Genomic DNA, 118,304 nt, shown 5'->3' on the forward strand with positions numbered 1-118,304 from the left:
CAACATGCTCGTTCAAGACCTGCGTTTGTACTCTTGTCTCCTCCTTTGCCTCCTTCCTTGCCCCCTCATCCTCTAACGTCCCCCGTCTCTCCAATCCCCATTTGTCAAGCCCAACATCGATCGGATTATGAATATCGCGTTGTCTAGCAAACTCACGCATCTTGTTTTTGTGATGCTTAATGAATATGTTGATGTAGTCAGGTCCATATCCCCTCTTCCGTGTAATTACTTGCCTCCGCTCCAGTTCATCCAAGAACTTAGCTTGACCCTCATAACATTCTCACCTGTATTTCCTAGTGCTATGTTCAAACGAAAAATTATATCATATATGTCTTAGAAAAAGAAACAAAATACTATTTCATGTTTACCACAAAAATAATCAATCTCATCATAGTCAACCATATGACAGTAATAATGACCTATTCCAAGCTCTAAATGGACTAGACCGTAGTTGGATTTAACACCATATTCGCACTTGACTGGAGGTGCTTTGTAATTTAACCTTTCTTTCTTCTTTTCCTTTGCCTTTGGTGGCTCCGGCTATTGATTCTTAGGACCGTAGAGCCACTCATTGGAATGGCACTTCACAAACCCATAACGCTACAAGAGAATATATTAGTACAAGCACACCTATAGAGATAAATATTTAAACAGATACACTTTCCACTTACTTCGTGTTTGTTCGGACACACAAACTCCAATGTATTCTCAGGGTTTGTCACAGCTTGATCTCCGTATTCGCACAGAGGAGGTTCCTCGAGTCATCTAATTGCGGCTAGGTGCTTCTCCTTAGCCGTCATTGGAGGGGGGGTTAGGGGGGTGAAACCCACTGCTTGAAGTGCTCATGTGGATGTCTCCCTCTATACCAATCGTCGAAAAGGAGATACATAGGGTCAAACTTGTCTGCACCGTCGATCCACTGAAAGAAAAAGCACCTCTCATAATCCTACACAACAAGATTCCAATAAAATATTAGTAGCCTACTTACACAAATAAAGAAAAAAAAGATAGTAGAAATAATTACTTACATTAAAATAACTCTTTGAATCTTTCATGGGGCTAATAGCTACGACATATTTCATTAAGATCACATTAGTCCCTAATTTGAATGTCATCAATACACCAAAACCCACATAGGGGGCAAATGCACATTCAAATCCTTAGTCTGAAACATACTGAGTAAGTAACTCATCATCCGAGTACCAATCCTCTACCATAACCATGTTGTTGTGGCTAGGCTCACCTGCATTGCTCTGACCTGCATGTCTCCTATAGTAAGCGACCTCCACTTCATCTATGGCCTATGCGGTCTGAGTGAAGAACGCGTCGTCATCCTCCTCCGCCTGCAAGCCTGCCTCTGCTAGAGCGATGAGCGCGCTTAGTCTGTCAGTGTTGTCCTCAGCCTCCTTCGCCTACAAGCCTACCTCTGCTAGAGCAATGAGCTCGCTCAGTCTGCCAGTGTCATTCTCAGCCTCCTACACCTACAAGCCCACCTCTGCTAGAGCGATGAGCTCGCTCAATCTGCCAGTGCCGTCCTCTGCCTCCTCCACCTGCAAACCCGACTCAACAAGAGCGATAAGATCACTCAACCTGGCAGTGTCGTCCTCATCCTCGTTCTCCTCACCAGACAACACAATCGATGATTGAACGGTGCAACCAGCTCATGTTCTGTGCTCATCTAACTTTTTTTCTTCATACCTTGCACGAGCCACCTCTACATCATGGTCGTCGATGTACCCAATCCCTTCATATATAAAATGCAATCAGTTAGCAATGTGATTACATTATATTTAAAATCAGGCAACGTAAAAAAGGTTTTCAAGCCCTCACTGGCACATAATGCAATAACATGCTCGTTCAAGACCTGCGTATGTACTCTTGTCTCCTCCCTTGCCTCCTTCCTTGCCTTCTCATCCTCTAACGTCCCCCGTCTCTCCAATCCCTATTTGTCAAGCCCAACGTCGATCGGGTTATGAATATCGCGTTGTCTAATAAACTCACGCATCTTGTTTTTGTGATGCTTAATGAATAGGTTGACGTAGTCAGGTCCATATCTCCTCTTCCGTGCAATTACTTGCCTCTGCTCCAGTTCATCTAAGGACTTAGCTTGACTCTCATAACATTCCCACCTGCATTTCCTAGTGCTATGTTCAAACGAAAAATTATATCATATATGTCTTAGCAAAAGAAACAAAATACTATTTCATGTTTACCACAAAAATAATCAATCTCATCATAGTCAACCTTATGGCCGTAATAATGACCTATTCCAAGCTCCGAATGGATAAAACCGTAGTTGGATTTAACACCATATTCGCACTTGACTGGAGGTGCTTTGTAAATTAACCTTTCTTTCTTCTTTTCCTTTGCCTTTGGTGGCTTCGGCTATTGATTCTTAGGACCGTAGAGCCACTCATTGGAACGACACTTCGCAAACCCATAACGCTACAAGAGAATATATTAGTACAAGCACACCTATAGAGATAAACATTTAAACAGCTACACTTTCCACTTACTTCATGTTTGTTCGGACACATAAACTCCAACGTATTCTTAGGGTTTATCACAGCTCGATCTCCGTATTCGCACAGAGAAGGTTCCTCGAGTCATCTAACTGCGGCTAGGTGCTTCTCCTTAGTCATCATTGGCGGGGGGTTAGGGGGGTGGAACCCACTGCTTGAAGTGCTCATGTGGATGTCTCCCTCTACACCAATCGTCGAAAAGAAGATACCTAGGGTCAAACTTGTCTGCACCGTCGATCCACTGAAAGAAAAAGCACCTCTCATGGTCCGACACAACAAGATTCCAATAAAATATTAGTAGCCTACTTACACAAATAAAGAAAAAAAAGATAGTGGAAACAATTACTTATATTAAAACAACTGCATGCGTAGAAGCAACGCGCCACTGTGTCTGGATGTCTCGATTGAAACACGTCGGCCGGGAAACCACAATCACTGTTAGGGACGGGGAGGTCAGAAGGGACGGGGGGCATCTTTGCTAGACCGCGTCGGGGTATAATTCTCGAGGACGACCTCGTTTTCGCCAAAACTACTCCCGATATATTTTTTTGCATCTAACAAAACGGTTGTAATTTAACAAACAAAAATCAAAACATCATAAATTAATATCATTGAGAACCATAACTACAATACAACCAATTTCGTTCTAACAATCGAAAGCAATTAACATTAAACTCTAAACCTACCCTCATTTGATGCACAACAATAAACCCATAACATAACAACATACGCTGCGGTTACCTAGATTTGCTAGCTTTTCCACGCCTTGGCATCATCCTACGGTTGTATAGTACAAATATTAAAAATTGCATGAAACCCTAAGTAATGATGATTCTTAGGTTGAAAAATCCGACTAATATATACCGAATCGATGCAAAAAAAAACTAGGAGGGGAGCGAGGATACCTTGCTCTCGAAGATCTATGGATCAAATCAAAGTTTTCAACGTCCAAAATACCGATTCGTGAGGTAGGACGAATTGGGGAGAGAAAAAACCCGAGAGAGAGGAGAAAATAGAGGAAGAAGGCTAGGGCATGAAGGTTGGGGCCAGAGTTAAAACACCACCTCGGCGCCATAGATCATGGCGCCAAGCTCGACGCCAAGATCTACGACGTCGAGCTCGACGCCAGGATGTACGGCGCGAGGATCTATGGCGTCGAGCTGCATGCCAAGTCACCGCCACGTCTGCGTCGAGCCTAAGACCTTTACGTCAGCAACGATGATGCCGAGTTAATGATCCAGATTTTGAAATCTTACTTCCAGTGGTATATTTATAAAAAATTTTCAAAAAAAAGCTAAAAAATAAAAATTCGGACGAAGTGTTGCCTGTCTCCGGCTCTCTGCACCGCGACAGGCAGAGGCCTGCCCTGCCTAGTGTCCAGACTCGCAGAGGAGCGCCGTAGCCGTAGCATGTTACGGCCAGTTTAGTTTTCGAAAATTTTGGCAAAACGATATTATAGTATTTTTATTGTTATTTAACAATTAGTGTCCAATCATAATCTAATTAAGCTTAAAAGATTAGTCTTGTGAATTTCGTCTAAACTGTGTAATTAATTTTATTTTTTATTTATATTTAATACTTTATATATACGTCTAAAGATTCAATGTGACAAAAAATCTTAAAAAATTTGATGTTTTGAAGAGAACTAAACAGGCCCTTAGTCCTACTCCTAGCAGATCAGCAGAGGCAGGCGGGCAACAGCCAACAGGCAATGATTGACGGGACGCGTGTGGCAGGGGCGCGCCGGGTGGCTGCTGCGTCCGACAGCATTTTCCGCGCGCCGCCCTGCCGCCTCGCCGGGGGACACCACCCCTTGCCCGCCGGCTTTTCGAGCACCCTCTGTCGCCCGCCGGTGTCCGTCTCCACGTCTGTCTGGTCCAATCCAATCCGGCGAAGGCCACCCTGCTGGCTTTCTTCGGCCACTGGCCAGTGGCCACACCCTTCTGGCTGCTGCTCACCCTGCAGCCGAAGCAGCATGCGACCGTCGTCGTCGTCGTCTGCGGAACGGAATGGAATGACGGCCATCCAGCCTTGGGTCTCGAGACAGGAGGAGGCCTCTCCTTTGGCCTTTGCGCATTCATTATTCCATTCTTGCCTGCACTGCACGCAGCACGCCATTGTATTTGTGGTATTTATACACCACTGTAGAGTACGGGCAGTCCGCAGTAGTACAGCACAGGTCTACAGGAGGACTCACCGGCGGAACTCGGTGTCTGCGTCAGCGTGCGCCCTGGCCCCTGCTCCTGCTCGCTCGTGCGCCTCGGGAGTTGTGCTCACTAAGCACACCAGCACGGTCGTCGTTGAACCCTCCTGCCATCTGCCAATGGCCGGGAGCTCGGGACGGGCCACAAAGCTGCGCTGCCTTTATTTTATTTTTTGCAATTTACAAAACAAAAGATAAGACCCCATTCCTTTAAAGGAGTATGCAGCCTGTTCGATTGGCCGTGGCTTATAGTAAATGATCATAAATTTTTAGTTAGAATAGTATTTTTTTCTCACACAAATCAGTCAGCAGTACTTCTTCATGAACCAGCAACGATACGAACCAGCAAACCGAACATGCTGCTAAACTCTTCTGGAAAGAAGAAAAAAAAAATCAATTTTTGGTGCTCGGATTTCTGATCTCAAAACAGTTGTAGCTCCTATCATCATAAAACGGCTTCTCTGTATAAGCTACGACTCCTCCGCATAAGCTGCTGCGGGGAGCTAGAGGTAGATTCATGCTAAACATGCCCTAAGATCCTCAGGCTCTTCCGTAGTATACTCCCTCTGTTCACAAAACAAGATGCAATAATATAGGATTTATGCAAATTAAACTAGTTTAACTTTAGTTAGAGTAAATACTAGTATTAGCATTTATATCTCCAACAAGATGTAGTGCCAATGAAACTATATTTCACAATTATTTTAATGGTACTTATATTTTGTATCATAGATGGTACTTTCTTATATAACTTTGATCAAATTTCTCTACGAAAAAAAATTATATATTTTTTAGATAGAGGGGTACACTACACGCCCCTTGTTTGATAGAGTTTCGTCCAACAAAAGAGCAGGTGAAGTCATGTTTTTTTTTTTTGCTTTACCGGCTCCCATTTTCTGCCTACCGTAACGTAATGTATTTTTAGATTCAAACGTGATGTATTTTTTCAGAAATGTTATACATCACACATGTGTTTTAGTATAAAAAAACATATAGATTTTTTTTTCTCTCTCTCCCTTTCTCTTTTCAACTGTCTCCGAAGCGCATAACCGTCAGTCGCGTTCCGTCAGACCTCGCTCCGATCAGTCACATGTGTTCTGCACACGCGCGTTTCGCCAGTCGCGTCGTAGTCCTCCTAGCCCCTCGCTTCGATCAGACTTGGACGCGATTTGTCCTCTTGTTCTTGCATAGAAAAAATTGTTTCTTATGATATATAGATCTGTGGATCTGTGATCTTGTGATTTGTGATTGTCTGGAGGTAGAAGAAGGCTGTAGGTAGAAGGAGGATAGAGGTTGTTGATCTTAATTATATGGTATAAAAAAATTCATATGTTGAAACTGCATAAAACACATGGTTGTTGGGTAGAAAGACTCTTTTTTAGCTTTAAGTATCGGTCCCGTTCGGCTTACCCCATATTCGGTTTGTTCGGCTTATTTTTTCAGTCGGAATAGTATTTTTCTCTCACAACAATTCAGCCGGAGCAGTGTTTTTCAGCCAGTTTCAGCCAAGATTCAGACCAGCGATCGGGGCGATTCGGATTCCTATGTACACTGCGTCAATGAGCCAGACCAACAGTACGAAGCCCAAGCCGGAATAGCATGTTGTCACCAATTAAGCTCAGATCATCGTCGAAGGCATTTAGCCTGGGTCATCTCTTGGCCTACTCGCAGTGTCCGTCTCCCATCTTAACCCAAACCCCATCGAGTTGAGTAGTGTTCATACTTGCCGTGGCATATGATAGAGTACCTAGACAAAGCATAAGCACTACTTGCTGTTTTTTTCTTTTTGGTTATGGCTGTGGCTATTTGTAGTACTATTAGATAGTTAGCTCTTTCCTTGCCGCCGCAGCTGCAAAAGTTGCCACGAGCAGGACCTACTACTATTCTAAGGCCATGTTTCTTTCCACTTGTAATCAACTGGCTGACGTGCATTCACCAACATAAAAGCTGCTTTTCTTTGCTTCACTATCAACTAGTTGTCCCAAAGCAACTTTTCTCAGCTTTGATCATCAATAGCTGAAATTTTGAAGGGTTTTCTAACGTAAGGATGCCACAATATCCATCATAAATAGTACTAGGAGTATGCAACTCTTTTTGTTTGTAGTAATATATGAATTTGTACTACGAGCCTATTTTTTTTAGACAGAGGGAGTAGCGTTTTTTATAAGCTAACTGGTTGCATAGTTCAAAATAACTATAAAGTGGACTACTTGGATCTGTTAGAGCTTTTAGTCAATCGAAATAGGGCTGCTTGGTGTTGACTCAACTTATTTGGTTGAAAATTATCTATCTTAATTGATGTTGATACGGGACTCACGGGATACACCGTAAGGAAGAGAGGAGATCTAGTTTGATTAGAATTCCTCCCATGTAATCCTAGTAGTAATACAACCATGTGATCCTACTAGGACTCTACATTGTAAATCGACTAGGACTCTAGCCTCCTGACTATATAAAGGAGGACAGGGCTCCTTAGATCGAGAGACAGAACACACAACGCAAAACAACACTTTACAATCAATACAACGCAAAGGCTAACGCCGATTGGATGTAGGGCTATTACTCGATCACGATCGAGGGCCCGAACCAGGATAAATTGATTGTCTCTTGCGTTTACCGTCGAGTTCTGCATACGCTGAAGCCTGAACAAACTGCCCCGGGTACCCCCGTGGCAGACTATCGGTGGTGAAACATCGACAGCTGACGCGCCAGGTAGAGGCTTTCGGCGAATTTGCATCCGAGAGCTCGCGGACCTCAACAACATGATCTTCTCAACGGGATCAACCTTTATTTTTGGTTCATGGATCTGCGAGGCGGACGACAACGACAAGCTTCAAGGCCGTCTCCTCAAAGAATCGAATCACCATGAAAACCTTTCTATTTTGGCAACTACGACAGATCAAATCGCCGGAAGATTCGCACAGCTCGTGATATCTGATCCAGCGCAGATTTCGTGGATTTCCGCATCCGACTCAAACCCAGGCTCCGCATCCGAGATGGAACCTCTACCGAGTTCTTTTAAGAAGCCGAGTTCTTTTCCAACAAGGCTCCGGTACGCGGCCTCGGCCTATCAAGAAAACAACTCTAAATACACCCAGAGTCTTTCTAAGAAGTCGGGTCCTTTTCCGTTCGAACTCCACAACATGGCAAAATCTTATCAAGCACGACCCGAAGGATCCCTCGATCCGATGCTTAGAATGCCACTAAAAGGAGCTCAAGAAGGTCTCGTACTGACTATAACATCTCAAGACTACATCGTCCACTGGCCAGGTTCTGTTCCTAAAGACAACGGTACCCAACTAGTCAGCACAACGACGACGGCAATTCTACCCTACCAAGAAGGAGACTCGATCTGTGACCTTGAAGCCTCTACTAAAATCATCAACAACTCCGACAGTGTGGAAACCAACATCAATAACAGAGCAATTCACACATGAGAAGTATTCATGGTTCGCTGTCCTCGATCACCTCTGGTTCCCCAGAAGCACCCGACATCAGGTCATCGGACGAATCTAAGTCCAACATATCACCCTTTATCCAGAGGCACGATTGTGAGACTGAGAGCCAGAGGCAAGCCAGAGAAAGAAGAAACAAATTGAAACAAGGGCGCCAACGCCGTGCTAGGCAGCGCAAGGAAGCTTGGATCAAGTATGAGTCAGATCTGGCTGAGTACGATAGGAAAAAATCAGAACAAGAAGTCGAAGAAAAACGTGCGGCGAATACACCCTACAATAAGATCTGAGAAGCACTAGAAGAACTCAGAGCAACATCACTTTCAAGTGAAAAATAGGAACAGCTCCGAGACCTCCTCCAATCAGCAGCCCTAAGGACGCACGACAAAAGGGCCTGCTAAAGACTACCCACTAGGTCAACATCTCATAGGAAGGTAGATCAAATTCAAAAGAAATCCGCTTTCGAGAGACTTGGACCAAGCGGAAGCCACAACAGAGAAAGTAGAAGGGACCATAGTCAAAATTACCGAATCGAACAACCAAGGAAGATCAGAAGCGAAATACCTATTCAGACATCCCTACAGAACTACTCTCACCAAAACGACAGTTGGCAGAAAGGAGGTGCCAAATCAGAATACAAAGAAGCCGGAACGCACGATAGATTCCCCTGTTTTGCAAACATACTTGCTTCAATACGACTGCCTCACAAGTTCAAGCCATCCAACCACTCTAAATATGATGGCAAGACCGAACCAAGGCAGTGGCCTAGAATTTACTCGTAGTCGATTGAACTAGCCATAGGAGACGACGATATCAAGACCTTATTTTTTCCCATGGCACTGGAAACCATGCCCCTCCAATGGTTCGACAAATTAAATCTAGGGTCAATCAGAAATTTGGAAGACTTGTAAAGAGTTTTCTGTGGAAATTTCACGGATATCATTACGCACCCCATCACCCACGCAGAATTAAAAGGACTCAAGCAGAAAGGAGGCGAAACTCTCAGAAATTACTATCGACGATTTGACGAACTATGTTCTCAAGTACATGACATCACAGAACGGGAAGTAATCGGAGCTTTCTCTCACGGAATTATGGCTAGGTGGCAAATTCAAGACTTCTGCAAAGAAAACCTGAGAAGCAATAAAGAATTCAGACGCGCGGTGCAAAAGATGATTACTGCAGAGGAGAAGACACGAGAAAGGTTCCTGGATAAAAACAATCAAGACAACTCGGACAAGCGAAATCATCGAAACATCAGACATCAGGAAAGAAAACGTGGACCAGACAACACCATGGTGATGGCTGATAAATCAAGAAAGTTTTCCAAACCTAGAGGGTATGACGACATTGAAAATATGCATTGCATTTTGCATCCTAAAGGAAATCACACTACTGGAAACTGCTACACATTCAATGAGCGATACACGAGAAAGGATAATAAGGTAAACACTAAGGAAGACAATCAAAAAAAGATGAAGACAACCACGAAGGAAAGGGATTCCAAAAATCTAGGGGGATAGTAGCAGTAATTTTTGCTAGAGCTCCAGATTCTAGAAGTAAACATCAAAAAAAGCTAGCTCTACGAACCATCATGGCAGCAGAACCGGCTACTCCAAGATATCTCAATTGGTCACAGTATCCAATCCAATTTTCAAGAGAAGACCAATGGACTAGCGTAGGGAACGCGGGCCATTATCCACTGGTTCTAGATCCAACTATCGCTGGCATGACTATCACTAAAGTACTAATCGATGGGGGAGCCAGACTCAACATTATCTTTTTAGAGATGCTAACGAAGATGGGACTGCAACTCGACGGGATGATTACACCAACAAGCACCCCTTTTATGGAATAGTACCCGACAAGGTAGCTATGCCACTTGGGCAAATCACTCTACCGGTTACTTTTGGCACTCCCTCAAACTACCAAACAAAGTTCATCAAGTTTGAAGTTGTAGACTTCGATTCATCATATCATGCAATCCTCAGGCGCCCCGCACTAGCAAAATTCTTGGCAATACCGCATTACCCGTACCTATTGCTTAAGATGCCAGGGTCTAACAGTGTCCTTTACCTTTGAAGTGATTTGAAGCACGCTTTTGACTACGACGTTTAGGTAATTCAAATTGCAGCCAAGGCATAAGCCGCCGATGATAGAAACGAAATAGCCACTATTACCGCAGAAATGAGCCCAAAAGAACTAGAGATACCGGCTAAAAAGCCCAGCATCCTCGCACCACCAAAAGAAGCCGACGTCAAGCAAATCGACCTGGGCACTGGTGATCCCTCCAAAATGGCAACCATTAGCGCCCACCTCTCAGCAAAATAGGAACTCGCGCTCACCAACTTTCTTTGGGACAATAAAGATATCTTCGCTTAGAAACCGACCGACATGCCAGGTGTCCCAAGAGAGTTGGCTGAGCACAGAATCAATGTCAATGAAGGATCAAAGCCTATGAAGCAACAGCTACGATGATTCTCACCCAACAAGAAGACAATAATTAAAAAGGAAATCACAAAGCTAATGGCAGTCGGATTCATCAGAGAAATCCTTCATTCAGATTGGCTAGCAAACCCAGTTCTAGTACAAAAGAAGAACACGAATGAGTGGCACATGTGCGTCGACTACACAAATCTCAACAAACACTGCCCGAAAGATCCATTCGGGCTACCACGCATTGACCAGATAGTTGATTCAATAGCAGGATCTGCCCTATTATCCTTTCTTGATTGCTATACAGGATATCACCAGATTGCATTAAAAGAACAAGACTAGAGCAAGATATCTTTCATCACTCCGTTCGGCGCCTACTGCTATAAGACCATGCCGTTTGGACTCAAGAATACTGGTGCTACATACCAAAGAGCTATCCAAGCGAGCCTTGGTGATCAGATTGGTGAAAATGTAGAAGTATATGTGGATGACGTAGTAGTAAAAATAAAAAACCTGGACACACTAATTGAAGACTTAAGGCAAACCTTCGAAAACCTGAAGAGGTGGAGGTGGAAATTGAATCCAAGCAAGTGTGTATTCAGAGTTCCTTCAGGACAACTACTAGGATTCTTGGTCAGCCATCATGGAATCAAAGCCAGCGCCAAGCAAATTCGAGCCATAATAGAGATGGGCCCTCCTCGAAGTGTTAAGGATGTGCAGAAACTAATAGGCTGCATGGCGGCCCTCAATCGCTTCATATCGAGACTTGGCGAAAAAGGGTTACCTTTCTTTAAACTACTAAAGAAGACAAACAACTTCGAGTGGACAGAAGAAGCCAATGAAGCTTTCAAAAGACTCAAGACGTACCTCACAACCTCACCCGTTCTCACACCTCCAAAGAAATACAAGGACATAATGTTGTACATTGCGGCAACTTCTACTGTGATCAGCACAACGATAGCCATAGAAAGAGAAGAAGAAGGGCGCGTATATAAAGTACAACGGCTCGTATACTACATCAGCGAGGTACTGTCAGAATAAAAAATCTGATACCCGCATGTGCAAAAACTACTCTATGCCCTCCTGATCACTTCACGCAAGCTTCACCACTATTTTAAAAGCCACAAGATTACTATGGTGACAGATTTCTCACTCGAAGACATCCTATAGAATAAAGATGCAACAGGGCGCATATCTAAGTGGGCAGTTGAACTTGGTGCTCTCAATATCGATTTGACCCCACGAAAGGCAATTAAATCTTAAGCCCTTGCTGATTTTGTGGCCGAGTGGACAGAGATTCAACAACCCATGCCAAATACCATCCTTGATCATTGGAAGACGTACTTTGATAGATCGCTCAAGCTAGGCGGAGCCGGTGCAGGCATTCTCTTCATTTCTCCAGATGGAAAACAACTCAAGTATGTCCTTCAGATACTATGGCAAGCTACAAACAATGAAGCAGAATACGAAGCCCTCATCCACGGACTATGAATAGCAATTACCCTCGGAATCAAGCGATTACTCGTATATGGTGATTCGGCAGTAGTCAACAACCAAGTCAACAAAGATTGGGACTGCATCAAAGAAAATATGAGCGCTTACTGCACTGAGATACGAAAACTCGAAAAACATTTTTAAGGATTGGAAATTCTACATGTCCTGCGTGATTCTAATATTGCGGCAGATGTCCTTGCCAAGCTTGGATCGAACAGGGCAAAGGTCCCACCCGGTGTATTTATAAAGGAGTTATTAGCTCCCTCTATCAAACAACCCGGTGAGATAACCCCTGAACTCCTAGCAAAAGGCACCCAGATTTTGGTAATCACCACCTCATAGACCTAGGTTTTCATCGATTATATCAAAGAGAATAAGTTGCCAGCAGATAAAGCAGAAGCTACCCGAGTTGTTTGCAGAAGGAAGAACTACGTCCTAGTAGGGGACAAGCTGCACAGAAGAGCCACATCATCAGGAGTACTCCTAAAATGTGTCTCATTTGAAGAAGGCCAAGAGATCTTAGTCGAAATACACTTAGGGTGCTATGGGAATCTTATCGCTTTAAGAACACTAGTCGGCAAAGCGTTTCGCACTGGAATCTACTAGCCAACCGCTTTGAAAGACGCAGAAGAACTAGTCAGAAAATGCAAAGGTTGTCAACTTTTCATAAGACAAGCTCATGTACCAGCTCACAATCTCATCTGCATCCCTCCCGCTTAGCCTTTCTCCTGCTGGGGGCTGGATCAAGTAGGACCTCTCAAGAAAGCAAAAGGCGGTTTTGAGTACATCTTCGTAGCAATCGATAAATTCACCAAGTGGATTGAATACAAACCACTCATAAAATACAGCGCAACTAAAGCAGTTGAGTTCATCCAAGACATTATGCACCGCTTCGGTATGCCCAATCGAATCATTACAGATTTGGGTTCTCCCTTTACAGCTACAGAATTCCAAAGTTGGGCACAGGATTGCGATTTTGGCATAGATTACGCATCGGTTGCACATCCAAAAGCCAACGGATAGGTGGAAAGGGCTAATGGACTTATACTAGCCGGATTAAAACCAAGATTATATGAAGAACTAGTGGACCATGGATCCAAATGGATTGAAGAATTGCCCAAAGTAGTACGGGGGCTACAGACTCAAATAAGCAGAGTCACCAGATACTCACCTTTCTTCCTATTTTATGGATCAGAAGCAGTACTACCGGCCGACTTAATCTAGACGTCACCAAGGATAGAACAATACGACGAAGGAGAAGTAGAACACACCCGAAGATTAGAACTCAACAGTACAGAAGAAGTTAGAGTAAATGCTGCCCTTCAATCAGCAAGATACCTCCAAGGTTTAAGACACCACTACAATAAGAATACCCAGCCTCAATCACTCCAAATTAGAGATCTGGTACTAAGAAGAATACAAAAAACTAACGGACACCAAAACTACTCAATCCATGGGAAGGTCCTTTCATTGTCACATAAGTCACCGGACCAGGCACGTACAAGTTAAAAAATGAAGATGGAAAAGAAGTCAACAATACATGGCACATCAGCCAACTAAGAAGATTCTATGCGTGAAAAACAAATCAAGGAAGAATACACATACAAGCCACAAGAGATAAAAAAAGATGGTGTTCCGTGACAATACGTGTATTATTATGGATTTCCACCAGTTGTTTTCAATAACCATGTAAACGATCATGATCAATAAAGATGGTTTTCCTCAACAACAAATGTCTTATTACGAATCTTCCCGAGTTGTTTTCACTAAGAATACCAGCCGAGAGCAAAAGAGCTGAAAAGATGCTTGAGCCTGCCGATGAGGGTAGCTAATAAGCTGACACCCGATCCAAAAAGCAAAATGGCTGAAATCATGCTTGAGCATACTGGCCGAGGGCAAAAGAGCTGAAAAGATACTTGAGCCCACCGATGAGGGTAGCTAATAAGCTGACACCCGATCCAAAAAGCAAAATGGCTGAAATCATGCCTGAGCATACCGACTGAGAGCAAAAGAGCTGAAAAGATGCTTAAGCCCGCCGATGAGTGTAGCTAATAAGCTGACACCCGATCCAAAAGCAAAATGGCTGAAATCACGCCTGAGCATACCGGCTGAGAGCGAAAGAGCTGAAAAGATGCTTGAGCCTACCGATGAGGGTAGCTAATAAGCTGACACCCGATCCAAAAAGCAAAAATAGCTGAAATCACTCCTGAGCATACCGGCTGAGAGCAAAAGAGCTCAAAAGATGCTTGAGCCCATCGATGAGGGTAGCTAATAGGCTAACACCCAAACCAATCCAAAGACATTTCTACAACCAGAACAAAGCCAGACAAGCACTCAACGAGTGAAGAAAGTTTGTCAAGACAATGATCTACAAATACTGAGTTGTTTACACGGCGCATATGAAAACCAGACAAGCACTTGACAAATCAAGAAAGTTTGTCAAGACAATGATCTACTAAAACCGAGTTGTTTACAACGCACATATGGTAGCCATACAAGCACTCGACAAATCAAGAAAGTTTGTCAAGACAATGATCTAAAAATACCAAGTTGTTTACACAGCGTGGTCAAAAGCATGACAAACACTTGACTAAATCAAAGACATCCAGGCAAAGAAGACATCAACAAAAAATAAAGGATTTTCATTCAAAAAAGAAGTATAATATCCTTATTATAGAGCTTGGAGTACTAAAGTCAAAATACATCAAGCATCGCCATCAGGAGAAGAAATGTCAATATCAAGATTGTCTATAATCCTCCTAGCCAAATCTTCGACCTCAGGCTCCATCTTTTCAACATCATCAAGATATTCTTGACTCACGGCTTCCTCCACAATCTTGGACAGGGGCATCTTCGGAGCAAGAACCTGGACCTAAGCAAGAACATTTCTGGTACATAGGTGGGCACATCTCTTCATGAATTCCTGGAAATGGGTCGGAACCTGGGGAATAAATTGAGCCCAAGATTGACCATCATCCGATGGAGTCCGGAGAAGATCGGCTACTGATCGAAATGATTTCCACAAAGCATTCCAATTCTCAGTAGCCATCGCCAACTTACCAGTCAAGGCTTCAACTATTTTTTGGGCTTGCACAAGATCTCTGTCAGCTCCACGCCTAATCAACTTGTCAAGCGCAAGTTCTTCTTCAGCATGAGTAATTACCTCTTTAGCCCTGTTGTGACTATTGTGAGCGAGTGTCTTCATTTCTTCAATACCCTCCGAGAGCCTCTGCTTTTCAACTCGGAGAGCTAAACCAGGCATCAAAAACAAGTCAGCATAAAGGGAAATTTGAATACAAGAGAAAACAAAAAGAACCCGCAATACCATTGCACTCATTCTTCATGACCTCTACAGCTGCATCCCTTTGTTTTCCTGCCTCAACCACCTAGGCACGAAGAGCTTTCTCCTCCTTTTGGTGCGTTTGACGCTCGGTCTCCATCTCGGCCCAACAGAGATCAAGCTCTGTTTTAGGGCACTAACCTCAGAAGACAACTTTTTCTCGGCTTTAGATGAGAAAAGGAAGCCGGTATGGTCTCGAGAAAAAGACTGAGCAAAAAAAATAGAAAGAGAAAAACAAGACATAAGAACAGAAGAGCATAAGAACAAAAGAACGATGAACATCCAAAGAAAGGACTTCAGAAAAGACTTACCTGAAGTTTTTCACCAAAAGAAGTCGCGAGGGTCCCCCAGGCAGCGGTTAGCTCTGACAACCGATGAGTGGCATTGAATTATTGCACCACATCATCATCCAGACGCTGAACGCCACTAGGAAGAGGAGCAGAGGGAGAAGCCGACTAAGGCAAAGAAGACAAGACTAGAGCCATACCCTGGGAAGCCCCAGCTACCTCCCCAGATGGCTCCATCGTCGTGGCCACGGTCACCTCTAGAGTAAGCAAATCAGGATCACCGAAGAAACCTGTCACCCTCACAGCAACCTCACCGACCGCACATTCTGAGTCTAGAGACTCAGAACACAGGGGCACACCAGAAGACTAAAAAGAAGTCAACTGAGGGTTGAGGGAAGGCGAAGGCCTGCAAAATGATAAAGAAAATTGATGATAAGAATATGAATCAGAGAAGAGGAAAAATAGAAGCAGAGAAACATAACCAGGATTCACTCACTTAGCTATTTTCTTCTTCATGAAACCCCCAAGACCAATAGAATACCTAAGAGGGGGAACTATGGCAGCAAAAATATCACCACCACCTTGCAATTAGAGTGGCGTGGTCGGTACCAGAGCTCCAGAAGAACTCGAGGTCAACGACCGCTTACTACAAGAGAACAAGGTCAAAGTCAGAACAGAAAGAAGTGTTCAACAGCAGAAAAATAGGAAAACAACTCACCGATTAGTAACAAGGGCCGCATCCTCCTCCTCCTCTTCCTCACTCTCAAGCATGGCAGCCACAGCGCCATCTGTAAAAGAAGAAAAAGAAAAGTACTCGGTTAAGAGGCAAAAGCAAACAACAAAAAGACAAAACATATCAATATGCTCACCTAGGAGCACGCTACCTATAACTTGAGTACCTGGACGAGTACTCGATTGATGAGACTTCTTGACAGTAGACAAACTTGAAATTGCCACCTAGCCAGGCGTGAAGGAACAGTACTCAATGACAAGCATATTCGAAAGGATATGCCAACACTGTACAACTCGTGAATAAACGACATTTACACTCAACCACTACCATACAACCGCATCTGACAATAGTAGACTACCATAGAATATGCCAAGACCCTGCACTCAAGTTCTTTTTTGGTAAAAGAACCCGGATATACGCTCGGGGGCTGCAACAGAAGAGGTTTTCCAGCTCTTTTGAACAACATAAGATTCAAGACCCTCTAGCTCCTTGTTCCAAATAGCAAGAGGCTCGGGGGCTACACTCAGTTAGTGCACTTTTTCCTTGAAAAAAGCACACGTCACCAAGAAGACTTCTTCAAGACAAAACACTTCAAAGACTAACGACAAAAAGAACCTAGACCTAGCTATATCTGAGTTTTTTTATAAAGAACCCGGGTGTATGCTCGAAAGCCTTTCGACAAAGAATTAGAGCAATTTCAAGACAAGACTCTCTAGCTCCTTATTCCAAATAGCAAGAGGCTTTGGGGCTACACCCAGATAGGAGTACTTTTTTCTTCAAAAAGGCACACACCACTCGAAGATCCTAAGAAATGCTACATGGTTTCACTCAAGAAAGCACTCGGATGACGCTTGTTCCTGCTCAGCAAGACCTGGAGGAACAAGACAAGGCTTTTAGAGTTCAACCATGAAGTGCTCGGGGGCTTGTCGATACAGGACCCATGGGATACACCGCAAGGAAGAGAGGAGATCTAGTTTGATTAGGATTCCTCCCATGTAATCCTAGTAGTAATACAACCCTGTGATCCTACTAGGACTCTACATTTTAAATCGACTAGGACTCTAGCCTCCTAACTATATAAAGGAGGGCAGGGCTTCTTAGATCGAGAGACAGAACACACAACACAACACAACACTTTACAATCAATACAACGCAAAGGCTAACGTCGACTGGACGTAGGGCTATTACTGGATCATGGTCGAGGGCCCGAACCAGGATAAATCGACTATCTCTTGTGTTTACCGTTGAGTTCTCCATACGCTGAAGCCCGAACAAACTGCCCGGGTACCCTCGTGGCAGGCTATCGGTGGTGAAACATCGATAATTGAGAAGCTGAGAAAAGGACACAGGAGCGCCACATGCGCACACCGCTGACCGGGCCAGGGCCGGGCCATGGCCGTGATAGGCGGGCGGGCATGGCCAGGTTTTGCCACTTATTCCACATAATTATGGGAGTTTCTCTCCTTTATGGTGGAGGCTAGCTGATTACGCCAGTTACCATCTTTTTGTGTCTCCGTCTCCTGAGTTCCTCCACTGGTTTTCTCCCTCCCTGCCGCAGGCGTAGAAGTAGAAGTCTTTCGTCAGTCCAATCTTCCGCTTCGCTTCTGAGAGACCACATCTCAGCCGTCCTTTGGCTTTCCTCGTCCCATACCTCTATGCGCATGGAGTAACGGGAGAGCAGGTGCGATGATTAGATTTTTGGAGAGCGATTCTACGACTGCTCGTCCACATCGCACACATCTTCTTCCTAGTGATCGCTTATGGAACAACAAGGTGTCTTCTTCCTGGTGACCGTTCGTGGGACTACAATACGAACACCTTCCTGCATCGACTGTGGTCTATGACTTCGAGCAACGCACTATGTTTGGTGCGAATGGAGCCTCCAATGCCCTCGGCATGGGACCCTCCGCTAGGTACACTCTCAACTTTCTGATTACTGTACTTTATGTACTTACTATATCGATCGGTATGTCATACTTGCATGTTGTAGCATTTGTTAGTGATATACACATGCACATATATATTGTCACAAACCTGCTGATGTTTTATTTTTGGATTAAATTGACCATGAAAATGCCTAATTATCTAACAATCCAAAAACCTAATGTTAGGCAATTTTCTGTTAGTTGTTTTGCTGCTACTTTGAAGCCAAATAATTTTGATGGCAAGAATTTCATGATATGGCGTGCCAAGATGGTGTTGTGGTTGACTGCTATGAACTGCTATCACGCCGCATAGGGGAAGCCTAAACAATTTACTCCTGAGGAGGAGCAAAAGTTCTTGGCTACCGATAACCTGTTTCAAGACGCCATGATTAGTGCACTTCATAGTAAGTATGAGAAAAACTACATATCTTGCACATCAGGCAAAGAGTTATGGGATGCTCTTGAGGTAAAGTTTGGAGTTTCTGATGCTGGTAGTGAGTTATACCTTATGGAGCAGTTGTATGACTATAAAATGGTTGAAAAGCGTTCTGTAGTGGAATAGGCTCATGAGATATAGGTGCTAGCAAAGGAACTAGAACATTTTTCATGTCTGTTGCCCGACAAGTTTGTGGCTGGCGGTATAATCGCTAAGCTGCCACATTCTTAGAGGGATTTTGCTACTTCTCTAAAACATAAGAGACAAGAGTTTAGTATGGCTGAGCTTATTGGATCTCTTGATGTTGAGGAGAGGGTGAGAGCAAAAGACAACTATAGAAAAGGAGTTGAGTCTTCCGCTGCCAATATGCTGCAGAAGAAAAACTCATTTGCATCCCGTAATAAAAAGAAGAAGAACATGCAAGAGAACAACAATACAAAGCCTAAGCAAATTGCTCAGTTTAAGAAGAAAAACAAAAAGAAAGGTGAAGATTGCTTTGTTTGCGGGAGTGATGAGCATTGGACAAGTGCGTGCCCAAACCGCAAATATAAGCAAGAAAAGAAATCAACAAACATGATGATTAGCAAGACTGGAGGAGGAACATCTGGGTATGGTAATTCTTTACCTTTTGTTCTTTCAGTTTATCTTTCACCTGAGTGGTGGATGGATAGCGGTGCTAATATTCATGTGTGTGCTGATGTTTCTTTGTTTACTTCATATCAGGCCAGCGGGACTGGAGCCTTGCTGATGGAAAACGGTTCGCATGCACATGTTTTTGGTGTTGGTACGGTCGTTCTAAAGTTTACTTCAGGAAAAATGGTGCTATTAAAGAACGTGCAGCATGTCCCCTCCATCGAGAAGAATTTTGTTAGTGGTTCTTAAATGTGTCATGATGGCTTTAAAATTGTGCTTGAGTCCAATAAGTGTGTTGTGTCAAGACATGGAATATTTATTGGAAAAGGTTATGATTGCGGAGGCTTATTCTGCTTATCTTTGCTTGATGATGTGTGTAATAAAGTAGTGAACAATGTTAATATTTTGGATGAGTCGAATATATGGCATTCATGACTTTGTCACATTAATTTTGGCTGTCTCAAGCAGCTTGCAAATGTGTATTTAATCCCAAAATTTAACTTAGTCAAAGATTCTAAGTATCAGGTGTGTGTAATCGAAGCAACCACGCAAGCCTCACAAGGCTGCTGAGGCGAGGAACTTGGCACCATTAGAGCTCATTCATTCTTATTTATGCGAAATGAATGGCGAATTGACTAAAGGCGGTAAACGATACTTCATGACTTTTATAGATGATTGTACTAGATTTTGCTACGTATACTTATTGAAAACTAAAGATGAAGCATTGTATTATTTTAAAGTCTATAAAGCTGAGGTAGAAAATCAACTTGAGAAGAAAATCAAACGTTTGCAGTCCGATTGTGGGGCAGAATATTTCTTAAATGAATTTTTTGAGTTTTGCGCGGTGCATGGAATTATTCATAAGAGAACACCACCATACTCACCATAGTCCAATGAGATTGCAGAGAGAAAGAATCGCACCCTAACTGACTTGGTTAATGTCATGTTAGAAACTGTGGGACTATCTAAGGAATGGTGGGGTAAGGCTATATTGACAGCGTGTTATGTCCTAAATAGGGTGCCCACAAAGAACAAAGAAATTACACTATTCGAGGAATGGGAGAAGAAGAGATTAAATCTCTCTTACCTGTGAACTTGGAGTTGTTTGACAAAGGTGAATGTGCCAATAAACAAAAAGCGAAAGCTTGGATCAAAGACTGTTGATTGTGTTTTTCTTGGTTATGTTATTCACAATGTGGGTTATAGATTTTTAGTTATAAATTCTAGTGTTCCTGAGATGGTTGTTGATACAATCATGGAATCTAGAGACGCTATATTTTTTTAGAATGAATTTTCCATAAAAAATACACCTAGCATGACTGGTCATGAATTTATAATTCCCCATGAGCATAAAAATTTTACTCCGATAGAATAAATTGAGGAACCCTATATGCAAAATCCTAAGGAGGATGGCACTATGGTCACTAGAAAAAGTAAGAGACAGAGGACTATAAAGTCTTTTGGTGATGACTATATTATGTACCTTGTGGATGACACACCAACGACCATTGAAGAGGCATATTCCTCTCCTGATATTGACTTATGGAAGGAAGCAGTACAGAGTGAGATGGATTCTATTATGTCTAATGGAACTTGCAAAATAGTTGATCGTCCTTATGGGTGCAAGCCTATAGGGTGCAAATATGTGTTTAAGAAAAAGCTTAGGCCTGATGGCACTATCAAGAGGTACAAGGCAAGACTTATGGCCAAGGGTTATACTCAAAAGAAAGGTGATAATTTCTTTGATACTTATTCATGGGTTGCCCGATTGACTACAATTCGAGTTTTGCTTTCCCTGGCAGCCTCTTATGGTCTTATCGTTCATCAAATGGACATTAAGATAGCTTGAGGAGATCTATATGGATCAGCCAGATGAGTTTGTAGCAAATGGTCAAAAAGGCAAGGTGTGTAAATTATTAAAGTCACCATATGGCCTAAAACAAGCTCCTAAGCAGTGGCATGAGAAGTTCGACAGAACTCTAATATCTATTGGCTTTGTGGTGAATGAAGCTGACAAATATGTGTACTATTAGTATGGTGGGGGTGAAGAAGTTATTTTGTGCTTATATGTTGATGACATACTGATCTTTGGATCTAGCCTCAAAGTGATTGAGGAAGTGAAGGAATTTTTATCTAATAATTTTGAAATAAAAGATTTGGGAGAGGCTGCTGTTATTCTTAATATCAAGCTTCTAAGAGAAAGTGATGGTGGGGTAACTCTGTTACAATCTCACTATGCGGAAAAGGTGCTAAGTCGCTTTAGGTTTAGTGACTGTGAACCTACTCCTACACCTTATGACCCTAGTGTGCTATTGAGAAAAAATTGGAGAATAGCAAGGGATCAATTGAGATATTCCTAGATCATTGGTTCGCTCATGTATCTTGCTAGTGCAACAAGGCCTGACATCTCATTTGTTGTGTGCAAGCTGAGTCGGTTTGTGTCAAACCCGGGAGATGATCACTGGCGTGCTCTTGAGAGGGTGATGCATTATCTAAAAGGCACTATGAGCTATGGTATTCGTTATACCGGACATCCAAAGGTGCTAGAAGGCTATTGTGATGCCAACTGGATCTCTGATGCTGATGGGCTTTATGCCACTAGTGGATATGTGTTTTCGCTTGGAGGTGGTGTTGTTTTCTAGAAGTCTTGTAAGCAGACTATTTTAACGAAGTCTACAATGGAAGTAGAACTCACAGCATTAGACACCGCTGGCTCTGAGGCCGAGTGGCTTTATGATCTCCTTATGGATTTATCGGTTGTTGAAAAATCCATACCGGCTATTTCTATGAACTGCGATAACGAGACTATGATTATGAAGGTTAACAGTTCTAAGGATAACATGAAGTTCACAAGGCATGTTAAGAGATGACTAAAATTTGTTAGAAAATTGAGAAACTCTAGAGTAATAGCGTTGGACTATATTCACATATCTAACAATCTGGTAGATCAATTCACTAAGGGTCTGTCATGCAATGTAATAGAAAGTGCATCGAGAGAGATGGGTTTGAGACCCACATGAAATTTACTATAGTGGTAACCTGTTCTATGTGATCGGAGATCCCGTGAAGTAGGATGGTGAAACAAGCTAGTAGTAAATTATGAGGAAAGATCCTTAGTAAGACTCATTTCTGATGCATATCTTTTCTTTCTATAGGGTAGGTTGGTTTTTATCTTAATGTGTTCCAAGTGACTTGCTAAAGCAAAGATGTTGTCCTATAGAACATCTTTTGAGGAACACACCTATATGAGTCAGACTGCTGGTCATAGTCTATGAGATTTGAGTGATCTCTAAATACTCATGAAAGACACTGGAGTATGACTTATATGCTTCAAATAGAGGTGTTGCCTTTTGTAGCCTAGTATTAGCTAAGGACTTTAGTGACTTTCACCTCACATAAAACTATCAATTTAAGGCTTAGTCAATTGTTCAGTTGTGACTGAGTAAAACTATTACTCTAGATGGATGTTCAACTTAACAGTCTCTATCGAAACACTGGTATATAAAAGAAATGTGTGGTTCTGAGACTACTTTGTTACAAACCCTACAGTTTGGTGGGGATTGTTGGACATATTATGGGTTTGGCCTATATAATATTTAATAAATCAAATAAAACTCTATGGTCCATAACATTAAGCGTTGTATGGTTTAATACCGTATGAGATTTTAACTGAATGTTGACTCAGCTTATTTGGTTGGAAATTATCCATCTTAATTGAGAAGCTGAGAAAAGGACACAGGAGTGCCACACGCGCGCGCTGCCGCTGACGCCATCGGCCGGGCCAGGCTGAGGCATGGTCATGGGCATGGGCGTGGACCGGGCGGGGCAAAGGCGGTGGCAGGCGGGCGGCGAGCGAGCGAGCGGACGGACGGGCGTGGCCAGATTTTGCCACTTATTCCACATAATTACGGGAGTTTCTCTTCTTTATGGTGGAGACGAGTTGATTGCGCCAGTTATCGTCTTTTCGTGTCTCTATCTCCTGAGTTCCTCCGCTGGCTTTCTCCCTCCCTGCCGCAGGCATAGAAGTAGAAGTATTCCGTCAGTCCAATCTTCTGCTTCACTTTTGAGAGACCAAGAGACCACATCTCAGCCGCCCTTTGGATTTTACCGTCCTGTACCTCTACGGCAACGGAGTAACGGGAGAGCAGGTGCCTCTAGAACCCTCGTCCGCCTACGAACCTTGCATGGGGTATGCGGCGATTAGATTTTTGTGGAGCGATTCCGCAACTTCTCGTCCACATCACAGACATCTTCTTTCTGGTGATCGCTCGCGGAACAACAAGGTGTCTTCTTCCTGGTGATCGTTCATGGGACTGCACTGCGAACACCTTCCTGCATCGACTGTAGTCCACGACTTCAAGCAACGCACTATATCTAGTACGAATGGAGCCTCTGATGCCCTCGTCATGGGACCCTCCGCTGGGTACACTCTTAACTTTCTGATTACTGTACTTTGTGTACTTACTGTATCGATCGGTATGTCATACTTGCATGCTGTAGCATTTGTTAGCGATATACACATGCACATATATGTTGTCACGAACCTACTGATGTTTTATTTCTGGATTAAATTGACCATGAAAATACCTAATTATCTAACACTTGGATCACATGAAGCTAATAATTAATTGCTGACAATAACTTAGGTCTCATCTGGATTCTCAACTAATAAGCCAATTAGTGTCGTACTAACCGTCTAGATAACAAATAGCTATTAGTTGGTTCTTTGAGCTAACATAGCCACATAGATAATAGTTAGCTTCAATGGATGCCCTAATTAAAGATTTCAATTCAGGAAAAAATTATGTAAGAGTACTTAAGAATAATGGTGGACAAACCTAATTAAATAAAAATTGGTTCTAATATGTCTTAGAATTGCGACGAACGTAGGCAGTGGTACTTCCATGTTTTTCGGTAAGGGGGAGGTCAAAGCTTCAAATCCACTTCCAAACCAAGAGCGATAGAGTCTCTGAGGAGGAGCAAACAGCCAAACACTAGGAACTAGTTAGAGGATCGATGGCACACGTAACTGTCTTTTTCGACTGAAAGCCATCTGACGAGTGCCTAACCTAATAACCAATGGAGTGTACGTAGTAGTAGCTGATAGCGATCATATATACTACATTGCATAAAATTTTTCTCAAACAAACTAATACAATTCCTGCAAAATCTCTTCACTCTCGGACGGTTCATCAGCAGACTAATGGCCTGTTTGGTTCCTTAGTCCATGGACTAAAGTTTTAGTCCACCTTTAGTCCATGGACTAAAGTACTGTTTGGTTACTTAAACTAGTATGGACTAAAAGTAATAAATGTTGTGGTAGGATGACTCATTTACCCCTGCGATCACGCTACTGGCGCCAAAACCGTTGAGAAATGTCCAGGCGCCAAGACCATGTACTGGAGCCAAAACAGTGGAGAAAAACAAGAACATAAAGTCACGGTGGCGCCAAGACCCTGCTGTCCCAGGTGATATAAAGGTCCTAGCGCCAAGACCTTGCTCATACAAAACATTCTCATCACTATCAAACACTCATACAAACGTCATGCACATTCAAACACTTATACAAAACGTCATACACATTCAAACAGGCGATATGAAGGTCCCAGGCGATATGAAGGTCACAGGCGATATGAAAATGTTCATACAAAACGTCATACACATTCAAACAGGCGATATGAAGGTCCCAGGCGATATGAAGGAAATTGTCCATATAATAGTAGCACACGACAAACATAACATCACCATTAAACAGTAGACATCTATGCTCTATTGAACAACCCATCGGCTATCAAATCACAGAATTGATTCATGGTGTGATCTTCATCTCCATGACGTGTATTAGATACTTGAGAAGACGATGCTTCCGAGAGTGGAACAAAGTTCTCGTCACTATCAGCCAAATCAAAGTCCGCATCCCCCAAATAACTATCTCAAATGAAATTGTGTAGTGCCATGCACGCAATAATTATTTGACTTTGCTTTGGCATAGGATAACTAGGTAGGTCAAGCAATATCCTCCACTTCATCTTTAAAACTCCAAATGACCGCTCAATGACATTACGAAGTGAAGAATGAGCATAATTAAACCGTTCTTTTTTACCTCTTGGCACTGGTCCTTGTCTAAACTCTAGGATATGATACTTAGTTCCCTTGTACGGTGCAAGATAACCCGGTCGATTTGGGTAACCCGAGTCAACAAGGTAGAATTTTCCTACACATAGCAGTCAAATGGTTTATGCAAGTCACATGCCAAGTATTGCTTTAATGAGACAACATAGAAAAGAAAAAGTCAATACCTTCAGGTGGATGTGGAAATTTGTCTCCAAACTTGTCAATGGCATCTTTGAATACCCTCATATCATGTACTGATCCAGGCCATCCCGCCACGACAAAAGTAAACCTCATATCAAAGTCGCATATAGCCATCACATTTTGAGTTGTATATCCATGTCGTCCCGTATGTTGTACTACCTTGCTAGTTGGTACTACAACAGGGATATGTGTCCTGTCTATTGCTCCAATGCAACTGTCAAAGAACGGTGTAAAGCGAGGAGCTTGCAATCTAGGATGGACTATCCTAAACTGTGGGTCCTTTGGCTTAATGATATCAACTGCTAGCTTGGTTACACTCTGTAGAACTTTATCAAACTTCCTACATACTGTCTCCAGTGACCTTGTGAAATGATCTTTAGCTTGTCGAACAGACTGAGGGGCACCACATATCCATAAAAATAGCCCTAAAGCCTCCATAGATGACATTCTCCTAGTGGACTTCAATCCATATGACCCAACTAGCACACTATGGAGCCCCAAAAAGATACCTTCACTCATCCTAAACATATTGAAGCAAGCTGTCCTACTTCCTAGTGTCCTCATAACCCAATCAAAACCACTTTCTGTAGCTACTCTATAAGCCACTTTGTTCATGTAAGTGTCAAAATGGTACATACCCATCAAGGCAGCAGCTATGGTTATGATTTTCCTCCTCTTCTTCTGAGACTCGAATATGTATGTCTGTACTCTTCGATCATAATCATCTCTATCATCTTCTTCCCATTGATCATCATCAGACTCATCTTCTTCTTCCTATAAGATGGAATAGGAACATGTCAGTGTTCTCAATTGCTTCTAGAACCACAAAGCATCATCAGAAAACATCACAAAAGCAAGAACCACAAAGCAGACTTAAAACATGTTCTGAATACAGTAACAAGTCTTAACACAGTAACATCACCATCAAACAAGACTAAGCATTAAAGGTCTTAAAACATGTTCTGAATAATAAGGTCTTCAAACTAGTCCTAAGCATAAGGTCTTCAGTAGTTATTGTAATCCTAGACTGCTTTCTTTAGCCAAGTCAGTCGGTCTTCCTTAGTGTCCATCATGTTGAAGACCATCCTGTTGTACTCAGAATGAAACAGTCTTGTTGCAACATAAAATTCTTGTGTGTTTGGTCCTGCTCCAGCATCTTTGACCAAAAACAAGCATCTATTTATGTCTTCTTGAGCCTCTTCCTTCTTCTTCTGTGACTCCATCTCCCTCATTTTCTGCCTCTTCTCGAACTCTTCCTCCCTCATTCTCTGTTTCTTCAGTAACTCCTCCCTCATTTTCTACCTCTTTTCCAGCTCCTCCTCCCTCTGTCTTGCCATTTCTACCAGTGCTTGTTCATCCTTGTTTCTACTAACCTGCAACTCACTTATAATCCCCTGGAACATCTTCGTCATTGGGCTCTTGCTCTTCTTAGCTGGACTTACGGCTGTGTCTGCTGTACTAGTGGCTGTGTCTGCTGTACTAGTTGTTCTCTTGAGGCTGTTACTGCTTAGTGGGCTATGTACAAATCCTTCTCCTTCTTGATCTTCACCCTCCTCATCAGCCAACACCTCTTCTTGTTGATGCGAAGAACCAGGGATGCAAGAAGATGATCCATCAACTATTACCCCATGAAACATCTCTACAAGTTGTTCTACATAAGTAGGAACACCATGCATGAACTTCTTGCATTCAGATCTTCTCTGAAAAACAGAAACAAGTAATCAGAAACGTAGCAACAATAAAGAAAAAAGTACATGGGAGTGAAAACTGATTCAGTTACCTCTAACTCCCGTTTCCACCATGTAGCTGATGCTATGATAGTGCCATCAGGTCTTCGACCTAGTGCGGTACTAGTATTCAACATAGTCCAGAAGGAGTACAAAGTCTTGCATTGAGTCCATCTGTTCCTCAATTGCTTGACATTTAAGTTTAGTCCAGTCTTTAATAGAAAACCTTGTCTCATCATATTATACCCTCTACGTGACATTGTACCATGCAAGCAATTCCCTGCCCTTATTTGTTCAACTGCTAGATCACAGTAAATATGAGTGTTTTCCTCGGTCCAACTCGCCTTGTCATATGCAGTCACCTAGCAATCAGAAGCATTAACATTCATCTACAGGGCAGCAATCTGTATCCCTCTAATGTGGATGGTTGAAAAATAGTGTGGCTATCATTCATCTAACATTCATCTAACATTCAGAATTTGTGGCTAGCATTCAGAAAAAATACTCAGCATCACAAATAGCTAGCACTCAGAAGCATGAAAAAAACTCAGCATGTCAAAAATACTTAGCATTTGTGGCTAGCATTCACATTCATCTAACATTCAGAATATGTGGCTAGCATTCACAAAAAAACTACAAATAGCTAGCACTCAGAAGCATGAAAAAAATACTCAGCATCACATTCATCTAGCATACAGAATCTAGCATACATTCATCTACAGGGAACAGGTCCAAGTTGTGGCTTACCCCCTGGGAGTCTTCATCTTCATCCTCACTGGTGCCACTGCCATTTTCCTGTGGATGGTCGAAGTTGTGGCCACCACCGCGTCCACCAACTCTACCTCCCCCACGGGTCCCCCCTCTACCTTCGCGGCTACCAACAGCTCCACTGCGTCCTTGTACTCTGCCTCCGGTGGATCCAGCAGACCTCGCCCGGTGACCTCCACGAGCTCTGCCACGACCAAGCCCTCTGCCTATAGGGGCACGAGGAGGAAGGGGATAGTTCACTCCATCATCCCCGGCCTAGAGGAACTCCTGGTATGAGTCCAGGTTGGGGAACACGTCGGCCTACGAGTTCAGGTCGAGGTTTTCCATGTGTCGGCGATGAACGGAGAGGCTGTGAGCTGGCTGCGAGGTGAAGGGCCCGAAATCATATTCATCGCCGGTGTCCTAGGAGGGGAGGAAGCTTTGAGTACCTTGCGATGAAGAACCTTGAGAGAAAAATTCACGGTAGTGGTCCATGGTGTTGGGGAGGGCCGGGATGAGGTCGATCCGGCGTGGGGAGGTAAGGAGGCCGTGGATCCGGCATTGGGAGGGCCTTGGGCGGCGGATCAGGCAAGGGGAAGAAGGATGTGGTGGGGGGCGGCCACACCTGGATGCTGTGCTTGCGTCGGGAGCAGGCGTGGGGAGGAGCGGCGGGAAAAGCGGGGAAACGGGAGGGGGAGCGGCCGGCGAGAGCGGGGAAGGTACCGGCGGGCGGGAGCTGCCGCCGGCGACGAGAGAACGAACGGGCGCAGTGGGAAAAGCAACGCGGAAGGTGGCGGCGCAGGGACCAGAAATGGGGAGGAGCGGCGGGGAAACGGGAGGGGCAGGGGAGTTGGTTCGGCGCAATAATGACAGGGGCAGGGGAGTGAAAGAGAGTTTTAGTCCACTTTAGTCTAGTTTTTTGGACTAAAGGACTAAAGGATTTTAGTCCACTTTTAGTCCAAGTGTTTGGCTGTTTAGTCCAACTAAAGTGCAAATTTTAGTCCAAAATGCTTTAGTCCATGGGAACCAAACAGGCCCTAAGTTAAGGTGTCACTGTGCCATGCAAGAGCCGATCCAGTATTGATGTCCGGATATTCCGAGAATACTCAACAATTTTGCTAAAACATTATGTATATAACAAGTATACACAGGCGTAAGCGTTGGTTGCACCTCATTTTCATCATTTTGTTATCATTCATTTATCAAACAATAAAGTTTACTAGTCTTAATCACCACTCCACCAAAGGCTTCTCCGGACCAAGCGCTAACCGGTCAATTAGGATCTTCCTCAATAACACATGGGCACATCGGCATCACGTACATCTATCCCTTGCCTGCGCCTAACCCTCCCATTTCTCTCAAATTCCAATCCTCACATAAACCCAAGACTTTTTTTTTGAGAAAACGGCAGGGAAGCCCTCTACCTTTTTTTATCTTTTTCTTTATATATATGAAAAAACATATGTACAAGTTACAAGGCTTGCAAAGCCCAAGAGAAAAAATTACTAAAAACTTTGAAGACTCTCTCGCCATAGGGATAGGGGGCCGGAAATAATCTGATTGGCTTTGATACACACCAAACCAAGTTCATCTTTGATAAGAAGCAGCTTTGTTATAAAAAATGATTCCATTTCTAGTATTCCAAATCGTCCAGCAAGCCGTGATGATGAAGATTTCTCCGGAAATGTGACTACCAAAATATGTTCTAGCTTGAATGATCATATCCAAAGGTTGGAGGTTCAAATTCCACTGAATATTGATGCTCCAACAATCAACACTGAATGAACACTCAAAAAACAGATGAAAGGAGGTTTCTTCCAATCCATTGCTACATAGAACACAAGTATAATCATCAAGATACACATTTTTTCTTCTTATAAGATTCCTGGTATTTAATCTATCCTTGATACTAATTTGCATAAACCCAAAACTGGCCACCAGACATGCTGATATGCATATATATGGACACAAGCGTGATGGTGGTGGCGTGCAGCGAGCGGTAAACACTTTGGTTTACGAATACCAAACTTTGAAATCCTAGGTCCATCATTGGTGCCATGGTGACGACATCTCCCTAAAAAAATAGCATTATGAGCTTTGCAATAACGGCCGGTATAGCGGTAGCAAACCTCTTCCTTTATTGCTATTGAATATTGAATAGGATAGTGGAATAAAGATTATTGGAAGTGGACTTAGGCGATAAAAATCAAGTGGCAATAAAAATGTTTATATAGGCAATGACGAAGAATTGATGGGATGATGAATAATGTCTTCTCCATTGATATTTTCTTTAGAAAAAGATCTTCTCCATTGATATAAGGACTTGATACTAATTTGCATAAATGTGTCTTCGTTATACCTTGTGATAAGATCTTGGGAAGCATGCAAAATTATTGCTAATTTTCATGGTTTGCTGGTATTAATTTCGAAGGTTTCAGCATTCATATACTATATCATTGGAAAGATATGTGACTCGAGTTTCCAACTTAACAAACGATGACTTCCGAGCTAGGAGTTATGACGGTTTTAGTGGAAGATGCACTAGCTGCTGGTGGCTGCATGATCATGAGAACTAAAGAAGATTCATCAAATACTCCATTAAGATGACCTTCCATTTATTTTTTACTTATTTTTATTTCACACAATTAAATTAGGAGGGATGTTCTTAGTATAAATAATCCAGGTAATCTATCATTTGAGAGGAGTTTTGATATGCTACGATAATTGAGCATGTCTCTTCTTTGAAAAACTTGTAGAGTAATCTCTGGTGCTAGCTAATCTTGTTGAGTGATCTTCGAGTTATTCTAGTTTTGAATCCATCATCACATACCCTTAACCAAGTCGATCCTTATCAACTTTTTTGCATGTATGTCCTGTGACTTCTTACATTGAGAAATATTATGAATGATTAAAAATAAGCTACTCCCTCGGTAAAAAAAATACAATTCTAGCGTAGCACATTATCAAGTTAAAATATGTTAAGTTTCATCAATTATACAAAAAAATAAATAGTTCCGATATTATATATGTGTTATTAGATTTGTCATGAGATATATTTTTATAATATATTAATTTTATATAAAAATATTTATATTTGTATTTGTATGTTTGGTAAAACTTTGGACATTTTAACGAGAACGTACCTAGTTGTATTTTTTCAGGACGGAGGAAGCGGTAAGCTGCTGCTTAACTGATGCCTGATGAGATCGGTGATGAGTGGTACTGTAAGTACTACAGAGCTGGCCTGTCGTGGAAGGGGAACACACAACAGTCAGTGTTACACTGCTTTGGATGGGACCCCCGGTGGATTTGGCCTGTCCCTCGTCGTTGAGACAGCCAGCGACCAGCGCCCTGCTTCAATCATCACAGTGAATCCAGTTACTGGCTCCAATGGCGGACGTGTGGCGCAGAAAACTTCACGGACGCCTTCTTCTCCGATGGCAAATAAAGAGTACTACCTCGGTCCCACAAAAATGCTACTACGGGTGGTGTGCCCGTTAAACCAAATTTATAGTAAATAATATTTATATTTATAGTGCTAAATTAATTTATTATAAAAATACATTTCATATTTAATCTAATAGTATTTATTTAATATTATAAATATTGATATTTTATTATCTATAATTGATTAAATTTAAGACACTAAAATATAGTATTGTCCTAGAATTGTATTCTTTCTGGGACGGAGGTAGTAGTACACCAGTACTGATGGAATTCTTTCACTTTAACACAAGTACTACTTCCATCATATGTATAATGATTTTGGGAATGTATATTATTGGTCTTGTGATTTTGGTAAATTAAAATTTTTAAATATTAATGAGGATTTGCTAGCTAGCTACCTTCTTCATCCTAGAATAATAAGCGTATTTAATATCTGAACCAGTCAAACTTCATAAATTTTGACCAACAGTTAGTGTTTGGTTCTTTGGTGCAACTTGTTAAAGACCGACTTGTTATATACTCCCTCATTCCAAACTATAAGACTTTTGGCATTTCTTATAGTTTTTGTCATATATACACTTAGATATATACCATGTTTAGATGCATAGCAAAATTAATGTTTCTAGAAAAAGCCAAAACGTCTTATTATTTTGAATGGAGGGAGTAGTGGTCAGTTTTCTTGGCACACACAGTGTGTCCTTCTTTGGCGCCCACGTCTCTCTCCCTCTACCCTTTCCTTCTTTCATTCTTTGGTGCTACTCTTAGTTATCACCCACCCGAACTTGTCCTATTATTACTCGATCCTCATCTCTCTTTGTATCTCTTCCTTCTTTGGTGCTACACTACACTCTTTGAGAGAGAGGTGATTCTATAGGATAGGATGGCAATAAGAAGCTTCATCCTGACGACCCGGCATTTATATCTCATGCATATAGGGCTTATTTGGTTCAAAGCGTGGACCAAATTTGCCTGGGTGAAGAGGTGCCTGGGTGCTGCCTGTGCTCTGGGCTAGGCAGGGGCTGCCTCTAAGCCTGGGCGTTCGGGTTACCCGATTTTTTCGGGTCGGGTAATTCGGGTAATTCAAAATTCGGGTAATGAAAATTGCTACTCGATATTACCTCCGAAAAAACACTACCCGCAAATTCAGGTACCCGATAATTCGGGTTCGGGTTCGGGTTCGGGTATTACCCGATATACCCAAATTTACAGAAAACAACAAACTACACTAAATTTCAGTAGCGATCTATACATAATTTCAGCAGCAATTTGTATAGAATTTCAATAGCAATTTATAGAGAATAATATATTACAGTCACTCATTCAAATAGAGAGAATTATATTCTAATAAAGTGATAAGTTAAATGGTTCAGCTAACAACACATGATAAATACAAAGACAAAAACAAATCTTTGGGTAGTTTGGGTAGGGATATTACCCGAATTACCCAAACTAATTTCGGGTAATCAAAATCGCTATCGGAATTTAGGATCGGGTACCTCGGGTTCGGGTAATTCAGGTCCGGGTTCAGATAATTCGGGTACGGATAATGGGTATCGGATATTTTGCCCAGGCTTAGCTGCCTCAGCCAGGTGGTGGAAAACGAATGCCTCGGTGCAGCGCCGATGTTGCCTGGGTGGGCTACTGTAGTGCTGTCTTGTCAGTGTCTTTTTCTCCTTTATTTATATTATTACTTTGTTGTAAGCTATAGTTTCTTAATGAGTGAGACTCTTATTTCTATTTCCTATTGTTCATCTACGATAGGTGCAACTGAGATACATTTAGTACATTTTATTTTGTTTATTGCTTAATCATATGAATGAATTATTAGGAAGATAAAATATTAAAAGTTTTTATATTTTATATTACTTTATTAAAGGTTTTATTTATATTATTTTTGTATTATAATAATATATATTACTCATACGTTCTTTCCTTATGATTATAATATTTATATTCTGTTTATTTTCCTTATATATTTTTGTACTAAAGGTTTTATTTATATTCTATTTATAATATTTTTGTATTATAATTATCTTTCTTCCTCATGCGTTCTTTCCTTATGATTTTTTTAAATAGCTAGGAAATCTATTAACTTTATTTGTAATTGTAATTTCAAATATATTATTTATTGAGAAAATATGGATGCTTTTATTTATTTATTATTATTTATAACCATAACCGTGCAAGTTTAAATATGGTATTATACCTTTTATTAGCTTTTAAATATGTACTGTATCTTTTATTAGCCTTTATAGGCACAGGCTTCCAACCAAACAAACATTCTTGAGACTTGCTTGGTCAGACAAAAATCATCAACTTTTCAAACAACTCTCAAACAATACTTTTTGCCAGATAAGTCTTCCAGGTCTCCAACCAAACATGCCCATAATGATTCATGATTGTTTTTCACCGTACCCTTCAATTCTAAGTACACTACTTTTCGCAGCATACATGACCTTTTTCTTGTCGGGGCACTTGTCACACCTCTACGGCTAGTATGATACGGTTTGTACTGTAACTTCCTTTTGGTAGGTGTGGCACTATTTGTTACTCCTAAAAAAGTTTAGGATTATGCGGTCTAGACTATTTGTCACTCCTAGGAATGATTAGTTTGTTCGTTTCGGCTGTATTGGCTTATAAACTCATGGCTAAAAGTGCTGCTGGTTGGTTTAGTGTGAGAGAAAAATATTGTTGACTGGCTAATAAGCCAAGCCAGATACAGGCATCCGAACAGGCTGGATATAATTTTAGAGTGCTAGGTCAAACAATCTGAAATTTAACTAAGGATCTGTTTGGATCCAAGAGACATTATAAGAATTTAGATAGTGGATAGTGATTTTGAGGATCTGAATTTTAGAAATAATTATATAAATAATCTAATATGTTTGAATTCTCAGATTATACTATGGATCGATAGTGGGTACATTGTATAAGATAAATGTCTAAAATACTCTTCAGATGGTTCTGTAGATAAGATTAAAGTAAGGGCAAAATTGTCTTTCCTACCTTAGAATCCTCGAGAATCTCGCAGAAGGGATACATGATTATTGCTTTAGATTGCTGAAGTACATAGTAGAATCTCCTAGAAGCCTCACCCTTTGGATCAGCCAGATTATAAAATTGTAATAGGAATCAAAAGGCCCTAAATCTATATCTATATCTAATATTAAAGAGGCTAAGGATTGTTTGTCTTTTATCACTCATTATCGTTTGACAGGGATTCAATAGATCCAATCTTCCATGTTCTCGTATGAGTTAGAATAGCGTGTCCAAGTCTAGCGCGGAGTCCAAATCAAAAAAAAAAAAAAAGAATACAACTGTTTCCATGGTCTGCCACACCCTCTAATGCCCATACAAGTTAAAATGTTCAGGCATGGTGTGCAATCCAATCCTGAAGCGAATTGGAACGCATAACATGATCAATGATAAAATCTCTAAATCTCTCCTGTTCTTATGAGTTGGAGCAGCACGAGTCTAGGCACACAGAGTTCGATTTCTAGACGACTTAAAACATATAACGTGGTCGCTAAAGAAATATATGAACCACAATTTAAGCACACAATAAACTAAACAGCCCATTGCAACGCGTGAACATATTTTCTAGTTTATATATATATAAAAGATATCAGTATTTACTAAACATACAAGTATCATCATATTTGTCGTATACCTATATTTGAAGTCATATATACTGGTACTATTTTTTTTATAAACTTATTCAAAACTCAAAATAGTCTGATTTTGATAAGTTCTAAAATTGTATCCTTTGGGGATAAAGGTTGGAGTAATCTTGATACGTCCCGGTAGCTAGAAGCTCCTATTACGTAGTACACAGAAGGAGCTTGGATATATACAACCTGCCGACACGGTCATTGAGCCGGCAGTAATATACACAGTGCGTAAACAAGGATGGCCCCGCGCCGCACCATCTAGCAGCTGGTGATAGATCGATAGTAGTAGACGAAAGATAACCAGTCAGTCACCACTGCAGTCAAGTCACAGGTAGCTAGCTGTCCCTTCCTGCCACAGCTTAGCATACGCACAGTGTCCATGCTCACGAGGAGCTCGGGACTGTTTGGTTTCAAGTTAGTTCTAAAATTTCTGTCACGTCAAATATTTGAACACATGTATAGAATATTAAATATAGTCTAATTACGAAACTAATTACACAACTTACGACTAATTTACGAAACGAATCTTTTAAGCCTAACTAGTTTATGATTTGACAACGTGGTGCTACAATAAATATGTGCTAGTGACGGATTAATTAGGCTTAAAAAATTCATCTCATAAAGTAGCCTCCATCTATGTAATTGGTTTTATAATTAATCTATATTTAATACTCTTTATTAGTATCTAAATATTCGATGTGACATAAATTTTAGGAGCGACTAAAAAAACCAAACACCCGTCTAGACTTGTGTGACTGACTTGTGTGACTGACTGCTGGTGGTGCTGGCATCACACACATGCAAGTGACAGCATGCTTTGGCTTCTACCCCTACCACACAAGAATTCCTGTCATGTCATTGTCATCAGGTAGGAGTAGTATATTCGTTCTCATCAGGGCTGTGTGTGAGCCTCTGAATGCGCCCGTGCCGACACATGCATGCTTGCAAATCCACTGCTGATACTACACATGCATGCTTGCATGCACAGGAGCTGGCTCAGCTGGATGATTCGTCACTGCACTGCACTCGTTCGCTGTAAAACGTTGCAGATGACCACACCAGCAGGATCTTATCCTGTCAAATTGGCTGACAGGGCTATCTAGTCACCACGCAACATAACAAGCTCGCTTCTTGTTTCTGCTACGTACTGATTGTTCGTGAGGAAGAAGGTGAGGCTGTAACAGCACCTGCACTAGCCTCAAATGGCTTTATTCTCCTTCACTTCACCAGGATATGATCTAAGCTTCTTTTCTCCACATCTATAACAGGATTGACCTTGCGCATCTATCCTCATTGGATGGCACCAGTAGTGTGTCACCAACAACTAGCTAGGAAAATGGGAAATTTACAGGATTTTATTTTACGAATAAAAACAAAACGTAATATATATAAATGGCCAAGAGAACAGCTAGCTAGTCCACATGAATAAAAGAACCAGCAGATCGATATATGACAGTGGATCGGATCATATTCCAGAATTCCATTTCCATGGCTACTCCATGCATGTCCAAGTGCATGCATATGGTTATTAGCAGGGTACAGAAGCTGGATGGCACTGCTGCTACCTAATGTGGTCTCTCTCTCTTTGGTAGCTTCTATCTATCTATAACGTGAAAACCATGTGAGTGAAATCTGTCCCCAGCTTTATGATGCTTCTAGCCACCACCTTCAGTTTCAGAGCCTGGCTTCCATTGGTTTGGTTGGTTTCTTGAGATGGACACTACATTGGGGGGTCTGGCCCAGGTCCGATTAAGACCTGGCCCAGCCAATCACCAGACGCTGGACGGCAGCAACAGTATTGTGAGAGCGTAGCAGTGGGGTCACGCTGGGCCTCCTCTTTGATGGTTGAGCCTAACAGCTTTGGTCAATTCGAGCCTCGCGTTGCTCAAGCTATTGCCTTCCTTCCCCTTTTCGCTGGTGGGGCTGCTGAAAGATTGTATCTGCTTTCTGAAAGAGCAACTCAGTCAGAAAAAGTAGTAATTTTCCATTTTTCTTTTTAAAGAAAACGGAGACAGGGAAGATAATCTTCCCATGCTTCGAGCAATCAACCGCTGGCCCTTCTTTTGTGCGTGACAGCAACTATTCCCCCGTCCTAGAAAGAAATGCAATTCTCGCTTCCCAGAAATTCTCACTTTGGAGAAATAAAATAATTTCAAATTTAACTAAATTTGCACAATAAAGTACTGACATTTATTATGACAAGTAAATACCATTTGATTATTACAGAATATATATTTTTATAGTAAATTTATTTGTAGACATAAATATTTGATATTATTTTCTATAAACTTGATCGAACTTAAGAAAGTTTGACCGGTCTTAACCCAGAAATATAGTTGCATTTTTTATTTTAGATTAGAAAGCGGTAGTAGTATACTAGATCAGGTTGCAATTGCAACAGCCTGTAACTGCTTCCTAATAATCAAGTGATGAACTATTGATGAGCAAAGAAAAAAAAAGAGTCCAGATCACACACTGACCTTCTTATCCACGGTCTACCCGTCGGCCTCATCGAACCATACAGCTGCTAGGTGCCTGCAGCCGTGAAAGGACATGGGTGCCCGATGCGTCTCCCTGCACATCTTCAGATCTTTCCTTCCCGGCCCGCCGACTTGTCTGTCATCTAGGACCGGACCCCGTCGCTGCTGTTACCGGTAGACAGCTCCTCCTGCAACGCCTGTTTGCTTGCATGATTGCACCGCGTGCATCCGCTACGAGCAGATCACACACAGCCCCCAGCCCCAGGGGCACTGCACGGCCGCTGACGGTTGTCTGATGCTCTGCATCTAACAGCTCAAGTCGGTGGATGGCTACTGCTCGTCCATCGCAACGGCTCGGCAGCGGGCTGTGCTGTGTTGCAGCATGCCGATGCCATGCCAATCCGTGGCCACCAAAGGGTCACGTCTTATCTTCTGCAGTTCTGCCCGACGAGCAGTCGAGCAGAGCGATGCATTATTGAACAACTTCCAGAGGTTACCTGCCAGGAAATCCTCTTGTTGTCTGTAGATTCCAGTTACCAGCGGCTACCAAGAATTGAAGCACCTCGCTGAATTCCACTGTAGTCGTCGTAAGTTCACAACGATGCTGCAGAATTACAGGATCACGGTTGGCCATATTATGCAGTTGCAGATCAGCAGTGCCATATAGTATGTCATTGTTCTATGAGTTTAAATGCACCAGAGATCTATTAATTTGTGAGGAGGTTTCAGTTAGGTCCATCAACTTTTAAAGTGGTTTTTTGGGTCATAAACTTTGTACGCCGTATCACTTAGGTCCATACCTCTCCACGTTGGTTTCTCATGCTGACGTGGCATGATGACTAGGCTTTAAGGCAACAGTGATTACCCTCCGTATGCAGCTCTCATGTCCATGAGGTTCCTGACCCTGGACCAGTCGATGCCCAGGCCGTTGAGGTAGGACCCGTCGACGGCGCGCCACCAGTGGTCGTAGTCCACCATGAAGTCCTCCGGCGCCGGCTTCCCGTACACCCCGGCCTGCGAGCCGTTGAGCCAGTACGGCGGCGTCCGCACCCGCCGCGGCCACTCCGAGGGCCACTCCGGTAGAAGGTTACCCCGACAGCTGGCTCTGTTCGATCGGTTCATGGCCATGGCCATGGCCATGGCATGGCATCGCGGCGAGTGGTCGGAACTTTACGTGCCTTTCCAGATCTCGACGTCCTCCGTCAGCTTTTGGTACACCGACGTGGCGGACCAAACGAAGAAACCGCCGGGGCGCAGGACGCGGTTCAGCTCCAGGAGGAGAGCGCCACCTGCACGAGGACACGGCAATCTCGGCATCGTCAGCAAGGGATCTCGGACAAGGAGGACGCACAGTGGAATGGGGGCGGCGGCGCAGCGCACCGTCGGCGTGCCATGGGACGCGGCACCGTGCGCAGTGGACAAGGTCGAACTACTTGCTGGGGAAAGGCAGGCGTTTGGATCCCATGACGGCAGAGATGGCCGGGATCCCGCGCTCGAGCGCCATCTGCACCTGCGCCTCGTGCTCGTCCTTGGGCGCGAACGACATGGTCACCACGTCATGCTCGAACAGGTAGCCGCCGAAGCTGGCCACGCCACAGCCGACATCGAGCACCACCCGCGTGTGCTTCCCCCACGCGATGGCGCAGACGGACTGGCCAGACAACGCAGAGTAACCTCCTTACTCTACATACACTTTCTACCGGAGCGATCGAAACAAACAAACAAACCATGGCCTGGTCATTGGCCATTGGTGATGCATGGTACCTGCTGTAGGAAGTCGATGTAGTGCAGCACACCATGGATGAACTGCGTGCCGCCGCCGGGGAAGGTCAGGTACTGTCTGTTAGTTGATCTCCACTAATAGGCCCAACGGTCTATTGGGCTCTTGTCTCTGCTCCCTGATCGGGGGAGCCCAACCCTAATATGGTTGGTGGGCCCCTGTCGCACAGCACATATATAAAGAGAGGTGGGGATCACGGCTCGCACTATGAGGTTCAATGGAGCAGCCGCCATCCCACCTACAGTAAACCTAAACCGATCTAAAGCGTGCTGCCAGCGACGGGATGCCCCACCACCGCCGTCGCCACTGCAGGCCACAGGGTCACCACGGTCGCCACTAGACTTCACGACATCGCCACCACGACGCCTACAACGCCGTGGCACCAGCGTCTACGCTGCTGCTGCGTCGCAATAGAGAAAGGCGACGAGGTCTACCTGGTTCTACGATTACACACAGAGGTACACACAACGATCTAACAATGGTATCAGAGATAGGTTGCCAGTGTGTAACCCTAACCCTAATCGGGTAAAAGAAAAGAGAAGTAAGACCGAGGTGGCGGACATCACTGACTACCGGTCGCCACCGCGCGGGGAAAAGTGCCACACCGCTGTCCTCACCGGCGTGCGGCAAGAAAACAAGAGAAGAACATCCATGTTCGGATCAGAGAAGAGAAAGGGGAAAGGATCTCAAGAACCCTAACCCTAACCCGCGCAAACAGCTCGGGGAAGAAGAAAAAGAAGGGCCCTCGGCACTTGAACCCTAACTGGGTTAAAGAAATGAGAAAAAGAAAAGGTTTCGGCCTTAAGATGAATAGAGTCGAACCCTAAATCAGAAAAGAAATCAAAGAAAAGAAAAGAAATAAAAAAAAATCCAAATCGGACTCAACCAAAAAGAGAAACAAGATCCAAAAGAAAAGAAGAGGGTTTTCGGCCCAGAAAAGAGTCAAGTCCCGAAACCCTAACCCAAATTTTTGAACCCCATCCCAAATCAGGTTAATCCCAAAAGAAGAAGGGGAAGGGGGAAGAAGGGGAAGGGAACCGATTCGGATGAACTTCGAAAAGAAAAAGAAATCAAAAGAAAATGAAACCCTAACCCTAGATCCCCATTTGGATGAACTCCGAAAAGAAAAGAAAGAAGATTAAAATCGGTTCAATCCGAGCACCAAAAGAGATCCAGAGAAGAAAAGAAACAAAAACCAAAGAAAGAAGAAGAACAATCCAAACCCTAATCCCCATCACCGGTTCGGACAAGAGAAACGAGATCCAAATCGGAGAAGAAAGGGGAGAAAAGGGGGCGGACCTACCTCGCCGTGCGTCGGGATGACCCTTCGCTGGCGCGGGAGAAGAAAGGCCGAGCCAGGGGTAGTGTTTCGCCGAGCTCGGCCAAGGGGCGCCGCGGCCAGGCCGCTCGACGGCGGTGTGCTCACCCGTTGGGGAGCACGCACACCGGCGAGGGGGCCAGCGACGGCGCCATGGCCGCCTCGCTCCACCGCCTTCGCTCACTCTCGCTCGTTGCGTCGCTCGGTACCTCGCTGCGGCTGAGAGAGAAAGAAGAAGGAGAGCGGCGACAGAGAGAGCGAAGAGAGAGAGAGCAAAGGAGCAAATGAGCTAGGGTTTTTCGGGCACCGGCCGCGGTGTCGGTTTTTATACCGAGCAAAACGCGCATGTCGCCATCCGATGCTGGATGAACGGCTGAGATAGAGCGAGCCAGTTTTGGCCCAGGCGGGGCGCGCGGCCGAGCGGGTTCACCGGCCCAGGCCCAGGTTGTGGCCTGGGTGTGGGCAGCGCGCGGTAAAAGGAAGTGGGCCGGGCCGTTTTCACTGGCTGGGCTGAAGAATAGTACGCTTTTTGAGTCAATTTCATTTTTTCTTTTTCCAGTAAAAGTTTTATTCCCTGGAAAATAGAAAATGACTCAAAAGAAAATAGAAAAAGTATTTTTTCCCAGTGGGTAAAAATTCAAGAAATTGAGAATACTTTTTCCACTGCTAAAGAAATTATTTATTCTCTAGTTAATTTGTACCAACATGGTATTTAATTAGAGAAAAAGAAAAATTTTCCGCTGCTAAAGAAAATGTTTATTCTCCAGTTATTTGAACCAATGTGGTATTTAATTGGAGAAAAAGAGTTTTGACATGATTATGATGTTGTTATTTTCTGACCAACGTTGTTAATAACAATATCATAATTTTAATGATTTATGTATTAATTTTACTTCTGCCCAATGGTGATGTAGAATTAGTGTATAAGAACAGATGTAAATTTTAATGATTTATGCATTAATTCTATTTCTGCCAAACGATGATGTAGAATTAGTGTATGAGAACAGTTGTATAATTTTAATGATTTATGCATTAATTTTACTTCTGCCCAATGGTGATGTAGAATTAGTGTATGAGAACAGATGTAAAAGTTAATGATTTATGCATTAATTCTATTTCTGCCCAACGGTGATGTAGAATTAGTGTATATGAACAGTTATATATTTTGATTTTGACCAACGTTGGAATCAAGACATGCAAATAGTGTTATTTCTATGTTAAGAAAATATTTGACCTGGTTTTCATCTTAGCTGAGGTGAACTGGGTAGTCACCTCACCGCGTTCCACTGATTCTGTGGCACCGGTGAGGGAGATAAAAGAGAATGATGCCGTTTGAGCAACTAAAGAAAGGGATTTTGAATCCCAAAAGATGTCCTATAACTTTGAACATAGGAAGTGGGTCACTGCTAATATGAAATGTTTGGTTGTGATAAATAATACGATTGAGCCTATAATTGTGGGCTCAATCCCAGAGTGTGACATGGTCACCGAATACCTCAATAGAATAAAGAGTCAGTTCACTGGCTCTTCAAAGACATATGCTACCTAGCTGATAAAGCAGCTGGTGATAGAGAGTCACTCTAGAAATGGTGGCATAAGAGAGCTCATGATGCGTCGTCGAAATTATGGCACTATCGTTTAGGCCATATTTCGAGGGGAGAATAGAAAGACAAGTTAAGAATGATATTCTTCCTCCATTAGAGCTCTTAGATTTAAAACAATGCAGAGAATGCATAAAAGAAAAGTATATAAAGAAAAGTAAGAAAGATGATAAACGAAGCGTAGGAATTTTATAGATTATTCACACAGATATCTGTGGTCAGTTTCCTGTAAAGAGTGTGGATGGTAATGATTCGTTCATAACATTCACAGATGATTACTCCCGTTATGTCTACATTTATCTAATCAAAGAAAGAACAGAAGCATTGGATAAATATAGATATTTAAGGCAAAAGTTGAAATCCAACGTAATTTAAAGATAAAGATAGTCAGATCTGACCGTGGGGGAGTACTATGGTCGGCATACCCTATATGGCCAAGTTCCTGGACCTTATGCAGGGTTCTTACAGGAGAATGACAAAGTAGCCCAGTATTCTATACTGGGTGAACCTCAGCAGAATAGAGTAGCTGAAAGACGCAATCGTACAATGAATGGATATGGTGCGCAGTATGATAAGTTACTCCACCTTACAGTTGAGCCTGTGAATGGAGACGTTAAAACCGCCATTCATATTCTCAATAGAGTATCAAGAAAGTCGGTGCCCAAAACACCGTATGAGTTGTGGACAGAAAGAGTACCCTCACTAAACCCCTTGCGTGTATGGGGGGGAGCCCTACTGAGGCTAAAGTATTTAACCCAAACATTGGGAAGCTAGATCCTAAAACAATAAGTTGCCATTTCATTTGCTACCCAGAAAAGTCAAAAGGTTTTTGTTTCTACTATCTAGAGAGACATACAAAGTTTATGGAAACAAGACACACTATTTTCCTAGAGGATGAAAAGATGAGGAGGAGCATGGTAGCTCGAGAAATTGACCTTGAAGTAAAGCGGGTGTATGCACCCACTCCAATGATTCATGGGCCATTTTTCTCACTACCTGTTGTCGCTGCACCGACAGTGCTAGATACTATAGTGTCAGCACCTATTGTTATCCCACCTGTGGCAACAATGAATGACGATGAGAAACCTGTTCTTTAGGATCCTATAGAACCTATTGCCACACATGAGGGGAGTAACAGCAGCCTCAAACAGAAGATGTGCCAAATGTGAAGGCCCCTAGAAGGTCTCAAAGATTTAGAAAATCAGCTATTCATGCTGATTATGAAGTGTACAACACTAAGGAATTTAAAATGGAGGATGATCCCACCTTGTTTGACGAAGCCATGAGTAGTGATCATTCATCAAAGTGGCTTGAGGTCATGGAAGATGAAATGAAATCAATGAATGTCAATAAAGTTTGGGATTTGAATATAATTCCTAAATAAGCCAAAACAGTAGGCTGTAAATGGGTCTACAAGACAAAACTTGACTCTCAAGGGAATATAGAGAGATATAAAGCGCGACTTGTGGCAATAGGCTTTATGCAAAGAGAATGGATTGATTACAATGAGACCTTTTCTCCAGTCTTATGTAAAGATTTCTTTAGAATCATAATGGCATTAGTGGCACATTACGATTTAGAATTACATCAGATGGATGTAAAGACGGCATTTCTCAATGGAAACTTAGAGGAAAATATTTACGTGGCACAACCGAAAGGTTTTATCATGAAAGGAAAAGAACGAATGGGATGCCGCCTAAAGAAATCTATTTATGGATTAAAACAAGCTTCAAGACAGTGGTACTTAAAGTTTGATCAGACCATAGAGAATTTTGGGTTTTAAAGAGAATGTAGAGGACAATTATGTCTATGCAAAGTTTAAGAATGGGAAGTTTATCTTCCTTGTCCTGTATGTGGATGATATCTTACTTGCTAGTAGTGATGTCAGTCTACTACAGGAGATAAAGATATTTTGTCCTCAAAACTTGATATGAGAGATCTTGGTGAAGTCTCGTTCGTTCTAGGGATCGAAATTCACCGAGATAGAAGAAAAAGGGTATTAAGACTGTCACAAAAAACATACATAGAAAGAATCTTAAAGAAATTTAGTATGTATAAATGTAGTCCATCACCTGCTCCTATAGTCAAGGGCGATAGATATGGGGATTTTCAATGCTCCAGGAACCAATATGAGCTCAATCAAATGAAAGTGGTTCCATATGCTTTAGTTGTCAGAAGCTTGCAATATGCTCAAGTATGGATGCGCCCTGACTTGGCATTTATTACCAGGTTTTACTTGGCAGATTCCAGAGCAATTCTAGAACAGAACACTGAAAATTAGTAAAGAAAGTCTTGCGTTATTTGCAAGGAACGAAAGGCCTCATGATGACATATAGAAGATCCGATTCACTCCATATAGTGGGATATTCAGATTCTGATTATGCGGGAGATGATAGAAAATCCACGTCGGGGTATGTATTCACTCTCGCAAAGGGGAGCTATTTCATGGAAAAGCTCAAAGCAAACTGTCACTACATCATCCACAATGTATGATAGTTTGTAGCATGTTATGAGGCAACGGGCAGGTGAACTGGCTAAAGAAGTTCATACCCGATTTTAAAGGTTGTTGACGACTTAAAGGATCAAGATGCCCAAGAGGGGGGTGAATTGGGCTAATTCTAAATTTTCTTGCAATAATCGAATTCTACAGATAGCCCAATTAACCCCTTATGCCTAGAAAATTGTTTTAATCAAACTAACGCACAAAGGACTTGCAACCTATGTTCCAAAATTACTCTAGCATGGCAATTCTATGAATGTAAAGACAAGTATTGAATTGCTCAAAGTAAATACTCAAAGTAAATGCTCAAAGTAAAGAGAGAGAGGAACGCGGTGATGTTTTGCCGAGGTATTAGAGAGTTGCCACTCCCCACTAGTCCTCGTTGGAGCATCCGCGCAAGGGTATAGCTCCCCCTTGATCCGCGCAAGGATCAAGTGCTCTCTACGGATTGATTCTTTGACACTCCATCACGACGAATCACCCAAAGCCACTCACAACTTGAGTTGGGTCACCCACAAGCTCCGCCGGGTGATCACCAAGCTCCCAACCACCACCAAACCGTCTAGGTGATGGTGATCACCAAGAGTAACAAGCACGAACTCTCACTTGACCACGCGAAGCCTAATGAGAAGATGGATGCACACTTGGCTACTCTTGATTCACTAATGAGGCTACTCTCTTGGATTCTCAAATCTTAATCACCTCACTAGGACCTTGCTCTTCTTGGCACTCACAAACGTGTTTCTCAGCTGTTGGAATAAGCAAAAGTGACTCCACACACGAGTGGAGCTTCTATTTATAAGGCAGCCTGAAAAATGAACCATTATGAGCTTCTATGGGGTGACCGAACGCTCCGGTCAGTTCAACCCGCGAGCCAGTGGAAATGTATTGATTGGACGCTGGCAGGGTCCGGTCACCACTGACCGGACGTGTCCGGTCGCATGAAACCATCACTGGATGCTTACTGGACTCGACCAGACACTGAACCCTCAGGGTCCGGTCAGTACTGACCAGACATGTCCGGTCACAAATTCCCTTCTCTGGAACCTTACTGGAGTCGACCGGACACTGCCTTTCAGCGTCCGGTCACTTGACCTCTCCAGTGTCCGATCGCACCGAACGCAATCTGTTGATCAAATGAACTGATCAGACCCTGTGGCCAATGTCCGGTCACACCAGAACCAGCATCCGGTCAGCATTTGACCCTCCATTCACTTTCAACTCTCGATCATATGTGAATGAAGTTTGCTCCAATGGATCTTAGGCATTCATAGGAGCTACCTAGAGCTAGTTTTAACAAGTGTGCACCACACCTAACTCACTAGACTCAACTAGGTCAAGCTACCCATCCATACCCCCCTTTATAGTATGGCCAAAGGAAAAACAAAGTCCTAAACTACTCTAAGTGTCTCTCCAACTCCAATCGACACTTAGAACTAGTCATCCTTAACCTTATCGTCCATCCTTTGAAAACCGAAACGATTTCCATCGTAGGGGCATGACCACCTCGATTGCCCAATCGATCTCCATTACCATGACCTAACTTAATTGCCTCTGCAAAACACATGTTAGTCATAGTAATCTTATATTGACATTAATCACCGAAATCCAACTAGGGGCCTAGATGCTTTGAGTCTCCCCCTTTTTGGTGATTGATGACAATACCACCTCGAGTATGTGAAAGAGTGAGGTTTTTGACAGGCTTGGTTCATATAAGCTTTTGTTAATAAGAACAAAAGTGTTAGTCAAGCTTATATGACCTAAGCCAACATAATGTACTCAAAGGATATGAATTAAGCATGAGTACAAATAACAAAGCTCATTTGCATCGGAGTATAAACATGGAAGCAAAAGCAAATGAGCATTACACAAGTGATATGACATATAAATAATGCAAAGTAGAGAGCACACATGTCATATATCACAAACATGTAGATATCACTATCACATAGATATAATAATATGTAGGAAAGTAACACATGAATGCATAATAGTAATAGTGTATCACACAAATAAAACTCCAAATATATATAATAAGCTAATACTATAAAACTAGCTCCCCCTAAATATCGCTACCCCTGAGTCTACATACTCGAACCCTCTCCCTCTTTGGCGTCAAACACCAAAACCTAAGGGTCGGTCGGCAGGGCTATAGCGGACGAGCCGGGCGCTGAAGTACGTGGAGCAAGATGAAATTGGGCGCCATCATCATCTGATCCTAAGCTCTGAACTGACTGACCCTCTGAAGCAGGAAGTGTCACTGAAGCGGTCTGGGTCTAAGTTGGGGCAGGTGCTGCCTAGGAAGCTGCTAGTACGTCTATCGTAGGATCCGAAGAGGCGATAGATGATGGGAGCCTCTGAGTAGTCACTACAACTGGAGCTGCTGTTGAAGGACCGGCGGTATGCATATGTGGCGGAGTAGGCATGCCGGTCAACTCGCTAAAGGATGCTCCAAGACTCCTGGAGACTGACGTGTTAGGCACGAATAGCGAGGGTGACTGCTCCGGTGAGAAGCCTGTGTGATATGGAGTGAACTACGAGGCAACCACTAGTGAGAACAACCACTGGGATACCTGAACTATGGGTGAAGCAAATGGAGCTAGAGGCTGTCCCTGACTCTAAAGCCCACTAGGCTATATAGCTAGAGTCATCGAAGTGGTGGTAGGCTGAGCAAGCTAGGGCGAAGGCTGTGGCTGTGGGGCCCCAAGTGCTGTCACTACATGCTGCATAAATCCCATAAGCTGCTGCTGCATGAGTAACTGCTGCTGATGCATCTGCTGCTGATGCTGCTGAAGGAGCTGCTGCTATCTCTAAAACTCATCTTGACAAGCCTGGAACTGTGTGAAGTTGGTAGCAGTCTCCTGTGTCTGTCGTGCCTAATCCTACTATATCCACTCAAGAATGGCAATCAATGCGGGGTCCGTCTACAGTGCTGGTGGAGCTGAGCTTTTACTACCGGCCTCTGCATCATGTCTACGTGGAGGCATCTGAGGAATTGGCAGATGGTCATCATCCGAGCTATCACTGGACTTGGTCATCCCCTACTAGGCCTCAAGCTGCTCCTCCTCTATAGCGGCTATGCCTCTAATGATCTCGTCCTGCTGAGCTGCTGACTCGGGAACATCTGGATGACGACTGGGCTAAGCGGGTGCCTGTGGAGTGCTGTGCCTGATCCTCTATGCCATGTTATATGCGGGAAACTCAGTGGTGGTAGCCTTGTACTCTGCAACCATCTCAAGGGTCCTGACCTGCATAGACTTGAGCATCAAGAATGTGACCCAATGTGCATAAGGAAGCTGTCTGCGACCCTTGAAGCCCTTAGCAATAGTATCCTCCATCTCTGATAGAAGGAGGTCCCAGATGTCAAACACGGTCTGCTACATCAGGGCATTCAGGAGCCAGAGCTATAGGCGAGTCAGACCCTCTCTGTATACCAACCTAGGAAGTAGTGTCCTCCTGATAATGGCCTCTAGCACACGAGCTATAGGAGTTAGGTCACTGGGGTTCCTGCTCAACCCCTCACCAAAGGGCTCCTTGAAGCAATGCCGCACCAGATCTGTAGGAGGCACCAACCCTCTATGAGAACACCTGGGAGGCTCCTGCTGTCCATAACACACCTCATGCAATTTGATAGGCTGATCTTGTAACCTCGGTATCTCCTAGGCCCTGAAACTCATCACCCTATAATCTCTACCGTTGAATGCAAAGTGAATGAAGTTGTGATGCGGATCAACGTAGAGTGAAGCATAAAACTGCCAGACCCAATATGGTACATATACTCCTGTCCGACCAATTAGATCTACGAGCCCCGGCAAATATGACAAGTAGGGGCGGATGTGCTCTCCGGCTGCTGCCATAATAGACTCTAAACTACAGACTCTGAGATCTGAACACTGCCTCACTGTTCAAATATACGTTGTAGAAGTCCTCCTGGAGCGGTGTGTAGAAACCCTCAGCTGCTCTCTCATCCCTCCTCGGAGGGAACCACACGTCAAACTCAACAAAACATAGCTGGCGAACCTGCCTAGCCGTAGCGGCCCTCAAGTCAAGGTGTACCACTGGAGGCAGACCCTGTGGTCTGGGTAGTGGGCGTGAACCCCTATGCTGTGTAGCTGGCCTCGCTAGAATAGTAGCACTGGTACAACCAGAGCGGCGTAGCTAGGGTGCCTGCTCGGTCTGCTCGGCCTGTTGGCCCTCCTGAGTGTCTTGAGCTGGCTGAGGCTCTGCTGGTGGGGGCTGCTGCTGTGACTCCTGCTGAGACTCCCCCTGACGCTGAGGCTCCTCAATGGCTAGACGACGTTCTGCCATCGTGATAGTCCTAGGTGGACTACCATGAAGTCTCTCGATCTCCCTCAGTCTGCCCTGCGCATCTGGTGCCAACTGATCTGCTATGACAACTCCACTGTGGGCACCACCTCTCTCAGCATGCTCTGCGGCCTCAGCAACTGCAGCTGCTCTCGCTGTCTCTACGTTGGGGTACTTGTGTTTCTTGGATGTCACCTGCTTTGTTGCTTTGCCTTTCGGTCCTATAGGCTAGCGAGACGGGGGCCTCCGATCATCATCACCTGGACCACCACCAATATTCTTGGTGTGAGCCATCTAATCTGACAAGAGGATGAACTGCCGATGATGAACATCAACTATCAAACTGACACTCCCGAGGCTTGGCCTCGATCCTTACTCATGAGCTTGGCTCTGAGTTGACTGCCAACTGCCACAAGAACCTCAACAGCACCGACTCGCTACATGATGAAATAGATGGATATACAAATAAATACAATATGTCTAATAGATGCGAAAGACCTAGGAAGCAAGCAATGTAGGTGTAAAATTGAGACGACGGGCATGCTACCTGATGATCAGCGATCTAGAAAAGGAAGAGACATGACGCGGGGGAAACCTCAAAACCGGCTAGATCTAGGGTTAGGTTGCAAAGCACTTCGATGAAATGGCAGCCCTGGATGTGATTTGACATCAGTGATTGAATCAATCTAGGTCATGAGCAGCATAATGTGGTTGCTGGGGCATGGCCTTATCGACAAAATCGATGGCACAACGGTTGTGAGTCGACGACGTAGGTCACACCGGGGCACAACGAAGCATGAAAGCGGTGCTGGTGGTCGACGGCGAGTGAGGCGGTGGCACTGCTCGGTGGCGCGCGAGCTAGGGTTGGTGCGGTGGTTCAGCGCAGACACGGCTGTGCGGAGTCAGAGGCGTGGGATAGCGACGGCTTGGAGACGGCGGCTGTGGCGGTGCGGCGCTTAGGCACGGGAGGGCTACAGCGGCTAGGGCACGGCTGGCGCGGAGGTGGTGGCTATGGCAATCACGACGATTAGGGCTAGAGCTCGGTGATGGCGGCATGGAATAGACCAAGAGTGCACGGGAGGGCTGCGGTTAAAAGAGGGCCCCACACGTAATAGAGAAGGAAACGAGGAAGAGATCTGAAACCGTGCGAGATCCACTGACCGGACGCTACCACCCAGCGTCCGGTCGATTCCAGAGAGGTCTAATTCCTCTAGAATCAGGACTGGACGCGTCCAGTGATCCATGACCGGACATAGGCAAGGTTCGGTCAGTACAGCCAGTTCCTTCTCCAAACGACTAGATGCTGGAACCCTTCCTGACCGGACGCACAAACGCAGCGTCCGGTCACTCCTTCATCAGCAGTTCACCTCCTTCATCAACAGCGTCTGGTGCAGCGTCCGGTGCACCTTTTCTAGCAAATCTTCAGAGTTCCTTCGTGCTGCCTGTTCCCAATCAAGTCCCAACTTGAATAAGATCCAACTAAACACCAATTGGGACTGATATGAGTGACCTCTTTTAAACCCTCATATTTTTCAAAATATTTTGCCTTAGGCTATAATTCTTTTTAAGAAAATAGGCAATAAGAGGGCAAATGGAACAAAATGACAAAACAACATCCATGTATATGCACTACTATGTAAGTAAATCTAGTTGCTTGTCAAGTTTGATCCAAGGTTAAGCTTCTTCACACGCTTTTCGGCGGTTATCTTAACCATGTTAGACAAGCCCTATATGCATTGCCAAAAATTTAACATGTTGTATATTACAATGAATGCAAGGGACAACACAAGCTCAATTTTTAGTGAATTTACTAAAATCAAGCACATTGAGCTCATTCCGTAATCTACAAAATGTAGCCTCATCTAGCGGTTTAGTGAAGATATCTGCTAATTGATCTTCGGTTCTTACACCTTCTAGTGATATATCATTTTTAGCAACATGATCTCTTAGAAAGTGATGGCGGATATCTATGTGCTTGGTGCGAGAGTATTGAACCAGATTATTTGTAAGTTTTACCGCACTTTCATTGTCGCATAAAAGAAGTACCTTTTCTAGAACTACACCATAGTCTAGCAAAGTTTGTTTCATGTATAATATTTGTGCACAACAAGCACCCGCGGTAATGTATTTTGCTTCGGCGGTGGACAAAGCCACACTATTTTGTTTCTTAGAGGACCAAGACACAAGTGATCTACCAAGCAAATGGCACCCTCCGGATGTGCTTTTTCTATCAACTTTATATCCAGCGTAATCCAAATTAGAATAGCCAATTAATTCAAATAAAGCTCTTTTGGGATACCAAAGGCCAATGTTTGGTGTATGCTTAAAATACCTAAGGATTCTTTTTACGGCTATTAAATGAGTTTCCTTAGGACTAGCTTGAAATCTAGCACACATACACACACTAAACATGATGTCGGGCCTAGATGCGGTTAAATATAACAAGCTATCAATCATAGAACGGTAGAGAGTTTGATCAACCGGGTTACCTCCCTCATCTAGGTCGAGATGTCTATTGGTAGGCATTGGTGTCTTGATTGGTTTACATTCATCCATCTTGAATCTCTTGAGAAGATCTTTTATGTATTTCTCTTGAGAGATGAAGATGCCTTATTTCATTTGCTTGACTTGAAAACCAAGAAAGAATGTAAGCTCACCAATCATGGACATCTCAAACTCCTTTGACATCAATTCACTAAATTCTTTGCATGAGTCTTCATTTGATGATCCAAAGATGATGGCAACGTATCAAGTGCAAACCAATCTCTCCGTGCAAACCAACTGCGGGGGAGAGGTGGGAGGGGGATTTGCAAAAGTGTGATTAGGAGCGAGCGTAATTACACTTTTGCAAATCCCCCCTCCCACCTCTCCCCCATAGTTGGTTTGCACGGTTTGCACGGAGAGGTTGGTTTGCACTAGATATGTTCCCAAAGATGATATCATCAACATATACTTGACAAATGAAGATATGCCCATCAAGCTTCTTGGTGAATAGTGTGGTGTCAACCTTCCTAATGGTGAAGCCCTTCTCAATGAGAAAGTCCCGAAGGCGCTCATACCAAGCTCTTGGGGCTTGCTTAAGCCCATATAGTGCCTTGGATGACCTATAAACATAATTAGAATATCTAGGGTCTTCAAACTCGGGAGGTTGATCAACATAGACTAGTTCATTAATAAAGCCATTTAAAAATGCACTTTTCACATCCATTTGATATAGTTTCATTTCATGATGTGATGCATATGCAAAAAGGATACGGATGGCTTCTAATCTTGCAACCGGTGCAAAGGTCTCTCCAAAATCCAAACCTTCAATTTGAGAGAACCCCTTTGCAACTAGTCTTGCCTTGTTCCTCACAACAACACCTTGATCATCTTGCTTGTTGTGGAACACCCACTTTGTTCCAATGACTCTTGCACCTTTTGGTCGCTCTTCAAGAGTCCAAACTTCATTGCGAGTGAAGTTGTTCAACTCTTCATGCATGGCATTAATCCAATCCAGATCTTTAAGAGCTTCTTCTACCTTGGTAGGCTCATAGCAAGAGATAAAAGAGTGATGAGCAATAAATAAAGTAAGTTTTTGAGATCGAGTCATTACTCCCTTTGATGGACTTCCTATGATGATATCTTGTGGATGACCTTGTAGGAGAGGTGTATTTTTTCTATTGACCACTTGGGGAGGAGGTTGTGGAGCATCAACATCTTGTGCTTGTACCACCATTTGCTCATGGGAGATATGAGTATCTTTATTTTCTACTCTTCCATCTTTTTTACCATCTTATGGCACACTTAATGAAGAGGGTTGATCAATGACTTGTACATCATCTTCATCATCTTTTAGCTTGATGTCTCCCACCGGAATATTCTTCATGGCCTCCCTCAATGGTTCATCACCTACATCATCAAGATTCTCATGTGCTCCTTAGGAGCTGTTAGATTTATCGAATTCCATATCATATGTTTCTTCAACCAAGCCGGTGGCATGATTAAATACTCTATATGCTTTGGACTTCAATGAGTAACCAACAAGAAAACCTATATCACAACATCTTTGGAACTTCTCTAGGTGTTGCCGCTTCTTGTAGATGTAGCATTTGCAACCAAACACCCTAAAGAATGAGACGTCCGGCTTCTTCCCATTGAGCAACTCATAAGGTGTCTTGTCAAGGAACTTTTGAAGGAATAGGCGGTTGGATGCATAGCATGCGGTGTTGATTGCTTCCGCCCATAGAACTTCGGGGGTGTTGTACTCATCTAGCATTGTCCTTGCAAGAGTGATCAAAGTCCGGTTCTTCCTCTCAACTACACCATTTTGTTGAGGAGTATAAGTTGCGGAGACTTCATGTTTGATTCCAACTTCATCACAATAGGCTTCAATATTTGTGTTGTCAAATTCTTTACCATTGTCACTTCTAATCTTCTTGAGCTTCACTTCAAATTTATTTTGAGCTCTCTTGGCAAACTTCTTGAAGCAATATGCAACTTTGGATTTGTCATGAAGGAAGAACACCCATGTATACCTTGAATAGTCATCCACAATCACAAGATAATAGAGATTTCCTCCCAAACTCTTGTATATTGTTGGTTCAAATAAATCCATGTGTAGGAGTTCTAGCACTCTTGTGGTTGACATGAAAGCTTTGGTTGGATGAGTATTTGCAACTTGCTTGCCAGCTTGACATGCACTACAAAGTTTGTCTTTTTCAAACTTTACATCCTTCAACCCTCTCACTAAATTATTCTTCATAAGCTTCTTGAGTGAGCTCATCCCAACATGAGTAAGTCTTCTATGCCATAGCCACCCAAGTGTTGTTTTGGTGAATAGGCAAGTCTTCAAATTTGCATCTTCGGAGGTGAAGTCAACTAGATATAAGTTGTTGTATCTAAATCCATTGAATATCACTTGATTGTCATCTACCTTGGATACAACAACCTCTTTCTCGGTGAACAAGCATTGGAAGCCAAGATCACACAATTGCCCAACGGATAGCAAGTTGAAGCTCAATGAAGCAACATAGAGCACATTGGAGATGGAATGATCATTTGATATTGCCACTTTACCCAATCCTTTAACCTTGCCCTTTGAATTATCTCCAAATGTTATTTTCTCTTGTCCATCTACCTCTTCATCTAGTGAGGTGAACATACGAGGGTCACCGACCATATGTTGAGTGCAACCACTATCAATAACCTAATGACTTCCACCGGTCTTGTAGTTCACCTACACATAAGAGATTCAAACTTTAGGGATCCATACTTGTTGAGGGCCCTTCACCTTCTCAACAAGTGACTTAGCCACCCAAATCTTCTTAGGCCTATTCTTGTTAGGGGGTCCTAAGAATATGACTTTTATCTTTCCACTAGAATCTTTTCTAAGCATGTAGTGAGCATTGAAAGTAAAGGGTCTAGCATGCTTGGGCAAGGGTTGTGGTGGTGGAGTTTGACACTCATGAGCAAAGTGGCCTTCTTGTCTACACTCAAAACATCTCTTTGGCTTTGGCTTTGGCTTTGATTGTTGTTGTTGAGCTTGAGCCTTTTTCTTCTCTACACTTGCCACATATCCAATACCATTTCTATCCATCTTCATGACGGTATTCATGAGTAGCTCACTTTGGAGATGCTTGCCTCTAGCAAACTTGCTCAATCCCACCTTGAAATGCTCTTTCTCTATCTTGAGCTTCATATTCTCTTCCTTGAGAATATCATTGTTCTTCTCTTCCTTGAGCTTCTTGTTTTCTTCTTTGAGCTTCTCGTTCTCAAGGATCAACTCTTTGTCATGATCAAGAGTTTCTAGCACAATGGTGTTGTGGCTTTTCATCTCTTCAAGATCTTTCATGAGCTTCTCATTATCACTCTTGAGCTTGACATACTCATCATAGTCATTGCACTCAACTACTTGCTTGCCTTTGCTACTAGATCCATGCTCAATGCTTTCATCAATTAAATCATCACATGAAGTAGCTATATCAATCTTGACAACATGGTTAGTAGCATCATGTGGCTCATTTGATAAAAATTCTTGAGCAATAACAAGAGTATCATAATTGATCTTAAGAGTAGCGTAATCATCTTTTAGCTTGTTGTGGCTAGTGATGAGCTCATTGTGCACCCACTCAAGTTTATCATGTTTATCTTTAAGCTCTTTCTTAGAAGATTTGATCTCCTTGAGTTTGGATGATATAGCATCATTAGTTTCTTTGAGCTCAACGTTAGCCTTTTCCAATGTATCACATTTAGCTAAGAGTGAATCATTTTTAGCATGAAGCTTTTCATTTGTAGCTCTACTCTTTCTAATGATCTTAGTGTATTTTCTTAGTATTTTGACAAGATCATCATATGTAGGTGAATCATCATCATCGCTATCGCTATCATCATCATTAGCTTGCTCATCATCACTACTATCATCACTATTAGTTACCTTGCGTTCACCCTTTGCCATAAGGCATAGGTGTGTAGAGGATGATGGCGATGGTGGTGGTGAAGATGCAATATCAATAGCAATGGCGGCCACCTTCTCATTGTCACTATCATCATCGAATGATCCACTTGATGAATCAATGTCCATGAGCCAATCACCGACAATGTAGGCCTTTCCACCCTTCTTCTTCTTGTAGAAGTCCCTCTTTTTGCCATCTCTCTTCTTGTATGGCTTGTTTTTTTTCTTCTCATCTTCATCTTCACTGCTTGAGTCATCTTTCTTGCCCTTGTTCTTGTTCTTGAACTTGTCTTTCTTGGGCTTTGTCCATTGATGAGCTAGATGGCCAAGTTCGCCACAATTGTAGCAATTCATCTCAAAGATTGGCTTTCTTCTTGAGCTAGTGAAGAACTTCTTCTTGCTGTCAAACTTGATGCCACTTTTGTTTAGCTTCTTTAGCATCTTGGCGGTCTTCTTCACCATGAGAGCAAGACTTTCTTCATCATCTTCATTACTTGAGCTCTCATACTCAAGTCTTGCTTTGTCCTTATCTTGGCTAGCTTTGAATGCTAAGTCCTTCTCTTTCTTCTTTGTAGAGGATGAGCCATCTTATGGTGTGATGTGCATGTACATCTCATGAGCATTGATCTTTCCCAATATTTGTGTCGGTGTAGCGGTGGAAAGATCACCTTGATGTAGCACGATCACAATGTGCCCATATTTGTCAATGGGGAGGACACTCAAGATCTTTCTCACAATGTCGGATGGTGACATTTGAGTAAGTCCAAGCCCATTGACTTCCTCTACAAAAACATTTAAACGAGAATACATCTCATTAGCACTTTCTTTAGGAAGCATCTCAAAAGAATTTAGCTTTTTAATTACAAGATGATAGCGTTCCTCATGCTCACTCTTGGTTCCCTCATGGAGCGCACAAACATCCGACCATAGTGCATGGGCGTCTTTGTGGTTCCTTACACGGTTAAACACATCTTTGCAAAGGCCTCTAAAGATAGTGTTTCGAGCCTTTGCATTCCATTTTTCATAGTTAACCTCATCACCTTATAGGTTAGTAGCATCCCGAGGTTTTAGGAAGCCTTGAGAGGTGGCTCTAAGAATACCAATGTCTAGAGCTTCTAAGTATGCCTCCATGTGGATTTGCCAATATGGAAAGCCATCTCCCTCAAAGATAGGAGGAGGTCCATCCCCGTGAGACATCTTGCTCTAAGCAGTTAAGCTTAAAAATGTGAGCACGAGGCTCTAATACCAATTGAAAGGATCAAGATACCCAAGAGGGGGGGGTGAATTGGGCTAATTCTAAATTTTCTTGCAATAATCAAATCCTACGGATAGCCCAATTAACCCCTTGTGCCTAGAGAAGTGTTTCTATCAAACTAACGCACAAAGGACTTGCAACCTATATTCCAAAATTACTCTAGCATGGCAATTCTATAAATGTAAAGACAAGTATTGAATTGCTCAAAGTAAATGCTCAAAGTAAAGAGAGAGAGGAACGCGGCGATGTTTTGCCGAGGTATCGGAGAGTCGCCACTCCCCACTAGTCCCCGTTGGAGCACCCACGTAAGGGTGTAGCTCCCCCTTGATCTGTGCAAGGATCAAGTGCTCTCTACGGATTGATTCTTTGACACTCCGTCGCAGCGAATCACCCAAAGCCGCTCACAACTTGAGTTGGGTCACCCACAAGCTCTGCCGGGTGATCACCAAGCTCCCAACCACCACCAAGCCATCTAGGTGATGGCGATCACCAAGAGTAACAAGCACGAACTCTCACTTGACCACGCGAAGCCTAATGAGAAGATGGATGCACACTTGGCTACTCTTGATTCACTAATGAGGCTACTCTCTTGGATTCTCAAATCTCAATCACCTCACTAGGACCTTGCTCTTCTTGGCACTCACAAATGTGTTTCTCAGCTGTTGGAATGAGCAAAAGTGACTCCACACACGAGTGGAGCTTCTATTTATAAGGCAGCCTAAAAAACAAACCGTTATGAGCTTCTGCGGGGTGACCGGACGCTCCGGTCATATTAACCGGACGCTCCGGTCAGTTCAACCCGCGAGCCAGTGGAAATGTATTGATCGAACGCTGGCAGGGTCCGGTCACCACTGACCGGACGTGTCCGGTCGCATGAAACCATCACTGGATGCTTACTGGACTCGACCGAACCCTGAACCCTTAGGGTCCGGTCAGTACTGACCGGACGCGTCCGGTCATAGATTCCCTTCTCTGGAACCTTACTGGAGTCGACCGGACGCTGCCTTTCAGCGTTCGGTCACTTGACCTCTCCAGCGTCCGGTCTCACCGAATGCAATCTATTGATCAAATGAACTGACCGGACCCTGCGGCCAGCGTCCGGTCACACCGAAGCCAGCGTCCGGTCAACATTTGACCCCCTATTCACTTCCAACTCTCGATCATATGTGAATGAAGTTTGCTCCAAGGGATCTTAGGCATTCATAGGAGCTACCTAGAGCTAGTTTTAACAAGTGTGCACCACACCTAACTCACTAGACTCAACTAGGTCAAGCTACCCGTCCATACCCCCCTTTATAGTATGGCCAAAGGAAAAACAAAGTCCTGAACTATTCTAAGTGTCTCTCCAACTCCAATCAACACTTAGAACTAGTCATCCTTAACCTTGTCATCCATCCTTTGAAAACCGAAACGATTTCCATCGTAGGGGCATGACCACCTCGATTGCCCAATCGATCTCCATTACCATGACCTAACTTAATTGCCTCTGCAAAACACACGTTAGTCATAGTAATCTTGTATTGACATTAATCACCGAAATCCAACTAGGGGCCTAGATGCTTTCAATGATATCTATAGACCACTTAAGTTATACTGCGATTATAATCTGGCAGTACAGTATGCTCACAACATAAGTCAAGTGGTGCTGCCAAACACATTAACATAGAGTATTATGTTGTGATAGATAAAGTCCGAAATCAAGTCATAAGTCTTGAGCATATAAGTACAGAAAAGATGCTCGTGGATCCGCTTACAAAAGGCTTACCACCCAACATGTTCAGAGAACATGTAGCTAGCATGGGTTTAAGGGAAAGCCTAAAATTTCTGGACAAAAGAAGGCCCAAAGATAAGTATCTATTTCAAAATAGAGTAGTGTGTTGTAGTTGTTAAGTCTATCGACAATGGACCGTGACGATGAGACATGCTCTATGCGCTAATCTGTAATGGAATGAACAAAAGTAAATGAAATTGAAAGATGGTAGTGAGATTAAGGGGGAGAATGTTAGTTGATCTCCACCAATAGACCCAACGGTCTATTGGGCCCTTGTCTCTGGTCTCTGGTCGGGGGAGCCCAACCCTAATATGGTTGGTGGGCCCCTGTCGCACAGCACATATATAAAGAGGGGTGGGGATCACGGCTCGCACTATGAGGTTCAACGGAGCAGCCGCCATCCCACCTACAGTAAACCTAAACCGATCTAAAGCGTGCTGCCAGCGACGGGATGCCCCACCACCGCCGTCGCCTCTGCAGGCCACAGGGTCACCACGGTCGCCACTGGACTTCGCGGCATCGTCACCACGACGCCTACAACGCTGCGGCACCGGCGTCTACGCTGCTGCTGCGTCGCAATAGAGAAAGGCGACGAGGTCTATCCGGTTCTACGGTTACACACAGAGGTACACACAACGATCTAACATTGTCCGCTCACCTTCACCCAGTTCTGGTGGCCCTTCACCTCCACCAGCTTCGTGTGCGGGACATTGTTGTACCATACCTGCACGTACGTCGCCGCCGGCACGACGAACGGCCACTAGTCAGCAATGCATTGCCGCATGGAGATTCAGAGACGCGGACGGACGTACCCTATCTTGGCTCTTGGGCCACTCGATGGGGCGGTGGTAGCCGGTGGGGAGCGCGACGAGGCACGTCGGGCCCTCGTCGGGGCAGTGCCGCTCCCGGTGCTCGTACCGCCGGAAGTTCTCCGGCCGCAGCTTCTTGATGGCCTTCTCGTTGTCCAGGCACGGGATGTAGTCGGTGCCGGCCTTCACGTTGCACACCCGCCACTCATGCTCCTCGCCGCCGCCGTTCTCCGCGCCGTTGCCGTCGTTCTTGCCGCCCTCCTCGCGGCGGTCCGTTTCCCGGTGTGACTCGTCGGCCTGCGTCGCCCACGCCTTCTGCTCCTCCGCGCGGTCTTCGGCGATGAGCGAGTCCTCGACGCCGAGGCCGTCGTCCTAACTGGCATTTCTGTCCGCGCCCCCGTGTACTCTGACTCCGACACGGCCGGCTTGTCGCCATCGCCGCCGTCGGCATCTCCGAAGACCGACGACGAACGAGTGCTACGATGCCCGGAAGCGGCAGCAGCCGCCGATGTGCGCCGCCGACGAAGACGCGAACGCGGCATGGTACATCCGGCTCAACTCGTGCGTGCACCGCGTGCCGACGGGCCCGTCGAAGCGCGGCACGCGGTGGCCCTCGGAGTGGCCGCAACGGGTGTGGACGCCGCCGTACTGGCTCAACGGCTCGCAGGCCGGGGTGTACGGGAAGCCGGCGCCGAAGGACTTCACGGTGGACTACGACCACTGGTGGCGCGTCGTCGACGGGTCCTACCTCAACGGCATGGGCATCGACTGGTCCAGGGTCAGGAACCTCATGGACATGAGAGCTGCATACGGAGGGTAATCACGGTTGCATTGAGCCTAGTCATCATGCAACATCAGCATGAGAAGCCAACATGGAAAGGTATGGACCTAAGTAATACGGCGTACAAAGTTTATGGACCAAAAAACCACTTTAAAAGTTGATGGATCTAACTGAAACCTTCTTAAAAGTTAATGGATCTCTGGTGCATTTAAACTCTTGTTCTATTATTGGCAGCGTTATACGTCATTCGTCTATTATTGACATGCTGTTCGCTATTCGTGTTCGTCTCGACAAATGCTTAATTGCACAACCTATTCTACGGCCGAGCTCTTCCTCCAGTTCAGTTAGATGGCGACGTGGATCGGCGTCGAATCTTCAGGTACCCAAACTTGCCGGCGCCCGGAGACGAGCCCTCCAAGACAATCGGAAGATACCCAGTAGCCGCTTTGTATCTCTTCTGGATCTGAAAAGGCCCAACAAGTTCATACATTAGCACACCATGAGTACACACACACAACCATTGTGATTCTGATGATAAGATTGAAGCCTTTGGATGTGTGATTGGTGGTAAGTGAAGCATCTCGAAGCGCACCTCAAGTATCTCTTCACTGCTTTTCAGGCAGTTCTTCCCAATCACACAAACTGAGCCACCGGACCCTCCGCCAGTGATCTTGGCGCCGAATAGACTGGGGCCTCCAGTTCGCGAGGTCTTCCTGTGCCGGATTTCTTGTACTAGATTAACTAGCCTGTCTGTACCGTCAGAACCAAGCCCGCAAGCGTTGTAGCTGTAGTGGCACTGCCGTCAAATAAACAACCAAAATGTCAGCAATTGCTTCTGTTCTCGTTCTACAGAAAAAATTTGAGGCAAAGCTTTTGCTGTCCTTTAGAAAGAAAACATATTTTTTCCATTTACTTCATATGGATATAACATAAGCCAGTCTGTACTCTCTATGGATATAATGAACTTTTTTACCGCTAACCACAAATTTACCTGGAACATAAGCTCTCCAAGGGCTGAAAGTTGCTCCTCTGTTTTGGATGCTGTCAACAATGCTTTGAAGGCCTACACACCAGAAGCATAAAACATGTCAGAGATAGAATTATCTTATCAGACAGGCTCATTTTAAATTTTAAGGATAAAAAAACGAGCTTAGTTGATCATGTTATGACCATCAAGGCTTATCTAAGTGAGAGAGAAGACAAAAACGCCTCTCTATCCAAACTGTGCCACCCCACCCACCCCCACCCCCCACCCACCCAAAAAAAAATACTGTAGATTTTAAGTTTTAGCAAACTGAAAACACTACAGAGACAAGAAAACCAATTTATGAATGGAGAAACAGGTATCATGGTTTCAAGATGTCAAACCTCAACTCGGGAATTCTCATATATGGGATGTCTAGTAGGAGCCTTGACACAGTAAGATCGTTTTCGGTCAACTTCTGTTACCGCATCATTATGATCTCCATACTTCTCCAGAAAAACATCACCAGTTATCGTCTCTGGAATGTCTTTTGCGTAAACAGCTTCATATCTGAAGTAGAAATATAGCCATAAGAAACTGCAGAACATGAAACATGCTAGTGTTCTGTCAATTTTAATAAGGTGAGTGAGACCTATGTGGTGGTAAGTTGCATAAATACTCCATTGATGCTTCAGATTTCAGAAGGTCTACACCATGTTCTTCATATTCATCAGGATTTGAGTCGCCTGATTGCATAGACGTACATGAGGGTAACAATTCTGAAAGTAGGTCAGATGCAGCACACTTGATCATCTTGCGACCCATGTAAGTGCCTACTCTTACAGACCCATAATCAGTCCCACCAACACTGCATAACTCAAAGGACAGTAAAATTAGCTCCAACAAACGCATTCAAGATTCAAGAATATATTAAAAAGATTATCCCAAACACAAAGCTCAATCAGAGATTTATCCACCTATGACGTATCCCAGAGTCAAGACCCCAAAATCGTATATGAGTTGGAATGCTAACCAGCTCCTTCACTTCTGCAGGCTGCAGTGAGATTTTGACCGATTAAATAGAAAGGCAGCATAGAGATAAACTGGAGGAATGATTGGATCTAGCAGCTAGTTGAGAAGATAAACACTTACTAACCTGGCAAACCATTGCTAGGAATTTGTTAGCTTCTCCACAAGCAGATGTCATTTGGTCCATTACTCCGCAAGGAGCTCCAACAACACGATTCTCAACCTGCATAATTGTTCACCAACGGACAACACACACTCAATTGAGAATAGATGAAGCGATGAACCTAACACAGTTTGACAGTGTACTGTACCTTTTGACAGAGTAAAGCAAGATCCCTTGGAGCAATGTTTAAACCTAGAAGCAAGAATAACATGTGAACTGATGCCATTTAGCATGTATAAATGCAAGGTAAAATATCAGGAGGTGAATAATTCCTGAAGAGATTCAAAATGTCAACATATATTAACAAAATTAGCTGCTATAGCTATTTTCTTTAAGGGCCATTTGCAATCTGCTCTCGCTTTGACCTCTAACAGCATGTTTGCCCCTGATTTTATCAGTGCCACCAAAGTAGGCAAAACCAGGGTCAACGGTGGGTTGAATGGATCAAAGCAGGGGCAATGGGGCAAAGTTGGAAAAGGGGGGAAACGTGAAGTTATAGGTCAAGGTGAGGGCACTTATGCAATTGTCCCTTCCTTTAATGTAATAAAAATTGCTGTATGTCTCCTCTCGATATACTAACCATAGGCAGCAGCGATAGCAGACATAGAAGCTACCTCCACTGATGCAGAAGAGGAGACACCTTTGCCTTCAGGGACAGATGAAGAAACCTGAAGATTCAAACAAAAATACCATAGATAACTGATACAGATGTTCCGGTTACATGTGTGTCTGACATGTGAAAACATGACTGATTAATATGGGCATTATATGAAAAACAATGTGAATGGCATGATGTTTGATGGCTAATCAACATAAATTTCTAATACCGACTAACTCTTACAGGCAGATGTGTTATATCCCAATATGAAAAAGAATGTGAATGCCAATATGTTTGATGATTAATGGACAGATAGTTTTCTTTACAGACTAATTCTTGCTAGCATATGTGATGTCCTTAAATGTGAATGGCAAGATGTTTGATGACTAATCAACAAAAATTCCTGGACAGACTTGCTAATACAAGCATTAGTGATATATCGCAATATAAAAAAGGTGGTAAATGGATGCAATTTTGCACACTATGAATTGCGATTACTCATACCAAAATGCTCATGCTGTCTGTAAAGCGCACTCCTAGCTCAGTCATCAATACAAAAATAGTTCCAGCAACATAGGCAGCCCATCTGAGATGGAAAAGTTTTATTAAACATCAATACACATGAAAGGATTGATAATAGACGACAATAAAAACATCTTACTTTTGTGATGGGTCCCGAGAAAAGTATTCTTTGGCTTTATCATAAGACATTGGTTTCTCACCATCCATAAAATCAGAAAGGTCCATGTCGAACGTAGGTGCACGATTACTTAATTCAGAACCAAAGGATACCTGCGCAAACATATTTAGTAAGAACACCCAGTTGCACAAACAAGTGTATTAGATACTCTAGTAAACATGTAGGGGTCTTATCTCCACAGAATTATGGAAGAAGTCAGAAGTGAAAATATTTTAGTACAAGACTCTGTTTAAAAAAAGATAAGGGGACAGAAAGATTGAGGATTGTAATGTACAATTTGTAACACTGGTACTGCCCCTCCATTTGCTAGTTGTCTAGCCTGTGTATGCTTCCATTGCTTCTGTTTGGTAGGGTCACTTCTCTGAACAGCAACATGGCACGCCTCTCGGATGGGCATCTATATGTTAATAATCACACATGTCAAAAAAGAACCATATCACATCGGAAGGCTACTAGATCAATTCCACAAAGGTGCTAATTTACTAGGGAAGGTAGTCCTAGCTCCTAGGTAACTATGATTTATGAGATAATCGGTCCCTGTAGCAATGACCAATTCGTTTTTATAGAAGAAAAGTTTGAGATCAAACTAATCCTTCAAACAGTGCTGGAAGATCGGGAATTGCCTCAGCCTTCAGGGAAATAAAAGTCATAGTAAATTATTCATCCATCTATTATCTGTAAATAAATAAGTGACAATACAGCATTAATGGCATACAAATCAAGCACGTTAAAATGGAGCTGTGACAAACCTTGTGGAGAGAAAAATTACAAAAGGGACCCTAATGGAATAAAGTGGATGCACAAAAGGTTAGGGCGATGCAAAAGGAAAGTTTAACAAATATTGAAAAAGGCATTGTTTTTGGCACGTTTGTAATTAAAATTAAAACGGATGGTCAGCGGTTTAAGGATACACAGGTGGCATCCCCAAAGAGTCTAGTTGATAAGAAGTTATAAAAATGGTTCACTTGTGGATTTGGGCCCATGGAGCTCATAAGAAAAGAGTATGATTTAAAAATGTTACAAAAAAGGAAGGCGTATAAAACATGTTTTACATGTGTCTAATATTTATTACTAATAATGATAATCTATGAAACAAATGGCGCTTGTTTTTGCAGTCAAACTTACCTGCAGTACAAGACTTCCAGAGTAATCTGCAATACCACCCATAACGTCTAATCGCCCAGGAGCTCTTGCAACATATATTTCCTCCTATAACAGGATAAAATCAGTTGATTAAATATTGCATATGAATCTTGTTCTTAATTTAATATTGCATAGGAATTTTGCTCAACAATATTTCTCTGCAACATATTAACAGAATTTATCAAACAAAATGAAGGGTGTTCCATCAGATTCGGTGACATTCTCCCAGTCTAACATAGAGAAGAACGGGAACTTAGCACAGACTATCGGAATTCACACTCCAGAATTATAAAGAGAACTGAGTACCTCCCAGTCAAAGAGCACAGAAGCAGCAGCCCTCTCTCGAGTTTGCTTCTCAGGGCTTCTTAAGTCATTTCCAACAAGCCCTGATAAACTCTTCAAAAAGGACATGGTATCAGTTAAGCCTTGCATGTCACCATGGAGTATCTCGAAGTCCTCGAACGATCTGGAAAAAAATGAAAAAGGTGAACAAATTTGTATCAGAATGCAGCAGACTACTCTTGGAGAGACCGTAGATAGCATAAAGGGGAACAAAAGTGATATAGAAACTTACAGCTCTGGACTTCCATTCATATCATGAGATGTGGGCATTGGGCGGACACTGATTTCTTTCTCAGAGAGAGAATACCAGTCAGGAATTCCTACATCTCTCCCAGGAGCCCTTTGTAGTTGATAGCCAAGCACAATGGCATCACGCAACCGTCTTGCTCCGCTCAACTACAGTTGTTAAATAAAGCAAGATGATTGAACATAAAACAGAGACATTCATTGAACATTCTGAAGTCACAAGCACATATAAATTATATGAGTTTTTTAACAAAAAATAACTAAACACATGGAAAACATAGCCAGTAGGATTGTGAAACAACAGGGAGTATTAGCAAACAAAAGAATGATTATTGAACATAAAATAAAACTGTAGTCATGTACTATTGACAACAGAATTCAGAAGGCATGCTTGGTCGGAAATTTGAGGTCCAACATAAAGGGTAAAATTTGACTCAACTTTAAATATAGTTTGTACAGTAACTCACCTTTCCAGAAATATACTTCTTCCCAACAGCAGTATCTTGGAGGATATGTGCAGCCACCTGATGACAGCAGCATTAGCTTGTCTACAAAAGTCTATTGTATTGCAATGCAATCTAAACAACTAATGAATCGCATACACATTCTATCTATTTGGTTCAAGGAAAATAGGAGGTTGATATTAAGTTGTTTTATTTGCAAGAACTAATTTGCATGCAATTGAATGCTTCTAAATATTTGGCCTTTAACAATAAGGGATAACTTCAATTTATTCTGTGGAGACAGAAGCAAAACATGATTGATGAGTTGCTGAATAATATTAAAAGATTATGCCTGAGCATAAGTAGGAATTACCTCGCCACCATTTATGGGACCATCATAGCAGGGTTGAAGTGTGATAGCACGTTGAAGATAAGGCTTCCAATGCCCAGTAAGTAAATCCCTCCGTATCATCTCAATGCCACATTGATAATGCTTTTTTGTGATGGAACAGAAGAGAACACAGAACAGAATCTCAGGCAAGGTACTTAATGACAACACACAATTTTAAATTAGTTTTAACATAAGGTGAGGGCCAAAATGTTTCAACCTCAAGCATATTCCGCAAAAATGGTTCTTCATTGAAATAATCTCTTCGAACAAATACAAACGGCAGCTTGTAAGCCAAAGCCTCACTCACAGTGCCATATCCAATTTTTCCTACATTGGAACAGGATTTTTTTGTAAGTGACAAGCAAGACAAAAAAAAAGACATTAAATAACCCTGAACACCAAATAATTTAAAGTTGTCATTACCAAGCATGCAGTCAGATGCTGCCATCAAATCAGGTGTGTAGGCATCCTTTGCAAGCTTAATGAAATTTGGAGGAAGCTCTTGAGTATCAGATGCACCACATACCTTTCAGAAAATATAAAATGTTAGTCAGCTGGGTTGGTCAGGCATTAATCGGTCAGGGAAAATGTTGCTATCAGATAAACATACCAAACATAGCCAACCGTCAGGCAACCACTCTTTCTTCAGTTCCCATCCCGCAGGCTGGACAAGAAAATAGCAAAAAGATAATGTTATTAATGTGTACAATTGTCCTAGTTAGAACAATTACATACCGACAGAAAACAAAATAAAATTTTAAATAATTTAAACAAAATGAAGACCAGTTTTTTTCATGGAAAGTCTACCTTCTATCAAAACATAGAAGGGAACTCTCAATCCCAAATGTTCGGGGTGTATTATATGTTAGGAACCCCCACTATCATGTTCAGGGCCCGATTACATAGTCAGGGCTCACAAAATAATATTTGAGATCCATTTATAGCTTTTAATGGCATTTTTGTAAATACAAACCCCACTAGGGGTCCATTTATAACATTTAGTGGTATTTTTGTAAATACAAACCCCACTAGGGGTCCATTTGTAGCCTTTAGTGGCATTTTTGTGAATACAAACCCTACTATGGGCATAAAAAGAACCTCTTCACCCACCTCCTATATAAAAGAGGTACTCTTCTCCCACCTCCTATATAAAAGAGGTAGAGGGACTTTTTTTTGGCCGATGACTCATTTGGCTCTCTCAATTATTCCTCCTTCACTCTCTCATTTTGTTGGCCTAAACCAACATCAATTTAATAATGATAGAAAGTTCAACTATTGTGGCATGTATAATATAAACTGATGTATCAACAACACATGCAAAATCTAATCATAGAGCAGCGATATACCATGACAATATTATCTGTGATTATTAGTAGATTTAGAACGAACTATACTAGTCTGAAAAAAGGCAAATCAATTAAATATAGATGTGTTGTGACAGACATCAATAAGATATTAGAATAAGGCACATACTTATAAGGATGATAATTTTCTCTCACCTGTCCTCCAAAGTTAAAAATTACCAACTTAACATCATCTGCAATTCCTAATTCTTTTCTCACCTGAAACATAAAAATTATGGAACTTAAAAAGAAAGGAGTGAGTTAAATTTATAAGATATGACTCTGAAACAGAATATACAAACCTCATATCTAGATCTGTGCAATCTTCTGACCACTAAAGGAACGTCAATAACATCACGGAAAGCAGGCACTGTAAAAATAGGATTAACAACTTGTTCTTAGAATTACATGTTTAGACTATTAGAAACAATTATTAAGGCTTAGTGACATACTAGGGCAGTATCCAGGCAGTCGGAGCAAGAATTCACAATGCGAGTAATCCTCTGCTATCTACAAATGTTGTTAAGATGCAAACATAGCTAATTAACAGACGGCATAATTATCAGATTGCAAATAAACACAAATAACATAATATTATCGAACAAACTATATGCTAAACAATAATTATTTGCAATTCTTTCCACTAGCTCACTCATCTTATGTAAGTGTCACAAACTTGATTAGGAAAAGTTAAAAACTTAGTGAGTTACCTGCCACACAATTGAGCGATGATGATGTCCAGCTGCTACCACATACTCTGCATAAATAAAGTCCCAGCTGCAGGCAATTAAGATATGTCAGGAGCTTAATTAAATTAAACCAAAGAAGCAATGGGGCCGCTGCTAACCTGAAATTTGTGACGCAAACGGATCGAATGCCAGCATCTGCAGCCGCCCTACACGCGACGGGTACAACATCTGAAACCTGCCAGCATTTGTTAAGTGAGTTCAGTTGAGTCCTAATCTAGTTATACACAAATGCTAAGATAGATGACTAGATGAGTAACAGAAGCCCGTAAAGTATTGGTACCACTAGATCTGCCTTGATAGAGTTGAGCCACTCCGCCTCGGTCTTGAGGATGGACTCCCGGGGCACTACGGCCGTCTGGTGATACTGCACTCCGCGCACTCTATTTAGAACTGGGAGAGGGCAGCGGAATAATAAAAATGGAAACGATCGAGTTGTGCGCATGGTTTTGTGATTCAAATCACCAAAAATTTCGGTCCTAACCGAATGTGTGAATCTCGGAAATTTTGGACTGTGATTCACTTGTTATGACCAGTCAAAATGTTCAGATTTAACTAATAATATTTGACCAAATTTTGGCCAAAATTTGATCAATAGGCATGAATATGAAATGATTGAATTATAGCTTGAAAGGTTTGCAATTTTATATTGAAATAAGAACTTGTAGGCATGTTTAAACTATAGACTTAACAAAAAAAAATGAATTTGACTGAATTTTTTGACCGGTATGGTGTTGAAATTCGGTCATTTCGGGCCGAACCCCAGAAGTGCGTGCAAATTGGAAAGCAGAGCCAAAAACAAAACAAACAAACAAAAAACCTTCTCGAGCGAGGCGAGGCGGTCGACGGTGAGGGCGTCGGCCTGGACGGCGCCGCAGTCGAGCAGCACCTTGCGGATGTGGAGGCTAGGGGAGGCGATCTCGGTGGTGAAGACGAACTCGGGCGCGGCGGTGACCACGTGCACGTCGTGCCCCGCGGCGACCAGGTGCCTCACCACCTGCAGGAGGAGCGGACAGAGGAGGGACGCGGGGTCAGGAGAAGGGACGGGATCGCGCGCGGGCACCGGGGCGGAGGAGTCGGGAGGGAGGGGCGGCGGACCTCGAGGGCGCGGGTGGCGTGCCCGAAGCCGTGGCCGGTGATGTAGTAGGCGAACACGAGGTGCTGCGGCGGCGCGGTCACCTCGCCGCCGCCGTCCCCGTCACGAACCCTCATCCTCCGGGTTCCGTCCGGCCTCAGCGATTTTAGTCGGCGACCGAGTCGAGTGCGAGCGATCACTCCGCTCCGCTACGACTCTTGCTCGACTTGGGAGTGGACTCTCTCTGCTCCTCTTCCCATCTGTTATTTATGACGTTGCCGTCGGGGGTCGGGTAAGTAGGCGCAGGGCGGTTTGGTTGGTCATATCCGATCCCGGAATGCGCCGTGCGTTGCGCCCATTCGCCACATTATCCTCCAGCCCAATTCTGTTTCAATTTCAATTTGCGTTGCCGTGACTGAGGTGAGCTCCTGGATTTTGGGAGTCTCAAGCAACAATCCTTGCTTCGCCGCATTATCCTCCAGCCCAACTCTGTTTCAATTTCAACTAGAAACGCGGGCGCGGCAAAGCTGCGCCTTCGCTTTCGATTAGACTAGTGACAATAAAAATATAGGTGTAGTGATGAGAAACTTAGGATTTTTTTTGTTTATTTTATGATTTTTATGTATTTTTGAGACTTTATTATCGTGAAGGTATAATTTTATTTGCCCCTTAAAAGTATAGGTAAAAGTTTATATGAAAAAATCCTTACTAAAACATGTGATATTATGAATGCACTGCATAGTTCTACTCGTTAGGATTTCAGATCAACTTGATTTTCTAATTTACAATTTTTTGTGATTTACTATACAATTTTAAAGTTTCAGCTAATTTATTTTTTGAAAAAAAGGAGATAATCAAAGGTGGCCTGTATTTTGATTTGAGAAAAATCTGAGAAGGTTTTCAAAAAAATTGCTGAGAGTGTCTCTGGAGCGCGGGTTGATTTTCGATAAAGTGAAGGTCTTTTTTGCAAAAAAACCCGGAGCCCATCCGTTCTGGACTATGGGTTGATTTGGAAATAATCTGAGCTGTTTTTTGTAAAATATTTTGAGAGGGCCTCTAGAGCGTGGGTTTATTTTTGAAAAATATAAGTTTTTTCGTAAAATGACCGCGGTCGCTCGATCTGGACTGTCCGCGCGTCCAATCGAACGGCCGCGAAAAGCTCGTGACGTGGCACGCTAGGTTGCCGTGGTTTGAGAGCAGGTTTCGTATGTAAAAGATTTGCGTTGCCGTAACTGAGGTGAGCTCCTGGAGTTGTCTCAAGCAACAATCCTGGCTTCGGATGAGGCTTGATAAACGTGACTCGTTTTTTTTCTCGTTTTGAGCCTGATCCGAGACTGAGTGACTGACAGATTTTTTGAATCATGCCCACCCGACGGACATGTTTCTCTACGGGTTTAGGATCGTGGACGGCGTGAGATTGTCAGCTAGGGCCTATGACTCTATGGGGGTTTGGCGTCATCTTAGGGTGTGTTTAGTTCGCGAAATGAAAAAATTTTAATATCACATCGGATGTTTTGGGATGTCGGAAGGGGTTTTCGGATACTAATAAAAAAAACTAATTACATAGCTCGCCTAGAAACTGCGAGACGAATTTATTAAGCCTAATTAATCCATCATTAGCGCATGTTAGTTGTTGTAGCACTTTATGGCTAATCATGGACTAATTAGGCTTAAAACATTCGTCTCGCGATTTCCAACCAAACTGTGCAATTAGTTTTTTTCGTCTATATTTAATACTCCATGCATGTGCCGTAAAATTCGATGTGATAGTTTGGAGTGAAAATTTTTGGAACTAAACCAGACCTTATCCAGAATGCACTAGGAATATTATATGGATAATTAGATATGTTTTTTTAGTGAAGATAATTAGATATGTATGTTCTCAAATCATATTCGTCGAGGTCATTGCAAAAGTATCCTTAGGGTTGGTTCGGTTGGGGAAATCCAACCAAAATCTTTTCAGCTGATCAAAACTAGTACTCCCTCTTTCCAGAAAAGAACATAATTATAAAAAGCGTGCCCATCAAACTAGTTCAAGTTTGACCAAACTTATAGAAATAATATTAGCATTTAAGTCTCCAAATAAATTTATTATAAAAATATATTCTATAATTAATCTAATGATATTTATTTTGTTTCACGAGTGTTAGTACCTTTTTTTATATAATTCTAGTTAGGCCTTGTTTGGTTACTGCAATCTCTCCTAAAATTTATGTCACATCGAATGTTTGGACACATGTATGGAGTATTAAATATAGACTAATTACGAAACTAATTGCATAACTTGCGACTAATTTACGAGACGAATCTTTTAAGCCTAATTAGTCCATGATTTGACAACGTGGTGCTACAGTAACATGTGCTAATGACAGATTAATTAAGCTTAAAAAATCGTCTCGCAAATTAGCCTCCATCTATGTAATTGGTTTTGTAATTAATCTATATTTAATGCTCCTTATTAATATCTAAATATTTGATGTGACATGAATTTTAGAAGCGACTAAAGAACCAAACACTCCCTTAAAGTTTGAATTGTCTGACTCCTCAGGATGTGAGAATTACATTATTTTGTGGACGAAGAGAGTACAAATTAGTGAAGTATTCCTGGTAGGAATGGATCCAGGGGTCCAACATGCCCTTATTATTCTGCTTAAGTAAATGTCACGTCATACTTATAAACTTTGGAGATAAAATCTGACTTTTCCCTAAATTGTGAAAAAAGAATATGTAAGACCAGGAGAATTGAGATATCAGGATGAGAATAATGAACTGCTTTTTTCCCCTTTGTTCTTACAATTTTTGTCGACCGCTTTGCGTATATCATTCGGACCAATCATTGAGCTTAATGCAGATGGTAGCAAGAATTTACCGCCTGCTCATATGGCAAAGGCATCAGGGAGGTGATGATATGAATCAATGGCACATGGCCACTTCAGTCTTGCTCTTGTCCCTGCTGTTTTTTCAGTCTCTCTTCTCCGGTAATTCTTTTTGCGCAACCTTTTCTAAACTTATTTTCAAATGATTTTTTTTGTACAACCTTCTGTAAACTTATTTTTTAAATGAAAACAGAGCAGGTGATTCCCGCTGTTTGGATTTAAAACAATTCTCGGTTTTCAGAGATGCATACATTTTATATTTTTATATGAGCATTAAATTCTGTTATTAAAAAGAAGCATATATTGTTAATTTTTATATAAATATGTGATAAAACTCGTGGCAATTAATCGGTTATGTTATCAATAAACCAGCCATGGTAATAATACAATAATAATGCAAAGGAGTTTGAAACTAGGGCGTTAAGATGTTATAAATCCAACAAGTTACATCAACTAATTGGATGTCCATCTAACCAGGTTCTCTTGAAACATGAGAGTCTACTGACACAGATATTACTGGGGAAGATCAGCACTACACCAGGAGGTATCATGCTAAGCATAATCAGTTTTTTGTTTTCAACTAAAGCAGCCAGCTACTTCTACACAGCTAGGGGAGGCCTATTAGAGGATTTCTTCATCCTTGGTGTGACTCAGTAGTCGGTACACAGGGCCTCCCATTTGTTACCTTGACCACATAACATGGGCTGCTGGATTTGGTAACGACGATGGGGTCATACAATGTTGCCACTGGCCAAGGTTCTCACCATTGAATCCGCCGGAAACTGCTTCGGGTGTTTCCTCGACATCCATAGAAGTTACTTCAGTCTCATCAGCCTCCATAGGTACTTCAAAATTCTGTGTGCTCTCTGGCTCAGCAGCAACCCAGTCTGATCTAATAGACACTTGTGGTGGTATCCAAGGAACTAAAGCCAAGCTGTTCCTACGCTCAGGAGATTCACCCTCCATCTCATGATAGTTCGCTTGATTGAAAGCATGGTCTGAAAAGTGAAAACAGCAAAGAAACTTGTGAGTTGTTATAATTCAGAACATGTATAATTGGAAAAATATGCTGCATGTGACGATGGCGCAAAGTAGAAGCCAATGAAAAAGCTCTACAAGAAGACAGCAGAACCAAAGAAAATAAAAGGAGGAAGATAATCGTTGGCAAGTAAATCACGCTAAAAATCATGACATGGGTCATATTCTGCACATCAAAGAATGCAGCACAACTACAGCACTAGACAAAGGACACACCAAGTGTTCACCCACGCAAATCACAATGTAAGCAGGTGATGTCATGGCTAAAACATATCATCTCATGCCCCTAGGCCAACAGGCATTTATGCTTCCTGTTATATTCACCAACTAGCTGCATGACACAACTAAATAGTAGACTCTTTGCAGTTCTGCATACAACTTGCTTAAAGTATCAGGAGATAGGTTTGGACATGTCATTGATATAGAAGTTAACAAAAAATCTAAATAGGTTAGTTTATATTTGCACAAGGAACACCCAAATACTTAGGTAATGACAATACATGTACTCATACAAGTTCTGGATATACATTTGACACTTAGAAAATCTAACGAAATGCAGGATCAAAATAGCAAAGGTTCATAGGAATAGTGAATTTAAATATAAATGGCGACTAAAGAAGGTTGGTCACGATGTACTTACTCTTTAGACCACGTATCAAGTCTGAACTCACTATGAATGAAGAGCTTGAGATGCCAGGACCAAATGGTGGGTTATCTACTGGTTTGTATAAAACAAGTGCCATGTCCTCACTAGGCACATGATGTGTTAGACCTTCCATCATGACTTCCACACTGGGTATGTCAACACCGCTATCGATTTTCTCTCCCAGCATCTGGAACGACATGGAAGGAGCAGGTGGTTCTTCTTCCATAATTGGTGGGAGCCCAGGGTCCTATAAATAATAAGCAACACTTTATTCAGAGAGGTATTACAGATGCAATAAGTATTCTGAATAAAGGCTTCCAACGAATGGAAAACACCAAAATGACAGAATGCTTAACTATATGCACAACAAGACATGCAGTGAACATGCATGATAAACCTTGCTTATCTATACACAGTGGAAAATTGCAACATGTATGGTTTTTCCTTCTTCACTTGAAGTGATCAAACAGAAAGCAGGGAGCTACTTTGCTAGATAACATCAGAACAAGACTGTCACAACAAATGCATAGAAACGTAACCTCGCTACATTTCTACACCAAAGAAAAACTCCAACAAAAGCAACAACAACATAATCTGGCAATATCTGCATGTAAACAGAACAGGCATCCTAGGCTGACCTAGGAAAGGACTACTGATTTCCTGATTACATAGGCTCTTTGCAGAAAGGCATTTTCATTAACTTATTCAGTAGGAAGTTAGTGACAGAGCAGATACTGCTGAGTAAACTCATTCTAGTTAATACTCCCTCCGTTTCTTAATATAAACCATATAGTTTTTAGCACCAATATTAACGCACGGCTCGGGGAAGGATGTGAGACCGAGGAAAAAAAGAAAAATCAGGCCATCTTCTCTCTCCCAATCAGATTGCTTCCTAAATCTAAGGGATTAGTTGAGGCATGTGCTATGTACGGTGGGAAGGTTTCCAAACTAATCGGTGTGGGAGCTGATACGTACCTATATTTTGGAATTTTCTTTAGAAATCTATGGCTTATATTAAGGAACGGAGGGAGTAAGAAATAAGAAAACGGTATAGAAACTGGAAACAGATCTGACAGAACATCAATTGAATCTATTCTGCCGAATTGCATGAAGACGCTTTAATCAAATAGCCACTTATACAGGCAGGTCACCGACATGACAGCAAGTATTGATAACCATCAAGTGCAACATATAGTTGAAGCAACATATTCCATTTTTTTTCCTTAAAAGGAAGGAATTTTACTGTATTTGCTAACATGTAACCGCTCCCAAATCCCTATAATCAACCACCCTAGTTAGGCGTCCACCAATCATCACTAATTAAAGAGATGAACTCGCAGGCACAGTAGCAGCAAAAGATTAGGGCAAAAGATTGCGCCAGCAAACCAGATAAGAGCCCTCATCAATTAATAGAAGCCTAAAAAAAGGCACAAACAGCTCACCAACTCACCAATCTGCGGCTCTTGGCAGCGGGGCCGGAGAGGGAGAAGTCGGAGAGGCCGTCCACCACCTGCTCCAGCTCCTTCCTCTTCCCCGCGAACCCCACCATCGTCTCGCCCGAAACGAGAAGGCCCCGCGCCGCGAAATCCGGCCACGAACTCCGCAGATTCGGAGATTCCTACTCCTACAGAACCCCGCTCCGGGCTGCTGCTCCGGAGTGATGCTGCTTCCGCTGTCCCCGCCGCGGCTCGCGAGGGCGGCCGGTTGGGGGTCTGCTTTGCGTGCCGCGGGAGGGATCCTCCTTGGGCGGGGAGGGTTTTCGCACTTCCGAGTTCGCACGCTCCGCCTGTGGTGCGGGGGGTTCTGCTTCTGCTTGTTTGGAAAGCTTGCCCGCTAGCTCGGTTGGTTGGTTTGCGCTGCTGGAAGGATGGTTCCAGAAAAACGCGGTGGCCTTGAGCCCCTGGTCGCGCTTGCAGGTGGGTCGGATTTGCCTCCCTGTTCTGAGGGATGGCTCGATGAGTACTGACGTTTCACCGTACACAAATTGACAATTTCGGGCCTGTTTTAGACTGGGTTGGCCTGTTTAGACTGGGTTTGGAATCAGTATTCGGTACCGTAACATTTTTTGTTTGTATTTGACAATTATTGTTTAATCATAGTTTAACTAGGCTCAAAAAATTTATCTCATAATTTACAATTAAACTGTGTAATTAGTTATTTTTTTATCTACATTTAATACTTTATACATGTGTCCAAAGATTTAATGTGATGGAAAAAGAGTGAAAAAATTTACAATCTAAACAAGGCCTGGATTGATCTGATCTGACTTCGCGGTCCAAATTCTAACTAAAAACGTGTATACATTTAACATTTAGTTATCTGAGAAACATAAAAATTATGATTCCTTAAAATCGTCATCTAAAGATGGCTCAATTTAGTTATTTATTATAGAACTAGTATAGATCGAGTAGCTGCTATACTTAGATTTTTCGGCAGTATGCGTAACCTATTATTACTTACAAATTTACAATAGATGATTATTATTACTCTTATGATAAAATGATAAAAATAAAACTTGAGACCGGACATGGATATGGTATGAGTATTGGTGGACGCGACCAATAGGACTTAGCTTGGTTACACTATTTTTTCTATCCGTATCGACTAAGGACCGTACGTTGCTAAGGATGGTAGTTAGATCACATATTTTTTATCATGGGCACATACTTGCTTATGAGAGCGGGAATGCTCGTTACGTTCTTGCCGAGAGTTCCGGCTCTTTCCGGACCGACTAATTAGAGGCGGGAAAAGGTAGAGGTCTAAGCATCATGTTGAGACCGAATCACCGTTTTTGTGAGACGGTATGACTTGGCTATGGTCTAGCACCGTAGTAAGAACTGAAAGATGATGAAATGATTCTGATTGCTCAACCATTGCTTGAAAGTAGATTAGGTGCGCTAATGATGTAACCATGACAGCTAATAAAAACATGATCATAAAGATGTACTACTAGTAATGCTAAAAGGACATTGATGTCGTCTAGAGGGAGGTGAATAGGCATGTTTAAAAACAAACTTGAGTAGAAGTTAAACTCTGGGTGCGGCACTGCCTCCCTTAAGTGCAGCAGTGCCTCACTCAGACTGCGACACTGCCTCACCTCTGCAAAGAATTCAACACGGACCAAACTTGGTGGAGATGTGATAGAGATGTCCAGTGACAAGTTCACTAAGTACCTACACTCACAAACACTCACAACCAAGTAAATCGAGTGGAACATAAATAATGCAATTCAAAACATAAAGAGAGAAGACACACGATTTATCCCGTGGTTCAGCTCGTCACTAAGACTTGCTTATGTCCACGTTGTTGAGACAACCACTAAGGCTTGGGCATTGCAACCCTTATCCTCGTTCTCAAGTCAAGAGAGTGAACTCTTGAGATGAGGGGTGATTTCACTAGCTGCAAGAGATGATACAAACTTTTCCGCTGCTCTCCACAAGCATGGGAGCTCGTCGAACGACGTCTAGCCGTCTAGGAGGCTTCACCTCCAAGAGTAACAAATGTGCAACGAAGATTGACAAAACCCAACAAGTGTTAAGGTTTGGCTTGCTCTAATGAGCTCTCTAACACTTAATCAATCGCTAATCACTCACTCTCACAAAAAGAAGGGTTAGAGAGAGCTCACAAATGGCTTGGGAAGGGTTTGGAATGTTTGGAGTATCAGCAGCCTCAACAGGAGACGTGGGATGGGTATTTATACCCACCCCAAACAAACTAGTCGTTGCAGTTCAAAAACTAGCCTTTATGATCTATAAGGTGCGGCACTGCCGCACTTGACGCGTGGCACTGCCTCAAAAATTCGCGGCACTGTCGTAGCTCCCTGAAACAACACAGGTCACCTCACGAAAAATGCCATAACATTTTACTCTAAACTCTGTTTTCAGTGATCTTAGACTTTTCGAAAAGCTTGTTTCAAGGGCTAACAAACCCAGCAGAGAACAAGCTCCAAGATCAACTAGTGCATGTGCAGTACTAAGTGTTTTATCTTATATTAGCACTTGGGTTCGGTTAATTTGAGCATTTGAGACTTGTCTAAGATTCGTATTGCACCCCCCTTGATAGTACGACATACATATACTCAAGATCAAGAGAATATAATCATTTCAACCACTTAAGTCTTCAATATCTTCATATGTTATTTCTTCTCAATATCGCTTCATGAGGGGTTACAAACAACTTTGTCTCATCTCTTTGAGCAAACACACCTTGAGCATGTGACTTGAACCATTTTCATACACATGAGTTCACCCCAATGGCTTCAAGTCACTTTCACTAGCTAATGATTTGATTCTCAATATAATATGACTCCTCATAACTTGATTAGTTTCTCGACTCAATGCAAGTACTATATTCTTCACCTTAGCCATGGTACCTCGGTCCTCAAGCCATAGCTTGCCCTTCACCTCTGCTTAGTCCCTCGAAGCCCTTTCCTTGGTATCTTCACCTTATCAAGCCATATTCAAGTCACATCATATTAAGCATCCATTAAAAAATCATTTCTTCAATATTATGATCCTTGCTTAAATATCTTCTAGATATGAATGTTGAGATCAATCAAGCTTCAGTTTGACTCACATAGAGACGTATATATATCAACATCAATATGGTCAAGCCAATTCACGATTCCTTATATCCTCTTCATTTTGGCTTGACATTCCTAACACTCACTTTAATCTCTATCTTTATACTTCTAGCTTGATCAAATCAATGCAAAGTGATTTTCCAAATCTTTATCCATACAAGCAAACCAACATAGAGACCGACTTATATTCAATATAAGTTGTATCCTTTGTCATTAGACTTTTGCTTAGTATTTCTTCACTTATGCATTCTTGATTTATTCTTCAATACTTGATCAAAGCTAATCCACTATCAAATTCTTTTTGTTCATGCAAAATAAGCCATTATTGAGACCAATCTAAAATCATCAACTCATGTCTCATTTACCATTTGCCAAATATGCTTGCTTTCATATGATGCTATGATATCTCACAACATAGAAGCCATTTTATTGATTCCATTTGCATTGTTGTTTTTTGCTTGAACTAGATTGTTCCCATAAACTCCCAACACAACAATACACAATTTTGGTCTTCATTTCAACGTTACGTGGAATACCATCAAGCTTGCCTTCTTATTGAACCTTTGATGCATCTTGTTATGCAATATTCATGTGTATGCAATATACTTAATTTTCTATTTAACACTTAACAAATTTGTTAGACCTTTAATTGTGTTGTCATTCAATTCACCAAAACCCACTAAAGGACTAGATGCACTTTCAAATGCTTTTCGCAAATGAAAAGAAAACAACAAACCATATAGCCTATCATATCCTTTGGAGTCGGGAAAACTATTCCCACTAGTCGGGTAAGTCTTGCGAGTACATTGTGTACTTAGGGTTTATTTACCCCTGTTGCAGGTGCGGCTTGAGGAGTGGCTCTTATGTGGAGGATTCTTTTGGTGGGCACATATAGGATCCTCGTATCGCGTCGCTAGTTGTCTATTTTATTTCCACTATTTAATTTCCGCACTCTAAACCCTGGTATTGTAATAAATAATTTTCGAAGAATTCTTGTTGTATGAAATTGACTAAGTCTTGTAAACTCGTACTCATTATTGGATTCTGGATGTAAAACATGGATTGTTTTGAGTTCTCCTTGGGGTGTGCTCGATAGAACTGTCTGATGTAGCTTACTTTCGGGGTGCTTAGTGCCTAGTGGAAGACAAGCGCCTTCGAAAGTGTGTTATTGCGGGCAGTTCTGCCACACGAACCATTGGTGATAGCTATCACCATCGTTTTCAATGATACAGGCGGTGATAGAGGCGTTAGTGATATGTCAATCTGTAGTAGTGTCCGATCGACTACTTCCTGGCGACCTTTTGTTCCTATACTTCTTGGCGTCTCTGTTGATGTGATTGGCAGTGCAACCTTTTTGCACGACACCCAGCGGGACTACTACACCAACAAAGGTTGTGTCAACTAACAGAAATGGCTCTGGTGCCACTAGGTGTGCTACTGTAGCTACTCGTGTTTTGTTTACAGTTGTTAAAATTGTGATCAATAATAATGTTCGTTAACTTGTTTGTGGTTGGATCAGACGTGCACTTGCTTGAATTTGCCTAAAATTCTAGCAAGTATCATTGGGTCGGATGCTCCTACAAACATGGATCATATCATGGATGATTGGTTCATCAACAATGGAGTTAAATAGAGAAGAAAAACTTTAATTGCATTACCGTTGATGATTCTTTAACTTGTATCTATACATTATCATGAATTACATTAACATATAGATATGAACCAAAAGCTGATTCACTTTCCAACTAAACCTATGTCAAGTTGGTTAACTCAAGTGAGGAGTGACAATAAGAAGGTGAGCTCTAGCGGTCGAGCTTGATAGCGATCGGCAGAGACACAAGGGTTATGCGACGAATTGCTCCAACCTTGATGAGATACCATTAACATCGAAAACCTGATTGGGGATGGCACTAAGGCCAGTCTCAGTAGGAGTTTCATCTGAGTTTCATTTCATTAATATTGTGACACGTCAATAAATTTGATGACTTGGTATGTTAATTGTGATGAGAGAGATAGAGAGAGTTTCATGGAGTTTCATCATCATGAAAACCACTGGCATAGCTACCAACGCAAAAACTGATGCGGCATTCTTGGTAACTATGCTATGAAACTTGCCACTGAAACTGACCTAAGATAAATATGGTACATAGGTTTATAGTATACTAGGTGAATACCCCGCGCGTTGTCGTGGAAATTGCTGATGATTTGAAATAAAATTACTTATACAAAGGGATCAACAATTATAAGTTAATGTTAGTGGATGACGTGGCACACTGATGTGGACAACTAAATGCATGTTAGTGGATGACGTGTCTTGCGGACATGTAGATCATAATTGCAAATGCTAGTTGGTTATAAATGCATCGGATAGTGGACTGATTAGGTGTACAACTTACATATTTAAAGAAATAGCTAGTGGGGTTTAGCTTTATAAAGTTTATAGATAATCTATGGCAAGTATATAATTTATAGCAACAAAAGTTTGTGCATCAATTAGGAACCAATTCTAAATACAAATCAGACATAGCACCTTTTATACTATAAACTCCTTATATGTTAGGCTGATTAAAATAACAAAGTTAGAATTTTGAAATAGCTAGGGAGTAGTGTTAGAGGATTATGAGTCTAAAGTGTATCTGTATCTCTAATTATTGTAGACTCTAGAAGTTATACTTTTTTGTTATAAAGAACACTAGGTAGAATGCCTGTGCGTTGCTACGGAATTTGAATGAACACTGCGTGAATATATTATTAGCTGTACAATTTTAATACAAACACAATGTACATATACTTTAGATAATCCATGTATATATTTAGTTTGATTGGAAGATGAAATAGTACAAAACATGTGGCGTGTCAGGGTGTGCTCATTAATATGGAAAAGCTTACGGTCAGGGACATAAAAGTCAAAGGTGTGGGCTCAGTTGAATATTTCTAGAAGGTTTTGGGGATTATTCATAAGACTCCAAGCAAGACACAAGAAGATAGAGAAATATTACGACATTATTGGGGGTCTAACTGCAAAAGTTACATCGGTGAAAGATGCCCCCCTCATTATCTTCTCCGCACTCCTCCTGCTTCCATTTGCCTCGTTGCTCATTGGTGCCAGGGGGGTTTTCTATCTCCTTATTTTGCCCCACTTGACTTGTGGGAATTTTTTTTTATTTTTAACATTTTTAAAACTATTTTTAATTCCAACACTATTTTTTTTCAAATCTAACACTTTTGACCGCGCCTATTGCCATGGCGCGGGCAAACAAGGCTGTCGCGTCATGCATGGCGGTGTGGCAGCAGTGATGACGTGGCACTTCCATGGACCATGGCTGCTGACATGGCGGCCCTTTGTCACATGTGCGATGGCACGTCCGATCACTCACTTCACTTCACTTCAGCAGCCAAGGACGCGATTGGATTGGAGGGCACAGGAAGAATCACAGATTGAATATATATTGAAGCAGTGGAGCAGCCAGGGACATGATTGGATTGGAGGGCACCGGAAGAATCACAGACTAAAAAAAACCTTGCGTACGAGCGCCTGCGGAGCCTATCTTGACGGTTTAGAGTACACTAAGATCTGTGACGGGTCCACAGATACATTCAGCTACCGAATTGTTTATTCACATGGGCTCCACAACGGTCAAAGACTGCCTCGACTCGTTTTATGGCCTCAATCTTTGCCTCGATTTTGTGCCTGGATTCTGGCATCATTCTTACAGTGCTTCGATTTCAAAATGTAAAGCGAACACGAAATAGGGAGGCCGGGTCCGCGGCCAACTCTAAAGCAGTACTAAAAGATGTGTGTGTCGACGAAATATGGTGCATCGTACCGACGTAGTACCCGAGCTTGCTGAAAGGCAAAGTATGAGCCTTGTAGCGAGGTCTAAAGAAAAGTCTCTTAACTGTATGTGAGTACAGATCACATGTAGCCAAGGAGAACCATTATTCAAGCAGTGGTCGGGGCAGTCCCCTGGCGCGGCCGTGGTCGGAGCGGACCCCGAGCACAAAAGTGGTCTGGGCAGTATCCAAGCACAGTAGTGGTCTGGGCAGTCCCCGAGCACATTAGTGGTCTGGGCAGTCCCCGAGCACATTAATGGTCAAGGCAAATCCACGATCACTTGCGCTGCTTGTACTATTATTTGGTGTACTTATTTTTCTCTATTCTCTGCCAAGGCCAGTCTGACACGTCTGGTCAAAAAAGTAAATAGGTATAGTACGTCATTCTGTCTTCTTTTTTTTTTGCAAACAGTCGGTTGACACCTGTATTGAGGTGTGTCAGTGTGGGCCCCCTTACACCATCAACGAAGAGGCGCGTACACTGTTAACGAAGGAGCACGTTTATTGGCGCAGATTTCGAGGTTGTGTGAACAACCGTCTGCGGCGCGTGCGCACGACTCCCAATATTCTCGGGCGAACGAAACGACGGTGCTCCTTGTTTTATATAATGCAGATCTGGTAAGTTACTCATACCGTTCCCCATTGTCATCCGCCGCCGCAACCTTCGTCTTCCTCCTGCCAAACCCTATTCCCCCAAAAATCATCACCAATCCCCTCAGTCTCCCGCATCCACCCACTTAGTAAGGACGAACTAATGGCGAAGAGAGACGCCCAGAAGAAAGGCAGGGTCATGGCGAAGGAATGGTGGAAATCACAGAGCAATGAGCAGACCATCGAGGACCTCGTCGCCATGGGAGTGCTCCACAACAAGGCACTTGCGGGATGGCATGCATCAGAAGGAGAAAGCTTCCCCGATCCACAACCAGGTGAGATTGTGGTCTTTGAAGATTTCTTCAAACGGGGTTTTGGGATTCCAGTGCACCCTTTCCTTCAGGGTCTCTACTTGTACTACGAGATTGGGATTTGCAATCTGCATCCCAACTCGATTCTTCTTGTCTCCACCTTCATCCATCTCTGCGAGGCTTATGGTGGCTTCCAGCCCCATTTCGACCTCTTTCGCCACCTATTCTGTCTTCGGAAGAAAAGGAGCGGTGGCTCGAAGATCGCCGGAGGCGTCTACCTGAACCTGCGTGACGGCATGAAGGCTCAATACCTGCACCGCCCCTAGAACACCTCATTGGACGAGTGGTACAAGAAGTGGTTCTACATCCGTGAAGAGCCGAACACCATCACTCTGTGCGATGTGGGACTGATTCCAGAGAAGAAGAGCAGCTAGTCGGAGAGGCCTGAGAACTTAGAGCAGATCACCGAACTGCTCGGGATGATCCCATGGGGAAGGCTTGATGGCCCGAGCATTGTCGGCAACTTTATCAGCCGAAGAATTCAGCCCTGCCAGAAAAGGATTCACCCTGGCTTCGAGTACCAAGGAGGCGCTGATCCGACGAGGACCAGGAAGGAGCTGCTCGACAAGATGGAAATCAAGGCCAGGATTGGAGAGCTGTTCAACCTGGCCGATCCCAATTATGTTGCACTGAGCGCCATCGAACACGCCTTCAAGCTGGCTCGACCTCCCCCAAAGGTAAATGACGCCTCCTTTTAACTGTAGAGTCATGTTGTATCAAGAAAATAACTGTCTTTTCCTTCATTTTGTGTCTCAGTGTAATGGCCATGACCGGGCAGGAGTGTTCGTGTTGCCTCCCCCCGGTGTAGAATGGCCGCAAGCTACCGGGCCAGCCGCCCAGACCAGCGCCAGGACCGACGACGTTCACTAGGCGGTACTCGAGATCGTAGAGGATGCCTCGACCAGAGCCACTGGCAAGCGTCCGGCTGCCAGCAAACGTCGTCAAGCCATCTTCCCCCTGTCGGACGACGAAGCAGAGGATGCGGACATCTTCCAGCTCGTCCCCCAAAAGAGGAGAAGGCAGGTGGGACCGACGGAGCAGGGTGGCTCCTCTGGGCCAGTAGTGGTCACAGCACCGACCACTGCAGCACAGAGGACAGACGAAGGGAACATGCCGCATCATACTCCAACGCCCGTACCGGAGGAAGAACAAGTCCCGGTGGAAACTGCCGAGCAAGCGGAGCAGGGGCGGTCGAGGAGACGTTCCTTCGCCACGTCCTTCCGCAAGTCAAAACTGTAAGTATCTATATTCTTGATGCAAGCTTTGCATTTTGCATTGGATGCTATTATCTTCTGAATTTGTCTCTGAATGCATTAGATCGGCGTCCACCGAAAGCCCCGACCAGCTAGCTGGGTGCGGAACGTCCTCACCAACAACGGCGGGACAAACTGCTCAGCAACCAGCCATGGAGGAGCCCATGGCAGGGACTCCGCCTGGGCCTCAGCAAGCAGACGACCAGGCGCCAGTCCCCGAGCAGCTGGTCGAGAAGACAACCGAGCAGAATACAAGTGCTCCAAGCACGAACCCTGATGAGGCGGATACCACGGCGCCAAGGGAGCTGGATCCACCCGAGGGGCAGCAGCCAAAAGTTGCCCGGAACATGGCTGCCGACGTGACGGCTCGTGGGAAAGCCCTAGTGGTCGTGGAGTCTGCGAACTCCAGACCAGTGCCGCCTCTCGAACAGGAGGCTGAAGAGGATGAAGTGGAAGAAATCCTGGGCTGTCCCCAAGATAGGCGACAACATGTATATGTGTCGCGCTATCGGAACGACGAATGGGTCATGCACGAGGAAATCCCAGAGGTCGAAGAGACCTTAAGAGTCGAACGGGCGGCCAAGCGCCTAGTGATAGAAGTCCAGGTATATTTGGCTTTAGTCCTTGACCCTGTTGTGTAGTCGAACTGTCTGACGTAGCTTGTCTGTATGCAGGACTTGATGAAAATTGCAAGATACCGAAAAAGGTGCTTCGACCAGATAGAAGGAATCACGATGACCAATAAGGAGCTGACGGCTGAAGTGGAACGCCTACGGTGCCAACTTGAAGCCGCTGACCAGGAGAGGACAGACCAAGAGGCATAGAAACAAAACCTGGTCGGCCAGCTCATAAACAAAGAGCGGGAGAAAACAGGTAAGTTTTCACCGTAACATAGCAAGCGCGGGACTTTATGTTATTTTGTTCTTGGCAGTAATAGCTGTAATGCAGGTTTAGAAGCTGAAGTGACCCGCCTCTAGGGGGAGAACAGCCGTGCGCTTGCAGAATGTGGTCGCCTAAAGGAGGACAATGAGAAACTGGCACGCCGCCAGTCGGAACTCCAAGACCATACTAACAGAATGAAGGACGACCTGAAGAGTAAGCATTCTAGACCACCGTTCTCATTCGATTGCCCACATTGCCTTGTCGTGTCATCACGTTTTATGTCCTGTACTGTTTGTAGTTTTGAAAGTCAATGCCAAGAGGCACCTGGAGGCCGTGATCAAGGAGCGTGACGACTGGAAAGCACAATGCCTTAAGGCCACCGAGGAACGGGACACGTGGAACAAGCGGTGCCAAGAAATGGCAACTGGCATTGTGCCCGTCCTCGACCTTATCGATCCGGCGCTCACAGAGGAAGAGCTAAGGACGCCTCAGCTCGGACTGGTCGAGAGATGCAAGCAAGCATGGGGATGGTTCCAAGACTTCATGAAGGAGGCGGGTGAGTACACGGGTGCCCATGTGCTAAGCATGGTGCGTGCTCACTACCCTCTGATCGATCTCAAATGCTTGGAAGCTGGGTACCCGAAGGAGATAGACCCAAACAAGGCCAAAGAGCTTCAGACGGCCCAGCTGGACTTGTCATCAAAGATAATTGGCGATATTAACCTGTGCGGAGGTGGGACAGCACCTGTGCAGGGTATGCCATCGACAAGCCAGCTGGAAATGCCATCAGCTGCAAGCCAACCAACAAAGCCTGCGGTCTCGACCAGCCAGGCACCGGCGGGGCCATCCCCTTCAGCTTGACTAGCTCAAAAGTCCCCGAGACTCGAGTAGGGTATCAGAGGCGGCGAGCAGTAAATGCCATGCGCCCCGACCAGCCAATGTAATAGGCTTAGAGCTGTAGAAGGAGGACATAGTTGTGTTATTGTAAACTTGAGCCTTTTCAGGCAAGCTTGTAATAACATAATTGTATATCATTGTAAGCTTGTTTGTTTATACAAAATGCACTTTAAGCTTGAAATTTTTTGTTGGTGTAACTAAGTAGGAACGTGTTAACGTTCTGTTTAGTTGTACCATTTTGCTCGACACGTCATCCTGAAAAGTTTGTGCGGCCCTAGTCTAGCATGTGGTCGGAGTATGAGGTGCTATGACCTGTGCACACGTGGACGCAGACAAGTCAGACTAGGGGGGACCTGCCGATCACCCGCAACGTAGAGAGCGGATCCCGTGCACGTGTTGGGAGGAACCGGAGACAGGGCCTGCTCTGAAAACCATAGAAGGAGTGGTGGTCGGCTTGTACTGGCTTAAGTTAGAATAACCATAAAATTCGGAGTGACACATTAGAGTGGTCGGAAAAATCATAATTGCTTTAGTAAAGTAAATCAAAAATACAAGTAGAGTACATATCTCAGTAGTTAAGCATAGAAGCGTCTAAGCTTGTCGATGTGCCATGAGTTCGGTACGTCCGTGCCGTCTAGATGAGCTAACCTGTAAGACGTTGGACGTGTGACTTCCTTGACCATGAAGGGTCCCTCCCATGGGGTTGCGAGTTTGTGGACACCAGCCTGGTTCGTCTTCCACTTCAGGACTAAGTCCCCGACCACGAAGAAACACTCTTTAACGTTCTTGTTGTAGTACCTGCGCAAAACAGCAAGGTATTTGGCCGTGCGTACGCAAGAATCAAGCCTTTTCTCTTCTGCGCTGTTGACTTCTAGCTCCCGTACTTCGTTGACCTTGCCTTCGTCGAAGTTCTCTACCCGTGCTAATCTGAAAGCTATATCTGGTGGGAGGACTGCCTCAGCGCCGTAAACCATAAAGTATGGTGAGACGCCGATGTTACGACTGGGCTGAGTTCGGAGGCCCCAGACAACGGCTGGTAACTCCTTGAGCCATCTTCTAGGAGCTTTATCGTTTTCTCTGTACATCCTCTTCTTCAATGCGTCCAAGATCATGCCATTTGCCCGCTCGACTTGTCCATTAGCTCTAGGATGCGCCACCGAGACGTATTTTACAACTATGCTCCTTTCATCGCAGAAGTCCCAAAAAGCGTTCCCGGTGAACTGAGTTCCCAAATCAGTAATGATGCTGTTGGGCACGCCGAAACGGTGGATGACCTGGTCGAGGAATGTGACAGCTTTCTCTGAGGATGCCTGTACCAGAGGCATGTATTCTATCCACTTAGAAAACTTATCAATTAGCACGAAGACGCATGTAAATTTCCCAGGAGCTGGTTTGAAAGGCCCGATCATGTCCAGTCCCCAGCATGCGAAGGGCCAAGAGGCTGGAATCGTCTGGATCTCGTGTGCTGGTACATGGATTCTCTTGGAGAAGAACTGACAACCCTCATAGCGGCGGACTAGCTTCTCTGCGTCGGCCACTGCTGACGGCCAATAGAAACCTGCTCGGAAAGCCTTACCGACCAGTGTTCTTGAGGCCGCGTGGTTGCTGCAGGAGCCAGAGTGGATTTGGTCTAGGAGATGCTCACCTTCCTCCTGGGTTATACACTTCATCAAGATTTCCTCCTTAGCGTTTTTGCGCCATAACTTGCCATCGACGAGCAGATACTGCTTACTACGACGCATCAGGCGCTCATTTTCTGTTCGATCGACATAACCGCTACCATCTGTCAAGTACTTGATGAAAGGCGTTCTCCAGTCCAGCTCATGAGTGGTCGGAAGCAGCTCGGTTGTGGTCGGCGCCGGAACCGTAGCCACTAATTGCTGGTCTGAAACTTTGTCGGACGTTGAATCTTTATCTTCAATGGAAGGCGTGAGCAGGTCTTGGACGAATACGCCATGTGGGATTTTGGCTCGGGATGATCCTAACTTTGACAACGCATCCGCTGCCTGGTTCTTGTCCTGGACCATGTGTATGTACTCGATGCCATAGAACCTGCCTTCTAGCTTTCTTATCAATTTGCAATACGTGTCCATCTTTTCACTAGTCGTGTCCCAGTCCTTGTTGAGTTGGTTGATGACCAGAGCCGAATCTCCGTAGACATAGAGATGTTTAACTCCAAGCTCAACTGCAATGCGTAGACCATGCAGGCATGCTTCATACTCGGCGGCATTATTAGATGCTGGGAAATAAATCCTGAGGACGTACCGGAGCTGCTCCTTGGATGGTGATATGAAAAGAACTCCTGCTCCCGCACCGTCAATGTTGAGAGAACCGTCGAAGTACATCATCCAATATTCGTCGGATCCCGAAGAGGCAGGCATGCTTAAGTCTGTCCACTCGACGATGAAATCAACGAGTGTCTGAGACTTGATTGTAGTACGGCTTGCAAATTCCAAGGAAAGGGAGCATAGCTCCATTGCCCATTTGACGATGCGCCCGTTCGCATCCTTATTGCGAATGATGTCCCCCAAAGGATACTCGGTCATGACCACCACACGATATCCATCAAAGTAATGTCTCAACTTTCGGGATGTTATCAGTATGGCATAGAGCAGTTTCTGAATCTGTGGGTACCTGGTCTTGGATTCGTTGAGTACCTCACTAATGAAATAAATTGGCCGCTATACCTTGTAGGCATGGCCCGGCTCATCGCGCTCGACCACCAGTGTAGTGGAAACCACCCGATCGGTTGCCACAATGTAAAGTAGGAGAGTTTCGTCTTCTCTAGGAGCGGTAAGTACCAGAGGTGACATGAGGTATTGTTTCAGCTGCGTGAAGGCAGCGTCTGCTTCCTCCGACCACTCAAACTTCTCGGACGCTTTGAGCAGTTTGAAGAACGGTAGTCCTTTTTCTCCTAATCTTGATATGAAACGGCTTAGAGCAGCCATGCAGCCAGTGAGCTTCTAGACATCCTTCACCTTTTTTGGGGGCTTCATGTCTAAGACAGCTTTGACTTTCTCTGGGTTAGGGCGTATGCCGTCGTAACTGACGACGTTGCCAAGCAATATGCTAGAAGGGACACCAAAGATACACTTCTTTGGGTTTAGTTTCCATTGGAACGTATTAAGGGCTGCGAAGGTGCGTTCCAGATTGTCAACAAGGGTATATGCTTCCTTGGTTTTGACAACTACATCGTCGACGTAAGCCTCGACGAGGCCGTCTTTTATCTCGTCGTTGAGGCAGGTCTATATAGCGCGTTGGTAGGTAGCACCGGCGTTTTTGAGCCCGAACGACATAGTCGTGTAGCAGTAGGCGCCGAAAGGCGTGATGAAAGATGTCTTGATCTGGTCGTCCTTTTTGAGAGCGATCTGGTGATAACCAGAGTAGCAATCGAGAAAGGAAAGCAGCTCGCAACCGGCGGTTGAATCTACGACCTCGTCTATGCGAGGTAAACCAAAGGGGTCCTTAGGGCAGTGTTTGTTGAGATCAGTGTAATCAACGCACATTCTCCATTCATTATTCTTTTTGCGTACAAGAACTGGGTTGGCTAACCATTTCGGATGATACACTTCTTTGATAAATCCGGCTGCCAAAAGCCGTGTAACTTCTACCCTAATCGCCTCCTTTTTGTCGCGAGCGAACCGTCGTAGCTTCTGCTTGATTGGTTTGGCTTTGCTGTTGACATTTAAGGAGTGCTCAATCAAGTCCCAAGGTACACCAGGCATGTCGGAAGGTTTCCATGCAAACACATCCACGTTGCCCCTCAAGAACCTGACGAGCGCGTCTTCCTATTTAGGATCCAAGTCGGCCCCGATGAGGGCCGTTTTGCTGGGATCGCCCTCGACCAGCCGGATCGTCTTGTGCTCCTTGGATCTGATGTTCTTGCGCGGAGCCTTGAGCTCTGGGATCTCTAGGTGGTCGGCCGGGGTCTTCTTAGCGTCGAGCATGGTCTCAGCCATGCGAATAGAGAGGTCGTGGGCCTCTGCTATTTTGAAGCTGTCGTCCTTGCAGGTATAAGCTGCGTATACGTTGCCCCTGAGGGTTAAAACTCCTTTCTCAGTAGGCATCTTGAGCACCAGATACCTGTAATGAGGTATGGCCATGAACTTGGTGAGCAACGGTCGACCAAGAATAGCATGGTAGGTGCCGTCGAAATCAGCGACCACGAAGTTGACATAGTTGGTGCAGAAGTGGTCCAGAGTCCCAAACTGCACAGGTAGCGTGATCTGCCCGAGAGGTGTGGAGCTCTGTCCGGGGAGAACGCCCTAGAACTGTGTCTCGTATGGCTTCAGGTCCGCCTGGGCTATTTTTAGAGCGGGCAGGCTGTTCTTGAACAGTATATCAATGGAGCTGCCGCCGTCGATCAGTACCCTATCGAATTGAACCTTGTTGATACAAGGATCAAGGACCAGGGGAAAAAGCCCTGGCTCAGGTATGGCGGCCCATTGGTCCTTCCTGCTGAAGCAGATTTCACGGTGAGACCACGGAGGAAGCCGCGGATCGGTGAGAAGGTTGTCGGTCTTTGCCACGTTCAAGCAAGCGCAGGCGAGCAGCTTGCGTTCTCGTTTGGTCTCAATGGACACCTTGCCGCCGATGATGGTGTGCACGCGGTCAGTCGGCTTGACGTATTTATGACGAGGATCTGCATTGTCATCGTCGTTGTCCTTGTTGCGCTGTTCCCCCGTGTCGTTAGGCTTGTCGGATGTATCCGGAGCCTGTTGACGCGTGTAGATAGTCTTGAGGACGCGGCAATTCTCCATGGTGTGGTTCGACTTGGGATGGAGCTGGCAGGGTCCCTTCAATGCTTTGGCGTAGTCGTCCTCGTAGTTTCTACGTCCGCTGCCCTTTTTCACAGTATTGACCTCAGCGTCGTCTTCCCGAGCGCGCTTGCTCCTGTAATCGTCACGGCGGTTGCGGCGCTGATTACGTTGATCACGGTGGTCGCGGGAGTCGTTGCGCTGGTTGCGGCGGTCAAAATTGTCGTTCCGACCACGATTGCCACGGTAATCATCGCGGTGTGGGGGGTGGTCGGAGCGTGGAACCCTTGCTGCTTCTTCAACGATTATCTTTTTAGCGTCGTCAGCATCCGCATATTTCTTAGCGGTGGCCAAAAGCGCTGTGACCGATTCGGGTCTCTTCCGGAGGAGCTTGTCTCTTAGGGCGTCGTGGAAGCGGAGGCCGGTGACGAAAGCCTCGATTGCTTCGTTGTCAGATATTGATGGGACCTTGATGTGCATCTCCAAGAAACACTGAACGTACTCGTGCAGTGGTTCATCCTTTCGATCTCGGATCCGTTGCAGATCGTACTTGTTGCCGGGCTGTTCACAAGTAGCGATGAAGTTGTCGATGAAGGCCTGCCTGAGCTCCTGCCAAGAGTCAAAATAGTTCGCTGGCAAGCTAACCAGCCATTGGTGACCTGCATGACCAACAACGACTGGGAAGTAGTTAGACATGACGTGCTCGTCAGCCATGGCTGAGCGGCACGCGGTTTCGTAGAGCATGATCCATAATTCGGGGTTTTCCTTGCCATCGTACTTCTAAAGCTTCTCGAGCTTGAAATTCTTGGGCCATATGACTTGGCGCAGGTGTGGAGTGAACTGCTTCAGGCCCGGCGGACCGTGGGCGGTGTCATACTCCATACGGCGATAGCTTTCATGGGATGCGCGATCGTTGGCTCTCTGGTTGATGCGAGCACGCAGATCGCGTCCACCGAGGTAATGGCGGAGATCGTTATTGCCATCGCGGCGATCTCGATTGCCATCTGGATTAGCCCTACGACCGTGGTTATCACGGCGATTGTCGCAGTTATCTCGGCGGTTGTCGCCTCGAACGTCACGGCAGTTATCCTCCCGACGGCGGTTGTCATCCCGACCACCATCGTGACCACCGTTTCCGCCTTGACGGTTGTCTGATGGGTCGTTATTGCGCGAGCCACGTTGGTTGAGTGGCTGTGAGCGACTTGAGTATTGGCGGCTGTGGCTTGATTCGACAGAAACGGATGGAGCCCGGGCTTGGTTCATCTCTGCGGTCTAAGCCATAGCAGCCGTCAGATAAGCTTGTATGTCATCACGGATTACTTGAGTCTCTGGAGTGTTGGGCAGCCGCTGCATTATCGCCATGGCTACGACTATGTTGGCGCTTGGGGTCTTGAAGACTTGTTTATCCCCTACCCTATCGAAAGCATTGTTGAGGTCATGTGGTTGGAACCTTATGCGTCGTGCCTCCTGGTCTGCTTCAGCTTCGGTTTGTCGGCGATTAAACCGGTCAATATTGCGTGCTTCACGTGCAGTCTTTTCTTGTTCTGTTTTGCCAACTGCTGGTGGCTCGTCGTTGCTGACAACATGGATCAAATCCCCTCGTCTTGGCGGGAAAGACGGAAATTGGGGGAAACCCGGGGCGTGGTCTGGTAGATCCAGATCATATTTGACGCCTTCATCTTCGTGACGCTGAAGCTCGGTGTGGACAGATGCATTGGACGCAATGCCGGATGAGGAGCTGGAGTCACCCTCTCGGACTGTGTGGACGGATCCTTCCTGATAATCTTCAATCCGGACCAAGTTGACGATGTTGCATGGCTTCGGCCGACATCGGTGTACAGGACACAGATCCGAGCGGCGTCGCAGGTTGTACGCGTAGCTGGAGGCAGCGTTTTGCAGGCCGTAGGGCTGGACCTGGTGGTTCTCCATCGGGGCTTCGTACTCGCAGAGTCGGAGACCCGTCGCGATGTCTGGCCGGCGATGAGCGAAACGCCCCTCAGGAGTTGATACGACCACAAGATCTATTCCAAGTCACACAAGACGACTGGTCCGAGCTGGTTGGATAGATCTGTTGTGGAGAGCTGTTACCTGCTCGTTAGGTTGGATTTGAATCGTACTTACCAGAGCCAGGGTTTCAGCGAGTTGGATGCCGACCCGATCAACGGAGTCGAGTAGGTCGGTGTTGTTGATCTGCTTCCCTCTATAGCGGGGAAGCGGATGACGGGTTGTTGGCGTGGCTGTAGGCGTGGTCGGAGCCAGATGTCCCGTGGTCAGAGCCAGGTCCATCGTGGTCGGAGCCGTGTTCACCGTGGTCGGAGCCATGTTCACCGTGGTCGGAGCCGTGTTCACTGTGGTCGGAGCCGTAGCCGATGCAGGTGAAGTAGTTGTCGGCGCAGGCTGAATCCATGCCTCCTCCGCGGTCATGGCGATGGAGTCATCGGAGCTAGTGGTCCAGGTGATCTGGCCGACGGTGAACGTGAGGCCATTGGGCGTAGCCATGGAGCCGGAGATGATGACCATCTTGTTTGCTTGGAGAGCAGTACGCACACCCCCTACCTAGCGCGCCACTGTCGACGAAATATGATCGGCAGTCTACCTAGGGGTATGCCCAAGGTAGTAGATTATCGGCAGACAGATGCGCAAGCCCCAAACAAGACGGTGATGCAAGACAAACACGAGGTTTTATCCAGGTTCGGCCGCCAAGAAGGCGTAATACCTACGTCCTGCGTCTGATTTGTATTGCTGTATGTCAATGAGAGATATTTTTTAGAGGGGTCCCCTGCCCGCCTTATATAGTCCGGGAGGCAGGGTTACAGATCTAGAAACTAATCCTAGTCAGTTACAATTGCCATATGTGGCCGGATAAGGATTCCTATTCTAACCGACCAGGATCCTGCTTGGTCGCCAAATCCGTCTTGATTCCTTGTGCGGGACTCCGACCAGGTTAACTGGGCCGCACGTCATCTTTCGGGTGGACTGAACCCATCGATCTGGGCCAGCCCAAGCTTAGCCGTAAGGGTATAGGGGTTAATACCCCCACAGTGTGTAACAACGGCGGAATATAAAATTCAGAAAATGAACAGTACCATGTACTCTAAAAATTTTGAACCGGGAAATTAAAAAAAGTTAGGTATGATAAACAGTGAAAAAGCATGACGACCAAAGAAATATACTGAGTAACATTGCAATGTATATTGAACTATTAGAAGAGATAAGTATCAAATAAAGTAGTTAAGAAATCAGCTGAAAAAATGATCCTAACGATAGACATAAAAAGATGAATCAATAGACCATCATGCTACCGTCGACGGATGTCCACTCCCAACTGTTTAGTGGTTTGAATATATGGAAAACTAAAAAGAAGGGTGAGTAGTGTAAAAACTCATATTGTACGTCTTTTGGACGGGGATACAACGGTTCCTTATGTAGCACAATTGGGGGTGTTTGGTTTCAGAGACTAAAGTTTAGTCCCTATCACATCGGATGTTCATATGCTAATTAGAAGGACTAAACATGAGTTAATTATAAAACTAATTATATAGACGAAGACTAATTTATGAGATAAATCTATTATGTCTAATTAATCCATCATTAGCGCATATTTACTGTAGCACCACGTTGTCAAATCATGGACTAATTAAGCTTAATATATTTGTTTCGTAAATTAGTCTCAATCTATGCAATTAGTTTTGTAATTAGTCTATATTTAATACTTTAAATTAGTGTCAAACATCCGATGTGACAGGAACTAAAATTTAGTCCATGGAAAAAGTTGGTTCCGATTAGACTGCATCTACACGCACGTCGTCTCATACTGCAAAAATCTGATTCCGATTAGACGGTATGACCAGTCTTGCGTAACAGAGCAAAGCGACATGGCCTATAATTCAGGGCTACAAAACTAGAGTCAGCAACACAGTGCTATGTCAAGTCACGATAAATTAATAAGATAGGATACAGTATATGCAGCGGCATTGGAACAAGAGATAAAATCTAATAGCACAAGTACAACAACATAGAAGCGAGATACAAAGTTTGAAAAAAGGTACATTGAACGGAGAACAGACCAACCAAGATAGAACACATTTGCATAACATGTGACGAAGGGACGCGCCGTGGGCCGTGGCGCGGCACTGTCGCGCCAAGATGTGCGGCGCCGCAGCTTCTGCCACATCAACGGTCATAGCGTGTGAAAGTGCCATGTCATCGTTACTGCCGCGCCGCGTTGTTTGCCCGCGCCATAGCAATAGGCGCGGCAAAAAATATTAGATTTGAAAAAAAACAGTATTAGCATTAAAAATAGTTTTAAAAAAGTGTTAAAAATTTCACTTGTGGCTCCGATTTCCCACTTGGGAATCGGGATAGCAGTAGCTTGACTTGTGGCTCCTATTTTCCCCTTGGGAATTGGGATAGCAGTAGCAGCTTGCACTTGGAGGCGCTATGTCAGCTTGTTTTTTTTACCTGAAAGAGTGTTTTTCTCTTATAATAAATTAGCTGGAATAGTATTTTGATTTGAAAAGTAGATCACCAATGGCACCGAGGCAGAGGCGGAGTGAGGCAAGTTGCGTGAGCAGGAGTGCAGCGGCATCTGGCCAAGGCATCCATTCCTCATCTCCGCTGGCAGCAAGGCAGTGCGTGGTGGAGCTCTTACATGCCGGGGACACGGGAGAGTCAAATGCAAGCTGCTCTGCTCATCCTCGGATCGAGTGCGCGCGAGATCGATGGCTAGCCGGCGCGTCCTTTTGTAATTAGCATGACGCTATAAGCTTGTGCAGGCACGACGGGACTGTGACCCCTCTGTGTGCAGCTTAGACTGTCTCCAACAGGGCAGGCAAACTGTGACCTAAACACAAAATGGGTCATTCATAGTGTTTTGCCTGCCCAAAACCATGATCTAACGGAAGACCCAAACAACTCACCCATTTTGCATTCGAGACCTACTGAAACACAAATGTGCGTCGTCTAGAGAGATGGACGCAAATCTCTAGTGTCATAGTGGTGGGCCTGTTTGAGCAGGACGCGGTGAGGCACGGCCAGGCGAACAACTACGGGGAGCCGCCGCGACAAGGAGATGGACTCGGAGAAGCGGTCGTAGAAGATGTTGAGGTCGCGCGAGATGTTGAGGCCCTGCGCATCGCAGCCAAGGAGACCCTACAGGAAGCGAAGCTCATCGAACTCAAACCAGATGTGCTGGAACTTGAAGGGCGGCTGCTGCTGGTCGGATCCACCATTGCCGCAAGCGTCGCCGGGCGCGGGCGCGCGAAGTGGGTCGGAGGAGGCCAGGGAGGAGGAGGATGGGGGCGAGGACGATGGCCACGGGGAGCGGCGCTTGATGGGGAGCTTGCGCGTGGCGGAGGCCAAGGGCGGGGTCGGGGACTGGGAGGGCCTATTGTTAGATTGATCTCTAACCTAACTAGACCCAACGGCCCAGTTGGGCCTTTGATTTGCGCCCTTATTGGGGACGCCCAGCCCACCATGGCTGGAGGGCCCCTATCACCCTTCGCTATATAAAGAGGTGGGGGCCGGTGTCTCTAATCATAAGGTTGACCTAAGCTGACCTCCCCACCGACAAACCCTAAACTCGATCTAAGTGAGGGGTACAGCCAGTGACAGGAAGTGCCTCCACCGCTACACCTGCGTCGCCGTCGATCTTCACCGCTGGCACCGCATCTCTGACCGATCTTCACTGACCGTCGCTGCCCGTGCGTAGACATCACCAACGAACCCAATGGCGGTCACTGAGCCCTTCCCCTCCTCGGTGTCAGGTTCAGCACCATCTCCTCGTCTCTCTCTAGTTTGTTCTACATGTATTAGGATCTACTGCTTCACCTTTTATACCGAATAGGACAAGTCTATGGCTAGATCTATGATCCCTATGATCCAAAAGTTTAATAATGGTACCAGAGCCTCGTTTAGGTATAGGTCTAGCTTAAGATGTTTAGATCCAGTATGGGTCTAAGAAGAAGAAGAGGGTTTCGGCCAACAAAGGGTTCGGTTGAACCCTAACTTCGATCCCTTCGGATCTGAGAAAAGAAGAGGGTTCGGATGAACCCTAACCCTAACTGGGTTAAAGAAAGGAGGGCTCGGTTTCATGTCAAAAATGAACCCTAAAACCCAAAATAAATTTGGGAAAAAGAAGAACAACCCATCCCGTAACGCTAACCCTAACCCTAATCCCTAAATCGGATGAAATCCAAGAACAAAAACGAAGAAAAAATGAAAGGGGAAGGGGGTGGCCTACCTCGCCGCTGCGCAGCGCTGCTGTCATGCTAGCATGTGGGGAAAAGAAGACCGGCTCGGGAGAGCTGCTTGCTGGAATGGGCCATAGGGGCACCGTGGCCAGGTCGCTCGACGGCGGCGCGCTCACCCGCTAGGGAGCGCGCACGCCGGTGAGGGGGCCGGCTACGGTGCCGGGGGCTCTCTGCTCGCTCTCACCGTCGTTCCTCATCGCTCGGTGCTACGGTACTGAGGAAAGAAGAGAGAGCGGAGTGCGGCGAAGAGAGAGAGAGAGGGCCAGGAAGAATGAGCTAGGGTTTCCTCGGGGGCGCGACGTCGGGTGTTATTTCGAGCGAAACGCCCGTTCAGTCGTAGGATCTGGACGGACTGCCAAGATTGAACGGGCCAGCGTCCCGACCCAGGCGAGCGCGCGGGCGCGTGGAGCTTTGCTGGCCCAGGCCCACGTTGCGGCTTGGGTGCGGCTTGCGCGTGCGCAAAGAGGTGGGCTGAGCTGGCTTTTGCCGGTTTTGGGCCGAAACAGTAAAGAATGAGCCCGTTTTCATTTTTTCTTTTTTCTAGAAAATTGAAAAATAGAAATTGGCTCAAAAGAAAATAGAAAAGAGGATTTTTCTATGGGTAAAATTCATCAAATTGAATTATTTTCCACTGCGTATGTAAAGATGTTATTTTCATTATTAAATTCGAACCAACGGGAGAATTTAATTTTGAAAAATGGATATGTTTTGATTCATTCATAATATTGTTATTATTCTGACCAACGTTGATTAATGACAATATTATGATGTTTTATCTTGCATCAATTCTATTTTCTGCCCAATGGTGATATAGAATTAATGTAAAGAATAATTGTATATTTTAATTTTGACCAACGTTGAACTAAGGCATGCAATTGTTATTGTTATTATTTATGTTCTCACTATATATATATGAATTGTGTTTTCAGGAGGATACAACTTGATGAGTTGTATCAAAGAAATCACCACTCTAAAAGGTGATAACTACATTGAGTGAAAGAAAAAGATCGACCTGGTTTTCATCCTCGCTGAGGTAAACTGGGTGGTCACTACACCGTGTCCCACAGAGCCTGTTGCACCGGTGCGGGAGACAAGCAAGGCTGATGCCGCCTAGGCAACCAGAGAGAGGGATTTTGCATCCCAAAGAATGTCCTATGACCTTGAGCATAGGAAATGGGTCACTGCCAACAAGAAGTGTTTGGTTGTGATAAAGAACATGATTGAGCCTACAATTATGGGCTCAATCCTAGAGTGTGACACCATCACTGAGTATCTCAAAAGAATAAAGAGTCAGTTCACTGGCTCTTCAAAGACATATGCTACCCAGCTAATAAAGCAGCTGGTGATAGAGAGATACTCAGGCAATGGTGGCATAAGAGAGCACATACTAAGGATGAGCCATTTGACATCCAAGCTAAAACCAATCCATCTAGTTTTTGCTTTCTTGCCAAAAGAGTTTGACACTTTTGTTGTCAACTATAACATATAGCCTGAGAAATGGGACATGGAGAGGCTCATGGCTATGTGTGTGCAAGAGGAGGAGAGAATGAAAGCTGTCAATGGCACTATCAATTATCTGAAAGATAACAAGAAAAAGAATACTAATGCAAACTTCCTCTCAAAGTCAAAGGGAAAGGGTCCTATGCTGCATCAGCCACAGCAAAACAAGTTCATAGTAGAGAAAGATCAATATCTCCACTGTAAGAAGATGGGACATTATAAGAAAGATTGTTCCGATTACCTAAAGATGATCATGGCAAAGAAATGTGAGAATATTATTACGTTCATAAATGAATCCTTGTATGTACAATATTCAAAATCTATTTGATGGATTGGCTCAGGTGCAACTATTCATATTGCTAATTTTTTACAGGGATTTCATTCGACGAGGACTACGCAAAGAAGCGAAAGACACGTTAAAGTCACAAATGGAGTCCAAGCAGAAATTGAAGCCATTGGCGATCTTTCTCTAGAGCTAGTTGATGGTTTTAAACTCATACTTAGAGATGTTCTTTATGTTCCCTCCCTACAGAGGAATTTGATTAGTGTTTCATGTTTGGACAACGATGGTTATGATTGCCATTTTGAAAATGGAAAATATAAGATAACATATAATGATGCATGTGTTGGTCATGCTATCTTATAAAATGAGCTTTATTTGTTATCACTATGTGATGATGTGAATGTTGTATGCGATAATGGAAATGTTGTGTGCGACAATGTGAATGTATCCTCGTCTGCGGATGTAAATAGAAAATGAAAGAGAGCTCACGATGCGTTGTCAAAATTATGGCACTGTCGTTTAGGTCATATTTCAAGGAGGAGAATAGAAAGACTAGTTAAGAATGATATTCTTCCTCTATTAGAGCTCTTAGATTTAGAACAATGCAGAGATTGCATAAAAGGAAAATATGTAAAGAAAATTAAGAAAGATGCCAAATGAAGCATGTGAATTCTATAGATTATTCACATAGACATCTGTGGTCCTTTCCCCGTAAAGAGTGTGGATGGTTATGATTCATTCATAACATTCACAGATGATTACTCCTATTATGGCTATATTTATCCAATCAAAGAAAGAACAGAAGCATTGGATAAATTTAAGATATTTAAGGCAGAAGTTAAAAACCAACATAATTTAAAGATTAAGATTGTCAGGTCCAACCATGGAGGGGAGTACTACGGTCGGCATACCCTATATGGCCAAGTTCCTAGACCTTTTGCAAGGTTTTTACATGAGAATAGCATAGTTGCCTAGTATTCAACATCGGACGAACCTCAATAGAATGGAGTAGCTGAAAGACGTAATCGTACCCTGATGGATATGGTGCGCAGTATGATAAGTTACTCCACCTTACCATTGAGCCTATGGATGGAGGCATTAAAAACCACCATTCATATTCTCAATAGAGTACCAAGTAAATCGATGCCCAAAACACCGTATGAGTTGTGGACAGAAAGAGTACCCTCACTTAACCACTTGCGTGTGTAGGGAAGCCCTACTGAGGCTAAAGTATTTAACCCAAACATTGGGAAGCTAGATCCCAAAATAGTGAGTTGCCATTTCATTGGCTACCTAGAAAAGTCAAAAGTTTTTCATTTCTACTATCCAGATAGACATATAAAGTTTGTGGAAACGAGACACGCTGTCTTCCTAGAGGATGAAATGATGAGGGGGAGCATGGTAGCTCAAGAAATTGACCTTGAAGAGAAGCGAATGTATACGCCCACTCCAATGATTCATGAGCCATTTTTCTCACTACCTGCTGTTGCTGCACCGACAGTGCAAGACACTGTGGTGCCAGCACTTGTTGTTATCCCGCCTGTGGCAATAGTGAATAATGATGAGGGACCTGTTCTTTAGGATCCTATAGAACCTATTGTTATAAATGAGGAGGAGCAACAACAGCCTTAAACAGAAGATGTGTCAAATGTGGAGGCCCCTAGAAGGTCTCAAAGAGTTAGAAAATCAGCTATTCCTGCTGATTATAAAGTGTACAACACTAAGAAATTTCAAATGGAGGATGATCCCACCTCATTTGAAGAAGCCATGAGAAGTGATCATTCATCAAAGTGGCTTGAGGCCATGAAAGATGAAATGAAATCAATGAATGCCAATAAGGTTTGGGATTTAGAGATAATTCCTAAAGGAGCCAAAACAGTAGGCTGTAAATAGGTCTACAAGACAAAGCTTGACTCTCAAGGGAATATAGAGAGATATAAAGCTCGACTTGTGGCAAAAGGCTTTACGCAAAGAGAAGGGATTGATTACAATAAGACCTTTTCTTCAGTCTCATATAAGGATTCCTTTAGAATCATAATGGCATTAGTGGCACATTACGATCTAGAATTACATCAGATGGATGTAAAGACGGAATTTCTCAACGGAGACTTGGAGGAAAATGTTTATATGGCACAGCCGAAAGGTTTGTCATGGAAGAAAAAGAACGAATGGGATGTCGCCTAAAGAAATCCATTTATGGATTAAAACAAGCTTCAAGACAGTGGTACTTGAAGTTTGATCAGACAATTAAGAATTTTGGGTTTAAAGAGAATATAGAGGACAATTATGTCTATACAAAGTTTAAGAATGGGAAGTTTATCTTCCTTGTCCTGTATGTGGATGATATCTTACTTACTAGTAGTGATATCAGTCTACTACTAGAGACAAATAAGTTTTTATCCTCAAAGTTTGATATGAAAGATCTTGGTGAAGCTTTGTTCGTTCTAGGGTTCGAGATTCACCGAGATAGAAGTAAAGGGGTATTAGGACTGTCACAAAAGGCATACATTGAAAAGATCTTAAAGAAATTCAGTATGCACAAATGTAGTCTCTCACCTGCTCCTATAGTCAAGGGCGACAGATATGGGGATTTTCAATGCCCTAGGAACTAATATGAGATCGATCAAACGAAAGTGGTTTCATATGCTTCAGCTGTCGGAAGCTTGTAATATGCTCAAGTATGTACGCGCCCTGACTTGGCATTTGTTACCAGGTTACTTGGCAGATTATAGAGTCATCCTGGAATAGAACACTGGAAATTAGTAAAGAAAGTCTTGCGTTATTTGCAAGAAACGAAAGGCCTGATGATGACATATAGAAATTCACTCCATATAGTGGGGTATTCAGATTCTGATTATGCGGGAGATGATAAAAAATCCACGTCTGGATATGTATTCACTCTTGTAGGGGGAGCTATTTCATGGAAAAGCTCAAAGCAAACCATCACTACATGATCCATAATGTAAGCCGAGTTTATAGCGTGTTATGAGGCAACAGGGCAGGTAAACTGGCTAAAGAAGTTCATACCCGATTTGAAGGTGGTTGACGACATCTATAGACCACTAAAGTTATACTGCGATAATAATCCGGCAGTACAGTATGCTTACAACAATAAGTTAAGTGGTGCTGCCAAACACATTGTCATAAAGTATTATGTTGTGAAAGATAAAGTCTGGGATCAAATCATAAGTCTTGAGCATATAAGTACAGTAAAGATGCCTGCAGATCCGCTTACAAAAGGCTTACAACCCAACGTGTTCAGAGAACATGTAGCCGGCATGGGTTTAAGGAAAAGCCTATAATTCCTAAACAAAAAAGGCCTAAAGATAAATATCTATTTCAGAATAGAGTAGTGTGTTGTAGCTGTTAAATCTATCGGTAATAGACCATGAAGATGAGACATGCTCTATGCGCTAATCTGTAATAGAATGAATAAAAGTAAAGAATATGAAAGTGAAAGATGGAAAGAGATCAAAGAGAAGATTGTTAGATTGATCTCTAACCTAACTGGACCTAATGGCCCAGTTAGGCCTTTGATTTGCGCCCTGATCGGGGGCGCCTAGCCCACCATGGCTAGAGGGCTCCTATCACCCTGCGCTATATAAAGAGGTGGGGGCCGGCGGCTCTAATCACGAGGTTGACCTGAGCCGACCTCCCCACCAACAGACCCTAAACCCGATCTAAGTAAGGGGCGCAGCCAGTGATGGGAAGTGCCTCCACTGCTGCACTGCGCCGCCGTCGATCTTCACCACTGGCACCGCATCTCCGACCGATCTTCACCGACCATCGCTGCCCGTGCGCAGACATCACCAACGAACCTGATGGCGGTCACCAAACCCTCCCCCTCCTCGGTGTAAGGTTCAGCACCATCTCCCTATATCTCTCTAGTTCATTCTACATGTATTAGGATAATAGGATCTACTGCTTCACCTTTTATACCAAATAGGACAAGTCTATGGCTAGATCTATGATCCCTATGATCCAAAAGTTTAACACCTGTTGGTCTAAGGCCATGGCACACACAGATCGAGCGAGCGAGCATGCCCCCTCTCTGCGGGCGACGAGAACGAGACGGGATGGGAGGGAAGTGGCTTTTGGGTAGGCTATTGGACAAGACAAGTTTTGGGTGTGGGATCTTTTACTATGCATGACCCAAAACTATTTGGGTCGTCCGGTTGGAGATAGCCTTAGCAGACGAGCAAGCTCGCACAGGTGGTGGCACGGCGTCTCGTCGACGGAGCCGGCAGATTCGACCATCGACTCTCTTTTTTTTAATTTATTCAACCATCGACTTGACATGGCGTCTCGGCGTGCACGAGGAGCTCTGCGGTGGATTGCCGAACCAAAGCATGATCACTTCTTTTCCCTCCACCTACAACTCCATTGGCTCGCTCCTGCAACTACAACGCTGTGGGGGTATTAACCCCTATACCCTTATGGCTAGGCTTGGGCTGGCCTGGATCAGGGGGTCCAGTCCACTGGAAGACGACGCGCGGCCTGGCTAACCTGTTTGGAGTCCCGCGTAAGGAGTCAAGGCAGATTTGGAGATCAAGCAAGATCCTGGTCGGTTAGAATAGGAATCCTTATCCGGCCACCTATGGCAATTATAACTGGCAAGAATTAGTTTCTGGATCTGTAACCTTGCCCCCCGGACTATATAAGGTAGACAGGGGACCCCTCTAAAAACATCTCTCATTGACATACAGCAATACAATCAGACGCATGACGTAGGTATTACGCCTTCTTGGTGGCCGAACCTGGATAAAACCTCGTGTCTGTCTTGCGTCACCATCTTGTTTGCGGCTTACGCATCTATCTGCCGACAATCTACTACCTTGGGCATATCCCTAAGTAGACTGTCGACCATATTTCGTCGACAGTGGCACACCAGGTAGGGGGTGTGCGTACTGCTCTCCAAGCAAACAAGATGGTCATCATCCCTGGCTCCATGGCAACACCGAACGGCCTCACGTTCACTGTCGGTCAGATCACCTGGACCACTGGCTCCAATGACTTCATCGCCATGACCACAGAGGAGGCGCGGATTCAATCTGCGTCGACCGCTGCTTCACTTGTATCGGCTACGGCTCCGACCATGGTGGATACGGCTCCGACCACGGTAGATCTGGCTCCGACCACAGTGGATCTAGCTCTGACCATGGTACATCTGGCTCCGACCATGCCCATATCATCTTCAGCCACGTCGACAACCTATCGTCCGCTTCCCCGCTACAAAGGGAAGTAGATCGACATCACCGACCTGCTCGAATCCATCGATCGGGTTGGCACCAAACTCGCTGAAACCCTAGCTCTGGCAAGTGCAATTCAAAGTCAACCTAATGAGCAGGTAACCGCTCTCCACAACAGATCTACCCGACCAGCTTGGGTCAGTCATCCTGCATGACTTGGTACAGATCTCGTCATCATATCTACTCCTGAAGGGCGCTCCGCTTGTCGCCGGCCAGCCTCCACGATGGGTCTTCAGCTCTCCAAGTATGAAGCCTCGATGGAGAACTACCAAGCCCAGCCCTACGGCCTGTGAAACGCTACCTCCAACTATGCGTATAATATACAACGCTGCTTGGATCTGTGTTTTATATATCGACCTCGACCGAAGCCACGCAACTTCATCAACATGATCCGGATTGAGGATTATCAAGAAGGATCCATCTACATAGTCCAAGAGGGCGACTCTAGCTCCTCATCTGGCATCGCATCTAATGCCTCTGTCCACACCGAGCTTCAGCATCATGAAGATGAAGGTGTCAAATACGATCTGGATAACCCAGACCATGCCCCAGGGTTCCCACAATTCCCGTCTTTCCCACCAAGGTGAGGGGATTTGATCAATGTTGTCAATAATGACGAACCACCAGTAGTTGGCGAAACAGAACAAGAAAGGATTGCACACGAAGCATGCAATATTGACCGATTTAATCGCCAACAAATCGAAGCCGAAGCAGAAGAGGAGGCACGATGCATAAGGGTCCAGCCATGCGACCTCAACAATGCTTTCGACAGGGTGGGGGACAAACATGTCTTCAGGACTCTAAGTGCTAATGTAGCCGTCGCCATGGCGACAATGCAATGGCTACCCAACACCCTAGAAACCCAGGCAGTTCATGATGATATACAAGCTTATCTGACAGCTGCTATGGCTCAGACCGTAGAGATTGTAAATCAAGCCCGGGCTCCATCCATCTCAGTCAAATCAAGCCATAGCCGCCAGTACTCAAGTCGCTCACAGCCATCCAACCAACGTGGCTCGCGCAATAATGACCCATCAGACAACCGTCAAGGCGGAAACGGTGGCCATGATGGTGGTTGGGATGACAACCGCCATTGGGAGGACAACTGCCGCGGCGTTCGGGACGACAACCGTCGAGATAACCGCGATAATCACCGCGGTAACCACGGTCACAGGGTTATTCAGGATGGCAATCGAGATCGCCGTGATGGCAATAACGATCTCCACCATTACCTTAGAGGATGTGATCTGTGCGATCGCATCAACCAAAGAGCCAACGATCGAGCATCCCACGAAAGCTATCGCCGCATGGAATATGATACTGCCCACGGCCCACCGGGTTTGAAGCAGTGTACCCCGCACCTTCGCCAAGTCATATGGCCCAAGAACTTCAAGCTCGAAAAACTTCAGAAGTACGACGGCAAGAAGAATCCTGAATTATAGGTCATGCTCTATGAAACCACGTGTAGATCAGCCATGGCTGATGAGCACGTCATGTCTAACTACTTCCCAGTCGCTGTTGGCCATGCAGGTCACCAATGACTGGTCAGCTTGCTGGCGAACTACTTTGATTCTTGGCAAGAGCTCAAGCAAGCCTTCATCGACAACTTCATTGCTACTTACGAGCAACCTGGCAACAAATATGATCTGCAACGGATTCGAGATCGGAAAGATGAGCCACTGTGCGAGTATGTCCGGCGTTTCTCGGAGATGCGCATCAAGGTTCCGTCAATCTCCGACAACGAGGCAATCAAGGCTTTCATCACTGGCCTCCACTTCCACGATGCTCTAAGGGACAAGCTCCTATGCAAGAGACCTGAATCAGTCACAGCGCTCCTGGCCACTGCTAAGAAATATGCGGACGCCGACAATGCTAAAAAGATAATTATTGAAGCAGCAGCAAGGGTTCCACGCTCCGACCACCCCCCACACCACGACGACTACCACGACAACCATGGTCGGAACGACAATTTTGACCGCCGCAACCAGCGCAACGACTCCCGCGACCACCGCGACCAACGTAAGCAGCGGCGTAACCGCCGTGACGATTATAGGGGCAAGCGTGCTCAGGAAGATGACGACGAGGTCAACACCGTCAAAAAAGGTGGCGAACATCGTAACTATGAAGAAGACTACGCCAAAGCATTGAAAGGGCCCTGCCAGCTCTATCCCAAGTCGAACCATACCATGGAGAACTATCACGTTCTCAAGTCTATCTACATGCGTCAAAAGGCTCCGGATACGTCCGACAAGCCTAACGATGTAGGGGAGTAGCGCAATGAGGACAACGACAATGAAGACGCCAATCCCCATCACAAGTACGTCAAGCCAACCAATCATGTGCACACCATCATTGGAGGCAATGTGTCCATCGAGACCAAATGAGAATGCAAGCTGCTCACTCGTGCTTGCTTGAATGTGGCCAATACCGACAACCTCATCACTGATCCGTGGCTCCCTCATTGGTCTCACCATGAGATTTCCTTTAGTAGAAAGGACCAATGGGCCACAATACCTGAGCTAGGGCGTTTTCCTCTGGTCCTCGATCCTTGTATCAATAAGGTTCAGTTAGACAGGGTGCTGATTGACGGCAGTAGCTCCATCGATATACTGTTCAAAAATAGTTTGCTAGCCCTGAAGATAACCCAGGCAGATCTCAAGCCATACGAGGCACAGTTCTGGGGTGTTCTCCCTGGACAGAGCTCTACACCTCTCGGGCAGATCACGCTACCCGTGCAATTTGGGACCCCAGACCACTTCCGCACTAACTATATCAACTTTGTGGTCACTGACTTCGATGGCACCTACCATGCTATCTTGGGTCGACCATCGCTCACCAAGTTCATGGCCATACCTCATTACAGGTATCTGGTGCTGAAGATGTCTACCGAGAAAGGAGTTCTAACCCTCAAGGGCAATGTATATGCAGCTTATATCTACGAGGACGACAGCTTCAAAATAGCAGAGGCTCACGACCTCTTTATTCGCATGGCCGAGACCATGCTTGACGCTAAGTAGACCTTAGCCGACCACCTAGAGATCCCAGAGCTCGAGGCTCCATGCAAGAACATCAAGTCCAAGGAGCACAAGGTGATCCAGCTGATCGACGGTGATCCCAGCAAAATGGCCCTTATCAGGGCCAACCTGGATCCCAAATAGGAAGACATGCTTGTCAGATTCTTGAGGAGCAACATGGATATGTTCGCATGGAAACCTGCTGACATGCCCGGTGTACCTCAGAATTTGATCGAGCACTCCTTGAATGTCAACGGCAAGGCCAAACCTATCAAGCAGAAGCTACGACATTTCGCTCGCGACAAGAAGGAGGCGATTAGGGTAGAAGTTACACGGCTTTTAGCAGTTGGATTTATCAAAGAAGTGTATCATCTGAAGTGGTTAGCCAACCCGGTTCTTGTACCCAAAAAGAATAATGAATGGAGAATGTGCGTTGATTACACTGATCTCAACAAACACTGCCCTAAGGACCCCTTTAGCTTACCTCGCATAGACGAGGTCGTAGATTCAACCGCCGGTTGCGAGCTGCTTTCCTTTCTCGATTGCTACTCGGGTTATCACCAGATCGCTCTCAAAAAGGATGATCAGATCAAGACATCTTTTATCACGTCTTTTGGCGCCTACTGCTACATGACCATGTCATTCGGGCTTAAGAACGCCGGGGCTTCCTACCAACGCGCTATACAGGCCTACCTCAAAGACGAGATAAAAGACGACCTCGTCGAGGCTTATGTTGATGATATATTTGTCAAAACTAAGGAAGCACATACCCTTGTTGACAACCTGCAACGCACCTTTGCAGCCATTAACACATTCCAATGGAAATTAAACCCAAAGAAGTGCATATTTGGTGTTCCTTCTGGCATACTACTTGGCAACATCATCAGTCACGACGACATATGCCCTAACCTGGAGAAAGTCAAAGTTGTCTTGGACATGAAGCCGCCCAAAAAGGTGAAGGATGTTCAGAAGCTTACCGGATGCATGGCTGCCCTTAATCGTTTCATATCAAGATTAGGCGAAAAAGGATTACTGTTCTTCAAACTGCTTAAAGCATCCGAGAAGTTTGAGTGGTTGGAGGAAGCAGACGCTGCCTTCACACAGCTGAAACAATACCTTACATCACCTCCGGTCCTCACTGCTCCCAGAAAAGACGAAACACTCCTGCTTTACATTGCGGTGACTAATCAAGTGATCTCCATGGCCATGGTGGTCGAGCGCAATGAGCCCGGCCACATCTACAAGGTACAGTGACCAATCTATTTCATCAGTGAGATACTCAATGAATCCAAGACTAGGTACCCATAGATTCAGAAGTTGCTCTATGCCATACTAATAACATCCCAAAAGTTGATACATTACTTCGACGGATATCGTGTGGTGGTCATGACTGAGTACCCTCTGCGAGACATCATTAGCAACAAGGATGCAAACGGGCGCATCATCAAATGGGCAATGGAGCTATGACCCTTCTCCTTAGAATTTGCAAGCCGTACTACAATCAAGTCTTAGGCACTCGTCGATTTCATCGTCGAGTGGACAGACTTAAGCACGCCTGCCTCTCAGGGGCCCGACGAGTATTAGAAGATATACTTTGATGGCTCTCTCAACATCGACAGCATAGGAGCAGGAGTTCTTTTCGTGTCACCATCCAAGGAGCAGCTCCGGTACGTCCTCAGGATTTATTTCCCAGTATCTAATAATGCCGCCGAGTACGAAGCATGCCTACATGGTTTGCGCATTTGCAGTCGAGCTCTGTGTTAAATGTCTCTATGTCTATGGAGACTCGGCTCTGGTCATCAACCAACTCAACAAGGACTAGGACATGACCAGCGAAAAGATGGATACATACTACAAATCGATAAGAAAGCTAGAAGGCAGGTTCTATGGCATCGAGTACACACACATGGTCCGAGACAAAAATCAAGCAGCAGATGTGCTGTCAAAGTTAAGATCATCCTGAGCCAAAGTCCCACATGGCGTATTCGTCCAAGACCTGCTCACACCTTCCATCGAAGAAGAAGATTCCACGGTCGACAAGCCTCTAGACCAGCAATTGGTGGCTACGGTTCCGGCGTCGAGCACCACCGAGCCACCTCCGACCACTCATAAGCTCGACTAGAGAGTACCTTTCATCAACTACCTGACAGATGGCAGTGGTTACACTGATCGGATAGAAAACGAGCACCAGATGCGTCGTAGTAAGCCATATCTGCTCGTCGATGGCAAGTTATGGCGCAAGAACACAAAGAAGGAAATCTTGATGAAGTGTATAACCCAGGAGGATGGCGAACATCTCTTGGACCAAATCCACTCTAGCTCCTATGGCAACCACGTGGCCTTGAGAACGCTGGTCGGTATGGCTTTCCGAGCAGGGTTCTATTGGCCATTAGTGGTAGCCGATGCAGAGAAGCTAGTCCGCCACTATGAGGGTTGTTAGTTCTTCGCCAAGAGAATCTACGTACCAGCACATGAGATCCAGACAATACCAGCCTCTTGGCCCTTCACATGCTAGGGACTAGATATGATCGGGCCCTACAAACTAGCTCCTGGGAAATTTACATATGTCTTTGTGCTGATCGACAAATTTTCTAAGTGGATAGAGTACATGCCTCTGGTACAGGCATCCTCAGAAAAAGGCTGTCATGTTCCTTGACTAGGTCATCCACCGCTTCGGCATACCCAACAGCATCATCACTGATCTGGGTACTCAGTTCATTGGGAACACTTTTTGGGACTTCTACGATGAAAGGAGCATAGTAGTAAAATATGTCTCGGTGGCACATCCTAGAGCTAATGGACAGGTCGAGCGGGCAAACGGTATGATTTTAGACGCATTGAAGAAGGGGATGTACAGAGAAAATGACAAAGCTCCCGGAAGATGGCTTAAAGAGTTACCAGCCATGGTTTGAGGCCTCAGAACCCAGCCCAGTCATAACACCGGCGTCTCACCATACTTTATGGTTTACAGCGCTGAGGCAGTCCTCCCAGCAGATATAGCTTTCAGATCAGCACGGGTAGAGAACTTCGACGAAAGCAAGGTCAATGAAGTGCGAAAGCTAGAAGTGAATAGTGCAGAAGAGAAGCGGCTCGATTCTTGCATACGTACAGCCAAATACCTTGCTGTTTTGCGTAGGTACTACAACAAGAACGTTAAAGAGCGGTTCTTCATGGTTGGGGACCTGGTCCTAAAGTGGAAGATGAACCAGGCTGGTGTCCATAAACTCGCAACTCCATGGGAAGGGCCCTTCATGATCAAGGAAGTCACACAACCGTCTTACAGGTTAGATCACCTGGATGGTACGGACGTACCCAATTCATGGCACATCGACAAGCTTAGGCGTTTCTATGCTTAACTACTAAGATATGTACTCTTCTTGTACTTTTGATTTAATTCAATAAAGCTATTATGATTTCTCCGACCACTCTGATGTGTCACTTCGAATTTTACGGTTATTCTAACTTAGCCAGTCAAAGCCGACCACCATTCCTTCCTAGGTTTTTAGAGCAGGCCCTGTCTCTAGTTCCTCCCAACGCGTGCACGGGATCTGCTCTCTAAGCTACGGGTGATCGGCAGGTCCCCCTGGTTTGACTTGTTCACGTCTACGTGTGCACAAGTCATGCACCTTACAGTCTGACCACATGGCAAATCAGGGCCGTACAAACTTTTCAGGATGACGTGTCGAGTAAACTGGTACAACTAAATAGAATGCTAACATGTTCTCACTTAGTTACACCAACATGAGTTTCAAGCTTAAATACGTTTTATACAAAACAAACAAGCTTTTGATGATATACAATTACGTTATTACAAGCTTCCCTAAAGAGGCCCAAGTTTACAATAACACAACTACGTCCTTCTTCTATAGCTCTAGCCTATCCTGTTGGCTGGTCAGGGCACACGGCACCTGCTGCTCACCGCTTTTGTCATCCTGCTTGAGTCTCGGGGACTCTTGTACTGGTCGAGTTGAAGAGGATGGCCCCGCCGATGCCTGGCTGGTCGAGACCGCAGGCTTCACCGATTGGCTCGCAACTGATGGCGTTTCCAGCTGACTTGTTGATGGCGTATCCTGTACAGGTGCTGTCCCACCTCCACACTGGTTAATATCGCTAATTATCTTTGAAGACAGGTCCAGCTGGGTCATCCGAAGCTCCTCAGCCTTGTCTGGATCTACCTTCTTCGGGTACCTAGCCTCCAGGCGCTTGAGATCGATCAGGGGGTAGTGGGCACGCACCATGCTTAGCACATGTGCGCCTGTGTACTCACCCGCCTCCTTCATGAACTCTTGGAACTATTCCCATGCCTTTCGACATCTCTCGACCAGTCCGAGCTGTGGCGTCCTTGGCACTTCCTCTATAAGCACTGGGTCGATAAGGTTGAGGACGGGCAAAATGACAGTTGCCACTTCCTGGCACCGGTTCTTCCATGTGTCCCAATCCTCGGTGATCTCTAGGCATCGCGTCTTTTAGCCATCATGATCTTTCATCACGGTTTTCAGATGCTTCTTGGCATTGACTTTTAAAACTGCAAACCGCACAAGACATTAAAATGTCACGCCACAACAAGATAAGGTGGGCAACAGAGTGAGCAAGGTGGTCTAGAACACTTACTTTTTAGTTCCTCCTTCATCTTGGTTGTGCGGTCCTGGAGTTGCGACTAGTCGTGCGCTAGTTTCTTGTTGTCCTCCTTCAGGCAACCACACTCTACGGCCACATGGCTATTCTCCTCTTGGAGACAGACTACTTCGGCTTCTAAGCCTGTACTACAGCTGTTACTACCAACAATGCAACAACACATGTCATGCACTTGTTATGATAAAGTGACAACTTACTTATTTTTTCATGCTCTTTGTTACTGAGCTGGACGACCAGGTTCTAGTTCTGTGCCTCTTGCTCCGTCCTCTCCTGGTTGGTGGCTTCAAGTTGGTGGCGCAAGCCTTCCACCTCGGCCACCAGGTCTTTATTGCTTGTTGTGATCCCCTCAATCTGGTCGAAGCACTTCTTTCGGTACCTTGCGGTCTTCATTAAGTCCTGCATGTAAAAAAGTTAAGACAAACAGTTTGACTGGATAGCAGGATCAAGTGGTCAAGCAAAACATACCTGGACTTCCATCACCAGACGTTTTGCCGCTCATTCAACTTTCATGGTCTCTTCGACCTTTGGGATTTCCTCATGCATAACCCATTGGTCATTCCACCAGCGCGACACATATACACATTGTCGCTTATCCTAGGGATAGCCCAGGACCTCCTCTACTTCATCCTCTTTAGCCTCTTCTTCGGGTAGCGGTGCTGGTTTAGAGTTTATAGCTTCTGCGATCACTATGGCCTTCCCACGGGCCATAGTATCAGCAAACGTGCTCTGTGCCACCTCCGGCTGCTGCTCCTCGGTTTGGTCTGTTATCCTTGGCGCTAAAGTGTCCCCCTCAGCAAGGTTAGTGCTTGAAGCGCCTATACTTGGCTCGGCTCTCCCCTCGACCATCTGCTCGGGGACTGTTGTCTGGCCGCTTGTCTGCTGGGGTTCTGGTGGACTTTCTGCTATAGGTTCCTCCATAGCTGGCTGCTGGGCAGTTTTCTCTAACACTGTTGGCGGAGCCACGCCACTCCTGGCTAGTTGGTTGGGATTTTCGGTGGACGTCGACCTAATATATCCGAGATAAGTTCAGAAGACAACAGTTTTCAATATAAATTGCAAGCTTACAACAAGGTTACAAATACTTATAACTTGGAAGCGTGGAATGATGTGGCGAAGGCGCGTCTCTTAGGCCGCGCCTGCTCCACATGCTCTGCGGGTGCCACCTGGTCTCCCTCTATGACTAGCACCGGCGCCGAGGCTTGATGCTCGACCCCTTTACCACTTGTCCTCTGCACTACAGTGGTCGGTGATGCGGGTTTATTTGGCACAGAGGAGCCACCTTGCTCCATCGACTCCAGTTGCCTCCTCCTCTTTTGAGGAACGAGTCGAAAGATGTCTGCATCCTCTGTTTCATCGTCCGACAATGTAAAGATCGCTTGACGACACTTGCTGGCCGCCGGCTGTTTCCCAGCAACTCTGGTCGCTGTCTCCTCCCCAATTCCGAGCATGGTCCAGTCGACATCTTCGATCCCGGCACTGGTCTAGGCAGTTGGGCCTGGTACTTGTGGCCAATCTACACCGGGGGGTGGAGACACATACACCGTTGCTCTATCACGACCATTAATCTAGGAAACATAAAGGAGATAACATAGTAAGTTTCTATTAAACATAAAACTATGGGTACAAGGCAGAATGATTTACCTTTGGGGGAGGTCGGGCGAGCTTGAAAGCATGCTCGATGTCGCTCAATCTGATATAATTTGGATCAGCTAAGTTAAATAGCTCCCCAATTCTGGCTTTGACTTCGACCTTGTCAAGAGCCTCTTGCCTGGTCCTTGTTGGATCTACGCTATCCTGGTACTCATAGCCAGGATGTACCCTCCTCTAGCAAGGCTAGATTCTTTGGCTGATGAAGTTTCCGACCACACTTGGACCGTCTAGTTTCCTCCATGGGATCATCCCAAGTAGTTCTTGGATCTGTTCTAGGTGCTTGGGCTTTTCCGACCAGCTCTTCTTCTTCTCCGGAATGAATCCCACGCCACATAGTATGATCATGTTTGGCTCTTCGCGGATGTAGAACCACTTCTTGTACCAGTCGTCCAGCGATGTGTTCCAAGGACAGTGCAAGTACTGGGCCTTCATCTTGTCACTCAGATTGAGGTACACACCTCCAGCTATCTTTGAGCCACCGCTTCCTTTCTTCCACAGACAGAAAAGATGGCAAAAGAAGTCAAAATGGGGCTGGAAGCCACCATATGCTTCGTAAAGATGAATGAAGGTGGAGACAAGAAGAATCGAGTTGGGATGCAGATTGCAAATCCCAATCTCGTAATACAAACAGAGCCCCTGAAGAAAAAGGTGCACTAGAACCCTAAAACCCCGCTTGAAGAAATCTTTGAAAACCACAATCTCACTCGGTTGTGGATCGGGGTACCCTTCTCCTTCTGGCGCGCGCCATCCTGTGAGTGTCTTGTTGTGGAGTACTCCAATGATGACGAGGTCTTCGATGGTCTGCTTGTTGCTTCTTGACTTCCACCACTCCTTCGCCATGACTCCGGCTTTCTTCTAGGCGTCACTCTTCGCCATGAATTCGCCCAAGCTGATGGAGGTGGATACGGTGGAGGGCTGATTGGTGATGATTTCGGAAGTATTAGGGTTGGCAAGAGGAAGAAGGCTGCGTCGGCGAATGGTAATGGGGATCAGTAAAAAGTAACTTACCAGTTCTATATTATAAATAACCAAGAGTTCTGTCATTTCGTCTGCCCGAGATTCTTGGGAGATGTGTGCACGCGTCGCAGACGGTTGTTTTCACAACCTCGAGATCTATGCCACTATATGCGCCCCTTCGTTATCAGTATATGCGCCTCTTCGTTGTTAGTGTGAGAGGGCCTACACTGACGCACCTCCTTACAGGTGCCAAGCGACTGTTTGCTTGAAAGGACAAGAAGGCAGTATGACGTGCTATACTCGTCTGCTTTTTTGACTAGACATGTCAGATTGGACTTAACAGAGTAAGAAGATAAATAAATACACCAAATAATAGTACAAACGGCATTCGTTTCTTCGCTGCATGTCTCGTGCTCAGGGATGGTCCAGACCACTGTTGTGCTCGGGGACTGCCCAGACCACTACCGTGCTCGGGGACTGCTCCGACCACTACCGTGCTTGGGGACTGCTCCGACCACTATCGTGCTCGGGGACTGCTCCGACCACTACTATGCTCGGGGACTATTCCGAAGAGTGCTCGACGACTGCTCTCCTCGGCTACATGTGATGTGTACTCACATACAGCCGAGAGGCATTTATTTGGACCTTGCTACAAGGCTTATACTTTTCCTTCCAGCAAGCTCGGGGACTACATCGGTACGATGCACCTGCCGATGCATCTCGTATTGATTGTACGACGACTAGATTTTTAACTGCAGTGGAAATTAATTTTAGACCCTGGCACCACGTGCCTACGTCACCTACTACCAGGCTCGGAGACTAAGTGGGCACACTTCACCTTGCGGTGAATGTGTTTATTTTATCGACCCCTACGCTTTGACTGATTGTCAAGATTACTACTGTCAAAGGGTCACTTACATTTCTTATCAGAAATACAAGTGGGCACACTTGATAAGGAAAGAAATCTTTTTCTTTTTTCTTTAAGAGCACCATGCATTTTTCGAACAATCGAAATCTTCGGCTATAATCATGGTCTACTGCTCTCAGTTCTGATCAGAATGCTGGCGCATTTGATTGGTCAATGTTTTAATCAGTTGAAGATGACATGAAGACGGATCGCATTAGTCGAAGGAGATCCAACGGCGTGTCGCAGCATAATACATGGTGCTCGGGGACTAGCTGTGGGGGTATTAACCCCTATACCCTTACGGCTAGGCTTGGGCAGGCTCAGATCAGGGGGTTCGGTCCACTGGAAGACGACGCGCGTCCTGGCCAACCTGTTCGGAGTTCCGCGCAAGGAGTCAAGGCAGATTTGGAGATCAAACAAGATTCTAGTCAATTAGAATAAGAATCCTTATCCGGCCACCTATGGCAATTGTAACTGGCTAGGATTAGTTTCTGGATCTATAACCTTACCCCCGGACTATATAAGGCGGGCAGGGGACCCCTCTAAAAAACATCTCTCATTGACATACAACAATACAATCGGACGCATGACGTAGGTATTACGTCTTCTTGGCGGCCGAACCTGGATAAAACCTCGTGTCTGTCTTGCGTCACCATCTTGTTTGTGGCTTGCGCATCTGTCTGCCAATAATCTACTACCTTGGGCATACCCCTAGATAGACTACCGACCATATTTCATCGACAAACGCCGACACGAGCGTCGTCCCGCGCCGCCGTTGTGCCACCGACCAACGGGCCCTATCGAGTATTCACAACCTGTTTGTTTAGCTTATAATTCGTATTTTTTAGCGAACGAACAATATTTTTATCTCACAATAAATCAGTCAACGGTACTTTCAGCCGTGACTTATTAGCCAAGCGAACAGGGCGTCAGCAGCGAGAAGAGCTCCTCGTGGACCTGATCTTTGCCTCATTGTTGTTGTCTTCCTGCGCCCTCTCGATGGCTCTGGTCTAATAAGGTCTTAGGCTCTATTCGACAGGATTTATTTTAGCTCCGACTGATTTGTATGATTGATTTGTTGTAAAAAAATATTATTTTCTGACTAGCTGATTCTAACTAATAAGCGCGAACATAGCCTTAAAGTCCCCAGATCACGACAGTCCATCGCGCACATGCTAAGAGGTGGATTATATATGGCTGTAGGTATACAGAGTTCTTATCTTGTCCGTGCTATGGTTGTGTTCCTTGCGTCGTGGAGTTTTCTCAGTTTTGGTTTGGATTTGATTCAATTTCAATTTTGTCTCTAGCTAGACGATGGAGCGTGGCAGGGGACTCGGATCGGACATAGTTTTCGTGGCCGAGGAAGACACGATCTATGTGGCAAAAAAAGTCCGAACTACTTTGGGAAAACTGAAAAAAAGACCCAAACTAAGAAACTTGCCATGACTTATTTAATACTATTTAGAAATAGATTTTTTTTTCTATTTGGATTTGGATCAGAATCCCTATTCAACTTACTTGGAGGTATCTATTTGAATTAGAATAGGATACTTGTGTCCAATACCTATATATAAAAAGGAGGGTGGTAGACAAACGAATAGAACAGTTAGTGGAGGCCGGACAAAAAAAAAAGGTGTAGAGAAATTTTGTGTCTTTATTATTAGGGGTAAATATGCCCGTGCGTTGCAACGTGAGTCATTTTTTTCTCGAGAGTCCAAGAACGACCACGGGGATTAGGGTCTATTTGGTTTATGACCACAACTTGTCACGTTGCAAGTTAGTCACGGCATAGTTTCTAGGTAGTTGTTTGGTTCACTGTCACAACTACGGTGTGCCACACTTTCTTAGCACCGTTCTCACGTATCATAGTCTCATTTCGTTGCCAAACTTTTGTCGCATGTGTGGCTTTGATTTTGCTCACTGCACTTTGATCATGCTTGGTTTGGCTTTTGCATGCCCACCGTGCGTCGCGGTATGAATCGCGACTCCAGTTCAAATCCCACAGTCCGTGACCTGATGAAGGGAGAAAATCACCGCAACCATTACGCGTTTGGCATGATTGTCACGTTTTGCAACCGAGAATCCACTTTTAAACGATTTCAAACAAGACATTTATGTGGCAACCATGGTTTGCCTAAGATTAGGCATAGCAAACTACGGCACCAACCAACCCTAAAAGTATCTACTCATGGTTATTTGTGTTTTTTTTGTCTGGTTTCTACTCAAAAAATGGGCCATCTCTTTATTTTATTTTTCTCCTGAAAATTATGGCAAGCTTTTGTTGTCCTTTTGAAAAAAATGTCATGTGTTTTACACTTGTTTGTTTGGTCCCGTGAGCTATAAGGTACTTAACTATTGATCAAATATAAAATATTTTGTTGTATATCATGTAAAGCATGTGGCGTGGTGGTATGCAATCACTTGTTGGAGACTTGGGTTTAAACCTCGTGTGGCTTGTATTTTTGCCGTCTTTTTATAGTTGCGGGTGTTTTTGTCGTTAGGACTCGGATGTGCTGGGAAAAAACACAAATGGAATAGGGACGGGAT

At 44.4% G+C, this 118,304-nt stretch overlaps 2 protein-coding genes and 2 pseudogenes across 2 annotated transcripts; all 4 read right to left on the minus strand.

The window, feature by feature from the left end:
- Positions 1-14,811: 14,811 nt before the first annotated feature.
- Positions 14,812-27,071, minus strand: LOC136468534 (uncharacterized; annotated as a pseudogene).
- An 11,638-nt stretch (positions 27,072-38,709) lies between these two features.
- On the minus strand, positions 38,710-60,090 carry LOC136471075 (probable methyltransferase PMT27; annotated as a pseudogene).
- Positions 60,091-60,550: 460 nt separating this feature from the next.
- LOC136475667 (L-arabinokinase-like) lies at positions 60,551-69,826 on the minus strand. Its single transcript, XM_066473247.1, has 28 exons — positions 69,608-69,826; positions 69,330-69,506; positions 68,793-68,876; positions 68,611-68,687; positions 68,474-68,540; positions 68,216-68,273; positions 68,066-68,133; positions 67,920-67,982; positions 67,031-67,084; positions 66,844-66,946; positions 66,638-66,747; positions 66,403-66,522; positions 66,054-66,110; positions 65,573-65,736; positions 65,305-65,464; positions 64,981-65,064; positions 64,130-64,252; positions 63,817-63,947; positions 63,660-63,741; positions 63,138-63,225; positions 62,706-62,749; positions 62,522-62,617; positions 62,343-62,419; positions 62,018-62,233; positions 61,770-61,935; positions 61,393-61,464; positions 60,994-61,197; positions 60,551-60,864 (listed from the first exon to the last, which is right to left on the minus strand). Exons 1-28 carry the CDS (start codon positions 69,719-69,721, stop codon positions 60,742-60,744), a joined length of 2,982 nt encoding a protein of 993 aa, XP_066329344.1. The 5' UTR covers positions 69,722-69,826; the 3' UTR covers positions 60,551-60,741.
- Positions 69,827-72,849: 3,023 nt separating this feature from the next.
- On the minus strand, positions 72,850-75,996 carry LOC136471076 (uncharacterized). Its single transcript, XM_066468810.1, has 3 exons — positions 75,595-75,996; positions 74,139-74,391; positions 72,850-73,458 (listed from the first exon to the last, which is right to left on the minus strand). The coding sequence occupies exons 1-3, from the start codon at positions 75,691-75,693 to the stop codon at positions 73,142-73,144; spliced, it is 669 nt and encodes a 222-aa protein (XP_066324907.1). The 5' UTR covers positions 75,694-75,996; the 3' UTR covers positions 72,850-73,141.
- Positions 75,997-118,304: the final 42,308 nt, after the last annotated feature.

Source organism: Miscanthus floridulus, chromosome 8 (genome assembly GCF_019320115.1).
Source record: "Miscanthus floridulus cultivar M001 chromosome 8, ASM1932011v1, whole genome shotgun sequence".
Taxonomy (NCBI): Eukaryota; Viridiplantae; Streptophyta; class Magnoliopsida; order Poales; family Poaceae; genus Miscanthus; species Miscanthus floridulus.

Excerpts from the sequence above, each read along its gene's own strand:
- LOC136475667 (XM_066473247.1), bottom strand. The coding sequence starts at position 69,721 with ATGAGGGTTCGTGACGGGGACGGCGGCGGCGAGGTGACCGCGCCGCCG. Across the intron at positions 67,983-68,065 it reads TGCACAGATCTAGATATGAG|GTGAGAAAAGAATTAGGAAT; the intron begins GTTTGTATATTC and ends TTTATGTTTCAG. Across the intron at positions 64,253-64,980 it reads CTGGAAGTCTTGTACTGCAG|ATGCCCATCCGAGAGGCGTG; the intron begins GTAAGTTTGACT and ends ATTAACATATAG.
- LOC136471076 (XM_066468810.1), bottom strand. The coding sequence starts at position 75,693 with ATGGTGGGGTTCGCGGGGAAGAGGAAGGAGCTGGAGCAGGTGGTGGAC. Across the intron at positions 74,392-75,594 it reads CTGCCAAGAGCCGCAGATTG|GACCCTGGGCTCCCACCAAT; the intron begins GTGAGTTGGTGA and ends TATTATTTATAG. Across the intron at positions 73,459-74,138 it reads CTTGATACGTGGTCTAAAGA|ACCATGCTTTCAATCAAGCG; the intron begins GTAAGTACATCG and ends TTCACTTTTCAG.